The sequence below is a fragment of the Acomys russatus genome, chromosome 10 (assembly GCF_903995435.1).
Source record: "Acomys russatus chromosome 10, mAcoRus1.1, whole genome shotgun sequence".
Taxonomy (NCBI): domain Eukaryota; kingdom Metazoa; phylum Chordata; class Mammalia; order Rodentia; family Muridae; genus Acomys; species Acomys russatus.
The window spans coordinates 55985142-56129320 of NC_067146.1; the positions used below are offsets into that span (position 1 = coordinate 55985142).

Genomic DNA, 144179 nt, shown 5'->3' on the forward strand with positions numbered 1-144179 from the left:
TTTGTTTGTTTTTAAATGTACCCCTCTTTTCAAGACAGGGTTTCTCTGTGTAGCCTTGACTGACCTGGACTCAATCTATAGACCAGGCTGGCCTCGAACTCATGGAGATCCACCTGCCTCTATCTCCCCAAATGCTGGTATTAAAGGCATGAGACACTGCCTGGCTTTTAAATATACTTTTCTCGTTGGACGTGGTGACACATGTCTTTAATCCCAGCACCTGAGAAGCAGAGGCTAGTGAATCACCATGACTTTGATGCCAGCCAGCCTGGTCTATATGGTTCCACTACAGCCAGGGCTATAGAGGGAGAGCCTATTTCCAAAAAGCAAAATAAACAAACAAAATAAAATTGTTCCCTTTCTTCTTTTCTTTCTTCCCATCTACTTTCCTTCATTCCTTCCTTTCTTGAAATAGGATCTCACTTTATCATTGATTGCATGGAATTCGCTATGTAGATCAAAATGGTCCCAGACTTGCAGCAATCTTTTTGTCTAAGCCTTCTAAGTGTTGAGATTACATGCATGTGCCATTGCACTGTTATCTTTTTCACACTTTGGTTTTTATTTAATATATACTTTATGTTTGTTATTTTTTTTGTGTGACGGGGTCGCAGGCATGGACAACTTGAAAGTGTGATTATCTTCTTCCACATTGTGGGTCCAGGAGCTAAAACGTAGCTCATCAGTTTTAGTGGCAAGTGCCTTCACAAGCCGAGCCATTTCTTCAGTCTCCTGTCTTGATTTAAAATAACCCATTCTTAGCCACTGAATCAATATAATTCTGTTGTAGTATAAGAGTTGCCATATAAACCACTCAGACACCAATCTCAGTCAGATATGGATCGTTTATTGAACATAACACCCCAAGACTGACCATGGTCAGGGACACAGTGGACTGAAGAGACAAACTGTGACACTGCCTGTTTCTAAGGCAAGTCTTTTTATAAGAAAAACAATAACTAGGTAACAACCAGACAACCAAGTGGGAAGCAAGGGGAGGGCAACATTATATGAGCTAAGCAGCCAAACACAAGAAGAATCAATTTTGTTCCAAGTGCATTGTATCTGGGTAGCTAGACAAAGCATTTTAAGCTGATTGACTGGGATATAGGCTTGGGGACTTTCCAGTTCCCCACTATTCCAAGAGAAAGGAACATAGCAGGGTGTTATAATTTTGTTTAAGCAGAATATAAATCATTAATTCAAGCAGAACGTTCAGCAAGTACTGAGTTGTAAATAAAAGGCTTTTCAAGCTCCACACAGGCACAGCCTGAGAACACGAACTTAATTTCACTTTATGATCGAAATGGAGACTTAAAACCAAGATGGCTTCTGTTATGCTAAAGACGAATGGAAGCATTAACAGAGAAGCTGCAGTTTTACACAGGTTACAACAGTTCTATTAATAGGCAGCTGTTTATCAAAACACTGATAATTCCTCCCAAATGCTAAAGGTTAGCAGCAGGCTAACTTTGATGATCCCAGCAATATTCACTAATTTTCTAAAATGCCACTGCTGGCTCTTTTGAGCAGCGAGACAATCTCATAATTGTTTTTCAGCCCTCACCTTTGAAGTTCCTATTTGTTAACCATGTCAACTTTAGCCTGAAAATATTCAATGAAAAATTCTAGAAGTCAGAAATTCCTGTTTTAAATTGCACAGCATTATTAAGCAGCAGAATCTTTTGGGACAAGAATCTCTTGTCTAGTACATCCCTGCACTGTACCTACTGCCTGTTGGTCACTCAGCCACGTCAGTTAAAGGTTGGCTGTCACAGTGACGCCTTGGTTCAGCTCACCCTTATCTTAATAATAGCCCAAGGGAAAGCTCCTCTTGAGCTTATCCTTATAATTGTTTCATTTTGTCACTAGTTGTCACTACGTGCTCATCTCTTACTGTGCCTGGTTTATAAACTAAACTGTGTCATAGGTACTTACACAGAAGAAGAGTCTAAGGCATAGAAGGGTCACTACTCTTCCATTTCACTCATCCACTGGGTGTCAGAAAATGAGGGGACTATTGGATGTATTCTCATCAATGATGATGGCTAGATCTTCAACTGATAAGAATTAAATATTGACAAAGCAAAACAGACAAACAAAGAAACAAACAAACAAAAACCAGCCAGAGGTGATGGTGTAGGCATGTAATCTCACAACTTGGGTGGTGCAGGCAGGAGATTTAGAAGTTCAAGGTCATCCTCAATTACAGCCAGCACGAGCTGGCATGGGGCTAACATGAACTACATAAGACCATGTTCAACACACACACACACACACACACACACACACACACACACACACATCAAATCTAGTGCTGGTGTAGGCTGTTATGCCCTTTGGTCTGACTTATTCTGTGCACACAGCCCCACTTCTTCAGTCCTTTCACTGTCCACACTGCTTGCTGCTGTATTTGTGCCGCCCATTTCCTCTGCCATGTTCAAACTCCTTCTAGGCAGAGAAAACTCAAGCTACTGTTAACACACTGAGCATGCTGGAGAATGCTATAAATGGCAGCTGGCAAGTGGAATGCAAACAGCAGTTGGCAAATGCTCTTTGCACAGGGCTGTTAAGACATCATGCCATGGGCAAATATTTATCCATAGCTCAGAAGCCAGAAGTCCACCTACTTTCTGGCCATTTCTGCTGGTGGAAATATCATTGTTTGCCTGAAACTTTAGGAAACTGACTTTGAGGTTGCAAGATGTGTCTGATGCCCGATCACTTTCCTGGCTGTTCCTTCTTTTCCTCTTAGCTGGGGATGCTCTGAGGGAAGGGCACAGCCATGGTATTGCACAGGTGTTGACTTCCCAGCTCTCCTCTGTGAGGAGATGGACGCCCAGCACAGCTGTGGAGTGGAGTGTTCTGTACAGGGCCCTCGTTGGCTCGTGGCACCTCTGCAGACAGGCTCTGAAGACAAGGGTAGCAAAGACAAGATTCTACCCATGGTGTAGCTGCTCAAATCCTGCCCATTCTTCAGCTGGGGCTTTTGGCACAAAAACCAGCATCCCAGCTATTCCTGCCAGTCACAAATTGGGCAGGAAGTTAAGGAGAGAGTAATTACCTCACAGAAGGGTGTGATTTCCCTTTACAGAGAGAATATTAACACAGTTGCCACATAGAATGATACATAGTCACTACACAGGATTTGGATCCTGGTTCAGATTATGGGGTTGTGGTCTATCTATCCTCCCTGAAATGTGTGAGCAGCTTGTGTCTTTTCACCATGGGCTCTGTTCTCTGACTGCCTACTGACAACTGGCTTCTGCCTCATTAGGACCACAAAATGCACCCAGGGAACGCTCAGGGATGTTATGGGAGGTGACCTCATTAACAACATTTTAAATTGCAGTTTACGGTTTTCTCTTTAGACAGGGTCTTACTATGCAGTGGCTGGCTCAATCCAACATTTTAGTTGGCGTAACCCATGGCCAGGCTTCTGTTTCCAGTCAGTATCTGAGATGTTCGAGTTATGCCTGTTAGGAAGGATGGTGCCAGTTTTTGAATGGAGCATATTGATTTTTTAAAAAAATCATTAGCTTCTTTCAGTAAGGTTTCAGAACATGACCTTGCAGTTCACCAAGGACCCAGCTGTTCTGGTATCAGCCCACATCTTCAGACAGCTGCAAGCCCTCCCCCCACCCCATGGGTCCACTGCAGGGCTGCAGGCCTGGGCTGTCTCAGGGTCAGAAGAGACATTTCACAACCCTTTACACAACCCCTAATATTACTATTCATACCATTCAGTAATTTTATACTGCTGTATACGATGTTTTAAAAAAGCAGATCTAACAGCATTAGGGTGAACTAGTGTCATTGTCCCCAGCACCTCTGTGGAACCTCTCCTGGATCTGTCATGTAACTAGAAAGGAGGATTAGTAAAGGCTTTGGAGGCTCAGCCAGGATGTCCATACAGCCCACAATACCTTCTCCAGATTAATGCTCTGCTTTTTTTTTTTTTAATGATAGAAAACAAAATCTTACCAGAGTAGCATCAAAATGGTCTGTCGTCACACAGTACGTCATTACTGACAGAAGAAACTCATTCCTGTTTTACAAACAATACCATTTGGTTATGTTCTGGCCTTGTTTGTGCTTCACCTCCCGCCCTCCGGATGGGACTCTGGTGCAGTGTGCTGTTTGTGTGCTGGAAGAACTGGGGTTGGGGGCTGGAAAAGCGATTCGGTGGTTAGGATTATTTGCTGCCTTTGCAGAGGGCCCAGATTCAGTTCCCAGCATCAACACAGTGGCTTGGAAGTCTCTGACTCCAGCTCCAGAGGATCCAGTGCTATCTTCTGGCCACTTTGGGGACTGTATACATGTGGTGCAAGCGAAGAGCTTTTACCTATACAATAGAAAGAACTCTTAAAAAAAACTATGCCATTTCTCTGTAATTAATGTGCCCATTATCACACTCCACTCCACTTACATGCACCTGCTGTTCCAGGAGCTAGGAGGCTCATGACTGTGGGCTTATATTGGCTTCCATGTGGACTGAACTTAGGAGGTGGTTCAGAAGGGAGTCTGCCATTTCTGTGTGGATTTCAGTTTCCATTTCTAAATGCATTATTTAACTGACATGTTTGAGAAATCATCCAATTCATATGGAGTCTTTCAGTCTTATCAGTACACATTAGGGTGACGGGGTTTTACTGGCTTTATAGTGACATGTTCTTAATAATGAGGACAAAACCAAGCTCAGAAAAAAGCAGCATAATAAGAGAATTCATTATGATTGAAAGTAATCACTGTGAAGTAAAAAGGAAGATAGATGGTGTATTAGTCAGGGTTCCTACAGAACCAATGAGTATGAGTGTGTGTGTGTGTGTGTGTGTGTGTGTGTGTGTGTGTGTGTGTGTGTGTGTGTGTGTGTGTGTGTGATCCTTACAGACATGTGCCACCATGGTCAGGAAAAGGGATTTTATCAGATTAACTTACACACCTGCCTGGGTAGTCCAACAGTGACTGTCTGCATTCTGAGGCAGCCGAGAGCCTAGTTGCTTCTTACTGGATTCCTCAGCAGTCCCAACCCAGAGGAACATCTAACCCTGAGCCCCCATTAGAAGGGACGTCCTGCCAGCAGCAGCGACGCATGCTTTTCAAGGAAGAAGCCAGGCTCCTGAGACACTGCTTTTCCTCATGCCTTCTTGTAGCTGGAAGACTTTACTCATCTTGAGGACAGGTCTCTTTCTCTCAGTTAATATTCTCTGACCAGACAGACCCAAGGGATGCCTCCTAGGTGATTCCAAATCCTGTCCAGTTGTGACAGAAAGAGGGCTCAAGATTCTCCATCCTTGATGCACACAGCTGCTCAGGGGAGCACCCCGTCTCAGAGTCAGCACTATGATGCACACAGCTGCTCAGAGGAGCACCCTGTCTCAGAGTCAGCACTGTGATGCACACAGCTGCTCAGAGGAGCACCCCGGAGTCAGCACTGTGATGCACACAGTTGCTCAGGGGAGCACCCCATCTCAGAATCAGCACTGTTATCCACACAGCTGCTCACAGGAGCACCCCGTCTCAGAGTCAGCACTGTGATCCACACAGCTGCTCAGGGGAGCACCCCGTCTCAGAGTCAGCACTGTGATCCACACAGCTGCTCAGGGGAGCACCCCGTCTCAGAGTCAGCACTGTGATGCACACAGCTGCTCAGGGGAGCACCCCGTCTCAGAGTCAGCACTGTGATCCACACAGCTGCTCAGGGGAGCACCCCATCTCAGAGTCAGCACTGTGATGCACACAGCTGCTCAGGGGAGCATCCTGTCTCAGAGTCAGCACTGCAACTACTTTGTTAAGTATTCTTCTTTATTCATTCCAGCTGTGGTCTTTGCAATTGCCTTCCTCTGCTTTTTCATGTTCATTCAGCTGGGCTGGGACTGTAGGTATACATCCTACCCTCCATTTATATGGTATTGGGGCTTTGTGCATATTCAGGCAAACATTGTACCAACTGAGCTACATCTCCAGCCCCTAATTACTGTTATTGTTTGTTGTTTTTGTTTGTGACAGAGTCTTGCTGTGTAGCCCTAGCTGGCCTTACTCCAGCCTCACACTTTTAAATGCTGGGATTATAGGCTTGTGCCACAACTGGCTTTGAAGGTGGATTCCTAATAAACAAACTGGTTATCAATCTTTTTCTTGGAAGGCCATTTACATTATGACTTAAAAAAAAAAAAAAACTGTTCATAGCCAGTTTCTAACAGCTGTAATGTTAGTCCAGTCTCTGATCTCTCCATAGTGTTTTCCTCTGTACTGATTTCTTCTTTTAGTGATGGCATTCACTTTTTCTTGTTCAATTTTACTTCCTTGCCCACTTTGGTAAGAAAAATTTCAAGCCAGGTGTGATGGCACATGCCCTTAATCCCAGCACTTGAGAGGCAGAGGCAGGGGGATCACTGTGAGTTCGAGGCCAGCCTGGTCTACAAAGCGAGTTCAGGACAGCCAAGGCTACACAGAGAAACCCTGTCTTGACGGGAAAAAGAAAAAGAAAAGAAAAAATAAAAAAAGAAAAAAATTTCACATGTGTTTAGCATAACTCTTATTTTCTCTTGCTCATTACATATAATTGTGCATATGAAAGAAAAGGTGGAAGTTATTACGGAGAATTCCTCTTCTGAGCAGCAGAAGGCCTTTAGAAGGACCACTCTGGTCACAGCCTTCTCCTAACTTCTGTTTCTTGTGTCCTTGGTGCTTCATACTTAGCCATTCCATGAACTGGGCAAAACCAACACCCCACATTAGCTGTGACCCAAGTACGTGCAGGAACACCATGTCACACTGACTTCCTCTGGCCCTCACAGTCTCAGATCTTGTGTTAGGCCATTTCTCCTCTCTGCAGGTACTTCCTTCAGAGTCTTTAATTCCATGCTTGTGGTTGCAAACACTGTTTTGGTTCCTTGGAGTGTGTTCTCATGATTGAAGACAGCACTGGGGGTTTGCAGTTTTCACCAAGAGCTCTAGAGAGTCTCTTTCTGTTCTGGTTTCTATTTTTGTTACTGAAAAGATCTTTTCTTAGCTTGTCTTCACTGGGTAGATGAGCAAATTGTTCTAAGTATTGAAATTTTGTTATACTTAAATCTGTTGAGCAATTCATATAGAATGAAATGTGCATTTATGTGTGTGTGTTTGTGATCAATGTTTCACTATGTAGCTCAGGCTATCCTTGAACTTGAAATGCTCCTGCCTTAGGCCCCTAAGTGCTGATATTACTGTCATACACCATCATGTCTGTCTGAACATTCACAGTGTAATCATGATTGGATGAGCTTGACAGTTTATATGTACCTGTGGCTGATGACACAATAATATAGTTCACGATGATTCCTCCACCTTTATTCCTTTGCATCAGCCTTCCTCACTTGCAACTCTAGCAACCAGAGATCTGTTTCCTGTCACTACAGATGACGTTTTCCCTTTGAATGACAACTGAGTGGACATGTGTGGAACGCACTTTTTTTGATATTTGGCTGCCTCACTTGTAGCCATGAGCTCTGACTATATACTGTGTGCATTAGTGGCTTGATCCTATGATTGCCGTGATGCTCCGGTTTGTATGCATATCACTGTTTGTGGGTGCACTACTATTGGCTAGAAGCCATTGCACATGGCAATGTTGTTAACTGTCAAAAAGATTTTCATGTGCATGTTTTCATTTCTTGGATAAAGAAAAGAATTGCTATATCACAAGATAAGTCCTCTCACCACCTTATTGGAGATGAAACCTAGTGTCACACACATGCTAAGGAACTGTTCTACAACTGAGCTATGTATCTCTAGCAGTTCTATTTATACTTTACAAAAAATTTTTAAACTCTTTTCTAAAGTGGCTTTACTACTTTAAATCCCTGCTAACAATGCATGTATTACTGTTAGCTGCATCCTCAAAAAGCTTACTTTGTCTTCCTAGTTTTCTACAGCATTATGAATGCATACTGGAATCTAAATGTGATATTAATTGGCTACAGTGACAAATGCTGTGTTTTCATGTGCTAATTTGCCATAGATATCTTCTTCTGTGAGGTGCCTGCTTATCTTGTTTCGTTTTTTAGGTAAGGTCTGCTACATAGCCTTGGATCTCCTGGATTTCTCTATGTAGACCAGCCTAGCCTTGAACTCACAGAGTTCAACCTGCCTCTATTTCCTGAGTGCTGGGATGAAAGGCATCCACTATCATGCCTCGCTCTGTTTATCTTTTGTCTATTTGAAAAGAGTGCAATGTTTGTACTTGCCATTTACTTTCATTTGCTCTTCATCTTTTGTAAAAAGATGGAGAGAGAGAGAGAGAGAGAGAGAGAGAGAGAGAGAGAGAGAAAGAGAGAGAGAGAGAGATTTCATATTTCTCCCTTTGTCTTGCTTTCTTTTTTAGTTAATGATGGCCTTTTCAGAGCAGGTGCTTACAATTTTTAAGAAATATACTTTTTTTCCTTTCCTTTCCCTTTATTCCTTTCTTCCTTTTATTTTTTTATTTTTTTCCAGAAAGAGTCTCTTTGTGTAACCTTGGCTGTCCTGGACTCATTCTGTAGACCAGGCTGGTCTCGAACTCACAGCGATCCATCTATCTCTGCCTCCCCGAGTGCTGGGATAAGACATGCACCAGCAGGCTGGGCTGGAAACCTAACTTAATTTTTTTCTATAGTTTACTTTCTATTCCATTAAAAAACAAATCTACCATGAAGATTTGTTTTCTCTAGAGCAGTGCTTCTCAACCTTCCTAACGTTGCAACTTTCCAAACAGTTCCTCATGTTGTGGTGACCCCCAACCAGAAAATTATCTTGTTGCTACTTCATAACTGTAATTTTGCTATTGTTATGAATCTTAATACAAATAGCTTTGCTTTCTGACAGTCTTGGCAACCCCTATGAAAGGGTTGTTTGACCCCCCCAAAGGAGGGTGTCAAAATGATATATATAGGTTGAAAACCTCTGTCCTAGAATATTACATGTACAGGTATATAATACACAGGTTGTTGATTCTTGTGTGGGGGTGTGGTCAGGGTGGGGTTTTCCAGGATGGATTTGAGTCATTTCAGACCACTGATAGAAGAGACTAAATTACACTTCTGTGTTGATTGAACCCAGGGTTTTACATATGCTAATTAAGCGATCTGCTTCTGAGTTATGCCCCCAGTCCTTGCACAGATATACACGCTTTGAAAAATGCAGTCATGTCTGGGATGCCACAGAGATGTACAGAATAGGCAATCACCCTCACTGCCCTTGTGCCAGCCCCTTATAATCTGTGTCTCATCACCTCACCACCTGGCCCCACTGACTGGTTTCTATTTCTATGGTTTTATCTTTTCTGGAACATATATGAACTTTGAAATGCTCAGCCTTCTTAATGTGTAGCTGAATGAATTTAAAATCCATCCATTCTGGGCAGTGGTGGTTCATGGCTTTAATCCCAGTACTCAGGGAGGCAGAGGCAGGTAGATCTCTTAGTTTGAGGCCAGCCTGGTCTACATAGTTCCAGGACATGCAAGGCTACACAGAGAAACCCCACCTATAAATCAATCAATCAATCCATATTTCTGTGTGAATCAACAGCTCATTCATTATTCATGAGTTGTATTTTTCCATTACATGAACATACCAATTCATCCAGCACCTACTTATTATTTCTGACACAGATAAGCCTGCAACAAGCACTCACACGCAAGTTATAAGTGCTCACACAGGTTTTCTGTGGCCACATCTTTATTTAGCTCACTTAGGTAAATACCTAGGAGTGGCATTGCTGGGTTATATATTAAGAGTAATTTAAAATATTATTTGTTGCATGTGTATGTCCCGGCTGTGCATGGAGGTCAAGCTGTTGCAATCAATTCTCCTTCCTTCCCTCCCTCCTTCCTTCCTTCTTTTCTACTGTGTGGGCTCTGGGAATTAAAACTCAGGTTGTCAGGTTCAGTGTATTTACCTGCTGGGCTATCTCACTGGGCAGAAAAATTTACTTTTAATTTTTAAAGAACTTTCCAGGCTTTCCCAAAGTGCCTGCAAACATTTTGCACACAAGGAGGGTTTATTTTGGATTCAGGTTTCAGGGGGTACAGTCCAACCTGGTGGTGGAGGGCAATTGTGACAGGTGTGGTTTAGTGAAAGCTTTGCACAACTTCTTCATACCTTGGCTGATCAGAAAGTAAAGATGGGTCTGAATGAGGGTGTGGTACAGCCTTCAAAGGCCTTCCCTAGTGTCCTACTTCTGCCAGCTGTAAAGGTTCCACAGCCTTGAAATAGCACCTTCAGACGGGATCAAGCGTTTAAACACATGGACCTATGAGGCATACTTCACATGCAAATCACAGTGCCAGTTCCTCTGTGCATAGATGAGTCCCAGTTCCTCTAATGGTACATCCATCGTATGTGAAATGTTTGTTGGTAACTATTTCCTTTGTCCATCCTTCCTGCTGCATTGTCAACAGAATCAGCCTCTCAAACTGAATTCATCAGTTCTTGCTTTTTGAGGCAGGGTTTAGCTGTGAATTCCTGGCTCACTTGGAACTTGCTATATACACTAGACTGTCCAGGCACTTGAAACAATCCTTCTGCCTCTGCCTCTCAAGTGCCAGGTATTACAAGTGTGTGTCACCCTGTTCACATGCCCACTTGTTTTAAAAAACAAAACAAAACATGTCTCCTTTTTGGTGGTGGGGATAAAGCCGTAGATCAGTACTTTATCACCAAGCCACACCCAGGAGCCCTTCACCACTTGTGTTTGTTACTTCCACTAAATACTTTATTTCAAGCATAGCTCTAGAAATTTTAATTAATTTTGTCCATTTGTTTCATTATTTGGACCTTACTTCTCCCTTAGTCCTTGAAGATATAATTGTTTGAAAATCCTTTTCTGTTAATTCCATTGGTTCTATCCTGTTTCTTGTTGTGTTTTGTTTTTTCTTTTTTTTTTTCTTCTGGTATCAAATGTATGTTCTGCTTCTTTTATTTTAATAAAAAGGGTTTTAATGTTTTCTTATGTGTATATGTCTGTGGGTATGTACAAATGTGCAGGCGCAGAGTCTAGAAAAGGGGGTCAGATCCCATGGAGCTGGAGCTATAGGTGGCTGGGGGTTGTCCTTCTTGGATATTAGAAACTGCCTCTATGCAAATGCAGTACGTGCTTTTAACTACTGAATCTCTAGCTGCATGTTTGGGTGGAGTGTATGACTGTAAATTTTGAGTAGGTACCCATTCCCACCTTTGTGTGCATTATGCAAAAGCATTCTTACATACCAACCACACCAAAGTCAGGAAACTAGTGGTCACGTCCCACTTCTCTGGTCCTGAGACATTCCTACTGTCACACGTTGTCTCACTAATACACTTCCTCTGGGAAAGCCATTTCAGATTCCTGTGCTGCCCTCAGTTGTATGACTCTTCTATAGCCTGGAACTCCACCTATTTGATTTTCCCAGCATAAATCTGATGCTTTTGAAGACTACAAACCTGCATAGAACATCTTTCAGTAGGAGTTTCTCCTGGTTTCCCAACAATTGACTCAAGTATACATATTATTTTATTTTTTGACTTATGAAAGAATTTTATTTGGGCCTATGGTTCCGGAGAGAGAGTTCACAATGGAGAGCAAGGCATGACAGCAGGCACCTGAGGAGGAAGTGGAGAGAGCATATCTTCAACATTAAATGTAAACGTGGAGAGCCTCTGTCTGCTTGGAGAACTGACTCATCACTGGATTTCACTTCTTTTCCTGTTGGAAAACTTTACTTTCTTAAGCTATAGCTGTTAGAACATGAGATTTGAGTCAGGACAGACATACAGTTGAAAGCCTGATTCATTCATTAGAAGTAGATTCAGTGGCTTTTGATTGAATAATTTAATTTTCATTTGCCCCAGTTTTTTAATAAAGATTTATTATTTGTACAGTATTCTGCCCATATGTGTGCCTGCACTCCAGAAGAGGTCACCAGAACTCATAGATGGTTGTGAGCCACCATGTGGTTGCTGGGATTTGAATTCAGTACAGCTGGAAGAACAGACAGTGCTCTTAACTGCTGAGCTATCTCTCCAGCCCCCATTGCCCCAGTTTTTAATTACTAAACTATATGGCACTTACGGAGGTATATAGTATGCAGCAAATGCTCATTCCAAGACTTCATAGAGAGTCTACGAACTTGTTTCACTTTGTGTTTCATTCACAAATCCATCTTATTTATTTCTTTTATTGGGTTTCAGCCAATAGAAAGTCTTTAGTAGCTGGCCAGTGACTACTCTGGGTGTCAGGAAGACATCTTTGATGAGATTACCAAAAAGGCAAACTGTTCTCTGGCTTCACTCTGTAGGTGCACATTATTTTTATTCATCCATGATAGAAATGTTTAATTAGTGCAGGTGGAGTTTTTAAAATAGAAATTATTATTTTTTGGCGTAAAGGATCCAAAGGCCAAGATTTGAGTGTTAGGTGTGCCTCTTCCATCTTCCAGGAAGCCATGGTGTCTCAGGGCCACTTAGGTACTCACTGAGAGTAGGAAGCCTTCTTGGCTTAAAAGCTCCTGACTTATAGGAGCCAGCATATCTCACAACAGCTCTGAGAGTCCAGTTTTAAACCCTCACACTTAGTCAGTAACCTCAACTAAGAGAGTATAAACGGATGGGTTCCTGCTAGGTGCTCTGAAGGCAGAAGCATTGTAACAGAGACCATTTTCACCATAAGCAATGTAGTTTGCTATCCCAATTGATACTGAACCTTCAACAGGTTTCTGTAGCAAGTTACCGAGGTGACTGGAAATGGCATGTCGTGATGAGGAAATAGAAGTGATTACAGAAAGTGATCAACTGTCTAAATATTAGGCATTCATACTTAAATGTTTTTCTAGTGAATGTTTGAGCACAAAAAGGTTTAGAGCTTTCTGTCCTGGAGCTTTTCAGATTTAGTGGTTTTAATTGAGATACATGTCTTTTTTCATATGTAATATGGTTATAAAGTATTAGGAAGTAAGCCGGGTGTGGTGGTGCACACCTACAATCCCAGTACTCAGGGAGGCAGATCTCTCTGTAAGTTCGAGGCCAGCTTGGTCTACAGAGCGAGTCCAGGATAGCCAAGGTTACACAGAGAAAACCTGTCTTGCAACCCCACCCCCCAAAAAAGTATTATGAAGTGATTTTTATCATTTTGCATCTTTTTGAGATGTTTTTCTCAAGATCACTCCTGAAATCATCTTGAAAAAACTGAGTTGGGCATTTCATCTTGCACGGGGCAAAAATTTGTAGACGCTGACAAGGTGTTCAAGCAACTTAGATATGACTTTATTAATGTGCTGTCCTATAGAAACTTATTCAATGAGGCTCAGTGGTTGAAATAGTTTTCTTCTGTTTTTTAAAGGAACATTACTTATAAAGACAGATAAAAATATTTATCGTCTCCAACAAATTTATGAGGAAAATTTCCAATCACACAATGGTTGAATTTCACAGGGGCATTCTTTCGGGCCCCCATGATTTCCGGTGAACGTCGATCAATGCTTGCCCTCCATGTCTGGGTTGCTCACTGAGCGGTGACCAGCCTCCACGCCCGGCCTCCCCAGGAGCCCACCCTGCGCTGCCCCTCAGCCTTTCCAGCTCACTCCTGCCTCCAAACCTCCCCATCTAGGGTCTGGGCGCTTGCCAGGGGATGCTCTGGAGTCGGCCTTTGAGGCTGTGGTACTTAGTTCCGCCCCATCCCCTGCCCCACCGCGACACACCCTAGACTCCAGGTACCAGGGTCTCTGCCAACCGGCGCGAGCGCGCGTGCGTGGACGCGGCGTTCCCGCGCCTCAAGCCTGGTCGCGCGGAAGCCAGACTCGGCCGTTACTACCGCGGGCCGCGCTTCGGCTCCACTTGGCGACGGCAAAGCCGCCGTCGTAAAGCGCAGCCGTGCCGACTGCTGCGAGGCGACTTATGACAGTCTCCGTTTCGACTTACGGCGTGCGGCTGTCCACCGTCCTCCCGCTTGTGGCCTCCGCATTTTCGTCTGGCGGAAGGCGTCTCTGTACGCCGGTCCTCCTAGCTGGCGCGCGTCGCCGGGCACTCCGGGGCGGTCCGGCTCCGAGGACCTCGGGCCCCCTCCCGCTGCCCGCCGCCCCGCCGGCTCTTCCGCCCGCCTTCCTCCCGGCGTGCACCGCGGCGCGGCCATGTTGCCGTAGTGTTGTTTTCTTCCTGCGGAGGCGAGGGGCCGCTGCGGACCGCGACGCGCGGGCCTCGCCTCTGCTCGCTCGCGGGTCCGGCCTTCGCCGCTCCCCCGCCTCCCCGGCCCGCACCAGCGCCGTCCGCCCGCTAGCGGATCGGGGGACGGCTGAAGGCCGGGCCCGGGGACCACCATGGCGGCCGCCTTGGGCGCCGGCGGAGGAGCAGGCGCTGGAGGTACGTGGGCCCCGCACGGGGCAGCCTTTATGTACAGCCTTCGAGCCGCCCTGCCACCGCCGGGGCCGCCCCGGGCCTGCCGAGGCCGGTCAGGCCCCGGAGCGCGGAGCGTTAGGCCCGAGGCGGCGCCGCGAAGTCGGCGGGCCCGCGACGGGGTCGGGGGTCGGGAGGCCCTGGCGACTTCTAATCCTCCTGGAAGATTCTCCCTGGGTAGCAGCACGCAGCCCATTCAGAATGCAAGAAAAAAAAAATATTCGCGGCTTATTAAAGTGCTTCATACCCATTATCTAAAGAAAACCTGTAATTGTTTGGCTGTATGCTTGAAAGGGATGAAGACAGGGTACAAAGGGTCAGTTTCTGAGCCAATTTCTTGCAATCGTAAACGATGTGGAAAGCCTAACCAGTTTTAAGTAAAGCCGTATTTTTGTTGAATGAGGGTTTTTAAGATGTGAAACAATACTTGAAAGTGACGTTTCAGCACTTGGATAAAAGGAGACCCTTACATGGTAAAGTGTGGACAACAAAAGCATTTGTCACCAGCTGGTTCTGGCTGTAGACAACTTGAACTATTCTGCATATTCTAGAGGCGTTTTGTGATGCTTACAGATGGGCGGACATGTTAAAACAACCCTGCTTAGGAATTCTGGGCCCAATACCAGAACGTTTGTATGATAAAACACAAAAATGATAGAGGCTCCATGCCAAATGCTGTTCCTGGTAGGACGTGGTATGGTGTATGTCAGTGCCAGCTTACATAGATGATTTTTTTTTTTTAAACACACAAAGTCGAGGCTTTCTAGTTAAATACTTAAAACATTTAAATGTAAAAACATTTTATCTGCCTTACTTGACTAGAGAAGGTAAAAACTATCGGTTTTTTTTTTTTTTTTTTTTTAATGTGAGGCACAGCCTTATGGGAACCCTTGGGTCAAAGCTGTTTTTAGCAAAAAGATGAAGATCTTATTTGTATTTCCCATTTGTTTTATTACTAGTGTGCATTGAGGTCTTCCAGAGGCTGTGTGGCATGTGAAGACTTGACACTGATGGCTAGGGACTGTGTGCCTTTATGTCCTTTTAATTTCTCACTTAAAAATCTTAATAATAGTAAATACTGGTTAAGATCCACATGAATAAGATATATGAATAATATACTTAACATATATTATTAGGCCAGAAAGATTGAGGGTTGTAGTAAGAAGGCTAGGTCTGTTTTCTGGAAGTTTGGATTTTTTTTCTTCCATCTTACTGTGGTGCCAGCGTTCACATTATTTAGGTTCAACTGACCTTACTAAGGTTGGCAAGTTCAATATGAGTTGGTCCCTGGTACTGAACAGCTCTGCAGTCCTGGGACTGCTTGAGTTTCTCACCCCATGTGCACTGCACTATTCCTGCCCTATAGGTCTGTCTCCTGATTCAGCAGGTTCCGGCTCCTGAGGGTGGAGGCCTTAATGGAAAAAAATCATTGCCTTATATTTGTCTGTTTCCATCCCAGTGCCTTCTTCCCAATCTAGTAGCATTCTTGTTTTCCCTTGAACATTTGTCTTAATCTGTAATTTTCTATGTTGTTGTTGTTTTTAAATTTGGCCTCTTGAGTAACCTGTAAGACCTGTGAGGACAATCCTGTCTGCCTGCTTGGCCAATCACCCCAAGTTCCTGGCCACATGGATGTGTTCAGCAAATACTTGTCAAATGAGTTAGAGATTGAAACGTTTCCTTTAAAAGAAAATATTTTGTCCCTCCTTTTGTCCATTAGATCTATAATGTTTGCTGTATAACAGCAAAACCATTACACTGGAAAGTAGGTAATACCTTCTTTATAGCTATAGCTTGTTTACTTGACACCTGAGATTAGCATAATCACCTAGCACAGTGACTTTCAGACTCTTTATATTGCCTCTCACATTGATATTGTGATTTGTACTTGGACAAATTTCATGGCTACTTCTAGTGGGTACTATGCCAAACCCTGATTTCTGTTTCATTACATTAAAAGACTGTTGTGTACCTGGCATGGGTTTATAATCCCAGCACTTGGGAAATTGAGGTAGAAGGGTTGTAAGTTTAAGGGCACCCTGGGCCACATAGTGAGAGCCTGTCTTTATCTCCCTATCCCCAATAAAGCCTGCTTGTAGCCTGATCGCAATACATTATTAAACTAAACCCATTAAATGTTCCAGAATTGTCTGCTTAAAATCATCTCATATATTGTAAGTGGTTGATTTAGCAGGATGGTGGTGGTAATATTTTCAGTGTCTAATATTTAGCCAGAAACAAATTGAATCTGCAGGTGGCTGAAGTACAGTTATGGTGGTGTGAGACAGGTGATTATAGGAATGAAGCATGCCCATAACTTTCAAGAGTAGTTCTGTTAAGGTGTTTGCTGTTGTCAAGGGAGAGTGGGAGAAGCATGAGGCCCTTGTTGCTAAAGAGAAATTGCACCTGGACATTTGAGATCAGTTACATGCAAAAGTAGGTCTTTAAGGGCAAATAATAGTAAATAATAAATGTCAAGATACAGTTATTGCTTTGCAGTGTAAAATGAAAAGTCAGAACATAAATTTTAGCAAGACCCCTCCAAGCTGAGATGTATGTTAAGGCCTAACAGTTCATAAAACAGCTCACGAACTGGGTTAGGATGAGTGTCTTGTCTCACACTGATTTTTATAGGTGAGGAAAATAAAATGTACTTGTAAAATGTTGTTTCTTGGGTCAAGAAAAAGATTGAATTAAATTCCAAACACCTAAGAAAGAATAATAGGTCCAATGTCAACATTTATCCAATGTCAATATTTATTTATGGCATTCATGTTGTCAGGCTTGGCATCAATTGCCTTTGTCCAATAAACCATCTTGATAACCCATAAAATTCATTCTTTGGTACAGGAATGTACTTAAGTCATAAATTGGGCTGTGTGGTGGTGGTGTACCCCTTTAATCCCAGCACTTAGAAGAGGCGGGCAGATCTCCGTGAGTTCCAGGACAGGCAAGGCTACACAGAGAAACACTGCCTCAAAAAACAAAATCGGGGAGTGGAGAGGACTCCAGTGTTCTTGCTTTGTAGGCCTGCTAGTGACAAAGACTTCAGGTTTGTTTTTCTGGGTACATAAACTTTGGAAATTTTTAGTTGTTTGTTTGCTTGTTTTGAGACAAATGTCTTGTGCAGCTCTGTCTGGCCTCTTGAATTCTGAGGTCTGCCTGACTCTGTTCTCCAAGTAAATGCATCACCAGCTTTTTAAGATTTTAAGAACTATAGGTGCCCATAGAAGACTGAGGTGTTGAATCCCCTGGAGCTACAGGGGTGCCTTGTCTTTTCTTCACCCCCACCCATCTTCTAGCATGGCAGTTATAAATTCAAAAGCCTCTGGTCCACTTTTCAGTGTGGGTGCTGGGGATCTGAGCAAGGCCTTTATGCTTGTGTGGCAAATACTTCATCAACTGAGACATCTTCCCAGTCCTTGAGTGTTGGGTTTTTGTTTTCTGTTTTTTGGTTTTTTTTTTTTTTGAGACAGGGTTTCTCTGTGTAGCCTTTGCTGTCCTGTACTCACTTTGTAGACTAGGGTAGCCTCGAACTCACAGAGATCTACCTGCCTCTGCCTCCTGAGTGCTGGGATTAAAGGCATGCACCACCATAGGTATGGAAATATCTGTTGTTTACATGACCACCTTGGAAGTAACCTTTTATACACATGTCTTAGGGTTTTATTGCTGCAAGGAAACATCATGACCAGAAGTCAACTTGAGGAGGAAAGGTTTTATTCAGTTTACTTTCAGATCACAGTCCTTCATTGGAGGAAGTCAGGACAGAAACTCTAGCAGGGCAAGAACTTGGAGGCAGGAGCTGATGCAGAGGCCATGGAGGGTGCTGCTTACTGGCTTGTTCCCCATGGCTTGCTCAGCCTGCTTTCTTATAGAACCCAGGATCATCAGCCCAGGGATGCCACTACCCATGATAGGCTGGGCCCTCCTCCATCAATCACTAATTAAGAAAAATGTTTTACAGCTGGATCTCCTGGCAGCATTTCCTCAATTGGGCATCCTTTCTCTCTGACAATTTGAATCTTATGTCAAGTTGACACACAAAACCGGCCAGTACAACATGTTAGTTGTATACATACTGATAATAGTATGCTTTAAAAAAAATAGTGCGAATAGAATTGTGCATCATTCTGGTTTTGCATGTTCCCTTGAGAAACATTTCTTTCTGTGCCCAAAGGTGAAAGATACATCTACTCAGCATTAGTATTTGTTATTTTATCATGAGCATCTCTATTATTTCTACCTTTTCACTGTCAAGGGCTTGCCCGCCCTAATGTCTGAGGATGGAGACCTGTAAGATTAGGGCTACTGAGGCATATATATGGAGAGTTTGGGCAGCTGTTCTCTAGTCATATTTAAAACACTCAGTACCATTTTGTCATTGCATCATTCAAGTACTCTTTGAATAGTGTCAATGCTGTATTTTAGATCATTGTAGTGTTCAAATGAATCTTTGAGTGCCTTGTGAGTGCTTGTTCATGCATTCATTTTTTTTTTTTTTTTAAATTGGGCCGCAAATGTATTTCTTGTTTCTAAGTTCATATTTTGATGATTGGCCCTTTGGTCTTCCCTGTGACTTTGCTTTAAACTCTGAACTGTATGGCAGTTTTAGCTTTACCTTGTGACTTGTATCTGTTCTTATATTTCCTTCTTTTAGACGTCTCCAGGTCAGTTCCTTTCAACATGCCTTTGTGTATCTGTTAATCCAAAAGGAGCCTTGTTTGGGGTTTGGTGCAAACTTGGATCTTCTGTGGTTTCATGTACTTAGCTTTTTACCTTTCTATTATGTAGGATTTCCAGTCAGTAGCTTTTAAGCATTATGGCTCGCTAGCATGTTTGTGTGCACATATTCTTGTAACACAGCGTGCTCTCTCCGGAATGTTTTTTTGGTTAACTTGGTGCACTCAAAACAATGAGCTTTATAATCACCATCCAGGAGTCTGTACAGAATTCCATAGTCATTGTAACTTGAACTTTGATAGGTCTTGAACTCCTCTGCCTGCCTTACTCTTCATGATGCTGGGGTTATGTGAATGCACTGCCATGCTTTGCTCAAGAGTGGTCTTCTTATAGTATGGATTCTTGGATCCAGTGTCAAGACTGTTTCACTGTCAAGTTCTTTTTGTCATTTGTCATCTATCAGGTGTTTATTAAGTATGTAACCTGTGCAAGACACAGCTCACTAGACATAGGATGCCTGAGTGAATAGGCCAGGTGGCGGTGGCTACTGCTGCTGCTCCTTCCTTTCTTCTTCCTTTCCATTCTTTTCCTCTTCCTTTTCTTTTGTTTCTTTTTCTCAAGAGACAGGGTTTCTCTGCGTAGCTCTGGCTGTTCTGGAACTCAGACTGTAGACCAGGCTGAGATTAAAGGCATGTACCATCCTGCCTGGCTTGTTTCTAATAGTTAACATATTGTCATTGTAGGTGGAATAGTTCTTTTTTTTTTTTTAATGTTTTGTTTTGTTTTGGAGATAGGGTTTCTCTGTGTCACCCTGGTTGTCCTGTACTCGCTCTGTAGATCAGGCTGGCCTTGACCTCACAGAGATCTGCCTGCCTGTGCCTTCCAGGTGCTTCCAAAAGCCACCATGCCTGACTTTTTTAAACCTTTACACTCTCAAATTTCTTAGTGCTTTACTATACAAAAGCTCCTTTGTTTCTTTTGTGAATTATAGGGGTTTCTGTTGCTGTGCTAAAACGTTAATCAAAAGCAATTTGGGGAGGAAGGGGTTTACTTCAGCTTACATTTTCACACCATAGTTCATCATATCAGTTAAGGAAGTCAGAACTCAAAGTAGGAACTGATGGAGCTCATGGAGGAGCACTGCTTATCCGCTTGCTCCCGTGATTTACTCAGTCTCCTTTCTAGGACCACTTGGGGGTAGACTGCCCTGCCCCCCAAGTATCAGTAAGAAAATTTCCCGTAGGCTTGCCTACAGGTCAGTCTGATAGAGGCCATTTTCTCAAATGTGTTCCCTCTTCCCAGATGACCCCATCTTGTGTCAAGTTGACACAAAACTAACCAGGACACTTTGGTAATTGCATTAGTTATTGCTATTTGGACTCTGGTTTTAATGATTGGGTGTTTTAGATTTTTTAGGTTTCTGTGATTAAACTGGCTAGAAATCAAGCTCTAGGGATCTATAACAGGGGTTATAGGTAGATGCTGCTGGGCCTAGCTTTTATGTTGGATTCTGGGGATCCAAAATCAAGTCTTCATGCTTGCATGCTTGCATGACAAGTACTGTGTCCACTACGCCATCTCCCCAGTTGCAGAATTTTCTTCTTTTTAAATAACTAAATGATCCTCTATCATGTGTATAAAACACATTAAAAAGGCCAATCATTTCCCTAACTGTACTGGAGTTTCTACCTTTTGCTTACTGTAGTGACACTTTCATGAGCACTGACACACAGATAACTTTAGGCTTGTATTTTTTTCTTTTAGGTGTATGGGAGTGGATTGTCACACAAGTTACTGGTTTTGGGACCCACTCGAATGGAATGACTATCTGAACTAATTATACATGCAACTTCTTCTTTGCTGCTTTTAACTAAGGGCACATTCTGAGGTCCAAGTGATCAAGAATTTTGATGGGCACTAATTATAGTATGCTGAAAGGAAATATTGGGTCTTGTTTCTGGTTCCTATGCAGTTTTTAAAACTCTTGGAATTTGTTCTTTTTTATGGAGAGGAGTTTCCCCTCCCTGTTGGAATGGGGGCTGGTTGTTTGAAAAACCAAAGATTTGTATTTAAGGAGTCAGTGTTCTGGGTTGTGTGTTACAATTGATTCGAGAAAGAGAGACACTGCAAGATGAATTTAGGCTTCTCAGCAGCAGTAGGATTAGCCTTTCAAGACTGATCCTCCAGCCCATTGTGCTGAGCCTTTTCTTTTTTAAACATTTATTGTATATGAGTGTATGCACACCTGCATGCCAGAAGAGGGCATCAGATCCCATTACAGATGGTTGTGAATCACCATGTGGTTACTGGGAATTGAACTCAGGACCTCTGGAAGAGGGGACAGTGGTCACTGAGCCATCTCTCCAGCCTGCAGATCCTCTGTATTGTTACACAGAAGGCACTGTTAGCAAGTCAGTTTCCACATACCAAACCTCTTAGCTGACCTAGGGGTTGTCTAGCATTAGGTAAGTGTCGTTACCTGAGCAATTCTCAGCCTTGCTACTAGGTTGCGCAAAGACTCTGAGAATGCTTCGGACGAGCAACCCCTCCCCCAAAACAGAACAAAACAAAACAACAACAACAACAAAAAACCCCCAGAGATAACAATCACTAACTATTTACAAAAGACTATTTCAAAGCCTCGGTGCTGTCACTCCAGAATTCATGCCAGAGACAATGGCGCTGCTAAAATTCTGCTATAGTTAGAACTTTCATTTTCAAGTCTTAGCCTCCCAGGAATGTAGTCTCACAGTCATGCCCTTATGGTGGACACATCAGTGAGCTGAAAGTTGTATGTCCTGATTCCTCACTAACTCCTCAAACAATTGTCTGTAAAATTTAAAGACAGATTGATGTAGATTGTAATGATTTCAACAGCTACTGTGCAGCATCAGCACTTCCTGACAACCCTACAGTTAGGACTTCCTTTTACAGCACAGCTCCCACTCCCTGAAGATGGCAGTTGAGGTCTTGGCTACCCATTGTGATGCTTGGGCAGGAATAGTTCACTGGGAAAGTAAGAGCTGTCTGGCTTCTTTTCATTTACCTGACTGTGCCTTTGGGAGAGTAGATGTTGTAGCTTCTCATGGTGCTCAGTTTGTCAGATCTTCCATTAGTTTTGATTTTCCTGTTACATAAAAGAATAATTGCATAGCCCCCAGAGATTTTCTTCTGTGTTTTTACAGAGTGTTGCTGCAGATTCAGTTTGTTTATTGTTATCATGGCTATGCATTGTTGAATTTTTCCTTACCTTGTTGTATTGAGGTATTTAAAGAGAACCCTTTTAGGTCACTGGCTAGCTAGGAGTTTCAGTAACCTCGTTCAAGAAGGGAGGCTAGGATAGTCTTTGAAGAAATGATTTGGAAGTCATTTAATGGATAATAGCCTGCCAGAGTAAAAGCAGCAACTGTGGACATGGGAGAGATGAATTGTTACTCTATTGAGGTATCCAAGATACATAGTTTTAAATGAAAAAAAATCCTCATAGGAGGAAAAGAAATAGGAACCACCCACCAGGGACCCAGAAACAGAAGTAACTGTTTTAAATACCCGAATTGCTTTAAGAAACCCCAGGCCACAAAAACAAGAAACCAAAACAAGTGAACAAGCTTACACTGAAAGAAGTCTGGAGAACAGCATGCTCAGAAATGAGACAGCAGTAAAGAGAAATTACAAAGAAGCAGCAAGGGGCAAGTCTAGATCTGAAAAGTACACTTTTGGAACTAATCTCTCAGTTCAGTAGGAGATTGAGCAAATATGGAGGTCTGTGAGAGTATCCATTTAACGGAGAAGGGGAAAAAAGCTCATAGGATCTGCAAGATACCATGAAGATATGTGCACATCCAGGAGAGCACAGGGAATGGCTGACAAAGGATAAGAACTACACCCTCACCCCCACCCCGATTCCAGTAGAAGATATAAGTATGTGTATCTAAACACCATTAAGTGGGTAGCTTGATGGAAAGTGATTAACAGTCCGGAGACCAGAAGGTCTCTGGGGGGTCTGGATAGCATACCCTTCCAGTTCCTGGTGGACTTGTCTAGAAGCCTCACTGTCTGCCCTGACATGGCCTTTCTCCTGCTTTATGTCTTGTCTCCAAATCTTTTTCTCACAAGGACACCAGCCATTATTTAGTGTCCTATTAATGTCTAGTATTATCTCAACTTAAAAGCATTTTCATCTTATTTCAAAAAATAGTAATGGAGTAATTTTCACATACCACATAATTTAGTTATTGTGGATCTGCTAGCCACAGAGATCTTGCTTGTAGTTTCCTGTGCATGTTATTTTCATCTCTATGAAGGATAGTTTTGCAGGCTATAAGGCACTTTGAGCTCTGTTACCCTTTGTAACCTACTGGTCCTGATGATGAGTGGCATTTACTATGGTTACCTTGTAGTGATGAGGCCTTTTCTCTTTTTCAGATTTTTTTTCCTTATACTCTGCTTTACTTTGTTTTTTTTTTTAAGACTTATTTATTTATTTATTAAGTATACAGTGTTCTGTCTGCAAGTACACATGCACACGGAAGAGGGCACCAGATCTCATTATAGATGGTTGTGAGCCATCATGTGGTTGCTGGGAATTGAACTCAGGACCTTTGGAAGAGCAGCCGGTGCTCTTAACCTCTGAGCCATCTCTCCAGCCCAACTTTGCTTTTTTAAAAAAATTATTTATTTTATTTGCATTGGTGTTTTACTGGCATGTATGTCTGTGAGAGCATGTTGGATCCTCTGGAACTGGAGTTACAGACAGTTGTGAACTGCCATGTAGGTGCTGAGAATTGAACTTGGGACCTCTGGAAGAGTAGACAGTGCTCTTAACTGCTGAGCCATCTCTCTAGCCCCCTTCTTTTCAGAATTTTCTTAGCCTTTGGATTTGGTACATTTTAACTGGTATTTATACCTTTTTTATTGTGTTGTAAATTAAATTTGTTGAACTTTTCTAGATATGAAAGCTGATTTTTTTTTTCCAATAAATTTGGGAAGTTTTCAGCTATGTCTTCAGGTGTCTTTCCTGATCCTTTGTACCTCCTTTCTGGTATTCCTTTTGTGTCTATATTCATGGGATAGTGATTATCCGTGTTGTCTGCAATAGTGGTCATTTGTTGTTTTTTCTACTTTGCATGCTTGAATCTGCTTTTATGACCCCTGTAGTTGAATTTAGTTTGTTTAACTGTTTGAGGCAGGGTCTCATACTCTAACCCTGGCTAGCCTAGATCTCACTTCATAGCTTTGGCTGGCCTTACACTTAAGCCATTCTCCTGCCTCTACCCTCAAAGTTAGTGCTAGAATTACACATGGGAGCTACCATGCCTGGTTCCTATGATGTATTTGATTTTTAAAGTGTGTGTGTGTGTGTGTGTGTGTGTGTGTGTGTGTGTGTGTGTGTATCTGTACCTGCACGCTCATTCACATACACAAGTCAGAGAACAACTTGCAGGAGTTGGTTCTTTACCTCTACCTTTATGGGGCTTATGGGGCTTGAACTCTGATCTTTAGTCTGGTGCCCAGTGACAGGTGCCTTTGCCCCAACTGAGCCATCTTGCCAGCCTTTCTGTTATTTTTAATTTCAAAGTTTATTTGGTTTTGAACTGATTTGCTTCTTTATTTGTCCTTTGCTGTGGCATTACCACCTAAGTTTTTGGTTCTTCCTAATTTCATTTAGTTCCTTCTGTGATGGCTACTTAAATGTTTTTATGAACCTCTCACAAGCAGTTTCTGCTACCTCTTTCCTCCCATCCCCATGTATGAAGGGTACACCTTTCTGTTTCTTTGATGTATGTTGTGTCATAAGACTTCCTGGGGAGAGGGAAAATACAAAATGCACGCACGCCTACTCACCTCAGATAATAAGTTTACTACAGACCAAAGTACAGAAACCACCAAAGTCCAGCTTGGTGAACCAGTGAGTTTTAGGGGGGCTACTTACAGGAATGTGGGTGAGGTTACTTACAGGAGTAGAAATGACTCAAACACAGTTGTCTCACTAAAGCCCACCCCAGCCTGGGTGACAGCTCAGGAAAACTGAGAACTTGAAGCACACTGCGAACAGCTTGCAGGGGACTCAAAAGTGTCCTTTTCAAGTGACTTAGTTGATCTAAACCTTTACTCTGCAGCTAGTCTGGTCTGATTATTCAAGATTCTTTTTTTTTTTTTTTTTTCAGCTTGGCTGGTCTGAGTATCTTCTTCACAATTTGGCTTGTCTGAGGGTGACTCTCAACAGTCTCAGTTTACTCTTGGGAGGGAGGTGCCTAGTGAATCTGTTGAGTTTTAGGGACTTTCTGAAGCTAATTTGAGTTCCTGTAGGATGGACTAGAGGAAATTGTTACTCAGCAACAGTTTATGGTCTTTTTTTTTTTTTTTTTCCTTCTTGGAAATGGATGTTGAGGTGATACCTTGGAGTGGCTGTGGGTACTGTTTCCCTACTCCTTCCTGGGGTTCTTAGTCTTGTTTGCTTATTGATTCCTTTGCTGATTTGGCATGTGAAGCTTCTTTTCCCCCTTCAGCAGGGTTCTCTGGGTTGAGTGTCCGTCACAGGTGGGTCTTGGTGTGGAGAAGGTTCCTTCTCTAATAATGTCCCCTACAGCTGAGCCACAGCGGCGGGGGGGGGGGGGGGGTCAGGCGGGAGTGGTAAAGGTACCAGAGAACTAGGCCCAGCCTTGTGATTGTGGAGGAACACTGGGTCTGCTGCCACAACTCAGAACATGTAGTTAATGTCTGTAATGCGTCTTTTACTTGATACTGTCATTAGAGTCATCTCAGAGACTTTACATAGTCATTAGACAAAAAAGTTGTTTGTTTGTTTTTAAGGACAGGGTCTCACTATGTAGCTCTGGCTTTCCTGGAACTCACTATGTAGACCAGGCTGGCCTCAAGTTCACAGAGATCCATCTGTCTCTGCTTCCCAAGTGCTGGGATTAAAGGTGTGCACCAGTATGCCCAGCTAAAAACAGTTTTTTACTAGGTTTTTTTTAGGAGTCTGATCTAGGTAAGGGTTGATATGTTGATGACTTTGTTAGAACTTCAGTGGTTAGTTTTTCAATCTGAGCTAGAGAAATTACTTTAGGCTGCAGATACTTGTGTCACCCAAGTGTTCTGGGCCTCGATGGACTCTGCTCCCTCCCTGTCCCCCTTTTGTTTTTGGTTTTTTTTTTTGTTTGTTTGTTTGTTTTGAAGCAGGGTCTCTCTGTGTGGCCCTGGCTGTCCTGGAACTCCCTCTGTAGATCAGACTGGCCTCGAACTCAGAGATCTGCCTGCTTCTTCCTTCCAAGTACTGGGAATAAAGACGTGCACTACCACCACCCAACGTCACATGAAAACTTTAATTTGTTTCTAGCATTCCCTAACAATAAAAATAACTCTCAGGTGACTCTCCTATTCTAAAAATATATTGTCACATTTAAACTTACAGAAAATTTGTGAGATGAATTTTATTTTACAAAAGAGAGAAAGAACGTGTCTGTCTTTCTGAACTGTCTCAGTGGCCTCTAGCTGTGTTGGGATATGAACTGTGCTGTGTGTGTAAACTATGCACTTAGGACTTCACACGAAAGCAAAATGTCCACTGCTGCTGTCTGTTCTGAATCCATCCCTTAATGGTCAAACTTTGGATATATTAAGTTAAATATAATACAGTTGAAATTTTGGCCTTTAAGGTTTGACAGTTTTTACCTTTTATAAAAATGTGGCCAAATAGAAAACTTTTATATGGCTTGCGTTATATTATTATTTATATTGTATACATATTGTATTATATTATTAGTTACTTATTTAGGAATCCATGAATGCCAAAATAATTATTATGAGTAACTTTTAACAAATCATTTGTGCAATAAAAAGCTATAATTTTTAAAATGCTGTTCTCACTGTATTTTCATGTCTAGCATTTAATAAATTTTAGATTGCTTTTATTTTATTTAAAAAAACCTAATGCTTCAGCATGGTGAGGGATTTATGATGCTATGAACAGATATCTGAAGGGTTAAGCGGGACTCTAAGGAAGCTGGTAACCTAGCATTTGCCTTGTGTCTGTCTTAATTTAACAAAACTGACTTGCGTGGGCTCTTAATTCACAGATGATGACTTTGATCAGTTTGACAAGCCTGGTGCAGAAAGGTCCTGGAGAAGAAGGGCTGCTGATGAGGACTGGGACAGGTATGTCCACACTTGGCTTCCCCAGAGTGCTCTGTGTGATGTCTGTGATCCTGCACTGAATACAGAGATCTTGACCAAAGGTAGTGTGTTGGCCCCTTGGTGCCTTATCCTACATGAACCTCCCTGCTGGACTGATGGGAGGTCTCTTCAGGCTGCACCACGGACAGGTCCGAGCTTATGCTGTAAGAGGCTGTGCAGAGCATGAGCCTGCTTTCTCTCTGTTTATAGAACAACACTATGACCATTTGGATAGCACAGTACCTTTTGCTGTATATCCTACCCAGTAGTTAGCAAGACTTTTAAATTTGTTGCCATTTTAATATGTATTGATTTTAATTTCGTCTCCCTAACTATTAGTTCAGGAGAACATGCCTGCATAGTATCCACATTTGCACACTCAGTGGAAAACAGTTGATGGCTGATGTCATCTCACTGTGGCGGGTGCCTCTGGCGGAAGCTCTCCTTTTAGAGAAGGAGTGCTGGAGGTGCACAGGCTGGCTGTGTTAGGTGGTGCTGAGGTGAGTGAACAGAAACACTCTATGGTCACGGACTGATTCCGCTTAAGAACAAATGCCCAGAAGTTTATAGGATTATTTACAGTGTAATCTTGGGTGATCAACATAAGATTAATTAGCTTTTCCTGACTCAGTCAGTGCATCTGTCAGGAGTCTAGAGAGGACAATTAGGGTGTGAAAGAGATGTATCTTATTTGTGTCGGTGGAGGTGGGGGAGGTATGTTTGTATTGTATGGTTCTGATAAAGTTAATTTATTTTAAATCAGGGTACAGTCTGTCTGAAATTGATTACACTGATTGATATTTAACTTGGACTTTCAGAGACATGTGGAAGTGTAATAGAGCACTGTGAATCCAATGTGTTGTCAGCCACCTTGAATGGTTATCAGTTTTTATCTGTACAGTCTAAAAACCCCTCAAGTCAGATACAGTTTTTCACCTGGAAACACTTGAGACTATTTCTTAAAATGCAGAGTATTTGCAGGACAGCCACATTACATCCAAGCAAAATCCCTGACTACACATACTTGGCCATTTATACATGTCTGACGAATATTCATATTTCCCCTATTGCCTGTTATGTTTGCATGTGTGCCTGTGTCAGCATATTCTAACAGTGCAGGTTTATGTCTACTTTCCTATGGTTGGAATTAGATCCAAATAAAGGTCCACATTTTAAAGTGTTGGTTCTTCCCATTTGTATTTTCTGTTAGTACAGTGCTTGGACAGTTAACATAGGAAGTTGTGTGATTTTTTTTGTTTTTTTGTTTTGTTTTCTTCTGTTCTGTTTTTTCAAGACAGGACTTCTGTGTAGCCTTGGCTGTCCTGGACTCACTTTGAACTCCCAGCAGTCCACCTGCCTATGCCTCCCAAGTGCTGGGATTAAAGGCGTGGTCACCACTGCCTAGCTGGAAGTTAAGTGTTTTGACTCATAGTTTTGGAGGCTCCAGTTGATGATTGAGTGGCTCATTATCTTTGGGCCTCTGATGAGGAAGCATATCATGGTAGAGGCACCTGGCTAAGTAAAGCCACTCATGTTATGAGCCAGGAACATAATCCATGTCCCACTATTTCCTGGGAGCTTTCCTGGGACTTGTCATTAGGCCCTGTTTCCTCAAAGTCTCATTACCTTCATCAGCACCACCCTGGAGACCATGTCGTTAATGGAATCATGGCCTTTGGAGGTCATTTTTCAGAACCGAAGACTTTAGTTCTTTGTGAAAGAAACAAAATGTTATGTACTGTAGGATTTCTGCTTGGTTTCTTATCTTTAGATAGTCAAACCTCTTTTATTATATGTGAATAGGTGTGAAGGTTGTTCACATTGAAGTCAGGGTATGTGGAAGCCTCTCATGTCTGTCAAGTACCTGTACTAGGAGTCACACACTTCTGGAGAACTTCAAGTAGTCACGGTGGTTTGTTTCCTGTAATGTGTTTGTTAACTAGGAAGTTCTTTCAAGGCACAGATTAGACAGATTTTCATTTGCTCATTTCCAAAGTAATTATCTACAACATCTTCCGCTACTGCACATTGCTTTAGAATAATTTTAAAGCATAGACTCCTATGTCAGTTGTATTTAATCTGTAGTAGTTACCTTCTGGTTGTCAGTCTGCTCTAATAGTCCATCAGTTGTAATTTATCCTGGTTGGCTCCTGAATCTGTCTGATGTTGGGACTTGTAGTTTTTTTGGCAGCTTCTTTTCCTGTAGTGCTGGTTGGCCATGGCGTCAGGAAGCCTGGTTTTGTTACTCTCCTCAGTATGGGTAGCAGTTGTCTCTGCCTGTAAACCAGTTTCTCTTCCCACATGGTCTGCAGTATGATGTTTGCACATTCAAGATTCTCTGTTTTGCATGTTTTTGATACTGCTTAAGCATAAAACACCTTCTGCCTGCTACATAGTGGAGAAGTTGGGAAGAGTGGTTGTTATAAAAACCCATTTTCGTGCTGTGTCAGTGGAGATTTGCAGGAGAATATGGAGATGCTGACCCAGCACATGCTTCTTTTCTTTTTAAAATAAGGTCTAAGTAAGATAGGAGCACATTGAGAAGATAGTAACTGAAAATCACTTAATGAAGGTTTTAGGGAGTAGGTTTAAAGAATGAGGATAGGTGCCCAAAACATACTAGTTCCTGCTTGGGTCCCAGGGGAGGGCAGGTTTGGGCAGCCAGGAAAACTGTGGAGGTGGAGGTGGAGGTGGAGGTGGAGGTGGAGGTGGTGGTATTATATGTGTGTGTGGGTTAGGGCTGTCCCTGTCCTGCCTTGGACTGATGAGAGGGGAAGGGCTGATTTCTTCCAATTTGGTGACATTTCCCTTGTTTGACTGAATCCAGAAGCTGGAGGTGAGGACAGCTATGTGAGCCATTCATAGAGGACATAGTCCAAGTCCAGAATGGCTTGAAAGGGACTAGAGTGAACAGATACCAGAGGGCAGGAGACTGGGTTCTCAAGCAGTGCCCATGCTGTCATACATAGCCAGGTGACTGACAATAAGTGACATAGTCATTGAAAATTGGTGTCTTATTTTCCAATGCTTTTGCTTTTTAGGAAAAGTTGTGTATTCTTTTCAGGTTTTTTTGGTGTAATTATGACTATTTCTCTTATTACCATCCCAGTTAGTGTGTCCTGGGAAAGCTGTATTGCCTTCCATTTTCCATTCTGTAAAGCTGTGACATGGAGAGATACTTGTTTTTAAAGAGGTACTTGGTCATACAGAGGTTTTGGTCATACAGAATCCGGTTCTCAAATAGGGCATTGGCTGGCAGCTTAGTTTCCTGCCCCCACAAGAGGAATGTAACATAGAAGATAATCAAATTCCAAGTATTACTGGTTTTAAAATGTTGGAAGGAACTGCACAGAGGTCAGGAAGGTGGTTTTTAACGGCCTTGTCTTGCATCTCTTTCTGTTGTATGACATTTGGCAGGCTGTTTAAGGTCTTGTCCGTATTTCTAGTTATGAAGTGAGGCTATGAGACTAGTTAACAGGGTAACTAGTAGCTTTTAGCATATGAACCAAACAATTTGCCAGGTTGTTTCTAGTTCTGAAAGGTCTTTTATGGGAGCATACTTTTCAGCTCTGTCTTTGCATTCTTAGAGCTCCTAGTATTGTGTTCAGTAATAGTAAATTAGTGTTGGTATTAATCTCAAAACTTAGAGAATTTGTTAACCAGAGCCTAAATAGTTTAAATAAGAATATTGGTACAGTTAGATTTAAAGCAAAAAGAGATTTCTTTATTTATTTATTGTATGTGTATGAATGCTCTATCTGTATGTATACCTGCATGCCAGAAGAGGACATTAGATCCTAGTGTAGATGATTGTGAGCCATCATGTGCTTGCTGGGAATTGAACTCAACCTCTGGAAGAGCAGACAGTACTCTTAACCACTGAGTCATCTCTCCAGTCTGGTACAGTTAGATTTTTGTGGGCCTCTTTGTACCTAGATCATCATGAGTCTTAATTGTGTTTTTCTTGTTTCTGTTGGTTTATAAAATCATTTGCTTTTAAGAAGTTGTTTCCCTGGAATTAAAAACATAATCTAGTGGTAGCCATTTTTATTTAACAAAAATATTGTTTTGACATTTTTTTTCTTTTGCCTTGGGACCTAGATGTTGTAAATACATACATAGTATCACATATGTGCTGGTGATAAGAATGTAGAAAGGAACAGAATTGCCTTGGAAACAAAGGGAGCAAATGGGAGTGGGGAAAAGAGGTGCTGTGTGTTATACCTGAGTGGAATGGTCTCACATAACTCTGAGTAATAAAAACATTTAAAAAATGCCGTGGAGTCAAACTTCTTGATGTGTTAAAGGTTCCTTCTGGAGCCTGGAGAAAACCTGTTCCTAATCACTTCAGCACAAAAGCATGCTGGGAAATGGGGCAGGTGATCACTGTGATTTCCACACCTAACTCCTTAGTAACTGCATATAATTTTATAACCTCATCATAATTTTAAATTTCTTTCTTTAAAAGATGTTTTTAAGTTGGGTGTGTGCGCCTGTGTGCATGCATGCATGCCATATGAGTACAGTGCCCTTGGAGTTCAGAAGGGAATGTTGAATCCGCTGTAGCTGGACTTGAAGGTTGTTGTGAGTTGCCTGACATGGGTGCAGGGAACCGAACTCATCCTCTTCAAAAGCAGGAGGTGCTCTTAACTACGGAGTCACCCATCAGTCTGGCTCAATTACTTTAGATCTTTGTTGGTTTCCACTAGTTTGATGAGTATCAGATGATTTCTTGTGGTTTTTTTTTTTTTCTCTTCCTGATTAATGGCATTTTATACCTTTTCCTTTATTTCATAAGTTTTTAAAGATAGGAGAAAGCTTAGGTTTTCCTTTGCGTGTATTTCTTATTTTGCTGATAATTCAGCGGGTACAAAGGGATAAAGTACTCTACTGTGGTGTTGAGCTTCAGCTAAAATCTAGTAAGCCACCTTCTGTATTGATCCTGACCTTAGCTGACAAATGGACAGACTTGTCCCTGTGTCCTTGAAAATACCTATTCTTTTTGTAGAGGGAGGAAAAGTGTAGCTACCAGAAAGTACCCACACCCTGGAGCCTTTACTGGATTTTTGAGTGACTACTGCTCATTTTCTAGTCTAATAGGAGTGACATTTTCTATTTCTCTTTCCCTAGTGAACTGGAAGATGACTTGCTTGGAGAAGATTTACTGTCTGGCAAAAAGGTAAAAAATAAGATCGCTTAGAAGAATTACTTAATTACAGGGACACACTACCATCACTTGTGTATGAGGTGGGCTTCTTGAGAGCTGAGCATGGACCAGAAGTTTATAAATGGAGTGATTGTTTTGTTGTTCTGAGCCTCATAGATGCTCAGCATGTGTTCTGTCCTGGAGTTACTCCTCAGCTCAGCCGAATGGCTGCTTAGTAGTAGGTGCTCTGGATAGTACCATGGAGAGCAAATATTTTAGTTTCTACTGTGTCCAGCTCACTCTGGCAGGTAACAGAATTGGGATAACAATAGCATAAAACATGCTTTTGCCTTAAAAGAATGTAACACTTAATGGGTTTGATACTTTCTTTACATGGTGGTTCTGGAACGCACTATTCGCTGATAGCTTAAAGATAAAATTTCCAAACTATAATAATACTATATGATATATCGAATACATAGCGCATAATATATACTATATAACAGTTCTGCATTAAATACAGCTAGTTCTCGTGGATTATTTTCTAGACCTTTTTGATTAAACAGTTTGAAGTATTATTTTTAATATATGTGTTTATCTATAATATACCTTCGGTTTGTTTCATAAATCATTTGAAAAGTAGAAATGTGAAGCAAGAGATGAAAGCAAGAATTTTGTTTTCCTCTTTTTTGTGGGCAAGTGGTATGTATGTCTGCATGTGTTTACATGTTTGGGTGTACTTGTATGTACATGTATATGTGGAGGTTAGGTTGACATTCTCATCTCCCTTAGCCACTCTTCACCTTATTGAAGCAGGGTCTCTTGCTGAACCTGAAGCCAGCTGATTCAGCTAGTCTAGCTCCTCAGCTTGCTCCAGGCTTTCTGTTTCCCTCTGCCAAGCTTTTGGGTTCCAGGTGCACCACTGTGCCCACCAAGGTTTTGCATAAGTGCTGGGAATCTGAACTCCAGTCCTTGATTGGTGAGTGCTTTATTCCCTGAGCCACCGTCTTAGGCCTCTTAAAGTGAATTAATATATTTTGGTTAACTATATATGTTAATATTAAGTGTTAATGGCATTTGTGAGTGTGTGTATGTACAAGCATTTGTGTCTGAGAAAGGAGCTGTGCACATACATATATGTGCTTATGTGTGTTCTTTTGTGTATATGGAGGCCAAAGATGCTGCTACGTGTCTTGTTCAGTTGCTTGCCACATTATTTTTTTGAGACAGGGTTCCTCAGTGAGCCTGGAGCTCACTGTTTTTGCTAGACTGGCTAATCAGTGAGCCCAAGGGATCTTGTGTCTCATCCTCTATTGGTGGAATCTAGGTTTATACTGCTGCTACACCTGACTTCACATGGTGCTGGGATTACACTCAGGTTTTTATGCTTGTGTGGCAAACACTCACCGAGCCTTCTCCCCAGGTCCTCAACATAAGTCTTTGTGCTTCATTTTCAAGTCTTAAGATTGTTAGGGCTCACATGGTTAAGAACTGTACTCTTCCAGACAGTAGAGTAGATTTGGGCTGTGGATTCATTTCTGTCCTGCTGATGCTGTCTGTGACTCGTAGGCCTCATCAGTATTTTTTTTTATTAGCTTTTGTTCCAGATAGCAGTGTGTGTCTTAGTATTTCTCATTTTTGCATTCCACAGGTCTGTTGCTGCTTTTAAAAAAGAATCTTTGTCAGTGTGACTGGTGTTATTGATTGCTGGTTGTTTAATTCATAATTATTTGATTTCTGTTAAGATTGGACCTTTCTCAAGGTATTTATTAGCAAGTTTATTGTTCTTGTCTGTAACTTTACTGGATGCCTGCACTCTGCTTTCCCTCAGAACAAGTGAAATGTATAGAGGTGTGCCTTTGTAGTGACACTTAGGCCCTGTGAAGGAACAGAACATCTAGGGCCAGATTTAAAGTGTTGAAAAGGCAAGGCTCTAAACTGAGGAAGAGGATGGCTGAGGTGGAGTTAGGCTGCTAGTTTGTAAGACCGTCTATCTGTTTTACATTAGCATCACCTCATGTATGGGACAGGTTGGTACACCAAGGGGTCTCTCATGAGTGCTAATGTTTGGATCTTTTTGTCCCCATCTTTAAACTCCTCCTGCTTTGTGGACAGTCCTCATTCTTAGGAGTTTTGGGGAGGGGACTTGTTCTCCTTGGGAAGATGGGGCCAAGGGTTTCATAAGCACTCCCTGCCACTGCGGTCTTCACTTGGGACCTTTGTGCTCTGAGTCTTGCTTTCTTCTTGACTTTTGATCAGAACCCTCCCAAGCTCCCTCCTTGCCTGAGAAACAGTTCACTCCAGTTCAATGGGATGTGCTGAAAACCATCTCTGGCTTCTTTGCTTTCCTGTTTTCTTTTGAGGATTAAAGGTTTTCCAGGGACATAGGCATTTGTTGATTGCCTCCAGTTTCTGTTTTTCAGTAGACTGAGAAATGAATGGCTCAGTTCTCAGAACTGAGAGTTGGTAACTACCTGAACCTACCACAACATGTATTTCATTGTTTGTTGGATAAATTACTTCTTGAATGACTTTGGAACCAGTAGTTTGGAGTTTAAATACACAAGTGCATGCCTGAAGTTTAAACATGTGCATACACACACACACACACACACACACACACACACACACACACACACACACACACACACGAGTGAAACAGCCCTCCTTGAGTTTCACTGAATTACTAATTTTTAAGTATTTCCTGAGTTTTTGTTTGCTGAATTGGAGAGTAAACTTAGGCTTGTCCATAGCAGGCCTGACTACTGGGTAACATTTGTTTCATTGTCAGAACTGGCCCCTTTGGATGGCTGGTTGTAATCATTAAAGTGAATTTGTCTTAGGTCTGTGAATCACAGATCCATCCTTCTGTATTGGAAGAGTAGTTTTGGGTAGCTTATTTGACTGTACAGGTAGATGAAGTTTCTTGAGCTAATACATTTTCCTAGAATTATTTTTGACTAATGGAAGTACTATAATAAAAATACAGTCAAGTTTAACATGTTTTATTTATAAGCTGTAGATATCAGACTGATTGCTTCGTTTATAGGAGTAGAAAATCATGTGGGGGGGCGGGGGGAGAGAGAGAGAGAGAGTGTGTGTGTGTGTGTGTGTGTGTGTGTGTGTGTGTGTGTGTGTTTGGTTACCCTTTGGAAGGGTATGTCCCTTTTAGACTTAGGAATACTTGTAGTAGAGGAAGAAAGTTGAACCACCTCTCAGTCTTGAATATTAGGACATCTTTAGCCCAGCTTAGAATTTAAAACTCTAGCAAATCACTCTGCTGCTTCTGCATACTAATAAGATAGGTGACAACACTGAATGATTTGAGCTGTTATTTGTATTTTCATGCCATCTATATGGAAAAGCCGGTTATGTTGCTAATCCATTGACCATACAAACCGCTTATATCAAACTTGTATGTCTTACTGTTTACAAACTTCAGGTTTCTGTTTCTGTCACTGTTAGTCATTTTAAGGCTACTATTCCTTTTGGAAGGCTGACCTTGCATTTACAGAGATCTACCTGAGTCTGCCTCAGAGTTCTGGGATTAAAGACATGTGCCACCAAACCAGGCAATGCAGCCATTCTTTTTTTAACTTGTAATTTTTTTGTTTTGTTTTTCAAGACAGGGTTTCTCTTTTGTAGCCTTGGTTGTCCTGGCCTTGCTTTGTAGACCAGGCTGGCCTGAACTCACAGAGATCTGTCTGCCTCTGTCTCCCTGAGTATTGGGATTATAGGCATGAGCACCTGTACCCAGCTTAAACTTGTAAATTAAAAAAAATTAAAAAAAAATTTTTTTTTTATATATATTCACTTTACACCCCAATCATCAGCTCCCCCTCCCCATGTGCTCTCAAGCACATCAAGTTGCATTGACTGAGAGCATCCTCATGCACTGAGGCCAGGCAAGGCAGCCCCATTAGGGGTGGTAAGTGATGGAAAAGCAGGCAACAGAGTCCATGACCTAGACAGCACCCGTTCAGCTTAACCAGGGGACCCACATGAAGATCAAGCTGCCCACTGTTCCATACGTGTAGGGGACCTAGGTCCAGGCCACGCGTGCTCTTTGGTTGGTGCTTCCATCTTTATAAGTCCCCACGGGTCTAGGTTAGTTGGTCTTCTTGTGGTGTTCTTGTCCCCTTTGGATCCTTCTTATCAGCCCCTTTCCACAGGACTCCCTGAGTTCTGCCCAATGCTTGGCTGTGAGTCTCAGCATCTGATTCCATCAGCTGGTGGGTGGGAAGGCAGCCATTCTTGTTTGAGTATTTTGGTTAAGAAAAAATTGTTTAGTAGATTCCCTTCCAGGGATGTCTTACTTAACCTTTTGTGCTAGAATTAGAATAAATGTGACCATTATTCTTGCTTGATATTTACTTGCCTTTGGCATTTAAAAATTTCTCAGGGGTTAGCCAGTAGGCTGTATGTGGACTCTCTGGCTTTTCTGTGGCAATGCCAGGCTGAACAAACGTTCTGGATGGCAAGAAGTTGAGCAGCAGGAAGTTAGAAACAATCCTTTCAGGGTAAGCTTGTGCTCGGTAACAAGTCTTTTTATGGAAATGACAACCCACTAATTAGATTTTTTTGTTTTAATTAGAATCAGTCGGATTTGTCAGATGAAGAGCTGAACGATGATCTTTTACAGAGTGATAATGAAGATGAAGAAAATTTCAGGTACTCAATATCAACTCATTAAAACTGGACCACATTTAACTAAATTCATGGGAACTGTTTATATACTTTGTAATAATAATGAGTAATTGAATAATGTGGTATTGGACTGCTAACATATAACTACATTCTGAATGGGATATTGTTGTATTCTGATGTGGAAGCCGTATAGATTGTTCCCATAAGTAGTTCAGTGGCTAAAGTCATATATGTTATTCAGAGAAGGTTGAGATGGCGCAGTGCTGTGTCTGCTTATAATGTAGTAGTTTCGGACTTGATATAGGTGACTGCAGTTTGATATTGTTGCCTTTATTTTCTTTTCATGACAGATCTACCACTCTGGAGAGGTACTTGGAAATACTCAGAAAAATTTCCCATTTTAGGAGGAAACATGGGGAAAACATACACATGCTTTTGGGTTATAAATGTGATTGTAAATCATCATACAAAGGCCATACATTTGTAACCTCTTTTCTCACATGGTTTATAGCTAAAAGCATTCTACCAGCAAGATGTATTTGTCAATTCTCTTCTTTGATATCAGGAATTTTATTTTGATCTTTTAAGTGAAGTTGGCCTTGAAATGTATCTTTGGAGTTTATCCAGAAGCTTGAAGTTTATGATGTGCTCAGTTTTACTGTATAGGTTACTTGCTATGAGCACAGATTTACTTTGTAGTATTGAATTTGAACCCTTTAAAAAATATTTTTATTTAGTTAAAAAATTATATATATAGTATTTTGTTTGAATGCATGTTTCTGTACTACTGTATGTTCTCTGAAAGCAGAAGAGGGCATCAGATCCTCTGAAACTGGAGGTATAGATGGTTGTGAACCGCCATGTGGGTGCTTAGACTAGAGCCTGGGTCCTCCAGAAGAATAGGCCAGTGTTATTTATTTATTTATTTTTAAAAGATTTTACTTATTCATTTTATGTATGAGTGTTCTATCTGCATATACACATGTATGCCAGAAGAGGGGGTCAGGTTCCAGTATAGATGGTTGTGAGCCACCATGTGGTTGCTGGGAATTGAACCCAGGACCTCTGGAAGAGTAGACAGTGCTCTTATCTGCTGATCCATTTCTCCAGGTCCTAGGTCAGTGTTCTTAACAGCTGAGCTATATCTCCAGCCCTTACATTTGAACTTTTTCTTTGAAATGTTTGCACTTTAGGAGTTAGTGATATAATTAGGTATAATATGGTTTGTGGCTTTAAAACTCTTTGTCCTATGAAGAAATTGCTAGTTTTTTTGGTTTAGACAAGGATCATATTGTAGTATTGTACATGCTGTTCTGAAACTCATGTCAATGCTCCTGAGTGCTGGGATTATAGACATGAACCACCATAACTAGTTGGTGTACCCACTATATTTTAAAAATATGTGTGTGAGTAGCATACATTTATTTGAACATTGAGATATACTTTCATACAGATTTCTAATGTTTTGATTTTCTAGAGAAGGCCTAATAATTTATTTACATTATATATTTTTAAAAAGAAACCAAATTGTTCTTAATATCTAACGGTGGAGGCTGGCGAAATGGCTTAGCAGTTAAGAGCACTTAGTGCTCTTGCAGAGGGCTCTCAGTTTGTCTCCCAGCGCCTTTCTTAGGGTGCTCACAGTCACCTGTAATGTCTAGTTCTAGGGGATCCTATGCTCTCTTCTGGCCCATGGGTACCAGTCATACGTGCAGTGCCTGTATGTGCAGGCAATCACACATACCATAAAATAAATTTAAATAAGTCTTAAAATCAATCCTATGCTTTTCTGATTATAAAGCAGCATTCTTGTTTTCGGTTAACAGTTCTACCGTACAGGTTCCATCTGTTTCTTTCTATAAATGTAGATGGAGATGCAAAGTGTTTAGGTTCAGTCTTGGTTGTTTGTCAGCCAGACCAGCTTCTTCATCTGCCTGACTTCAATCTTTTGGTCAGATAACAGAGCTGACAATGCTGGAAATGGTGTTCACATTGTCATCAGTGGCCTTAGACCACTTGGAATATAGCACAGCTGTATTTTCTTGGATTGCTGAGTGCACTCACCCAGTGGGATGTCTATGTTACCAGTGATTGCTTAAGTCTTACAATTCACTTATGTAATGATGCAGCTCTGAGCTTCCTCTCAGTGTGTCTTTCATTCTGTTTTGTCATCTAGTTCTCAGGGTGTCGCCATCAGTCTGAATACCACCTCTGGCATAGTTGCATCATTTGAGCTGTCTGATAATACCAACGACCAATCCGGAGAACAAGAATCTGTGTATGAACAAGGAGAGGATGAGCTAGCTTACCACAAACCCCAGGAACAAGAACTGTATACTCAAGAGTACCCAGAAGAAGGACAGTATGAAGGCCATGATACAGAGTTGGCAGAAGACCAAATAGAGTATGGGGATGAACCAGAGGAGGAGCAGCTGTACAATGATGAAGTGCTGGACATTGAAATCAATGAACCTTTAGATGAATTTACAGTGAGTCTTTTCTCTTTTGAATGGCCAAAGATAACATGGCTTCCTGCGCATAGGTTTCTAGACTGATTTGAAATCTATTTACCTCCCATGGGAAGGAGAGAAATTAGACCTTATTATCACTGTCTGCCAGTTTCTTTATCAGAGCTATGACAAAGTTTGTGTTGACAGCTTGTTTGGCCAGTGGTAATGCTCCTTTGTCATTCTGGGAGGCTACAAAGAATTGTGACCTTGAGGATTGCACTCTAAGGAAGAAAACAGCTTTGTGTGGTGGAGGCACACTGTCAATGTTAGAAGTACTTAATGCAGAGCTTTTATCCAGGCTTTAGACAAGATCTGATAAAGTCCTTCTAAGGTGAAAAGATTATTGACCTGCTAAAGACATCTTTAAGGTGCTAATATTCCACAGTGATTGATGTCCTGTTTTCATTTATCCCTATCTTACTGTGAACTGTCTAAACCTGAATAAAGAGGTTGAGGTTAGTTTAGAAAATGTCACACATAATTTGTTATCTGTAATCAGCAACCTAAGATGGTGCTAGTCTTTATTTCAGAAAGATGTCCACGGTAGGTAGTGTTTATTTTTATCAATTCCAGGAGAGAAATGGGTACTGGTGTAAGATTGGTCATTGTCATAATAGTACGTTATCAGAAGAGGTTTGTTTTTTTAAAAAGCTCCTAATGACATTCATGATGAAAAGCTGTTATTACCTCATCGTGTAGTGCCTAAGGGTCTCATCTCATTGGGGTTCCGTGAAGGCAGAGTGGATGTGGAACTGCTGAGATGGACAGGAGGTGTCCAGTAGAGTCCTTGTTGGTGAGAGTAGCACTCTCATTTGTGGTGCTTACATTTGAGGACTGGGCCTCATGTTATGTAGCAGCCTTCTTTACAAGGGGTTGAGGATACAGAGCCTGAAAATATTTAGTTCAGTCCTGACTGGGTGTTGTGTTTGTTCTTCAGAAAGTGTGTGTAGTTTGTGGTCAGTAGAGTCGTGAAACAGCATAATGGAGCCTGTTGTCTGATCCTATAGCGATATATATTAGCAGTCAGACCTTCAGTAGATAGTGTCTTCTAATGCTGGATGCTTGCATATGTGAGACACCACAATTTAAAATGCTTGTTGAATTAACCCAGGCTCTTTTCGAAAATGGGCTTCTTTTCTTCTTGTGGTAGTTGACTGTTACTGTTCATTTGTAACATTAGCTGTTCAGTTTTTGGGTTCTCTATTCCTTAAATAGCACATCTTTACTAATTATAATTCATATAAATATTGTTGGACCATAAAAAGCATGGAATAGAGGAAGTGTTCACACAGAGTGGAAAGTGTGTATAGGGTGAGCTTGCTCAGCCACTTACTTGGTTATTATGGACTTGTAAAGAGAGAACTTGTAGTTAGTGAGAAATTTTCCTCTAATGCATTTCATTGTCCAACTTGGGACCACCTAATGTCCCAGGAATAATACAAAATCCACATAAATAAATCAGCATCCTGTGGTCCAAGATTCAGGTATGGAAAAGGATAAAATACTTAAATCGAACATTATAGAACTCTTTTACATTAAAATGAATTTTTTTTTTTCAGAATAAAAAAAAACTCTCAAAAAAACTTTAAAATTTCACTTGCAAATTCTGAGTGTGCTAGTATTTTACAGCTGAATGTTCTGTAAGCAGTGGCACCTTACTATATTTGGTTTGGAGCCAAAACTATCATCTCTCTTCATGGATACTACAGTGATAGTGTCTGAAGTGCCTGGCTGCCCTGGATGGGAAGAAACTAGAATTAAGCTGTGGAGTGCATTGCTCTCATCCAGCAGCTGAGATCTCAGACTGTCCCTGGTGTGCATATTGTCATTAGACAAGAAACACATGGCTAGGTTGTGCTCCCATGTTCCCAAGGGTATATAGTTTCTTGAAGGGCTTACACTGGGTCCTTGTCCTAGTCAGAATTTGTTAACCTGCTCTCCAAAGCCAGAATTAACTCTGAATTGTGACCTTACAAGCATGGGCTTTCTGTGAGAGCCCACCCAAAGAAACCTGCATTTGGTGTAGAACTGGCCATAGAATCCTTAAGACCACAGACTTTTTAACTGAAAGGGATACTGTCACCATGAAGAGTGAGAGATCTCAGAGATGTTGAGAGACTGATCGGCACAGATCCGGAGCTCTGCTGTATTTTGTTTAAGTGAATTTTGCAAGCATCATTGTTGATGAACGTGATTGCATTTTACCTTCTGTACTCTGATAGCAGCAAACTCAGCTGCAGACAGAGGTGTATTTGTTGGTGACATTAAAGTGTATTTGCTGTGAAGTTAGTATCAGATGAGAGAGATCTCATGAAATGTTGTTCAGATTTACTGTTTGTGTAGAGAGTAGCAGACTGTTCCATTGTGTATTTGGCTGAAATGTTGATCAGGATCTCCACTGTTTGTGTAAAGTGGAATGCATTGTTAGGATCATCTTGAGAAGCAGGGGAGTCCGCTCTTCCTGCCCTCTACTTGTTAGTAATACCAGTAGCAGTGTGCTTTCTTTGGCACTGTGGTGATCTCTAGTCACCTTGTCTACTACCTTGCCTGAGCCCAGAAAGGACAAGCTTGCCTACTGATAAGCCCTTTCCATTTCATGGAAGACTTGGAGTCATCCTCTTACCCAGCAGAAGGAAAGGCCTGATAAAGAATCCACTGTAGTGTAGTGTGTGAAAAGCACTTTGCTGTGTCACATTGCCTACCCCTGCTCTTGCTGTTGGTGTCGTGTTGGCCTCATGTTGGCCATGAGCATGGAGACCAACTCCTGCCGCCAAGCTCCTCAGTGAGCACACAAGCTTGGTTCTTGTAAGGCTTTTTCCCTAAAGGCTGATTGTGAGAGCTGTTCAACTGGGGCTTGGCTCTGAAGCTGAGCCATTGTTGGTCACTCTCATCGCTGGACCAGCATGTGTGCTTGGCTTGCATGACTGTGCAGAGGAAGCGCCTGTGCTATGTGCTTGGTCAGGGCATCACCACAATAGAATGTATTAAAATAACTCTGCATGAATCATACATGAAAAGTGGTTGAAAACACCCAAAAGCTTTGTGAGAAAAATGTTTCTTCTCTTTAATGGCCGTTAGGATGAAGAATACTTACAGGCTTATGGTGGGCAACAAGGGCTGCAAGTGCGGGAAGACTGTGAGGCTGAAGATGACTTAGATGAGATTACTGATTCCCAGGTTGCTTCTGAGACCCACGAGGTATTTGTTCAACTTCTACAGTTTCCTGAGTTTCTTTCCTTCCAGATTTAAAATGAGCACCTACTTAAGGGAAAAAAAAAACCTATCAGTGAAAAGTTGATGCATCTCTGAACTGTCGTTATAGTAGAAACCCAAGCCCCGACCTAGAGAAGTGAGTTCTGGTGCCTGGCGTCTGTGAGAAATGTGTACCCTGGAGTGGTAATACTTCTTCCTTTTTAAAATTTTTATTTCTCTTTAATATTGTGTGTGTGTGTGTGTGTGTGTGTGTGTGTGTGCGTGCGCGCGCGCGCGCGCGGATGCACGCGTGCTTGTGTGCTTGTAAGTATCTGTGCATGGCATACACATGGTCAGTTAGAGGGGACTTGTGAAGTTTCTTCTCTCCTAACTTTATGTGGATTCTGAGGGTCAAACTCAATTTTGCACAGCAAACTCAAGTTTGTACAGTATGTACTCTGCCTGCTGAGCATCGTAGCTGGCATAAGTGGTAGTGCTGAAAGGGAATTTTAGGGCTGACTTTTAAAAGTGGTATGCCACTGCTTTGAAATCAGTGCTATAATTATTTTAATTAGCTAGTTTGGACCATTATTCAACAAACAATGTAAGATTCCTTGTTTTAGATTCTATCTTAGGTGTTAAAGAAACAGAGATGACCTGGGTTTCTGCCCACAAGGAATTTGCAGTCTAACGTAGGAAGAAGGTGCTCAGAATTACTGTTATGGACAGTAGAAAGTGACAGATAGCTCCCAGGAGAGAGGCTTAAACACAAGAGTTCTGAAGGGCCCTGTGAGGAGGGCCCATGTCTGAGGCTGTGTTGAAGAAATGACCTGAAGTACTATTGAATGAAGAGTGGGCCTCTGGTAATTCTGAGCTGTTCTCTTGGTGAGGTAGGTAGGGACTAGCTAGGTCTGTAATAGTCTCTAAAACATTTGTATCCCTTACAACTTTTTTTCCCCCCTCCAATAATTTCCATAATGTTCTTTTCTACTTGCTAGAAAAGAGATCCACACAAGCCAGTGTTTCCTGGCTTATGCCATTTATTTGCAGTGGGTGTTAATATCAAGGCCTTAAAAGACTACTTCTTTTCTCTTGAGTGCTGGGTGTAAAACAGGAACATTTCCCTTAAGCTCAATTTTACTTTTCTTTTTGTACTTTGTATCTCACTCTTTGAAATAAATTTTAAAAATAGAGGAAAAAAATGAGACTAGTGTAAGAGACCCTTCACCTCATTGTGCAGTTGTAGAAGGTGTCTAATCCAGAGGACCCTGGCAAAGGGGAAGAAGACCCAGAACAGGCAGGCTGCCTGAAACAGTATCATTCTGCCTAGCATACGTTCACCCAACTTGGTCTTATCTGCGAGGACACTTGCAGATGTGAGAAGAAATCAAGTAGACCTGAAAGCAGGGAGCAGAGCAGTTGGAAGGCTGCCAAGGAGGTCTTTGGGTGGTCAAAGGTTGGAAGGAAAACAGAATTCTGTGCATATATCACGTGTCCTCACAGGATAAGCAAATGAATTATTATAAGCACATGAAAAGATTCAATAAGGTAAGATTTAAAATCTATTTTAAGATTGACAAAACCTGAGAATACTGGAAGATGTCTTATTTTGTTGGGGGACCTATACTAAGCAATGTCACAACAGGATTTCTTTGGGTTCTGCTATCTTGTGGGCGTGTCAAGCTTGTTTTTTGTTGTAGAATCTGTCCAGGTGTGCTTCTGTACCTGGTGACTCTCAAAGAAAGGGTCTTCTTTCAGGGCAGGTCTGTTTAGGTCAGAATAGAGTCCCACATGCAAGGATTTCTCCTTAAGCACTGCTCCCTCTGGACATGATCACAGCTGAACAGGGCTTCAGGGAAGTGCTCCTGCTGTGGAGATGACTCATGACTCAACCCTAGTCCTGGTCTTTGTGAGATGTGAGAAGTGTGGCAGCCCACTTTGCCCACTTTCAGTATAATCTACACCTTTACTGTTCTTAAGAGGCCCATCAGCCCTAAAGCATGTTGTCCTTCAACTCAACACTTCTACTTTAATGAGAATTTAAAACGATAATCTAAGATGGGGTTCAAAATCCTAGAATGTGTGTATTGGCAGTGTCAGATTTCTATTGTCGCCATACTGACCCTATAGGAGAGGAACCCAAGCCTTTCTTTTGCTGTAAAGCATGGGAAGATATGTCTGATAATTGAGAGGAGCCAGGTGCTATAGTCTTCTCTCAGCTCCCTTATTGCTTGTTTGTAAATCTAAAAACAAACAGCCAAAGTTTGGATGAAGATAAAATAGTCATAGTGATTGCTTTTAGACTGTGGGGTTATTTAGTCCTGGCCACAGAGTTTTCTGTTAACCCTAGCATTAGGGTGTTATAGACAAGTGGATTCTGATGTTCACTGGCCAGACAGTTTAGCAGAACTAATGAAAAGTTTCTGCCTAAGGGAGTGAGAGAGAGACCAAGTGACCTCTGATGTGTACACACACACCCCTCCCCAATAATAGTTTGCATTCAGCAAACCAATCATTTAGATCAAATGATTAAGTTTTTATGCATGCTTATATCCAGCTTACCATCTGTGAACAGCTCTGGGGTGCAAGCCAGAGACACAGCTCTGCACAGCTACCAATAGTAGCCTTATTTCTTTTTAGAGACCTCAAGACAGGTGAAGCTGAGGTTCTTGACTTTACAAGAAAGAAGATGAGGATGAGCCCATACTAAGCAGAGTTCAGTGAAGTTCATGGAGAGAGAGGACAGAGAGAGACAGATTGCACAGGGTTAAGAAGAAAGACTCCCAGCATGAGTCAGGCTGTTTGATATGTCTTTGTAGGAGCCCCTACCTTTACTTTGGTGGATTCTTCAGGGTGCTGAGGAATTTAAATGAGATTCTAGGGTACTTCCTGAAATAATTTGATAGGATTTCAACTGATGAGCTCATAGGAATTGCTGATAGAGTTAGAATGTTTTCAGGTAAGCCAAAGTTAATAGTGGTATTTATGAGATTCTCCTAAAATATCTGAGAAAGGAGTAAGGACAAACTCAGGGCCTTAAAAGTGGCTCATTCATTGTGATCTGGGTGTGGTGGTGCACACCTGTAGTCCCAGCACTCAGGGAGGCAGAGGCAGGCGGATCTCTGTGAGTATAAGGCTTCCAAGTGGTTTACAAAATGAGTCCAGGACAGCCAAGGTTAACAGAGAAACCCTGTCTGAAAAAACAAAACGAAACCAAAGTGGTTCACTGTTATTTTAACATTTATGTTTGAAAATTTCTCTATATAAAAGGAATACTGTGATTCTGTTTGTCAGCCCTCACAATAAATCTCGGTAATTGTGCTAGAATCCTTAGTTTTCCACTGGCAAAAAAGATTTCACCCAGACACCAGAGGGGAGTTCCTTTCTTGTCTCATTTCCTGTCCCATAATTTCCCATCTTTCTATTATACCTTATTGTCATTGATGAAGGATAATCCCATTACTCTTCAGGAAAGTCAAATTCAGTTTAAGGGACGGCTCCTTCCGACACTCAGCACACAGAGAAAAGATCAGCATAGTCTTTTTAAGCCCTGATATTAGCACCCAATTAGACACCTTCTTCTACAACTGCACAGTGAGGTGAAGAGTCTCTTACACTAATCTTTTATTTTTTTCTCTATATTTAAATTTATTTCAAGAGTGAGGCACAAGTTCATAAAGAAAAGTCAAATGCAGCCTAAGAGAGAGGCTCCTTTTTTTTTTTTAATTGATTATGTATACAATGTTCAGCCTGCATGTACACCTGCACACCAGAAGAGGGCACCAGATCTCATTATAGATGGTTGTTAGCCACCAAATGGTTGCTGGGAATTGAACTCAGAACCTTTGGAAGAGCAGCCAGTGTTCTAAACCTCTGAGCCACCTCCCCAGCCCATAGAGGCTCCTGTTAACACCCAGCACTAATAGAGAAAAGAAAGGAGTAGTCTTTTAAAGCCCTGATGATATTAACACCTACTGCAGATAAACGGCTTAAGCCAAAAACACTGGCTTTTTTTTGTTTGTTTTTAAGTCCTGGCTTTGCAGAGGCTAACACTACTGCTTCTCCTACCCTACTTGATCTAAGTGTACTAGAAATTCATCTATCTCTTTCTTTCTTTCTTTCTTTCTTTCTTTCTTTCTTTCTTTCTTTCTTTCTTTCTTTCTTTCTTTCTTTTTAAGAAATTCATCTTAATGTCTACCTGCTCCTGCCTTGGTTTGTTTTTGTGGTGTTGGGATTGAATCTAGAATCTCAGGCATGTTAAACAAGGGCTATGTCACTGAGCTATACTCACAACCTCATATTTTTACCCGACATAGTTTTGGATTAATCCAAGTACTTACATGTAGACTAATTAATTTTTTTTTTGATATACCTTATTGTTTCTTCTTGTTAGATATTTGGGTTGTTGTTATGGATAAATGTTCGCCTTTTTTGTTTTGTAGATAGGTATTGGTAGAATTACTGAGCTAGATTAGCATGTTGCTGATTTTTAAGGTAATTAACAGTTTTCCAAAGTGATTATATCATTTTATACTTTTGGTTTGGTAGAATCCTCATCCTTCCTCCTCACTTGGTATCATGTTCTTTCTTCAGCCCTTCAATGGCTGCATCATTACTCTGATGGCAAATGACACTGAGCACTGTTTATATATTCTTTTGGACTTACATAGTCTTAAGGATTTGAATGTAGTCACTTTTTCTTTAAAGTGGTTGTCTTTTCTTTATATAAGCTGCAGAATGTATAAGGTCTTCATTGAGATTATTGATTATATATTTGTATTTTACATAGATAGTATATTTTGTTTGTGTATAGTTTATGTGCATATTTTTAGTGTCTGTAATCTACAGAAAGGTTGCTAGGAGGGTGTCTATTTATTCTAGATATAAAGTCCATTGGCAGATATGTGGTTTGTGAATTTTTTTTCTTAACATCTGAATTACATCTTCATTTTCTTATTTTAATTATTTTTTTATTTTTATTTTTTTGGGTTTTTTGTTTGTTTTGTTTTGTTTGAGACAGGGTTTCTCTGTGTAGCCTGAGCTGTCCTGGACTCACTTTGTAGACCAGGCTGTCCCCGAACTCACATTGATCTGCCTGCCTCGGCTTCCCAAGTGCTGGAATTAAAGGCTTGCACCACCACACCCAGCCTCCATCTTTATTTTCTTAAATTTAAATTTTCTACCTGAGATCAGGCATACTCAAGGTAATATGGCTGTAAACAAATTAAAGTTTTTAAATTTTTTCTCTTTAATGTATATGGGAGTTTTGTTTGCATACATGTTAGTGTGCCACGTGTATGCTGTGCCTTTGATGGCCGGAAGAGAGGGCATCAGACCTCCTGAGTCCTCCGTTGAGTTGTCTCTCTAGTCCTCAAATGTAATTTTTATAAGTAGAAAATAATTTGGATGATGACCAAGTGATTTTGTAACCTAAGAAAATTTTGATTACCCCATGATTATAAAATTAACTCCCTCTTTTCTTCTGGAAGCTTTGAATCATTAGTGTTAGTCTAGGTTAGATTTGAGATATGAGAACAATCCCTTGTTTTTAAATAAAAATGCTTTTCCAGCTGTTCTGTTGGTTTGCTGTGTAGGCTTTCCTTCATATCAAGTCACTGTAGTTTTTGTGTTGTTGGCTGACTTTGTTTACTTTGGGCTCTTCTGCATTAATTTGTTCTATAGAGTGTGTATGTCAGCACACCACAGCAGTTGCAGTAACGGAGCATGGAACCAGATAAAGCAAGCCACCACTGTGATTCTTCCTAAGGTTCTTTTCTGTAATGGACTTATCAGTATCTACTTGAAATCTGGCTCGGTTTTTGATGGAGATGCCCATGTATCTCTAGGTTAAAGTGTGTGTGCGTGCGCGTGTGCTTGCCTGCCTGCCTGCCTGCCTGCCTGTCTGTCTGTATATTTGCCTCTGTACATGAGAACAGGTATCTATGTATACCAGAAAAGGATGTTGGATTTGTCAGTGCTGGAGTTAGTGGTGGCTGTAAATCACCTTATATGAGTGCTGAAAACTCAGTTCGGATCCTTTGCTAGAGCAGTATGTAGTCTTAACCACTAAGCCATCTCTCTGGATCCCCCCACCCCCCCCACCCCCCCATTACCATTTTAATAAATTGTTAATGAAACATCTTCCTTCTTTCTTTGTAATGAGAATCCTTTTTGTTTCCTTTGCCTTATTGACTTCCAGTGCAGGTGCTATGTACAGCAGAAAACTAACGACAAAGCCCACTTTCTTGCATTATTTTTAGTGCTAAGAGGATGGCATTTTATTGCTCGTCAGTAAGTTTGTTCTCAGATTGAAGAAGTTCTTTTGGTTCTAGTTTGTTAGTAGCGATTTTCTGATAGGCACTAAATTTTTGTAATCCCCTTTTTTGTATCTGTTGAAGTAATTATGTGGTTATTATAACTGCTGCATTAAGGTTTTTGTTTGGTGGACATGATTTCTTCTTTGTGGCCATATTACTGTAGATCCATGAGTTGGCCTCCTTGGGAACGTGGACGCTCAGGCCCCACTCTAGTCTTCCCTGGTCAGAATCTGCTTCTGAACAGGATTTCCAGCCATTAGTGTATTTGTTAACACAGAGCAGTCCTGCCTGAGCATGTGGAGGTACAGCAGGGACATTTTGGCAATGATGTGTTGAAGATTCAGCATAGGTGCCACTAATTCTGATTTCAGATATGTACACATGATATAGAAATGGTTAGTGTTACACTAACAAGAATCTGACATTCTGGGCCTGCAGAATTCTCCAGCATGCTAAACTTTACAGCACTGAAAAGCCATACATTGGAGTGAAATTGACATGCCAGGCTCCATGTTCATTCAGCATTTGGATTCCTGGAGCTTCCTGTTTGTACTACTTGTTACAGAGTCTGCCTTGTAGTTAGCTCTTTGCCTTGAAAATGTTTAGGAAAGGAAACTAACAGTGATTATGCGTGGGTTTAGCTTTTTACGCATTTTCTAAAAGCATGCATTTGTTTCTTTTAAGATAAAGAACTGTTCATGATAATGAAGAGGCAAGCTGCACTTTTTATTACACTGGTAGACAGTGTTTAAGTGAGCCTTATATTTAGTAGTGCCTGTCTTCACCTGCCAGTGGGCTGCTGAGATTAACGTAAGAGGGAGATGAGAGGGCCATAGGAGCTCCGAGAGAAGAATTGTGTGAAAAAACTGCTTTAGTTTGTTTGGGTTAGCACTAGAGGAGTTTTTGTAAGGGACTCTTACAAAAGGGACTCTTTTGTAAGGGACTAAGATAAAACATGGTTTAAGTAGCAGAAGAAATGGTTTTTGTCATTTACTGGTCTCAGCACTAAGTACACAGTGAGTTAACACTAGACAGCAGGAGTGAAGTAAGGAGGAAAGGGAGAAGGGGAGTAACAAAGAAGGGTTGTGAAGACTTCAGTAGGAGCAAGCAGCCACCCAACCCAAGACTGAGGGATAGCTTCCTGACTGAAGTTAGGGACTGTGAACTGTTGAGCTTACATGGCGGAAGTAGCCATTGCAGATACCACGTGAGTTGTCATTGTTAACCTAGTGTTATCGTAGTGGTATGGATTTACTATAAGATAAAAGGTGATAGCTTATATCATAGTCATAGACAACCTAAGTTGTGTGGAGCTTTGCTGTGGTCTGGATTTGCTGTAAGGCAGCAGGGATGTTTAATTGATGCCTGTGCTCTAGCAAGTGTGAGAGGCAGCAGTGTGGAGGTCCTCAGGTGTTAACCACATGCAGGAATTTGAAGGTATTCCAAAAGAAAGTTTCTTTTTAAAATTTGAAGTTTTTCCCCACTGGAGTTGGCTTCATGTTTCACATAGCCTTTTACCAAGATCTTTAAAGTATACTTAGACTTTTAATGACTATGGGCTTACTTCTCCCTGTTTGCTTCTGTCTGCCTGTAGGGAGGAATGGAAACCTTAGAACTCCAGAAAGACATAAAAGAAGAATCAGATGAAGAAGAAGATGATGATGAAGAATCTGGACGATTGCGTTTTAAAACAGAAAGGAAAGAAGGAACAATTATTAGGCTCTCAGATGTGACTAGAGAAAGAAGGAACATCCCAGAAACTTTGGGTAATTTTTGGTTTTGGCCTGTGGGTAATTTTGTTTGGGGGGGGGTCCTGCTTCCCCAATCTTTATTTCCATTTCAGATTTCTCCAGGTCTTATCACGATTGACTGTTGGTGAGGGCATCTGGTATACGGGAGGCTGGTGCTCAGCTGTGCTCATCGTTATGTCAAGCAAACACTTCTGGGTTATAAGTGTTTCAGTGGAGTATTTAGAAGTTGTCTGTCTGTTTATCTGTCTATCTAGTTTTTTTTTTTAGTTTTCTTTGGGAATATATGGTCTAAAGCTACTCCTTCATGTCCTGTCTTTCTTGGCTGTACTGAGGTGGTGGCATGGGGATGCTTGGCCTAGATACTGGCTTTCTCTACTAGACTGTGCCCCCTCAGGTAGCCAGTGCTAAATCTGGGCCAAATTGGTTTTATTTTGCACGTGTAACATCTTCGTAGCCATCCTTTGGGGTTTCAGTGACTAGCTAAGAGATTGTTAACTGAATGTCAAGAATTTGCCACTGAAGACCTTCTTCAGACTGTTGCTGCCTGACACCATCACCTCCAACCCTTTGTACAGTTTGTATCCTTTCCCACTGATCATTGGGTTCACATAGGATTGACACAATCACCCCATGGGCTGGGAGTATTGCTGAGTGGTAGAAGCATCTGAGGCTTTTGAAACAGTGTTGGGGCCACTCCCAGCCATTTTGAGTCTTTAGTTCCAGGCAGTACCCAGGAAGGTTGTATTTTCAGTGTGTTCCCAGCTGTGGCTTTCTAATGAGGAAGACAAGCCTTACAGGACATCCAGGTCTATTTGCCTTTCTATTTTGGTCTAGATAAAAGTCAAGGTCCAATATGCTCAACCATGTTCATAGCTGCCTTATTCATAATAGCCAGAACATGGAAACAGCCTATATGTCCCTCAGTAGAAGAATGGATTAAGAAACTGTGGTACATTTACACTATGGAATACTACTCAGCTATTAAAAACAAGGAATTTTCGAAATTTGTGGACAAATGAATTGAACTAGAAATTATCATAATGAGTGAGTTCACCCAGAAGCAAAAAGAGTTAAATGGTATATACTCACTTATATTGAGACACTAGTCCAAGGGGTACGTCCCCATGAAAAACTTTACCTACTAGGAAAGTGGGTCAGAGGGGAGGACATCCTATTGAGACTTTAGGTGTGAGAAGCCTGAGAGAATGAGGAAATAGAAGGATCCAGAGGGTCCTGGAAAACTACAGGTGGGTCTGGGCCCTGGGGTCCTCCTCAAACTATGGCACCAGCCAAGGAAAATATAGGCAGTAAACTTCGAACCCCTACCCAGACTAGCTGATGGACAGGACATTCTCCACTGTTAAGTGGAGAAGGAGATCTGACTTTCACACAAACTCTGGTGCCCCATATTTGACCATGTCCCTTGGATGGGGACACCTGGTGGCACTCAGAGGAAGGACAATAGGTCACCAAGAAGAGACTCAATACCCTATGAGCATATACAGGGGGAGGAGGTCCCCTCAGTCACAGACATAGGGGAAGGGAATGGGGGGGGGAGTGGGAGGGAGGGAGGAATGGGAGGATACAAGGGATGGGCTAACAACTGAGATGTAATTTGAATAAATTAATAATAAAAAAAGGAAAAAAAAAGTCAAGGTCCAAGCCTTATATTACTTCAATGGTCTGGTCAGTCAATCTTCTCTCCCTCCCCCTCTCCCCCCCATGTGTGTATACAGAAGTTGGCAGATATACTTTCCTACTCTCCTTTTATTATTTTTAAACACTATTGTTTGTGGTTGTATTAGTTATTTTCCTGTTGCTGTGACAAAATCCCATGGCCAAAACAACTTACAAAAAAGTGTTGTTGGGCTTATAGTTTCAGAGGGTTTGAGTTTATGATGGCAAAGCAAAGCTACAGTGGTAGGAACAGCTGAGAGTTCAAGTCTTGATCCACAAGTAGGAGGCAGAGAGAGCAACACAGACATATTGGTAATGGTGTAAGTCATCAGAAACCTCAAATCTTGCTCCTTTCCCCAACAAGGCCACACCTTCTAATCCTTCACAAATAGTTCCATCAATTGGGACCAAGCATTTCTAATATATGAGCCCATGTATCTTGTCATTCAAGGCTTGGGGCCTGGAACCCTAGCTAGGAACAGTGAGGGAATGAAGAAAAGATAGACAGACACACAGTGAAGCCTGGGGTCAAGTGAGGTTCTCTAACATTACCTTAAGCTACCTCCAGCTACTTGGAACCTCAGCTTTTTCATTATGTACAGCACAAGGGAATGGGCTAGCTAGCCTTGGTAGAAAGTCTGTATAAGAGAGCAGTCTCAGGCTATAAACATCTCAGAGGAGGAAGCGCCTAGTCTTTGCCCACACTGATCAGTTGTTCAAAGTTGGACTCCAACTCCAAGGAAAGATTTCCCATTCCTCTTGAGCCTGGCCTGTTTGGATGTAATAATTTTTGCCAATTTCCCATGGCCTTGGATTCCTCAAAATGGTTGCTTACATTTCAAAATACACATTCTCTCAGGACTTCACTCCCTTGGGGCTACCCCCCTCCCCCCAACCAAGAGTCATTCTCATTCAAACCACAACATGGTTGTTTTTACTACTAAACAAGAGCATGGAGCATGTATCTTTCAGGGGCATATACAGAGTCTCCAGGTGAACTCTAAGCTGTCCTCATCCACTAACACAAATTCAGCTCATTATCAGGGTTGTAAGCATTCATTTCCTCTCCCTCTGAGGATGTGAGCATAGCTATTCTGGAATGTTCCACTTGTCTGTACGAATACTTTAGTTTGGTCCATTCTTTTTAGGGCCTTTGCTTCCTTTCCTTGTTTTCAGAGTTATTTAAACTTTGCTTTATCCAGAAAGCTGTCAAATGTGCTTTCTTTTCAAGATACCTGACAACAATAACCAGTCTACTCCAGAGATAAAAGGCTAGAAGGGTGAGGAGAGGACTTGGAACCCTTAGAAACAGTGCTGTAATGGTAAACATTCTGATTATGTATTTTCCTCTAAAAAGGATTAAAGTGCAGTTTTGTAGAATATGGTAATTTGGCTAGTTCTCCGCCCCCCCCCACCCCACCCCATTTAGAGTTCCAATTTAAGTGAGCTTAATGTTTGGAAAGTTTACTAGTAACTTCAAAGTTGGGGTTATTGTCAATATGCAAAGAATGTCACCACTCTTCAGAAGACTGTTTCCTGAGAGAAGGGGCTTCCTGATAGGGCTTGCACCTTCCCAGGCAGAGTGGACAGGTACAAGGTTTGCTGAGGAAGAGGGTGCCACAGCCTTTGAGAGCTGAAAATTTACATGAGTGTCACCTGTCAGCTTGTTTTTGTGTCCTCAGTCCCAAGATGGAGTTTATTGAATTGTAACGCCGTTTGCCTGCTTTTATACTGAGGTGAAAGTGTGTTTCTACAACAGTCCCTGTGTTCTCTAGTGATGCGTACTATCTGGACAGTTTTTTTTTTCCTATTTGTCATTTTGTTTACTAATAAAAACTTAAGTTAAAAAATAGATTTATTTTATTTTGTGTGTTTTGAGAGTTTGCCTAAGTGTATGCTTATCATATGTGTGTCTTAGTGCCCGTGGAGCTCAGAAAAGAGGTCTAGATCCCCTGGAACTGGAATTATGGGTGGTTGTGAGCTGCCATGTGGGTGCTGGGAATTGAATGGGTCCTCTGGAAGAGCAGACGGTGCTCTTAACTCGAGCCATCTCTCCAGCCCACAAACAACTTTACTCCCTTAGTGATAGATAGATTTGATTAATCTTGAGAATCCTTTGTTCTTTCAAGAAGAATCAAATGCTGCTGTGGTACCTCCCATTTCTGACTCTGAAAGCTTGTATGTGAAGTCATCTTTTTGACATCTAGAAGGGAGTGTCACTGCTTTCAGATACACATATTGCTTCAAGTGTGAAAACACTAGTTCACACACATGATTCTCCACTATTAAAGAGCTAAATCTCAGTTGTTGACTGGGATATTTATTTACTTTAGGCTGGGGTTTTCATTTAAGCTATTTTTACTTAGTTGGTTAGACTTTTTTTCAGTCAGGATTTTACAAGTTAAACCTTATAGGAAAACATTGAAGTGATGGTTTTCTCCCTTCTCTAACGGATGACACACTACTGTGAATTCAGAACAGTTGACTAAGGTTGCTAGACCGTGTGTGTGTGTGTGTGTGTGTGTGTGTGTGGTTGTGTGTGTGTGTGTGTGTTTGGTGTCTACGAACATGCCAGGGCTTGCTCTACACAGACACTGGGCTGAGCCTGAGAGTGAGGAGCAGCAGCAGCCTCTCTTGCTCTAGGAAGCTGGCCTGGACTAGGGATGGTCTTTGAAAGCAGCAGGATCTTGGGGAAGATGTGCTCTTTTTCTTTCTAAGCTAAGTTTTACATTCACTCTGAATTTTGTGTTCATTCTCACTGGCACATGCATCATGTTAAATTACCTTTTATTGCTTTGACTCAGCTGCTTGGCAATCCTTATATCTTGTTTTGTTGACCTAATACCCTAGCTACTTCCATGGAAGACAAAAACCTGTAGGAAGAACCCTTTCATCTAGTGACAGTGGGTGGTTGTTAATGACAGTAGCCACATACTCACCTTTTTATACTATGCTGCTTTGTTTTGATTTAAAATTTGGGGGGTTTGGTTTTCTTTTGAGATTTGCCATTTTTATTTTGCCAAACAATATTCCGTAAGTATGTGTTCATTTCTAACTGCTCTAATTTAGATGCAAATATGTTGTTTCTAGGAATAGTATAGTAGTGTAATTGTAGTTGCTTTATGATGTATCGCTTTAGGATTTGGATATAGTTCAGAAAATACTTATGGGGAAATTAACATTTCAGTTGAAGTTACAAATGTAATTTCTATCCTGTCATATTTTGGTGACCTTTTGTGACAGCTTGTCTCAATTGGAGGAGAACATTTTTTCTTGCTGATTAAAGATGTCATTTGAAACCATTTTATTACTGAGGCTAGCCAAATTAATCTTGACACTCAGAACCACCAGAAAAATAATTGCTGATTCACTGCATAAAATCTGTGTGTGAAGCAATCATGTAGTCAAGATTAAAATAAAAATTTGTGCTGGTTAAAAGGAGATTATTATGTTTTCTTTCCAAAGGTCCTCATTTGAATGAGAGGGGATACCACATCAGTATTTCCAAGAAAAGGAATCAGACTAGAAGGAGTTTTAGTCCGATACAGCAAAGTGATATGTAACATCCCCCAGTAGAGTAGTAGAAAGGCTGACAGCAGTGTGTAGTGATGTCTTAAGAAAATACACGTTGACTAATATAAGATGTATTACCACATTTAGACACTACTGTAAAACAAAGAAACCCTATTTGGATGAAAGGCCTCCCTTAGTGCTTAGGATAATATGCTGTTGGAAGAGTTTTAGGGTCTATGCTCCTGTTCACTGCACTCTGAAGCATGGGAGAGACACAGTGGCTCTGTGATCCTCCGGCAGTGCTTTAAATAGCCAGCTTTTCCTTGAATGGCTTTTCTCTGATTTGACAAGGTGTCTGTGTCTGGCTGTGTGGACACACAATGTTGTTTTGACAGTATGACATATATACTAGTGAATGTACAAGTTTAAAGTGAAATGAAGCTATTGAGTGTTTATTCTTTAGGAATTATCCTTAATAATTTGACTTCAGAAGGAGGTCAGTAGTGGCTTTGATGTATAGGAGAACACTTGGGGTTTTTTTTTTTCCATCCTGACTCAGCCATTGCACATTAGTAGCATTTTCTTTTCTTTCTTTCTATTTTCTTTTTCTTTTTCTGTTTTTTTTTTTGAGACATGGTTTCTCTGTGTAGCCCTGGCTGTCCTGGAACTCAACCTCGTAGACCTGGCTGGCCTTGAACTCAATGTAGATCCACCTGCCTCTGCCTCCCAAGTGCTGGGACTAATGGCATGCACCACCACATCCAGCTAGTGGCATTCGCTTACTGGCCTCATTGGAGCCCAGCAGTAGAGGAAGAGTTTCCAACTGTAGGAGTCTGTGAACATTAGCTACTTCTTAGACCCACTGGGCACACCGTGTGAAAGTGGAGCATTTGAGGATTGATAGATGATCTAAGTATCAAGAGACTGCTATTTGGTTCTTACTGCTCTCCCTCCAGAGATGTGTGCAATGTGGGCTGTATTTAACATCTGTACATCTTTTTACATAGAGCTTTCGGCAGAAGCCAAAGCCGCGTTGCTTGAATTTGAAGAAAGAGAGCGACAGCATAAGCAGGGCCGCTACGGTTCCCGCCGGGGAGGAAGGCGAGGAGGAGGTTCTCTGATGTGCCGTGGAATGGGAGACCAGAGACGAGAGAACAGTGAGAGGGGAAGGATGAAGGAGCACAGGCCTGCCCTGCTTCCTACACAGCCTCCTGTCGTGGTAATTACTCGGTTTTATTGCAGTACTTGGCAGTTTTAGAGCAATGAAAGTTTGTTTTTGTGGGTCACACAGTTCATACTCACTTTTCGGAAACGATACTGAAGCAGTAGAAGAAATGGCTGAAGCTTCTGGGTTTGGGTCTGTGGTAAGATTTCGTGTGTAGCGTGAAATCTATTGGGCAGTCAGAAATCCATCTCAACACTTCATTGGACAGCTGGTGGCCTGTGTGGCTACAACCAAGCCCTGCGTTTCTCTCTTACCTCTCAAGTGTGCTGTTTTTGATATGCTGTTGTTAATACAGATAGGATTTAGGCCATAGTTGGTTATTTTATAAAGTGTTTTTCTGTAGCAGTTTTTCTTAATTTTTGTATCTTATAAAAATGTTCATGACTTAAGACTGAATTATACAGTTAAACTTGAGTGGATTTCTTCTGGGATGTCTCAGAAGCAAAGATAGGAGTCATGGTGTTTATTGTCCGTTTGCAAACTAGAGGTAAACTTCATGACTTTCTCCTTTGGAAGTCAGTGTTTGGAAGAAACATAATGCAAGATGTGTCCCTAGTGTATAGCACATAGGCTTGCAGCCTACACTTGGCTTCTGTTAACAGTTTCAGATAGCATCCATTGGTGATATGATGAAGTAGAAAGGGTGGTTGTTGGTCTTGTGTGAGACTCCAGTTTTAAAGAGAAGAAGAAAAGGTGGCTGATAGCACTTGAAAGTTTGTGACAACAGTACATAGCTCTTTTGTACACAATTGGTTGGTTCTCCATCAAGGTCAACAAGGTATGCCTCAGACTAGTTTTGTGTCATCATGAGTGTCACAGAACTCCTGTTCTTATTCACAGGTAAGGAAGGGGAATGGAGAGAGGGTCGGGGATACCATCAACAGCTAGTCAGAAAGCAAAGGTAACCTGCACCCTGACAGGGTAGCTGTGTCTTTGAATCCTGGTGTGACTGACCACCTGGTGTGTTGCGTAGCTACCAAACTGCTGGTAGACTGAATCTGATCAGCCATGCACTTTGGCTGCAGCCTTGTCCTTCCCACTAGGGCTGTCTTCAGTGAGCTTGCCCCAAGCCACAGAGATGCTTGATCTTGTTTACTCCTCACCCAGAATGGATCTGTCCCCTTGCCTGCTCACTTCCATGTTCTAGAAGGAATGTTCTTGGCTCTTGTTTATTGATTTGGGTTCGGTTCTTCTGTCAGTCAGTCCTAGCCTATTCGCAATGACATGATTTTACTCTTAGGCCGTTTACTATTCTTTTTTCTCCTTGTCAGAAAGTTAGGAGACCATTTCATCCCCAGGCAAACATGTTAGGGTCTGAAATGGAGAGGGGACACCCCTCCCCCCAATTTCAGTGCCAGCCTCTTTTCAGTGAGATCAAACAACACATGACAATTTTCCAGTTCTGTACATTGCCCACTTGGGTGTGTAAAGGTAATGAGGAGAAGCATGTATCCTGGATTCTAGGAAGAGGAGAGTTTAAGTTTGTTGGTTTCCAGATTGTTGGAAAAGTCCTTTCTTAGGAGAGATGGACAGCCAGTGTCATATACAATTTAACCTTAACCTTCTTGTTCTTCTGAAATAATTTCCTTCTTCTTGTCAGACTGTGGCTGGTCTTCTACTTGCCTTTGCCATGGCTTGTCACAAGCCTGTGTTCATCTCTTCTGTCTCACCCGATGAGCAGTCGGCCACTTTCCTAGAGAGGGACTCATTGAGGGTTTCCCACCATGCATGTTGTATCTTTTACTTGGAATGCAGTGATCTCTATAATTAAGCATCATCCCAGGAAAAATGACTAATTAGACAGTTGAATTACCAGTGTTTTGGCTGCTAATAGGCAGTATAGTTGATTTGATTAATGGTTAAAAGCAAAACTCAATCCAACTCACTTTCTGGCACTGTCAGGAGTAGACCTGCTGCTTCTTGTACAAGTCCCCAATGGGGACTTGGATGTGGGGCTGTGGGGAATTGCAGGGTCACTTTGGATTATGCATTTATTTATTTTTTGATCCTCTTACCTTTTTATATGCTATGCCCCTCTTCTTGACCAAACAGGAAGTCCTTTCTCCTGGTTTTCTCCATTCCTGATCTGTTATTTTCTGTGTGCGATGCACCTCTTTTCTCCAGTGTAGGTTTGGTCCAGATAACACTTTCTCAAAGCAACTTCTTGGAGAGCTCTCTGTGTCCCTGACCCTTTCTTAGTGGCAGGTTTCTAGTGATTGCTCCAGTCTGCCTCCTGTCTCCATAAGGAGAGGCAGGGCCAGCTGTGTTTAGAGGCTATGGGTAGCTTCATTTGCTATGGGCAGTTTGTTTCCTGGGCTGAATTTTATTTTTCAGAATTCATGCTGTGTACTTTGGGCTGTCATTTCTCACTTTGTCATGGACTGGTTGAGCCGCATGCCTGCTTATGAGTCGATGGCACAGTTTATTTATCCTGTCTTCAAAGTTTGTGTACAAGTTTATACTGTATGTTTATTCCTAAGAGTTACTGGTATAAGCTTGCAGCACATCAGCATTACTTTTGTTTCCTTCTAAGTGTTGATTTCTGTGAATTTCTCTCCTTTGGTGGTTTTCAGGCTCACTCTCCAAGATTAATCCCTCCTCCACAGCCACAGCCTCCTCCACCGCCACCACCACCTCAGCAGCAGCCAATCAGAAGTCTGTTCCAGCAGCAGCAGCTACAACCTCTACTCCCTTTACAGCACCCGCATCACCCCTCCCCACCTCAGGGAGTGCACATGCCCCCCCAGATGGAGACTCCAAGGATGATGCTGACTCCTCCTCCAGTGACTCCTCAGCAGCCCAAGAACATCCACATCAACCCACACTTCAAGGGGACAGTGGTGACCCCCGTTCAAGGTGCGTGTTCTTTCCTAGTATGTGTTCATTCACAAAGCCACCACAGAGGCAGCTAGATTCACAGACATGATGTAGCTTGGCATGTAAGTTCCTGTCTTCAAAATGTCTGCCTTTTACTTTGTGACTGAATGGAAAATACAGTGCCAGTCTCAGTGTGAGGAACACCTGGAGGTAGTTGTTGAAGTCTTTGAATGATTATTTCATATGTCTCAGGGGAAGAATGTTTCAAGTGTGTCCTACATGGTGTTCCCCTTGATTTGTGCGGGGGAACTTGGCGGGGAAAGACCAGCCTATCTTTACCTTGTTATTAACTTTGTGGCTATGACAGAAGAGGTGCTGGATCTGTGAGCTGCTTTGAGTCGCTTCCCTGAAACAGTTGGTCCTGTGTCTCCAGGCACCTTGGCTTTGTTAGAGAGCAGAACAGACAAGAGTTCTGTTTGTGTTCTTGTTTCTTCATGGGCAGAGGCAGTCCATCAACATCCAAGGTGGGTAGATAGGGCTTGTGAGGTGTACAAGGTACAGATGAAGAGGGGGCGTAGAACAGAGATGGGGAAGGCAGTGCATGCAGAGTTATCTGGGGTTCACTGAGTAGGTTAGTTCTAGGGCCTTGGGTTTAAAGTAATTAACAGAGACAAGGGCTTTGTGGGGTGACAAAAGGAAGGAAGTGATGCAGGGTCCCTCTTGTCTGGACCACTGTAAGGACTTAAATTTTACTGGAAAGAGTGACTGATTTAGGTTATATTAAGACAGGGCAAAAAGGAACTTTTGATTCTCACATAGCTGAGCCTGTCATTTGATAGTAGAGTGCATTGTGTGCTTCTGTTTATGCATCATTTTAATGCCCCCTTTTTTTTTCTCTATATTTTTTGCTAATAATTTCTTACTATTTGGTCCTCATACTATGGAAATGATGTTCGACCATTGTAGTGATTCTCTTACCTGAGTTCAAAATGGGCTACTGTGGGCACAACTGGAAACCTCAAAATTTGGCCCAGGAGTCACTAGTGGATGCCCACTGTAGTGGTGGATCAAGAAAGAGCATCAGCCATCACAAGTTATAGTGACGAGAGAGCAGTTGTTGAAGTGGATATTCTTAGAGTTCAGTGCAGCTGCTCAACTGTCATTTAGCATTTGGGGCAAATTAGAAAGGAGGAAAGGCTTGATAGGTGGGTGCCTCATGAGCGGACTGAAAATCAAAAAAAGTATCATTTGTCTCAATTCTAGTCAACCACAACATACTATTTCTTCATTAGAGTCTGATGTGGTGAAAGGTGCATAGTACATGATAGTTCCTGAAGGCCAGCTCAGCGGATGGACCAGGAAGTGCACCTGGGGAGAAGTGTGTGTCCAGCTAGCAGATGACTGAAGAGTCAGGGTCAGGGAATTGTGCAGCAGAGGCAGTGGGAGTCTACATGTAATGCAGGTGGATTAGATGCACAGGTGAGGGAGGCTAAGTATCTCCGAGGGTGGAGGTAGCTGGTCAGCAATTGAGCAAGTTCAAATGTTTGGGGCTAACAGTTCAAGTTAGGCATTGCTGGTGTACAGAAGGGCTAGAGCAGTGGTTCTCAACCTGTGGGTTGTGATCCCTTTGGGGATGGGAGGTTGTCAAATGGATTTTTCATGGGTGTCAGCTAAGACTACCAGAAAACACAGATATTTACATTACAATTCATAGCAGTAGCAAAATTACAGTCACAAAGTAACAACGAAAATAATTTTCTGGTTAAGGGTCACCAAAACATAAGGTGCTATATTAAATGGTCACAGCATCAGGATGGTTGAGAACCAGTGGTCTAGAGCTCTAGCAGAGGTGTGGGTGTTTCTAGACCAGTGGTGCTGGCGTTGTGAGTGGGAGGAAGAGAATCTGGCAGAGCTGGGGGCTGGTTGGGCTATTGATTTCCCTGGGCTTTAGGGAGGCCTCTGTTCTACTGGTGGCTTGTGTAAGTGCCTGAGTAAATTAAGAGAGTGGGACAGTCCTTTTTTGCACAGTGTTTTCTACAACAGAGTGTTGTTGTTGATAGGTGGTTAGGGGGAAACAGGCTTGAGAAAGATTAAAAGCAGGGAGAGTCACACCCTGCACTTAGAGGGAAGAGTTAGCTGTACAGGGGTGATCTAGGTAAGAAGGAAAACGTATCCTGGCAGGGCCCAGTGAGCCAGGACAGGAGTGGGGAACTCAGCAACAGGACTGGAGGCAGCAGTGAAAGTGCAGAGGGTTCCCTGCGTGTTTGGTGGTAGGAGGCAGAATCTTAGTTAAGTTCTTGTGGTGCTCTCAGTTTTCCTAGTAATCAAATAGGGGATAAAAAATGTGGAAAATTCTGAGGCGAGAAGTCTTGAAGCCATGTTCTGGGAGCAGACCAGGAGCGAACCCCAGATTTGGAGGAAATGACTGGGGATGAGAGCTAGCATGATGTTGTGTATCACTGGCTATGTTTGCCTCCTCTTATGGGTTTAGCATAGACAGCTGTGTTTACAGAGTAGTAGATAAGCAGGACCTTAAATTGATGGCTCCTGTGAAGAGAGGACACCGGAGGAGGGGTGAGTATTGAAATTGGTTCTGGAGGGAGAGAGATGATAGAGTGCCGAGAGCTGCATGGAAAGGAAGGCAGGCATTGCCAGCAGGACTGGCACAGAGGGTTCTGAAGACGGTGGCAGTGACTCAGAAACAATTTGTAAGGTAGAGAAGAGGCTTTAGATGGCATGAGGTTTGGGTTTGGGACAACAGTGGGATTGGGAAGGAACCTACCTATCAGGAAGAATGGGAGCAATCCTTGTCACTTTGGAGCTCTTGAGAAAGCGAGGGAGTTCGGGATTGTTGATAATGAGCTCAAGCGGTAGAGACGTGTCACTAGTTGGGAGAGAGAGCACAGAGTCCCTTGCCTGTGCTAGTCAAGTTGCCGGCTTATTCTGGGCATTCTCCATTTTTACCTTCCCAGTACTGGAACTGCAACTGGGTTACACACCCATGCTACATTTCTGCAGGTGCCAAGGACCTAAACTCTTGTCCCCAAACTTTCACCTCAAAGACAACGTTCTACTCCCAGCATAAGTCTTCTCTTCGTTTCCCTAAATTGAACTTCTCAGTGGTTGCCCTACACTAGCATCAAGGAGTTAGTCCTGCATCCAGGAGTTTGAATGACTTAGTACATGCTGTGTCTATCTGAAGCTCTTTAATGACACTATGAGCCCAGGAGCTTTGCTCCTTGCTCCTTGCCTTTTATGTATCTGATGCCAGAGAAAGGAAACCTTATTCTTACTGGTTACATGTGAATTCCTAGTAGTGTTTGTTCATTTAGTATTTGGTAAATAAACTTAATTGAATCCCCAATCCCTGGGGGAGGCCAGGATGCAGTATACAGATCAAACTAGCACTTCTCAGGATCTTAACAGCTAAGTACACTTAAAAGTCTTTTAAAGGTGTGCATCTATAATCCTAGCACTTGGAGGCAGGATCTCTATGGGTTTGAGGCCAGCCTGTTCTACACATAGTAAGATCTGTCTCAAAACAAACAAAAAGATTCACTCCATCCCTCCCTTCCTCCAGGGACTCCAGGGTTGACCTGGAATTAACTATGTAGACTAGGGTAACTTCGGATTCACAGAGATCTGTCTGCCTGTGCTTCTTGGATGCTAGAATTAAAGGCAGGTATCCTTATCCCTATCCCTATTCCTAGATAGACTTACATTTTTTACTTATGTGAATGTTTGTCTGTGTGAGTTAGATGCATGTGCATGCAAGTGCTCACCGTGGCCAAAAGGTGTTGAATCTCTTGAGCTGGAATTAGAGGTGGTTGTGAGCTGTCCAACATGGAGCTTGAGTCTCTGCAAGAGACAGTATGCACACCTAACCACTGAATTATCTAAACATCCCCTAAAAGTCTTTATAATTAGCATATAAACAATTTACTTAGTAACAGTATGAATATGTTAACGTGTGTGTGTGTGTGTGTGTGTGTGTGTGTGTGTGTGTGTGTGTGTGTGTATGTATGTATGTGGTGCTGGCACTGACACTCAGCCTCCCCCATGCTAGGTGTTAGGTAAGTGCTTTTCCACTGAAGTAGAGTCCTCAACTTTTGTACATCTGTTTTTTAACTACACCTGTTAGACTTTGAGAGTGAAGCCTGCTCCACTGTAATATAATTAAACCAGTTTGATGGAAGCTTTAGTTGATATCCATCTTTACAATTGTATTAAGTTGAAAACATCTTCTGGTAGATACAAAGGACCATAACAGTTTATATAAATAGTAAACACCAACTTTTCAGGTTTGAGGCTAAACTGGACTGATGCAAACATGAAAAGTTTTAAGTTCCTTTTTGTTCCATAAGGTCAAGGTGAAGGGTTGGGTCTTGATCCTGCTGCTCTCTGCACTGGGCTGGAACACACCTGCTCCTGGGCGCTGTTCTGTCTCTGTGAACTCTACATGGTTTGTTTTCTTGAAGAAAGAGGGTGGAGATTCTGACAGTGTTGACAGTTCCTCAGAGGTTCTTTTAACAAACCAGTTCATTAGAATCAGCTCTCACCTCCCAGTTCTTACTGTGCTGGGATTGTTAAACGGTTGGTTTGGTAGAGGAGCTAGGTGTTTTGTATTTGGTACTTGATTTAAGAATGGGGCTGTAGTGGCGCACGCCTTTAATCCCAGCACTTGGGAGGCAGAGGCAGGCGGATCACTGTGAGTTCGAGGCCAGCCTGGTCTACAAAGTGAGTCCAGGATGGTCAAGGCTACACAGTGAAACCCTGTCTCGAAAAACAAAAACAACAACAACAAAAAAAAAATACTGGGGCTGGAGAGATGGCTCAGCGGTTAAGAGCACCGACTGCTCTTCCAGAGGTCCTGAGTTCAATTCCCAGCAACCACATGGTTGCTCACAACCATCTAAAATGTGATCTGATGCATACTGTATACATAATAAATAAATCTTTAAAAAAAAAAAAAAGAATACTGTCCCTCTGTTGTTAAATGTGTACTATTCTTTTCTTCACTTTCATTATAATCTTCTGATTTGAGAATACTGTTTCTTTTCTCTTTCTTGGCTTCACAGACTGCTCTTTTCCTTTAGACTCCCGGTTGCTTTGTGTCGTCTTACAGGCAGTCTTACTTTGGAATAGGCTCTCAATGGAGGGGTGGACTTCTCTCTCCTTTGACATTCTGTAAAAGAAAGCTTCCGTTGCATTTGCTTTTGATCAAATAGATGGCCCACATGCTCATTTAACACTGAGCCTGTAAAACGGGTGCTTATTATACTAACCATTGAATCAGTTCAGTGTATGGGATTCATTTTGTAACTGTAGAAAATAAAAGTTTGACTTGTCATTCCATATAAAAGTGATTTGGATAGATTCTTCAAGTGCATTTTTGTGTCTATATTTCTCATTTCCAAGAGTCTCTTAAAGTTGTGCTGTATTAAAACTTTGATTATTGATTTGCTAAGGCTGCTGTAATGAGCACTACAGAGAGATGTAGACATGGGCAGGCTGATTCCCCGGATGCAATTCTTGGATTGCAGATGGCTTTCCCATGTCTCCACATGGTCTCTGTGAGCATGTGTTTACATTTCTCCTTTTCTCTAGGATGCTGGTTAGGTAGGCTTACCATTTGGACCTCTTAAAAGATCTCTCCAAATGTATCTCATTTAAGGTGCTCTATATGGGAGTTTCCTGGGTGCATCTAGAGCCATGTTTGACTGCATATTTGACAGGAGTGATGAGTGTTTTCAAACCCAGGTCAGTAAGGTCAGTATAATGTATGTCACATTTCAAAGAGGGCAGCATATACTTTAGCCCCAAGGGCTTAGCCCTCTTACTTATTTTCTACCAAGAGATTTCCTCTGCTGGGCAGTGGTGGCAGATACCTTTAATTCCAACACTGGGGAAACAGAGCCAGGTAGATCTCTGAGTTCAAGGCCAGCTTGGTCTACAGAGTAAGTTCTAGGATAGTCAGGGCTGCACAGAGAAACCCTGTCTCAAAAAAACCAACCCCCCCCCCAAAAAAAAGAAATGGGGTGGGTGGTTGGTTGGTATTTTCTTAAAACAATAGACTTCTTGATCTAGTAGACTGGTAGACACATACTCAAAATCACTTTCTTTTTTCCATAAAAATGGCATTGGTATTTCATTGCCTAGACTAATTTCCCTGCGGTTCTTAAAATGAACAAATATTTAATAAACCATGAAAACAAAACAAAACGTGTCAGCACAGTAGTTTGCTTCCTTGGTGTTCTTTGTAAGGCGACATGAGCATTGTTTCGTTCTTTGTCTACCTGCCTCTTTTTCTAACCTTCTCCTTCTTCCTCTCTTGTGATTCTATAGGATTCACATTTCAGTTTGTGTGTAGCTGGGCAGGGCCTCGCTATGTAACCCAGGCTCTTCTTTAGCTCACGATATAGCTCAGACTGGCCTCAAACTTGAAGCAGTCTTCATTCTTTAGACTCCTGAATAGTAGGGTTACAAGTATACACTACAATGTGTCATCCCACTGAAACTAGGTCTTTTTATTTCATAAGAAGATTATCTTCTTTTGTTGTAAAAATATTTGAATTCTAAATAGTAATTCTGTTAGAACGTAAGCTTCATATTGTACTGTTTTATTCTGGGGCTAAAAGTGCTCTCCCCTCTCCTTTTATTAGATTATTACAAATAACAAGTATTCAGGTAAAGTCTAAATTTAGTGTTACTGTGCACAGTGTATGTAGTGTATATACTTGGTGTGAAAGCTCATGTATTGTCTTCCTCCCAGCTGGTATGATGTCAAGTGATTGTAATACAAGGTGTTTTCTTACAGTGCCCTTGCTGCCAGTTCCGAGCCAGCCAAGGCCTGCCGTGGGACCCCAAAGATTCCCAGTGAGTAGCTGCTGTTCTTCTCTCTGGCTGGGGGTAGCACATAGTAACTAAGAGGTACTGCTATTGTACTTGCGTGACCAGAAACAGTGTGTGCATTGGTAAATGTTGACTGCAGTGGAAAATGTTTATTAAAACCTTAAGGTCAATGGATGTTTGAGAGCCGAATTAATTTTAAAATTGCTGAATCAGGACTATCAGGATGCCTTTCATTTTAAAGAATGTGAATTCTGACTTTGTCATGGTCCTCTGCTGAGGGCATGCCTCACAGGTATGTGTGAGTCTATGTATCAAATTCCAGGAAATAAGAATGAAGTGCTTGGTTATTAAAGAGCTGAGGTTATTCCTGAGCCACTGCTTTCCTGTTCTTAAGTGAGAAATTTAGTTCTGAAACAAAACACACACTCATGTGCTTCTTGTCATTTATCTGGAGCTAGAAGAAAAAAAAGTTTAGTATTTGTTTAAATATATGCATTTTATTAAATACTTGTTCTTTTTAAGAACTGTGGGGAAATTAGTCTAGGCAATGGAAAAAAAGAAGCAGTTTTGAGTATTTGGATGGAGAGCCTGTCTACCAACCAGGTGCACTGAGAAGTCCAGTGTTGGATTCAGGGTTTGGAGTACATTTTAGACACTCCTTGGTGTGTGGCTGTTATTTGTGGTACCTTCTGAAATGGCCTTGTTCCCATAGTTAGCTAAGGTTTTTCCTTAGATTGCTGTTCAAATTGTATAAATTTAGTTTTTAATTAGGTTGGTTACCAACCCCTATTCAGAACCTTTTTTTAAATGACATTCCCGGGTCCCATGGTGTCATTCCATGCATATGTGAGGAAGCACTTGTCTCCTTGGTTTAATTTGAAGTGCTGCTTTCCTTTCCTCAGGCCTGTGTGAAATTTGCTATTGGTCTTGTTTTCATGTTTAGTTTGTATCATGGTGCTACAATTTGATATAAAAAAGAAATTCTGGTTTTCAGAAATTTACGTAATTTAATATTTTTGTGAAACAAAATGCTTGTCAACATGAAATTAATGTGCAATTTTTTAACTTAATTTTTACTTTTCTGTTGTACAAATAGGATTTTTCCTTTTAACTTTTATTTTGCAGTTTTGCAAATAGAAGTTTTCTTGGTAATAGAGGGAAAAACCTTCACGATGCTTTAAGAATATTACTAGAGGAAAATGAAAGCTCAGCACTTGGAGGTCAGAGGACAACTTAAATAAATTGCTTCTCTCCTGCTACCAGTGGGTTCCAGGGATGGAACTCAGGTGGTAATGCTTTGTGGCCGGCATCTTTGCTCTCTATTACTTACTATTCTAATGCTGTGAAGAGATACCATGTGCAAGGCAATTCTTACAAAAGGAAACATTTAATTGGGGGTGCGCTCTCGGTTTTAGAGGATAAGTCCCAGATCATCATGGTGGGAAGCACACAGGCATGGCACTGGGGCAGTAGCTGAGAGTTTTACATCCTGATGAGAGGGCAGGGAGGGGAGGTGTATATGAAGCCCAAGTAGTGTCTTTACTAAATTCCTGAGTAAAGTTATAAAGACAGCAAGACAATATTATGGTCTAATTAAGCTTTGGGCTACTGCTGCTCATGTGCACTTGAGACCCTATCCCAGCCCTTGTCAACAATTGAGAGGTAGTATTTATTACATAGACTTGCTTTATAAGGGGACCCACAATTCCCAACATATGCCTGTAATCCTAGCACTTAGGAGGCTGAGGCAGGATGATCTTGAGGTAGATGCCAGCCTGAGCTAGATAGGGAGACATTGCCTCAAGAAAAACAAAGGGACAGAGATTATAGCTCAGCTGCAGAATTCTTGACAAGCTGTTCAAACTAACACATTCAGTTAAGAAACCCAACTTTAGATTCCTCCGTTTACTGGATTTGTTGTATTTCTTTGGAGCATTAAATTAGATTTGAATTTGGAAGGCTTTGTACCAGTTTAACTAGAATTGGAAGTTAAAGAAAGTAAAGTTTGTCTTGTTCATCCTTGCCAAGTGGAGCACTCTCATGGCTCTGAGGATAGATAGTACCCTGGGCAGTGTGCACATACTAGTGCACAGCTGGTTCTCCTGTCAGTAGGAGTTGTGCGACAAAACATTTCCTGGGGAGTTGCAGTACACACATGTACTCATCCCAAATAGGAATCCCATAACACACCAAGGTATGGAAACCACTGAAGTCCAACTTGAGTGAACCAGTGAGTTTGGGGGCTTACTTACAGAAATATGGGGGAGAGGTTACTTACAGGAGCAGAAATGACTCAAAGGCAGCTGCATGGCCAGAGCCCACCCCACCATAGGTGACAGGCAGCTAACAAATCTGAGAACCTGGAACACACTGCATAGCCTGAAGGCTGCTCAGCCAGTTGAGAATGCCTTTTCCAGGTCCTGCAGTTGGTCTAAACCTCTTCTAGGCAGCTCTGCTGATTTTTACTTCTTCTAGGCAGCTGTTCTGGTCTGAGAGTGTCATCCCCCCCCCCCCCCCCCCCCCCAGCTCAGCTTCCTTGTGAGGGAGACCCTTACTCTGCCTTATTCTGGCAGGGAAGGGCCTTCTAAATCTGGTCAGTTTCAGGAACTTCTGAAGCTATTTAAAGCTGTTTAAAGAGTTTCCTGCAGGGTAGACTGTTTCAATCTGTAAGTAAACTATTACAAAATAGTAGAGTTGAGAATTTATTGGCACTTATGAGAGTGAGTAGTGTAGAGAAGAGAGAATGTTTAAATTTTTGTGTTTCTTTATCTTCAAGGATATGTTGAACTTGTAAAGGAGGATTAGGCAGTACATAGTTGAATTAGGTAAGATTCCTCTCTTTGTCTTACTGACTGGGAAGCAGAGAGGTCAGACATGGATAGGGGTGGCCCTGGCTCTAGGTCTGGAAAGGACCCTAGTGTGTTTTCTTTCCCACTAGAGGTAACTGCAGTAGCTTAAAGGCCCATTTTGTTTGCCAATTTTATGAAAACTTTAGAAACAATTAAGTACTAGTATATGTAGAAATTTTTCTTAGTGACTTTCCTTTAGATTTGTTAGTTTAATATGGTTTTTGTTGTTGTGTTTTGAGCGGTGGTACAGATTGAGCCCAGATTACTCCTGCCTTGCCTCTGTCTTGCCTCCATTACGTTAATACAGAGACAGCCTAACAGCAGATGCTTTTGCATGTGATGATTTAGCATTATTTCAGATATTCACTCTCAAGACTAAAATGTATTGTAAACTGTGTTGGTGTAAGACTGACAGTGACTATTAGATAATTGAACATTATCTTTTAGAACAAAGAGTTAAGTATCAAGGTGAGAAGTGCTGTAAGAAGATCCTGTTTTAAGTACTCAGTTTTAGAAGAAACTGCTATGGAGTTTCCTGGGTCACTGTTCACTGGGTCATGCTAGTCTTCACACATGGATGTGGTGTATTACCCTTTCTATCCATGTACAGTATTCCTTAGTACTTGTGATTTAAGCTTCAGGTTAAAAATTAGGTCTGGGCAGTGGATTTCCTTTTTTAATGTAATGAAATGGCCTTTTTATGTTTTCAGTCCAGACTTACAAATACAAATGATATTTTAGTTGATACTGATTAGAGACTGGCTTTTTTTTTCACCTCTATCTTGAGTCACTGTTAAAGTCTTCTGAATGTAAAGCACACTTAAGTGATAGATGCCCACAGGAGCTAACTAGTACCATCCAAGGCAGGGGTCATAGGGTCTCCTTTCTGGCCCCTTCCCTATTTGCATTCCCTACTGCACTCACCGCAGGGACAGAGCTTGCCATTGTCAATTCACTGCACATTTATGTCTTGTTTTCGTAAGAGGAAGCACGAGTTTATCTTATACCCAGGTCCTGTCTTTGTTTCTGTTTTAGTTCTACTTTCAGCTCAAGTGTTCTTGTTTTCATTTTAAAAATCTTGTTGGTGTCACAGCACTGAGACAGTCCTACTTTATATGTCCTCAGCATGGAAGGTTGTGAGTTCTTTCCCTAAAGTATATGTTTTTAGTTGTTTGTCCTAGAAAAGACATTGTTTGCTCATAGCAATGCTAAAGTGTCCATTGCTAGAACAGATGTTACTTTGAAGTTTTGATAGTTCCCGTTTTCATTCTCATTGCTGTTTTATATATAAGTCTCCATTTGAAGCAGTTGTTCTCAATCTGTGGGTCTCGACTCCTTTGGTGTGTCCCAAAATTACAGTTTGAACTAGCATTAAAAATAAATTTCTGGTTGGCGAGGTCACCAAAACATGAACTGTGTTAAAGGGCTGCAGTATTAGGAAGGTTGAGAACTACTGATTTAAAGCTTCTTTAGGTTATCAAAGCTGTTACAGTTTATTTTATTTCACACTGTTGTATTTAGGCTACTGATGTTCTGGTGACCAGCAACATATGGATAGGCTGTGGAAACTTTTCTTTTTTTTTTTTTAAGCTAAATTATTTTGCATGCAAAATATTTTGATCATATTTTCCCCTCCCCCACACCCTCCTTACCTCCCTAGCCACCCAACTTCATGTTCTGTCTCCCCCAAAATACCCCCCATGCACCCAAAACAACAGAACCAAACATCGAACAAAAGCTCAGTAAGACCAAAGCAAACAAACAAACAAACATACATTTAACACTGCACCTACCACCCACACACCGACAAACACACAACAGACCATAGTGTCTCCTAGTCATGGGGCCTGCTCTGGAGTATGGTTGATACACTCACGTGACACTCCATTGGAGAAAATTGGTTTTCCCTTTCCCAGCGGGTGTCAATTTTAAGTAGTGTCTTGGTTAGGGGTGGGACTTTGTGTCCACTTTGTTTTCTCCATACTGGTGTGGAATGATGTCTTGTTGTTCTTTGTTTAAATTAAGGATGAAAATATGTAGCTTTAAGTTAGAATTAGTCTGTAGCAGTGTCTGTATTGTTGACTTGACCTGACAAATGAGGCTGGTGCAGCAGAGCTCTGGGCCACACTGTGGTGCATGGTATCAGGTGTTGGTGATTGGGGCTTGCTGGATAGGGCCTGAGTGCTATTTCATGCAAATCATGTCTGAGAGACTGCTGCAGCAAATCCCATTTCCTTTCTGATTATAGCATCACTGATGAGAATCAAGACTATGCTCTCCAGGAGGGAAAGTCGTGCTTTTGAGTGCTTACAGTTTTTACAACATGGCTGCAATGCCTTATAATTATTAGCACTTAAGATAGGGAAGGGATGATGGACATTTCCTCTTATCAGATCTTTGAGAGGTAGCAGGAGAATGAGGTAGGAGATCCTACCAGCTGTCAGATATTGTCAGGCTTGCAAGCAGAGAATGCAGTTTAAAATGCAGGTGACATAATACCCAGCATCCTCCACTTGCTTCTGGGTTTCTGATTAATCATGATTACCATACATTATCATACCATCAAATTTAATCATATCAATGAATGCCCATCTGCGGCAGTAACAGGAGTAGCTAAACACAGTGGGAACAGCCATTAAAGGAAGAGATGGTTTATCATGGTGTGCATGCCTTATGCACAGGGCTGGAAGGTACAGCTGGGTTAAAGGCCACACTAACAACCCAAAGGCTAGGAAGTAGCTATTGAAATAGTTTCATATTGATTTCTTATACAGTAGCTAGAATCATTGCATTGCTCTGTAAAAACTACATTATAAAATAGTTGCTTGTCTGTTTTTTAGGTAAAAGTATTAAATTAAAAACAGCACACCATAAACTCTTCTGAGATGTGCAATGCCCTGTAAATAGACTTGTATCTCTTTTGCACTTGGTGTGTGTGTGTGTGTGTGTGTGTGTGTGTGTGTGTGTGTGTGTGTGTGTGTGTGTGTGTGTACGTACATCCACACATGCCTTGGTATTCCTATGGAGTTCAAAGGAGAGCTTTGTTTCTCTTCTACCATGTAGGTCTTCAGGTTATCTGGGCTTGGTAGCAAGAGCCTTTACCCAGTGAGCCCCCTTTTCTGTCCCTAGACCTAACTGAGTTCAATTTTACCATCTTCAATATAGTAATATAGCCCACCACCAAACTTGCAAACATGCAGCCACCAGTGTTAACAGTTTAGTAATGTAGCCACTCATGTTGGGCAGTGATAGAAAGTTAAAATCATGGAATTGCTCTCTACCCTAAGAAAATCTCTTTGTGTGTGTGTGTGTGTGATAGTGTTATGCTCTACAGAGAACCACCAGTTATTATGTTTTACTGCATTTGAAAGAGAGAGGGCATGCACACATCCCTAGGTCTTAGGGATTACTCCTGGGGATCTGTGCACTTTATGTATTTTGAGGCAGATCACTGACTTTATCCTAGAATGGCTATCCAGTGAGCTCTGGTATCCATTTTTGTCCTTCCTTTCCCAAGCACTAGGATTACATGTGTGCTTTCACACCTGAGTGCCCAAGATCAAACTGTGGTCTTCACACTTGCCCAGCAAACACGTTCCAACTGACCCATCTTCTAGCCTATAATATTTGGGTTCCTGGTAGTACAAATAAACCTGTTTAGATGTATTGTTTAAAAAGAAATCTTATTAGTGTGAGGGTAGGGCACCTGTGCATAGAGGCCAGAAGAAAGGCAGTATGACTTGATTTTCTATTATATGGGGCCTGGGGTGGGGGTGACAGGCCTGTGCAGCAAGCACCCCATTCCCAGCCATTCTACATTTTAAAGATAAACTTTGAAAGATAACGTAGACACATCAAAATGCATTTCTTCCCAGTGATTAGACTGTTTTGTTTCCTCACTTAAATAATATTCTTGTTAAACTAGTCTCTGAGTGCTTTATATGGTGATAATAAAGGACTGTGCCATCACACAGGATCAGTGTTGGCCTTGCCAGTCACTGGGCATTTTGTGCAGAGGTGTTATTATTTTCTCCACTTTACAAGCTGCTGGTAAGCTGAGTCTTAGAAGAATTAATTGCTTAAGCTTATATAGCTGTGCAGGATGTAATATTTGAACCAATGTTCAGTGCCCCTTCCCTTCATTTATGCTGTACCTGTCCTTAAATATCAACATGCACTTTAAAAAATTATTACCTGTATTTATTGTATTATATGTGTGTATGCATGCACATGTGTGAGGTCAGGGGACAACATGTGAGACTCAGTTCTTTTTACCCTGTGGGTCCAGGGGATCAAATTCAGGTCATCAAGCTTGGCAACAAATGCCTTTACCCACTGAGCCATTACACCAGCTCTCGACATGCGCTGTAATAAACTTTGCTTTAAGAAAGAGAGCTTGAAACCCAGGGAGCCAAACCAATTCTACAAGGCTGTAACAGTCCTTGGGTGTTCCTGGAGAGAATTTGCTAGTGGGACCTGTCAGGGGCCTGGCTGTACTAGGATATGTCACAGGTGGTGCACTGCTTCATCTTGTGGCAGAATGCAAGGTGTTTTGGAAGGTTGCAAAAGCAGTATTTTATATGACAGGGTTTTAGCTTGCAGTCACCATGCTAGTTACTGCTTGAATCAACAACAGTGCCTTGCATAAATGTTCCTTCATTCAGTTTTCCCCGAACATGAAACTAATACTTTGTTCTTTGGAATATTCAATTTGTATCTATAAATATAAAAATGCCTTCCAGGAAAATCAATGTATTTAAACAAGGCAAAACTTGAAAGAAAAAAAAAAATCTATGGAGAATGCTCAGATAAGAGGATTAACACATTGTGATAGAAGGGTGTAATTTTAATTATGTCAGGGGTCACTGGTGGTCTTTATTCTTTGCTTTTAACCCATTTAATCAGAATTAACTGCGAGGTGTTCTTAAGTGTCAATTGGTTTCTTAGAAAGTTCTTTGCATTTTAAGTGAGATTAATAAATGAAAACATGTTATACAGGAAGGTTGTAATTTTTTTTTAAAAGATTCAGGAGATTTCAATGGCATTGGTAAAGTATTTAATTAGTCTTATTAAAATATACCAACTGACCCTTTTATAGAAGCTGATAAGTGGCATAATAGCAATTGAGGCTTTTTTATTCTTGTCTTTATATGATTAAGTTTTTGCTAAGCAATTTATGCAGTTTCCATTTTTTATAACTGAAGTTATCAGTTCTTTCTGAATAGGATTAATATCGATAATGTCATATAATTAACAAGAGATGCAAAAAAGTGAAAGCACAGTCTGTACAAGAATTATGAGGGGATGATAATCTCTTACTTGAATTTTTAAAGGGATATAAAGAAAGCAAAACAGCAGTATAAATGGATTATAGGATAGTCTTTTATTTCCAATGGCAGAAGCACTTTAGTACTGAAACTTCCATGACAACACAGTTGTAAAAAAAAAAAATTATGCATTTGGTGGAGGGAATTAGTCATTCATTAGCCTTTTACCCATGTGGTGGTAGGAATCACTGCAGGAATGACATGGTAAAGCCAAAACTCAGAGCCTTGTCTTCTGTGGCTGGTAGATGGGAGGAATCTCAAGTGTGAGCCTCTTTCTGAGCTGCCATTCATCTATGGTTGAATTCTTAAGCCCCAGTTTCTTCATCCTATGAAGGAGTAGTGGCTTGTTGTGTCTGTGTTTGTGTGGAAGGGAGGGGTTGTATGTATTCTGGGTGCAATATTGTACCTCACTTGTGTGGGCAAGGATATAGTGATTGTAAGTGGGGAGGAATGAGAAAGGGAGAGAAAGTTTGGGTTGATGGGGACGTATGTCTGTTGCTTTTCTGCTCAGCTGCAACTCATTCCAGAGTAAGGCTGGGAAGTTGGCGCATGCCAACTGAAGCACCCTAGGCTTAAAGGAATTAGATGACATTGTGGCTGTGGCCTTCTGGGATCCTGGGCTGGAGTAATGGTAATGGAGGCTGAACCTGAGGATAGCAGAAGCACAGCCTGGCTGGGCAGAGGGAAACAGGAAAGAAAGGAAAGGAGGGCTGAGATGTGGTTCCAGCTAACAGTCCTGAGCCCTAGCCCCTTAACCCTACTTACAGCAGACTCCTTAGCATAAGCCCTAGCAGGAGTCAGAGTCAGCATGTGCGGGTAAGGGTTCCCCCTCCTGCTGTTTGGCAGTCCTCAGAAAAACAGTGAGTGTAAGTCTGGGTGGCGGTTGATTACCTAGATGGCTTCAGAGTGCCCATCTCAGGAGTACACAGTAGAGTGGGTTGACCTTCCAGGTGGAACTGCGAAATGTTCCTACCACATGATTTGTCAGATTCCATGTATATTGATTGACTCCCTGCTTCTGACCCCGATGTGGCCTCTATATTTGCAGGCCTGTGGGAAAAGAATAAGAGTAATTTATGGGAGGCTTTAGCTTTCTTGGTTAGAGATGCCACTCATTGTGTATGTTCTCCTGGCCACGTGGCCCTCAGGGAAGGCTGCATGCCAGAGCCTTGCTGGTTCTCAGAAGATGGTGGATACACTTGGGGAACTCTAGCAGCTGTTTTTGGAGGAGCGGGGCTCAGGTTGGTTTAAACAAATGGTACCGGTATGTATTGGTATTTTAGTGGAACCCAGGTTCTTTCAGTTACAACAGGATACCTTTTCCCCCCTACTTAACTGCCATCCACAGACAGGAGCCTTTGGCTAGCACTTGGACAAATTCAGGGAATTACTTACATAGATAATATAAAATGGATGGGTAATTCTGCCATGGGGCAGACTCCCTCCTGCTAACCTTATTCTTTGAGAAATTTCTCTTGAAAGGGGGTTATTTCCAGTGTATTGATCTGCATTTCTATTTGGATTTAACCCTGAAAAGTACTTGTTACTATGTATGGGGTGAGTAATTAGAGCTGGACTTTATGTATCTTACAGGTGTTTAAGTCTTAGTTCAATGTACAGCAAAGTGACAGGCTAACAGGAGTCTTGGAAGTAGACAGCTGACTGTCCAAGTAGCTGACCCTTCAAAGAATAGCTGTTGCTTCTAAGAACTGGGGAGGCAGATTCCATGTTTATCTTTCCTTTATTCTCCAGTAACGTTACACATATGAGAATCTAAAGGTGTGCTATTCTCACTTGTTTTCTGTCTTGAAACCCGTGGTCATCTCGGATCTTGGTTTCAGATAGTAGTCAGCTCAGCAATCTTTAGGCCAAGACCCTAGTCCATCCTCCCTAAACTCCCCCCTCCCTTCTCCTGCCTTGTGTCATGCTATAAATACCTTTGTACTTTGTGGAGGCCAATGTTTTCGTGTGCTGCAATACTTCCAAGTTTAGAATGTGAGGCTTGGTATTAGCTTCTTGTTAGAAGTGGGACGTTATTGATCTACTAACTCTAGCACTTCATGGTAGCCTGTGTGCCAGGCCTTGTGCCAAGTGAGGAAGACATATTAGTGTCTACAGTAGACATGGCATTCTGCCTCACAGGCCTGGTGATTAAAGGTAGAGAGAAATGAGAATGGACTGGAGAGGCCAAGGGATTCGGTTTCAACTCATTTGTTTCTTACAGGACAAGGAAACATGGAAATTATCAGCAGTCCTGTTTTATTTCACAGTCTAGATGACCATTTGCAACAATGTCATGCAAGAGTAATAATGACATGTTTGATAAGGTTAGGTACTGCCCAGAGTAGAGTACTTTTCTGTTCTGTGACTTTTAGGTTCTATTGTTAGTCCTATTTTACAAATGAGTAAACGAGGGTCCAGACATCAAGTCACCTGCCCCTGGGCTGCAGCTGGGACGTAGCTGGGCAGAAGGACAGTGCTGCAGTCAGTGTTAGAGTGAACATTCAGTCTCAGCTGAGCTCTTAAAGGTTCATCTTGAAGCCAGAATAATGTTCTGCTTAAGCATTTACCATGAGCCTTAAAAAGCTCTTCTTATGTTCCAATGAGCCAGAGAATTACCGTGGGAGAAGCTGGAGACTTTGCTACACACCTCACTTATTGTAATGCTTGTGAATATGCACTTAAGCAGTATAGGGTACCTAGAAAAGAAAACTTAACAGTATTAACATTCCAGGGAGGCAAGATTTGAGATCCCATTAGATTTTCAGTTTAATATAAAAGGGTGTCTTTAGAAGTTATGAAGATGTAAAATATTCTTCTGTGGACTCTGATCATGCATAGAGACTCAAGAAGTAATGGGCCTGGAGCAGGGAGGATAGCTCACTTGGCAAAGTAATTGCCAAGTAAGAATGAAGACGTGAGTTCAGCACCAAGCACATATAACAAAGCTGGATGTGGTAATCCCAACTGTGGTGAGATAGAGACAGGACGATCCTTGGAACTGCTGAGCAGCCAGTCTGGCTTGCTTGGTGAGAGACCTGTCTGAGAGAACAGTGTACACCTTAAGAAGAATGACAGCTGGGACTGGACTCCAGCCACCACACACAGCTGCACGCACATGACGCAGTGTACCTAGTCTGCCATAGCTTGAAGTTCTTTTTCGTTTTCAAGACAGGCTTTCTCTGTGTAGCCCGCTTTGTCCTGGAACTTGCTTTGTAAATCAGAGGCTGGTCTCTAACTCATAGAAATTTGTCTGCTTCAGCCTCCCAAGTGCAGGATTAAAGGTGCTTGAAGTTCTTATTGGAAACTATGCATTGCTCTCCCTGGATGATGGGTTAAGGAGAGAGTGATGCCCTGGTCTCTCCATGACAGCAGAACTCAGCAGAGCTTCACTTCTGGTAGTGTGGAAGCCAGTCTGCTCTCCCATTTACATTGGCCTAATCTATGAGAAAACCTCTCTTTGGAGGACTGTCCAATGGAGAGTGGGGAAGGGAAAGGGTTATGAAAAGCCCTGTGCTGCCATATGGACGCATCCTGTTGATCCCAGGTCAGCTCACATGTGATTGCAGATTTCACATGGAACCAAAACACTTTCTAGTTCTGTGAGCCCAGTAACAAAACCAGACAGGAATGCTGGACTTAGTTACACTCAGTTATGAAGTCTTTGAGGAAGTCAGAGTGAAAGGAAACTGGAGCATGGTGGTCATCCTGAGATCTGAACAGAAAGGCCAGCTGCAGAGGGTGTGACTATGTCTTGCATTTCATGATAATATAGGAGGTGTGTCTAGAAAGCCAGGTGTACCCTGCAGGAAGCCACTCTGGTTCTGGAAGGAGATAGATACACCCTGCAATAAGTTACTCTGGTTTTGGAAAAGAAGTAGGTGGGGCTCAGTGGGGTGGGGGGGCAGCATGTGATGATGAATTGTAAATAGATTGGGCTTGTTGCACTCTTTGTTGAAACTGGTGAAAATTGCAAGCTGATAAAAGTTTTCTCGCAGAGTATTGCTGATTTCCAGCTATCAGTACAAATGCTGTGTAACTGTTATTGTTAAGTGCTAAGTTCTCCCTTCTTCAGTTCTTCCTACATCTACTTCTTGCCAGCTCGTTAACATAGCTGAAAATTTAGGAGCCTGAAGCATGCTCACTGATAAATGCCACATCAGTAGCATGCCTTTAGTGCTTGCTGTACTTTGGTGTACTGTTGTTCTTATGAAAAATCTGACTAAATGCAGAGTTAGAATGAAAATCTAGATTATCTTAAATAGGCTGCTGCTAAAAATTAGCACACACATTACTAATGACTGTAGACAAATCTTGGATACAGTGAGGCTGCTTAGGCATAGGAGGCATTAGGAGCCACTGTGTTGCAGATCAGAACCAGAAGATGATCAGGTGGAAACTGGCCAGGGCAGTAGGAGAAGAAGCTGACTAGGGTTGGGAAAAAAGACTGTCCAGTGATGATGAATTAAATACATACTTGGTGATTCTAATCTGCTGTTATGTGCTGTTTTCATTGCATGGTCCCTCAGCAGGCTGGGAAGTGGGAATGTGGGTCATCTGTGGTCTGCACCAGGGTGGGTCTGTGAAGCAGATCTCAAGGAGCAGTCAGTCAGGGCCTGTCTGCAATGAGGAGGGTGGCAGAAGGTGCTGTTCCTGGGGTAGGGGTTGTATTTTTGTCTAAAACAAAAACACGAATTAAAAAAAAAAAAAAAAAAGGTGTATTGTAGAAGTTTATATTCAGCGTGGTATGGTTTCCAGAGTTGATAGTGCCACACAGGGTACAGGTACTGATGTTCTATATCTAAAGGAAAGTTGATTGCTGTTTGAAATCTTCAATTCTGCAATCTTTGTAGGGTCTGCTGCCTGGGCTTAAACTCATTCCTGCCTTTGTTCTGACAAAGATGACCTGTGGGAGCTCCCACTGAGTTTTTTAAGTGAAAGCTTTTGATGTGGTTGAGTGACTATCGTATAGTTTAAAATTACCAAAATAGAAGTATCAGATTTTGTTCCCTGGCTGTGTTTTATGAGGTAATGGGCCTTGTATGGGCAGTTAGGATGGTGCAGTCTTTGAACCAGAACACCTTTGGTCCTCTGTAAATGACTGTGAAGCCTGGATTCTGACTGGTTCTTGTTGGATTCACATAGTACTTATTAAAATTCTGTAAGAATCATTTCATTCAGGCCCATCCTCCCAGCTCCCTTGACAAAGATAGTCAACACTTTTTGGATTCAAGTAACCACTTGTAAGTATGCCAAGTGCCTGACTCTTAGAGTGGGGCTACACCTTATCTACATAAACAATTATACAAGATGAGCTCATGTTTCTGATGGTCTCAGTCTGTTCCATTTCAGACTTCTCCTGAAGTGGCAATTCTGCACAGCTTTTGAGGACTCCTGTCTAATTGGAAAGAGTCAGGATTGTTGATTTGCTTGGAGTGCTGGTTAGTTTTTTGTCAATTTGGCACAAACTAGAGTCATTTTGGAAGAGTGAGCGCTAACTAAGATAAGAACATGATGCCGTGGTTAAGCCTCCAGGGCATTTTCTTGATTGATGATTGGTATGGGAGGATCCAGCCCACTGTGGGGTGGTGCTACTCTGGGCTGATGGTCCTGGGTGGTATAAGAAAGCAAGCAGGCTGAGGTGAAATAAACTCATTTCTGCCCCCAAGTTTTTTTTGGTCATGATTTTTTTTTTTTTTTTTTTTTTTTTTTAATAACAGCAATAGAAACCCTAACTAAGACACTTGGATTAAAAGCCATCAGTTCCCATTCATTCATTCATTTATTCATTCACTCATTTGCTCACTCAATCAATCATATCTTCTCCCTCCCTTCCGTTCCTCCTTTTTTTCTACCCTACTGCATCAGATGTTACATAAACATAATTGCTAGTTTATCATCCAGGAAGTTTTGAAGATCACCTAAAAACATCTTTGAATGTTGAATCATCTTTATCTGAAATGGTTAGGACCAGAGTATTTCAGGTTTCAGAGTTTTCTAGTTTTTTAATCTAATGAGTGCTCTTAGAAAGTTACTGATTTTTCAGACTAAGGACACTCAGTTGTCATATTGCCAGAGTATGCTGCTGTGTGAAACTGAAGCTGTGTGTGTTACATATTCTCAGGTTCCTCACTGTTAGCTGTGTTTTGAGTGGAAGGGGATATTGCTTGACACCTTTTTTGATAGCAAGAAGTAATACTCTTTAAACTTTGGTTGTGGTGAGGGTTGCCTCAATCTGACTCGAAGGATATAAAAGTAACAGCTAAAAGAATATAATCTTGGGGATTTCTGTTCTGTATCTTTCAATAAATCCTAGTGCTTTGTTTTTAGAAAGATGTAATGGTTGCATTTTGAACTTCATTTTGTTGCCATTTTTAGCAACAATTAGGCTTAAAGGTTTGTGGTAAATGGGAGTGTTTCTTTTGCGGTATTATTGTGTGCTCCCAGGTGTGTGCTCTCACAGGCGGGCTCTCTCTGTGCATTTGTATGGGTGTGTGTCTTGTGTGGGGGTCCACCTGTAGAGAGGGCAGAGACTGGTGCTAGATGTCTTCCTTGGTCACATTTCCATCTTATTTTGTGAGTTTGTCACTAAATCCGAAGCTATTTTAGCTAGTCTGGTTGACCAGTGAGCCCTAGGAATCCTGCCGCTTCTCCCCGGTGCTGTGTTTATATGGGTGCAGAGGATTAGATAGAATTCAGGTCTTGATGCTTATGCAACGAGTACCATTGAGAAATCTCCCCAGCTCTAAAATAGACTTTTCCATGTGTTTGTTGTTTTGGGGTGTGTGAGTGTAGGCCAGAAGACAGTCTGCAGGAGTCAGTTGTCTTTTTTTGTTTTGATTTTCTTCCACCATGTAGGTTCTGGGAATCAAACTCAGGTTGCCAGGTTTGACGTGAAGAACTTTTCACCCACTGACATCTTGCTGTCCCTAGAACAGACTTTTAAAGGCAACAGAAAAAAATATTTCTGATGTCTTAAAATGTGGTCACATTTAAGAGAATAGCTAAAATTAGTAATAAAACAATAAACAAGACATTAGAGTTGAGTTTCTAAGGAAGAAGAACCTATTTTTCTAAACTTTATTTTTAATTATATATCCCCGTGTTGGAATGTACATGGGAGTATGGTGCTGGCAGAAGTCAGAAGAGGATATTGGATCTCCTGTAGCTGGAGTTACAAGTGGGTATGAGCTGCCTGCTGTAGTGGTGCTGGAAACCAAACTCAGGTCCTCTGCAAAACCAGCAAGCATTCTTAACCACTCCGTTTATTTTTTTTTAAAGATTTTATTTATTGTATGTATGCGTGCTCTATCTGAATATACATCTGCATACCAGAAAAGGGCATTAGATCACATTATAGATGGTTGTGAGCCACCATGTGGTTGCTGGGAATTAAACTCAGGACCCCTGGAAGAGCAGACAGTGCTCTTAACCACTGAGCCATCTCTCCAGCTCCCAACTGCTCCATTTTTAAGAGTTGAGAAATACTGGGTCATTTCCCATGGATGAGGTGATACTAAGTGAAAAGACTTTGATATTTATTATTTTCTTTTGGAGCAGTTGGTGGCCTCTGCTTCTTTGATTAGCAGTTCCTTAGATACTAGCATAGTAGGTTACCTGTCTCAGTGAGTACTCTAAAGGACAAGGGAATGAAGCTGTTTGCCTTTGCCTTTAACCTCTCTCAGTTCTACTAGTAAAGTACTTTACTGGGAAGTGCTCTAGTTTGTTGGTTAGTTTGGTTTTCTTTGCTGCTGGATATTGAACCTAGTGCCTCACTTTGGCAGAGGAACACTTCACCACCGAGCTATAACTCATCCCAAATATAAGTTGTTTTCACCCAGGAGAATCAACTGTATTTTATTTCACTTTTAGTAATTTGATTCTTAAACATTCATGTTTTTCTGATTCTTAAACATTCATGTTTTTCTGTTATCTCAGAGGTTGCTAATCTTTGTCAAGGTACAAATTGATTTTTTTTCTCCTTTTGAAGTAAATTTGCTTCATAGCTGCAGCTTAAAGGTTGTATTAAGTAGATAACAAAGAATAGCATCTTTGGCAAAACAAATGCCATGATTGTCCAAAAGAGACATTTCTAGTCTTTTGGACATAGGGGAATGAAGACCAACAGTTGTGTAGATTGGAGTAAGTCTTGGAACAGTGCTATGGCTCTCTACTAATGTTAAAATCCTGAATTAATTTTTGATGCCTTGACTTTTGACTGTTTTATTATGGCACAGTCACTTTTTATATAATGTCATTTACATTTTTACATAGGTGTTTATCTTCATACATGTGCATATGTTGGGAGGCAACAGAAAGAAGTAGGTTGGCCATAGTTTGGGATTATGTGTATATTCTGAAAGCGACATGCTGTTTTCCATTGTTCTTTAGGGCCCTCCAGAATTTCCACAGCACACACCTGGACCTGTTCCCAGCAGTTTTAACCAGCCACCTCGACTTCCTCTCCAGGACCAATGGAGAGCCCCACCCCCACCTCAGGAACGGGACCCTTTCTTTTTGGGAGGTACGTGAAAGGATATCATGAGCATAAGATGAGGTGACAGAAACTGCATTGAATAGTGGACCTGTGCAGTTACTGCTAAAACACACTTTACTTCCCACTAGAAGATGTGTTTTAATGATTATACCAGTCATTTCAGTGGCTAAAATTAAGCAGTAATTTGATCTGAAATATGACATTCCTGTACAAAGAAAGAGAGGTTTATAGCAAACAACCCACTGCTAACATCTGGGAATAGGGAGGTGGTTCCTGAGAATGCTTATCTAAGAAGTGTGGTCTTCCTAACTTGAAGGCAATGCTGTGTTACTGTTCAGTTTCAGGTGAACCAAGGTTCCCCAGTCATCTTTTTCTGGAACAGCGAAGTCCTCCTCCACCGCCACCTCCTCCCACGCTCCTGAACAGCAGCCATCCTGTCCCCACTCAGAATCCTTTACCATTTACACAGCCTGGACCAGCATTTAATCAGCAAGGACAGCAGCCAGTGTTCCCTAGAGAGAGGCCTGTAAGACCAGCCCTGCAGCCCCCAGGCCCAGTGGGGATCCTACACTTCAGCCAGCCAGGCTCAGCAACTGCCAGGCCTTTCATTCCTCCTAGACAGCCTTTCCTCCCCAGCCCAGGACAGCCGTTCCTGCCTACACACGCACAGCCTAACCTTCAGGTATGCTCATGAACCAGCCTTGAAGGAGACCATGTCTGTATGGTGCTGAGCCTTTGTGTTTTATGAAAGGGAAGTTTTAGGTTTTAATTGTTTCTGCTAACTTATGATTATATAGAGGACATGAGTAGTAGTCCTAAGTATACTGCTTGTTACAGCCAGCTTTCTTGACCATATTGTTTACTTCCTTAATACTAGGGAATGTGGAAAAAGTGCTTCTCATTTTCTGGGAGCCAAACTTTGTCACTCTTGGGGATGTAAGACTACTAACATTAAAGTGTTACCTATGGAGTGTTTGCTTATCTTATATAGTACTTCCCCAGTATCATGTTCCTGCTAGGGAGGGGAAAAGGCCATGTTCAGTTTCTCTCTGGATATGACAGGTTTGTGCGCCCTCTGCTGGTAGGTGTTTACTGGCCAGTACAAGTATTTACCTTACTATGAAGGTATTGTGGTATTCCTTAATTACAGCACTTGTGTGAGGTGTGTACCCAAGTCGGGGGTGGTGGTGGGGGTAGAGAGAGAGCTGGCAATAGTACACTTCTCTCATCTATATGGATACATAGGAGATATAAGAATGTGTATTAGGGGCTAGAGAGATGGCTCAGTCATTAAGAGCATTTGCTGCCTTTCCAGAGGATGGGGTTCAATCCCCAGCACCTATGTGATGGCTCACAGCTATCTGTAACTCCAGTCCTAGGGAACCCAAAGTCTTCCTCTGGCCATGTGTCCTTGTGCCCATACTTTTTTCCTTGGGTCTTTCTCGTCTAGTGGACTGTCGTTGCACTACCTGAGCATGCTGTGGGGGGCTGGCTTTTATGATTTTGCATATGTTTTAGGGATGGAAAGGTTTGCTGCATTTATGATGCTGTTAGTTCTCTACCTGGGTTTCTTCTCTTGCTGAGGGTTTTAAGGAAACCATTGGGTTGGAATCTCTCTTACACGTCTGTTTGTAAGCTCTTTTTCTCTTTCTTTGGGATGGAAGGGACCCTTGCATCCTCCACTGCCGCCACCTCATCAACCACAGCCCCAGCCGCAGCAGCCCCAGCAGCAGCCGCAGCATCACCAGCACCAGCCACCCCTTCAGCCTCCCCTCCAGCCTCCCCACCAGCCTCCCCCACAGCATCAGCCTCCCCCTCAGCATCAGCCACAGCAGCACCAGCATCACCACCACCTTTCTGCTCCTCCTCCTCCTCTGATGCCCATGTCTCAGCCGCAGTTCAGGCCGCATGTTCAGACTGCCCAACCTCAGCCCAACAGCAGTCGGATGCAGTGCACCCCACGCCAGGGGCTACGGCATGTGAGTACTAGATGTGGCTTGACTTGCAGGACTTATGGAACATAATTTCTGCTTAGATGATTTTAAAGCTTTTTAAATTAATAAATATACAGTATACTTTCCAAAGTAAAACTATAATCATTTTTTAGAGCACTTTGCAGAAAAAAAATTGAGCTATAGATATTAATTTACCCTTTTTGAGCCTTAAAGGCTATGTTAGTATTTACTTTGATGTATTTGAGTTTTCTGTAGTGGTTAGACAGTACTGTTGAGTCATTTCTCCAGAACAAGGGGCCTAGCTCTTGATAGAGATTATCTGCCTATGTGGGCACTGAATAAGAGCTTACATTCAGTTGTAGGAAGTTAACTTGCATTTGTTTGTGGTGCTACATTTTACCTATGGTTAGCAAGTGTGGGTCTTGGGATGCATTGAAAGGAACTGGGAAGTAGTAAGTTGCTATGATAGTGAAATGTAGCTGCTATTGCCTTATCCTCCATGAGTAACTGATGTTACTTTCTTTCAGGACAAAACATAATGTTGCTAGCAGAATTCCTGTTTATAAGTCTTCCTCTTAGTCTTGTACCTTTATCCTCATAGTTGGAGCAGGTCACTGAGCTGTTTTGAACCTGTTTTCCTAACCTTGCCTCTTTATGTCTTTTTTTTTTTCACCCCCTCAAGACAAGGTTTTTCTGTGTAGCCTTGGCCGTCCTGGACTCGCTTTGTAGACCAGGCTGGCCTCGAACTCACAGCAATCAGACTGCCTCTACCTCCCTGAGTGCTGGGATTACAGGCATGCACCACAACACCCAGCTGCCTCTTAATATCTTAATATGAGTCCGATGAAAGCATTAAGGGTATTTCTAGATAGAGGCATTTGTGACTGAGTTTCCTTGTTAAGGTAAAAGCAGAAACTCAGTCACCGCTGACTCTTGATGTGTGGGTTCTTTTCCAAGTATGCCTGGGGAAAGTAACCAAGACTCTTTTGTGATAGAACTTTGTTACACCTTTCTCCTCCAGAAAGCTGTTTACAGGAAACACAGTTTTAGGGTCTCCTTTTCCATTTTAAACTTTGGAGAAGTAGAAACAATGTACCATTGATACAGTTGGGTCCTTGAGACAGCCAGAAGGAGGTTTTGTTTGTTTCTTTGTTGGTTTGTTTTGTTGTTGCCCAGAATTCTGTTAAAAATGTTAGTCCATATACTGGGAAAAAAAAAAAAAAACCATTGGGTTTGACTTTTATAAATGGAAGCTGTGTCTTTATGGAACTGAATCCTAAGTATCAGGGTACACAGCAACACTTACACATAAAAAGTATTTGCCAAAGAGTAAGGAATCTACCTCTCAGAAAAGAAGAAAGTTACTGATGACAGAGGTCCCTTGTGGTTTACTTACTAATAAACTTGTCTTTCTTTTTGTGACAGAACGCAGCATCTCAGAATATAAGCAAACGGCCCATGCAGCAGATGCAACCCACTGCTCCCAGAAACAGTAATCTTCGTGAACTCCCCATAGCACCTTCACATGTATTAGAAATGAGTGGTAATCGCTGCTCCTCTACACCTGCAGCTCAGGTGAAGCCCATTGTCAACACATCTCCACCCTGTAGGGCTGTGGTGGCTTCCAGGAACTCACAGGGAAAGACTGATGCTAAAACCAAGCCACTTAGTCCTGGGGCTCAGCCTAAGGAAGAAGCAAAAGCAGAACCAGAGGTAGGACCTCCTTCTGGGGACATGTCTATTCTGGAATAGAGAGCCTCAATATGTTCTGCTTAGTTTACTCATCCCGAAACTTTGCTCATTTAGTCCCCCAGGTGCATTCTTCTTTTAGCTCAATAGACATGTTCATGAAAGATCTATCTTAATGTTGGGAACATAGGTCAGTGGCTGAGCACTTGAGCAGCTTGTATTTTCGTTCCTTAGAGTGTGCATGTACTCTGACATTGTCACTGGTTTATGATACTAAATCTTCAGAATATTTGTATAGCTACTGTTATATTGAATCAATATATACCCAGGCTTAATAGATGTTTTCTTTAAAGGTCCCAAATTCTATAAATGTTCTAGCCCATTATAATTACTCACCTCTGCCATTGTGGCACAAGGTGGTTTATGACAGATGTGTGCAGTACCAGTAAAATTATACTCAAAAAACCAGGTGGGTCTGTGGCCTTACTTATAGTTGGTAATTTAACATAGGTATAGGGTAATAGGTGGGTCAGTGTTTTACATGATCTTTAATTTTAAGGTCCTTGCCTCTCACTAACCTCAACTTTCTTACCTGTTAGATGAGGATGAAATAAGATAGGGTACACCTGGGAGCTGGGCACAGCCAAGTGCATGGAATTATTTAAACACGTACAATCCATGTTGAGTGTAATGAAGCAGTGTGACTTTAGCTGGCTGTTATATTATTCAGTGTAATAATAGCATGAAGCATTTCCTTAAGTAAAAATTTAGGAAATTCATCCTTTCTAAAATCCAGTTAACACTTTTAATCTCTTAATTAGGTTTTTGTCATTCAGGTTTTCTTCTGATAAGTGATTATGATAGTTTTAATCGTATCACGTCAAAATTATGAAGTCAGAATGTTTTTGGATGTCATTTAATAAACTGTTATTTAAAAAGTGATTGTGAGTTTCATAATCAGTGTGTAAAAGAAAATGTGGATTTATGGACTAGAATGGAATGGTTTATAAAGAGGTCTTTGTGAGCTCGGTCTTGGATTGCACCTTTGTAATCTTAGCTACTCTAAAGGCTAAATGAAGTAAGAAAATGAATAGTTCAAGGCCCGTCTGGATAACGTAGAGCTTTCTCAAAAATTTAAAAAAAAAAATGAGATTAAGATTGTATATAGTTCAGTGGTAGAACATTTGTCCAAATTCACAAGGCCCTATGTTCAGTCTCAACACACACACACGAAAATGATTCTTTGGTAAACATTTGATAAAGCCTTTGGTTTATATAGCTAGCCTAGAGCTTGTATGTTCAGTCTGGTTCACATACACATTTCTTACATAATAATGTAAGGACAGGAACAACCAGCCAATTTTACTCATTGTGTTTTAGACTTGCCAGGAATTCTTCTGTAAATTTACTACAGGCAGATAACTTATGTGTTGGGATAATCTGAGGTATTTTGATGCTAATTACTGCTTGCTGTCTGACCCACCTTTTGCTTAATAAAAAGCCATCCCACTTGGACAGGGAAGGAGATAGGTGGGGCTAGGAGAGAGGGGAAAAAGAAAGACTGCCAGGAGGAGGAAGGAGAAAGACTTAAAGTGAAGAGAGGAAGGCCGTCATGAGTTAGCTGGAAGAAAAGCACATGGCCGGCGGCGTGGATGGAGAATCCAGCCCAGATAAAGAACATTAACAAGTATATGGGATTATAGATGGGAGGTAGCTTGATAGAAGTTATTAGAAGCAGATGGCATGGGATTGAGGCAGGGATCCCATGCCTGCCCCACTATGGGAGGTAATTTAGAGGATTGAGATCTGCTCTGCCCCAGGTTACCTAAGGCTATCTTAAAATAAAGCAAGTGTCTGTGTCTTAATTGATTGCTAGCCGGGCCCACAGATAATACATGTAATTTTAAAAACAATACTTATGAAAGTAAAATACAAAGTTGGTAAGTTGCAGTAGTATAGGTTGAATGCCTTATTTGTTTTAGTTTAGTTGGTTTTTTGTTTTGTTTTGTTTTGTTTTTTGTCTCGGGTTTTTTGTTTGTTTTTGGTATATATAAATGGAACCAGACTATATTTTCTTCTTCTTTAAAAAAAAAAAGAAAGAAAGAAAGAAAAAAAGAAAAAAAGTATTTATTTTGCTTTGCCAAAGGTGACTTAGTAACTTAGATTTATTTAGTTGGTATTGGTAAAGGATAAATCTAAGTTTGTTTGTTTGTTTGTTTGTTTGTTTCTAATCTATATCTCTGAACCCACTTTAACCCTTTCTTGACTGCCTAGGCATCAAATTCCTATGTTAGGAAACTGTGCATAAGGGTCCTGCTGTTGACAGCTGCATTGTTTCCTATTGGACTGTGGCTTTCTTACTCATTGTGCCTGCTGGAGTAACCACCTTTAGTTTTGTTTGAAATGTACCCAAGACTTTGACATTCAACAAGAAGTCCACAGGGTGCCCACTCAACTCTTCAGCTCTGTGCTTGTCTTAATGTTTCTACTAATTGTTTTTAAACATTTTATTTTATTGTGCATTGGTGTTTTTGCCTGCATGTATATCTGTATGAGGGTGTCAGAAGCCCTTGAACTGGAGTTACAGGCAGATATGAGCTGCCATGAGGGTGCTGAGAATTGAAGCTGGGTCTTCTGAAAGAACAGCCAGTGCTCTAATTGCTGGGCCATATCTCCAGCCGTTTATTTCTAATTCTTGAGATTTATGCAAGATAGGTGAGATTTGTAATTAGGTGATCCTATATTGATTGAATCTTATACTCCTGTAAAGACTATAGATAGGTGATTTTCTAGAACATTATTTTTAAATTATAAGCTTTCTTCATTGGATTCTTTAGTGAAAAAATTTACTAGGCTTTTGAAAGGAACTCTCTGTAAAGACTTTGAGTGTATTTTGAGTCTTACTATTAATATTCCAATACTGCGATTGGCAGCATTTTGATTCTGAGGAGGGAGTGTGAGTTCAAGGTCAGAAAGATTGACTTGTGCTGTTCATTATAACCAATTATTCTGTGACAAATGAGTTTGAGATCAGGCTGAAAATTCTGTACGAAAAATCAATAGTTCTAATCAGGGCCTTTCAGGTCATTTACACCCCACCTTTTGTTGGTTTGTCAGAGAAGAACCAGATAAAGCCCATGTGACAGCAGGGACTCATGACTGTTGCCATTCCTATTCCAAACATATTTTGATATCTTAAATGAATAGTTTAATTGGTTTCAAACTTGTAAATGAGTAGAAATTTACATTATTTCACTTTTAATATTCTGATAAGATTCTCCAAATTAGGTTTAGCTATGTAATTTCCCCCTCCCCCGAGGAAAGAGTTACACTTCTTATTAAGCAGAGTTTTGAATGCTTTCTTTGAAGTAGTGAATTGAAAGGTTTGGGAGAAACTCATTTGTTTGGAATGGCCACCCTGACAATGTAAAAGCAAAGTGAACCATGTTTTCCGATTTTAGTTCCCTGATGAAGATGAAGAGACAAGGTTATATCGCTTAAAGATAGAGGAGCAGAAGCGCCTGAGAGAAGAAATCCTGAAGCAGAAGGAGTTACGAAGGCAGCAGCAGGCTGGTGCCAGAAAGAAGGAGTTACTGGAAAGACTTGCACAACAGCAGCAGCAGCAACAGCAGCAGCAGCAGCAGCAACAGCAACAGCAGCAGCAGATCTATGGTTCACAGACCCCCATGGAGCAAGAGGAGCTGGCAGCTACACCATCGCCCACCAATGGTAACCCATTGTTGCCCTTTCCAGGAGCACAGTGCAGGCAGAATGTGAAAACGAGACTTCTTGTTAAAAACCAGGATGTCACCATTTCTAATGTTCAGCCCAAAACAGTGAACTTTGTCCCACCTGGGGCTAACATGCAGCATCAAGCACAGCCCGTGAGACCACTGAAGCATCTGCGACAACTGCCACACAAAGTCCTCCAGGTCAAACCTATAGAAGTGGAGGAGACCCCCCACTCCCCACAGGCAGCCAGAGTGACATCTCTCCAGGGCCGGCCTCAGGACACCAAACCAGGGGTGAAGAGGACTGTCATGCATAGGGTCAACAGTGGAGGTGGTGGAGATGGGCCACATGTCAGCTCCAAGGTCAGGGTGATTAAGTTGTCTGGAGGGGTAAGTTGACAAATTTTATGCATTTCTCTGTAAATTTGTTTGCCTTAGAGGGTTTTAGTCTGCACAAAAAGAGTTGAACCTGGCCTCTGGTAGAATCATGGAGATTAGCCAAACCTCAAGATTGGTATGAAGACTGTCATTCAACTTCTGCTTCTGTCTGAACCCAGATTTGTATCAGCTGTTAGGAGTCTAGTGAAAGACCACTGTGACATCCTGCAGCTACACTTTTCTCAGTTTTAGCTTTTTTTTTTTTAAAGCAATTCAACAGTGTAATAAACAGATTTCTCATAATCCAGCAAACAAACAAAAATATAAACACATGATAGTTGTTTGTAGCTGTAGGGTCAGTGAGCATATGTGTTGAGAGGGGAATGGACCCACTTTTAAGCAGAATGGACTATTATACTTGTTCTCAAGACCCTTTCCCCGGTTGTGTTTTAAAGAGAAATTCTGTTTTGAAAACATGTCATCTCACGTGGTTTCAGACCCACTCCTTCAGGGTGGTTTTCAGTGAAACACAGGAAGTGCCATTTGTACTATGGTCGGATAAGCTCAACACTCTAGAATACAGTCTCCATGAAGAAGGTGCTAGATACTTGACTTCTTCCAGTTGTATGATCTTTGCTACAGTGCATAATTAATATCTGTTGCCTTAATTATAGTGAATTCTAAAGCAGTTGCTATTGTCCATGTATTTGCTATGCTCTGTAACACAACGGTGATTTCTATTGTATGCATTTGACATTGTAAATTGGGGAAGTGGGAACCAATTGTAGTGATTGACTAAAGGTACAAAATTTTTATGTCAAAAAGGAAAGGACCTATAAGACGATTGCTTCCGTGGAGGAAAGCAATGCCCCTAGGGATGTGAAGTGCCATGTGGTTTGCTTGTCACTTAGCTGAGTGCATGGAGACAGAAAAGAGAATCTCTCCCACTTCTATAGAATAATGGCGAGTAAAATTACTTATGTAGACTACTCAGTGGTCATCTGAATGTTTTCCTCATGTCACATATAACACATGAAGCTGCTGTGTTCAGTGGCATAGTAAATGCTCATGTATTTGTACAGTGGCTTCTTAGCTTTGGGCCTTATTTTAAACGAGATATTAGTCTGTGTTAAAAGCTCAAGAGAAGATGTCCACTGATGGGAATAGAACTTCCCCACTGATGGGAAGAGCTGTGTAGGCTCTCTGCTCCTGAAAGTTGCCATAGAAGTTAGGTATCTACCCACAGAGGCATTTAGACTAGAAAACATCCTTTCAAAGAAAAGCTGTATTTACTTAAAGTTATCTGTCTGTTCCGATGTAAAAACAAAGCTAAATCATATTTAATATGACATTTATATGTGATCTTACTCCACTCATGCAGCTAACTTCACAACAAATAGGAAAAACAGTCTTTGGAATTTTACACTTCTGTAACCACCAGTCAGGTGCTTTGGAACAGGTTCTAACCTGTTTTTTGTTTTTTGTTTTTTGTTTTTTTTTTTGACTCTGTGCTGATACTGCTAAGCATTTCCCGCAGCTCTCTAATGCTGTGTTGGCCACTTTGACTAACCTGATGAGTCTCTGATGGAGTTTGCTTTTTTTCCTCGGGTAAATAGTATTTCCCCAGTGAGACAGACACACACACACACACACACACACACACACCCACCCCCACCCCCTACCCCCCACCCCCACCCCCACCCCCTACCCCCTACCCCCCACCCCCACCCCCACCCCCACCCCCCACCCCCCACCCCCCACCCCCTACCCCCTACCCCCTACCCCCTACCCCCTACCCCCTACCCCCTACCCCCTAGTGGATAGGAGTTATTTTTAAGAGAACACATAATTGTGGGTCAGTTGCAAAATGTGCCTAAATAGGACAGTGCAAAATGTAAGAAGCTGTGTGTCCCAGCATCAAGTGCTGTCACATTTATTTGACTTTTATCATGGTCCCTAATTGCTACTAGGTATCAGCCACAGTTGTCTTCTTCTGGACACTGGCATCATGCTGGGCTGAGGTCGTGCTCTACCCCTGAGAATCTTAACTGTGAGTCTACCCTGAGCCAGGCACCACAGTTCGGCTACCTGGGGATGAGAGGAGGAAAGCTTGTAACATGGCATCTCTTCATTGTTTAGAATTTTCCAATTCATTGTTTGAACTATGACGTTTCATTACTGGTTGAATTTCATTTTGGTAGGAGCTCTTGACTTCTCATGGAGTGAAAGTATAATGTGAGTTTCTTAAGGAAAACCTAGTCTGGTGTGGTTTTTTTTTTTTTTTTTTAATTTTTTATTCCTTTGTGAGGGGATAGTTTCTTACCGTTTCCCAGGGTGGCCTCAAACCCCAGCCTCTTGCATGCTTGGATTGCAGGCATGCACTATATATCATCTCTTATGTGTGTGTGTGTGTGTGTGTTTCATTGTTTGAGATTATATGTCATTTACATTTTCCCTTCGCCTCTCCAAACCCTTCCATCTAGTACCCCCAACTTTCTGTCTTTCAAATTTATAGCCTCTTTTTCTTTAGTTCAGTTGGCTCTCAACCTTCCTAATGCTGTGAACCTTTACTACAGTTCATGTTGTGGTGACCTTTAACCATAAGATTATTTTCGTTGCTACTTCATAACTGTAATTTTGCTACTGTTATGAATTGTATTATAAATATGTTTTCCAGTGGTCTTAGGCGACCCCTGTGTAAAGGTCATTTAACTATACCCAGAAGTCATGGCTTACAGGTTGAGAACGACTGCTTTAATTAGTATGTGTGCGTGTATTCCTAAATAAATAACTGCAATATGTTCATTCTGTATAATGTTACTTGTATTTTTCAGGGCTGACCATTGGAAAAAGTTTTTTTTTTTTTTTTTTTTAATTATAGGGCAGAAGTGAGCACAGGCTTCCTAATAGTTGCCTCCTTTACTTTGTCTAACCCAAAATTTATATGACTAAATCTAAAGTGCTCAGGAGCCTCTTCCTTCTGGTAGTCACTCTCTGACCAGCACTACTCAAGAACTTGCCTCTGTGCTTGCCTGTAGCCAGCTCTTCTTTTCTTCATACCAGATGGGAATGCCTCAACTTCTTTGGGCTTCTGTGAGTGACTTACAACCTGTGAGGCTTCTGTGGATCACAGTGGGTATCTCTTGTCTTCCATAGCTCATTTAAAAATTAAATCATTCATCTTTGCATGATTTGTTTTGTCTTTTGAGACAGAGTCCCATGTAGCCCTGAGCTTGCTATGTAGTTTGAATTCCTGATGTTCCTGCCTGTTCGACCAGATGCAAGAATTAAAGGTATGCCACCATACCTGGCTTTCTTAGCATTTACAAAAATGAAACAAAACTGGATTTTGTGAAAGATTGGAAAGCCTGAGTCCAAGACACTAGATTTTAGGTTTGTCATGTCTTTGATTATGTTACCTTTATGGCCATTCTCATTCATTTGTCTTAAAGTAATTTCTAGTTATTGTATGTTGATTCTCTTTATTGAAACTCTTTGGATCCTCTTTATCAAAACTATTTAATTGTGCTAGCAAGAAACATTTCTAAAGACTTTCATAAAAATGATTTCTTGATAATTACTCCTTGTGTAGTTGTGATGGCTGGAGGAAGATGCTGCAGTTTTGTACAGGGCTTATTGTTGGCATCATATGTGGCATTGGCTGCTCTGAAACTCATTTTCATAGCACACAGAGCTGACACTCTTTCTAGGGGCTACAAGCTTACCCTCTTATATGGTCATCTGATAACATAGAAGCTTTCCAGCTTTGGCTGCAGAAAAACCCATGTTTGGGTACTTGTTTATTCCTGCTGATTCTGGGACACTAAACAATCCTTTCTTTCTTTTTCCTTTCTTCCTTTCTTCCTTCTTTCCTTCCTTCCTTGCCCTCCCCTGCTCCCTCCTCTTCTTAGTTTCCTACCTATAAATGGGCTTAACCTGGTTACTAGGAAGAGTTCTAGAAGAGAGCTGCTGGCAGATTAACGTGTTCCTGAGCCCCTAAAGAGGTCTGTGCTTCCTGCTGGCATTTGTGGTAGCTGCTGTTTGTCCAGTGCTAAACATGCACCACGTAGCCCATGAGGCTGACAGAGTCATGTTCTCATTTCACAGGGGAGCATACTGAGTCTCCACACAGCAAAGCAGTAGGCCCTATTTAATAATAAAAACCAGAGGTAAGCGATATAAATATTTATTTACTGTGAACTACTGAGGTTATCAGTCATTCTCTAATTAACCACAGAAGCAAACAATTAAAACAAGTGGGAGCCTAGGAAAGCCTTGCATCTTCTCCTGATTCATGAAAGATTGTACCTAGTTCATCTGTAAGTGACCTTGATGGCTTGGATTGATTGAACTTCTTTGCTTACCAGTAAAATGAGGGCCTGGTCCCCTTTTGTGATCCTAGAAGAGAGTGAAGAGCACAGCATAGTGCCGTAGGACATGGTTGTTGCTCAGCAAGCATCTTAACACTGTCCTGTGGTTAAAGGAAGAAAGTACAGGAAAGCAGGCAGGTACTTTATCCTGACCCAGGTCATGAAAAATTTAGAAATTTGGCAGCAAACAATGCAAACAGTTGTTGGTTTTATGGGCACCTGGAGAAGTGCAGGAAACTCAGGACACCCTGCCCCTCCAGGAAAGCCAGCTGTTTGGCCGTGGCTCTTTTTATTTATGTTTAAAGCTTGTCAGGATATTGCCTGACAGTTGGGATGTTGGGTGATTTGTCCATGTCTTCCCCCATCTTAGAGGGACAGTACATGCATCTTTGTCATTCTCACCAGGCGTCCCTCTGTCTGTGGGCCAGACTGAACTTTGTTTTGTTACATCTTCAATGAAAAAGAAAGTTTGAGGCCTTGATCCTTTACCACATTGACCAGGTGCTTCTATCTTGCTGCATTTAGTCCTCCATCCCTACGTGCTGCCTCTTTGTCTTTTAGTGTTCACTCATGGTCGATCCCTCTGTCTTCCTCACATGGTTTATGAAAATGTTGGAGGCACAGTGTGTTGCCTAAGGCCGGAGCTGCTTGCAGCAGTACATCAGCCTGGCCTGGGCCCTTACCCAGAGTCACTTCTTTGGTTTCTCTTCTTTTAGTCTGGAGCTGGCCCTTGGTCTTTGTTCCTTGCCTTGACATTTTTAAAGAGTAAAGCCGGTCACTTTTGTGGCCTGTGCTGCTTTTCACATCTATCTTGTGCTTTCTCCTGAGGAGTTTGAGGTGGTTTGTGTTTGGCAGACTAGCCACAGAGGGAACCTGTCCTTGGTTGACTGTGCAGATTTGCCCTATATTGCTGAGGTTACTTTGATGACTTTGGTGAGGTTGTGTTTGCCAAGTCTTTCCCTACAGCTGGCCTTACCTACTGTGTCTGTAAGTTGTAGTTGGGAAAGAACTCTGTGTACAGACCATACTTACAGCACTAGCGTGTCCCATTCCAGCATGCCTTGTGTATCTGTCAGCTGTCCTTTACTAGTTCATTTACTTAACGGTCAGGTTTGGTGTGTGAGGTTTTATTTTTTCCATGAACCATCAGTGCTGTTACTTTGATGCTAGCTTTGGTCCTGATTGACCAAAGACAGCCTCTTTCTGCTGGCTAATGTGTCCATTGAGAACTCTCTATTGTTCTTTGAGTGTATGCTTATTTCCTGCACTCCAGCTTGTTTGAAGCTTGTTTTTCTGTATGGCTCTGGGGTGGGTCCTCTCTTTAGAAAGCTTCAGTCCCTTAGAGCACAGGTGCAGGGCCTGCTGTGTCATCAGCTTTCCCGTTTCTCTGATAAGGTGAGGTACTTGGTTTGAAGAGAAAAAGGGTTGCCTTTTCTCACACCAGGTTGGAGATTTTTGTCCACGCTTTCTAAGCCTCACCTCTTCAGTGTTGTGATATACAGTACTGCATTGCCGCTCCCCAAGGCCATCTGCAACTGTACATCATGGCAGAGAGTGCCTGCTTGTCTCCTAGCAGCTGGGCAGAGAGGCAGAGAAAGGAGCCGAGGTCCTAAAAATCTCCCCGGCTATTTCATTAGCTTTTCCTGGGGAAACACGAAAAAAAAAATTTGTTCATGGATCCCAATGGCAAACCAAAGTAGTATTCCACCCAAATCCAACTTGGTGAGCCAATGAGTTTACAGAGCATAGAGAAAGGATAACTTACAAGGACGTGAATGACCTCCAATTGTATCACTACCAAGTCCCACTCCATTGTAGACAGTGACCCCATGAAAGATGCATTATGGAGTTTCTCTTATATACTCTAGCATCTCTCAGGATCACTTGTAGCTGCAGGAGGGCAGGAAAGAGTCCTGACAGGAATCCCAGAAGAGACTCTTTCATTACCATTGCATTGGCCTGGCTACCACTGTACTGCTTCGTTTTTAGTTTATCCTGGCTACTGAGCCACAGTATTCTCTACTTTCAAGATGGCCTTATGTAATTCTTGGAAGAAAAAGTAACCATATAATTGGGGCACTTTCCAATGACCTGTCCAGTCTTCCAGGTATACCATAGATTGGGAACCAATCAGACTTTTAACCTTGGCCTTTGGGGGATGTAAGATCATGGCTGTCAGAGGTTAGGAGACCATTGTCCTCAATGTACATCTGTGCCTTCCTCTGGGAGTTCCAAAGAGAACAACCATCAAGGCACAGCTGAGAATGCTGGATTTTACTGAGGGTTCATATTTCTTGAAAGATTATTGGCAAGCAATATATACATGTGAATGTATTTTTTAACTATATTTTATTATAGTTATAGAAAAAATGAGTCTTTTTTGTACCTTAGGGGCTGGCCAAGACATGCCCCTGTGGTACTGGCCAGGGCACAGGACAGTTGTTGGGAGAGGAAGCTATCTGGGGGGTTGCCCTTCATAGTAAGGTCTCTGGATTCTAGTGTTCATGCATTTTGGTGAGGCTTCCTGGTTGCCTGAGTTACTCCAGGAAGAAGGACATGGTATTGGTGTGAGCAGTGAGGTCTAGTCAGAGCCTGCAAGGCAGCCATAGTCTCAGTTGTCATAGCAGATATGGCATGAACTGAGGCACTAGGCATTGGTGGTGGTTGAGCTGCATACAAAAGAAGGCCTGCCTTTGTGGAGCTCTCCAATGAACTGAACACTCTGTAAACTCTAGTGTAATAGCAGGTATAAGCAGAAGTAAAGTGTCATAGGCAACATAGCAGGGAGACTTGAAGAAAGGGCTTCTGAGTGGAGAGGAAAGCAGGGTAAGGAGTGGCTCTTCTAAGTATGGGTGTGGGGAGAGTGGGGTATGTGCAACTGTGACAGTGCCTAACTGAAGGAAGGGCGTTGGGTTGAATACACAGTAGGTGAGTCTGGAGATGGGGCCTTTGAAAGTTCTGATGAGTTGATGTTCTCACTTTGTTTTGCTGGCTCAAGGATGGGTGGGAGATGACCTAGGAATAAAAAATTGGCAGTTGTTTTGTTACGGATTTGGGGTTGAGTTGTACCTTAGGCATAATATACACAGAGGACATAAGATATAACTAGTCACCTCACTGTAGTGAGTGTTGACATTGTGATGGACAGAAACATGTATTTTATCCCTCAAATTTTCTCTCACTTTGGGAAGTACCATTCTGATGGAGAGTCACACACCTGTCCTTGGTCACAGGCTGCTGTAGAATGTTTTCCTCTTCTGTTCTCTGGAGAAGCCTCTAGTTTCTATTGTTCAGGACTGCTGCTGTTCTGGGACCCTGCCCGTTCCTCTTCACATTCCCTGTCTTGCCTGGTGCTCAGAGCTTCCAATGCTTTAGAGCTCCAGCTGCTGGTCCCTGGTCCTCTTGGACGGGCTTTCTACCTTCTCCCTGTGTTTGTCACTAGCACCCAGGGCAGTTCTGAGGGCATTAGAAATACTTAAGAAACTTAAGTATGAAGCTGAAGACATCTACATAGTTTGGCTTCTTGTATCGAAGCAGAGGAGGAGAGGACATAGTGTCTCTGCATGTCTGAGTGTGCAGGGTAATTGTTCCTAGCCTTGTTGGCCATGCCAGAAAGTATAAGGCCTGGATTAACAGGATCTTTGCTGTTGTTAATCTTTTCAGCTGCCTTTTCCTGCTCCCCGCCCCCAACTTCTTTTTTATTTGGTTTGCTGAACCGGATTGTTTTGTAGTGTCTGTTTGGTGCCTTTGAACTTCAAAAATGCTCACATTTATTTATTCTGGTGAGAGGGTGTGCCATGGTTTTCCTGTGGAGATCAGATGACTTATGGAAGTTGGCTCTCCATTGTGTGGGTTCCAGGGTCATCAGGCTCGGCATCAAATACCCCTACCCACTGAACTGTCTTGTCGGCCTGCTGGTTTGAACTTTGAAGTGGTAGATCTGTCACACTTCCTAGTTGGGAATTGTTCTTCAGAGAACACAGCCCCTTATTTCTGGCAGAGTAGTCTGGCAACACCTGGGCATAGCATGGGTGCCTCAGGTGGAAAGAAGTGAAAGGTCGAGGTAGAACTGACTGGAACTGTGGTCTTTGCAAGTATAAAGGACAGGACAATGCATAGAATTCTGGGGAGGCTGTTGTTGACATGGGTGGGTCAGTGGGTAGCAGGTTTGTACTAGACAGGCCTGCAGGGACAGAGCTGCCTGTTGGGAGGCCCCTGAAGCCTCACCTGAGTTGGAAGAGCCAGTTCCTAGCCCTACTGCTTAGGATGCCTCCATATTGCAGAGGGCCCAGAACCTTGCTTCTAGAACATTTCCATTTTCACCTGGTAGATTTGTTCTGTCTGCCCTGGACATTGTCGCTTCTCCTCAGAGGCTCAGGGCTTTGGTGCATATTTTGATTTTTCCTTTAAAAACTAGATAATTCTTTTCCTTAAAGATCTCCTCATACCTAACCAGTATAAGCACTTGAATAACCGTCACATTCTCATATGGTAAGTGGAGCTTATGTACTAAGTGAATCCCCTTGAAATGAAGCGCAGCTGGTAGGCTTCTCAAGTGGCTTTAGCCTTTTGGATTTGGTTTGTAGTTGCCCTCTAGACCCATTGTCTGAAGCAATATTCCTGATTTCTGTCCCTGGTGTGTAAGCATGGCGAATGCGGAGAGAAAATGTAAGGTGTTCTCTCATCTCATAATGGCAAGGAGGTTAGGGCTGCCCCATTTCTGTCCTGTCTCTTGCCTAGTCCAGCAGTCTACAGAGAGAAAATAGACTTCTACACATATGTGTGCTTAGAAATTTCATATAGCCTGCATATCATTTATTGTGCTGATCCCAAACGAGCCTCCTAGAGATTGCTAGGATAGGCCTGCATTGTTGTCCTTAATAGAAACCTGTGCGGCAAGGGCTGTGGCTGCACCATCATCTATCTACACTGCTGGTGACAGTGAAGTGTGGCCTTATCAGAAGGAGAATTCATAAGAGGCTGCCCTGGGACACCACGCCACTGTCCTTCTGTGTGTCCTGACAATGTTATCTGTCCTTTCAGTGCCGAGTATCAAATGTCTGTCATGAGTACAGAAATTAATTTAATGTCACCTGAAGACATGCAATTAATCTTTTAGAGGTTTTCATAATACCTTTACAGAAAGAGTTGCCAGTTTGGCGGATTTGGATTTTGGGGTTTAGAAGAAGATAAGGAAAATTAATTTTTCATCAGGGTTAATACAAGCTAGCAGGGCCACAAAGGCGGAGGAAAATGATTGGGGAATTTGTCAAGTGTTGTCACTCCAGAATAATGCTGCTTAACGCCTGATAGGTATAATCAAGGGCTGAGGTTCTATGGAGAGGGATTAATCAATTTGCCTGCCACTGAATGCAACTAAGCGATACCACTTCTTCATGGGCTTTAAAGAATGAAAATAAGATTTGATCTGTCAAATTGCAAGAAGCCCTGACAGTATCAATGGGCATTTTTATCTGTACATTTAAACCATTTGTTATAAATAAATTTGTCCTACTAATGTTGATGCCACAAACCTCATTTTTTTTTTTTTGTAAGATTAAGGTGATAAAAAGTCTTCCCTGCGCTTTCTTAATTCAGATAGGCATTTTAAAACCAAATACTAGAGAGACATTTTTATTGTATTCGTTAAAAGACAGTCATTTTAGAGCAGTTCAACATACAGAGGTTGAGATGGGCACAACTTCTTCCCCTTCATCTGCTTTGGATAAACTGCTGTGCCAGAAGTTATAGCACGCCCCATGCTGCCTGGGGAGACTGCCTTTCCTGCAGACTTGCTTCTATATTGGAACATAATCCACCATCCACTCAGGAACACTGGTTTGCTTATATCTCAGCAACAGATATCTAAGATGCCTGGTTTGAAGCAAGAAGCAACAGTATTTTAAAACTTGGGTGACTTGGAGACTAATAATTGCAGGTCTGCTTTCACTGCTAGAACTGGATGTATAGGTCACAGCAAGCCTTCTGCCTCAGGTTTTTATGTGCATGACTATGATGTAAAAGTATTTTCTTGGCAATGGCCTGTTAGCCTGTCTATTGACCATTTTTCTAGTGTTAGTCCAGAGAGCCAGAGCTTTCCCTAGAATGCTTTACATTGTGCAAAAGTGAAATGCAGTATTTGCTCTCTCAATTGGGGAAAAACGTTTCCGTTTCTTTACAAAGGGAAATAACTTGTTTGTTTATATTTAATCCATGAATACTTAGAGTGAGCTTCATAAAAAGTCAAAGCATGTCATTGTGATAGCTTAATTAAAATCAGTCTAAGTGAGAACAAATCAGGTAATTTCAGCAGTGGGAAGGCTGACACAGGATCACCACCACAGGTTCCAGGCCAGCCTGAGCTGCAAAAGGAGACACTATCATGAGCAATGAGATGGTCTCTTTGGGGTAGTGTCTTTGGCGTGGTGCAAATGTGTCCAAAGGCTTCTGTTTCATGTGTAAAACAAAGATTCTACTATTCAGCTTGTGAGGAGGACTGAAGGAAAATATTTGCCACAGACAGGCAAGTTCCCGGTCACTATTGCAGAGCAAAGAACAGGTAGAAAGTGTGGAATGGTGTACCAAACTTGATACTTAAGGCGCTGGCATGCTTCACACTTAAGAAATCTTAGGTGGTACTCACAGTTGTAGAGAGCATACAAGTTTGTCCAGGATTGACCTCCCACCTGGTGGAAGTTTGTGGAAAAGCAGAGTCCTCATACAAACATGGTTCTCAGCAAGTCAGGCTGTTGCCCCGCCTGTGGGGATCTCTCTCTTATGTCCTTGGGGAGGAGCAAGAGACGCATCCAGTCAGTCAAGGCCTGTTCTGGGTACCTACATTTTTCAACATATGAGCGATCCAAAAATGAAAAGTGATTTGCTTATCTCCTGTTGTATGTACTGGAAAATTTCCATGATGAATGTTTTAAAACATAAGAACACAGCCACATATGGTTAAGAGCCAGTGACCTGCATACCCTCACTTGGGCCAGTGCCTCTCAGGCTGTGGTCTAGCCGTTCATTAAGACTTGAACCACCATAGTGTGAGATGCTTTTTCTGCCTTGCTAAAGTGAACTGGCTAACATAAAAGATATTTGTGTGAGTGTTTTTTGAGGGATGGTCTTTAGTAGGTACCTTTTCTTCTTGATGTTGGTGGCTTTGTGGTCAACATAACATGGGTCTCCTGTCTCCCCTCCCCCCCTTTTTTTCCTGAAAGAGACTGAACTAGGTACCCTTTGTTTGTTTGTTTGTTTGTTTGTTTCACCTTAACACTGTTGTAGAATCCCCTGGGATGAGAATGGAGTCCTGTGTGCTTGTTTATGAGAATCATCTCTTCCTTAATTCTGTGTCCTTGTTCCTTAGAGCTCTAGTCATTGCTCCTTGCTGGTTGAGTCCATTTGGGTATGTGTGTATTTTATAGGATCAGCCCATTTCATGTAAGTTAGCTGGTACAGTGACATAATGTTCCTAACATATGGTCCTTTTTTGGTTTCCAATTTGGAACATGTGTCCTCTGCTATTTTTCTTAGTCAGGATGGTTAAAGGAGTGTGATGTTCATTGTTCTCAGGACAGCCTGTGGGACTGATGGGGAAGTGGCTTCTCTGTATCTGTTCTTCAGTGTGATCTACTGTTTCCTTCCTCCTCTGTTTAGATGTGAGGCTGGCTGTTCTTAGGTCTTTCCCCCTCCTTCTTGGAATAGCTGTAGTATTTGAATCCTATATTTTGGTATATTATACACTTGTTCTAGTTCACTTTAAATGTTTTCCTTCCTTTAAAATAAATTATTTCTTATCATGTCTTCCTTAGTGCTGGACTGGTACTGCACAGCCCTTCCAGTCATTTCCCCTCAGCCTCCAGGTCCCTGAGGAAAGTGCCTGGGCTGTCTGTGGCTCTTTGAGTCTTCAAATAGGACCACAGCCCCAGAAGCCTGTGGCTTCCATGGGTTGATCCAGTTATGCACTGGAACAACTGGGGAAAGGCATCCGTATACACACAGTCAGTCCTGGCAAGCAGTGCTCTGTCCCCTCTCCTTCCACTGTGTTGATTCCACTTCCCCAAAGTGGTTTTTTGTGTGTATGTTTAGCAAGTCTGGAGTTTTGGAGAGACCAGACTTGCCAGTTTCTGCATGCTGCAGAGGGTCAAAGCTCTGACTCCTTGTTTTAAGCTTTTCTTTTCTTGGGTCATAGTTATATTGGTCTCTTTTCCTTGAAGATCCCTTTCTTCTATTAAGTGGTCTCTAACAGATAACTTTGGAGGTTTTCTTACTCACTTTTCTATGGTCATAACAAAACAGCTGGATATAGAAGAGAAATTAATTTTGGTTCTTGATTCTCCGGGCTGGGAAGTTTGAGACATGGTACCAGGATCCTATTTGTGGTGAGGGCTTCATTGGACAAAGGCAGGTGCTTGCAGAAGGGGGGGAGGGAGAGGAAGGTGTAAGAGGCCAGCTGCTTTTGACAGCTTCTGCCATAACTAATCCATTCTCATAGAACCATATTAGTCACTTGACAAGTATAGAGCCCCTGTGACCAGAACACCTCCTGCCTCATGGCACTGCTTCACTGACAGACTGCAGCATGGCTTTGGGGATGAACTATAAGCACCTACAGCAGGGTGGGCATGAGAAGTGGGTATAGACATGGACCTTTTTTTGAAATTGTTAAGTCACCACCCATTCCCCTTGTTATGTAGCCCGTGTGTGTTCTGACCACCTGTATATGGCACTTATCAAGGCTCAGCATCCATAGCGACTAAGTTTGCATAATGTAGCAGGGCAGAATTCTTGCCATGTTTTTTTCTATTCCATCCATTAGTCATTCTTTGAAACACCATGCTGAAAACTGCAGATCGCCCATAGGCCCCCACCTACAGGCCATCTTTATGCTGTCGCTTGTTAGTACAGTAGACTCAGGTGCCAGCTTGACATGGACATGCCTCAAGGTCATACCTCACCTCATCGTCCTTGTGGTCAGGAGCCATTGAGGTTGAGAGCAGGAGGACCAGAAAACAAGTGTGGCTGTTTTCCCAAAGCCCTTAACTGAGCACATGTACTGCTTCTCTGGCATGCACTCACTGTGACACCTGCTGGTGATACAGATCCTCTGGTGGGGGAGTCTCTCCTGCAGCAGCCCCTGGAGCCAGGCAGCTTTCCCATTTGTGATGGGCTTGAGCAGCAACTACAAAGTTAAGACTGTACACAGTCAACTTTCAAGAAAAGTGTTCTTGGCAATAAAAAGTGAAGTAGTTTTACAGTGTAGCAAGTACAAATTAAACAGTACTCATGTTCATCTCAGCCTCTTTAAATGGATATGTTTTAGACTTAAACACTATTGTATCTAAAACCTTAACCATTGCCCAGTGAGACGTTTCCCCACTGGCTTCAGAGAAAGGGCAGCTTTGGTATTATTTATGTCTGAAAGATTCTGCCTCGTGGTCATCACTGGCCATGGCTGCCAGTGCCTGGCCAGAATGATGGGCAGACACTGATCCACCTGCTTCCTTGTTGATCTCAGCAGGGAGGAGAGAGCGATAGCTTTTCTCACACAGAGAACCAGCCCCAGCGGCTTCCCCAGCCTCCGGACATGAGACAGCAGCCTACGCGCAAGGTGACGCTGACCAAGGGGATTCCTCAGCAACCCCAGCACCTTCCTGTGGGGCCCCACATGTACCCGGCTATTCCTCCAGGCATCAAAAACATCCAAGGGATTCACCCAGCCAAGAAGGTAAACTGAAGTGGAAAGGCCCTGCCCCTATAGGTTGAGAGAAATTGGCGTTAGGTGGTCTTTCTGGCACTTGCTAATACTCAGATTAGTAAATGAGTCATTGTTTTCTTAGCCCTGGTTTAGAAAGCCTTTCCTTGCAGGTATTTCCTCGGAGAGTGGCTGTCCTGCACCTCTGAACAGCCACTGCACAGTACAGACAGTATTGGGCACCTGTGTTCCTCCCACCCACTTACCCCAGGAACGTTCCTAGTAGAGAACCAGAGCTGTGTTCTTCCTTTGTGTAGTTCAGCTCAAGGACTAGAGACAAAGGCCTGTGGAGGTGAAGGGCATCTCTGAGCTCATCCTGCATATGGGAGGCCTGGAGCCCACAGGCTCCCTGTCCCTTCTCAAGGAGGCTAGTCTATTCATGTTGAAGGCAGAGAAGCCTTTCCCTCAGCTTCTGGGAAAGCTGATTTTCAGAAGTGGTGAACACAAAGTCCTCCCTGCTGCAGCAGCAGCACATGTCTGAGGTGCAGGTGAGGCCAGGCAGACGGAGACTGGTGCAGGTGTCCTCTTGAGATGTGAGGGCTGCTGGTGCAGCAGGCAGATGTCCATACATTAGTGATAAGTGCAGCTATAAAATGGTGGATCTTGCAGACTCTTCCAGGCTGCGTTTCCTTTCAGACATGTGGGTGTGTTAGAGAGGCTTCACCCTAAACCCCCTTAGCTCTCCTTTAAGAGGCCAGTGATGTTTCTGACTCACTGATGCTGTTGTGAGGCTTTCTATAAGAATTTGTGTCTGACTGAAATCTATACCAGAGTATGCATAGTGCGCCTTTCTGTAATGAAAACAGAAGACAGGAACTCACCTTTGGTGATGTGTCTCCTGTGACTCCTAGAACTGTCCCATTACTGCTCCAGGACTTGCCTTACAGGAGTGGTGGTGACTTTATGTAGATGGGACCTCTGATTGTGTTCCTCTAGGTTTTCCTTCCTGTGGAGCCTACACATATCCTGGGTATGGACTCTGGCTTTCTGCCTCTTTCTGTGAGGGGGGCAGGGGGCGGATTGCTCCTTTAAACCAAATGCTGAACAGAATTAGAGGTTCCACTGTCTCTGGACTCCTAGCTAGATAACTGAAGGTATTCTCTTTTTTAATTGCCTCATCCATTGAAAATGCTGGAAATGCCAGCCCTCTCTTTTTAAAGGCCCCTTCACTGAGGTTCTGAAATGTGGGTAGACGGTGCCCTTTTACTGGCAGATTGTGTGAAAGCTCTGGAGGTGATTGTCACACGTGGCTAGATGAGGTCTTGTTTCAGAGGCTTGAAGATAGTAAATATAAGCTTGGCCCATTTGAGTTGGTTCTGAGAAGCAGTGCAGGAGTCATTGTCACAGTTGGAGATTTAACACTGTAGATACCATGTGTCTATTGGCCTGTGCTGTGGTGGGAGAAGTGTGTGTTTGGGGCAGTTAGGGTGGGATCTGACCCCCCCACTCCCCACCCCCCGTGTTAATTGGCCCCAGTATGGTCTCCTTGCAGTGAGTGAAAGTAACACGGGAATTCCTCCTCAATATAGCTGTAGACCTCGAGGACTTCCACTCAGCCTCGTTCCACTTGCTGGTGTTGTCACAGTTAGCTATTAGGCCACCCTCCAAGACAATGCTATGGCTCACAGCGTGTCCTGAGGGACCCTGGACACGCGCTTACTTTTGCACCTTATTAGCCACTATGGGAAGAATCCACTCAGATGTCAGAACACATCTTCTTTGTCATTGCCAGGCCATCATGCATGGACGAGGCCGAGGAGTGGCAGGTCCCATGGGCCGGGGACGCCTAATGCCAAATAAGCAGAACCTTCGAGTGGTGGAGTGCAAGCCACAGCCCTGCGTGGTATCTGTGGAAGGGCTATCCTCATCCACTACTGATGTCCAGCTGAAGAGCCTGCTGATGTCCGTGGGTCCCATCCAGGTGGGTTGCCTCCATGAGGTGTTGATGCCAGTGGGTCATCTTTCCAGACAGAACTACCTTGCACGGAACAGTGGACTTTGTAGGTTACATTGTATTAAGATGGCACTGAATTCAGACTCTTATTTACAAAGTTTAAGATGTAAATACTCTAGTAGAACAAATTATCCTTTGAAGTCTGTCCTGACGTTCACGTGTACACATACTGTTTTGTATTGGATCATGTTTTCTTTGTGATAATTTCTCAATTTTTCAAGTAGTTAGCCTTCTTATCTTATTATCTATAGCTGTTTTACACACAGTTCTGTTGCTCCTTTTAGCATCTGCAGTACAGATGGAGCAATACTTTGCACTTTGTTGCCATGGCTTTTAAAATGGCAGTGTCTGATGCTTAAGGTCTGAGCTGGTTACCAGTGATGTGAAGATGGAGACGACACCATTTCATGTCTGCTATGAGCAAGTTTGTCCTTGTATTCTGACCCTGAAGGTGGTCTTCAGAGTTGTACAGGGCCAGTGGAACATGCAGGTTATACAGAGAATGTTAGGCTTCCCAGCAGAACAAAGGGCACTCTTTTATTTTAATGTTTGGCTAAGATGTCTCAGATCTCCATGTACAGCCCAGGGGTGTGCTTCCCACGTGTAATTTCAGCATTTGGGAGGCAGAGGCAGGAGGACCTCTGTGAATAAGGCCAGCCTAGTCTACAAAGGAAGTTCTGGGCCAGCCAGCAATATATAACAAGAAGGACTCTTCCACGAACAGATGTATGTCTATTTACTATTAAAGTCTGAAAGTGTGTAGAAGAAAAAGCCTTCCAAAACTGAGCCTGGGGTTTTAAGTATTTAGTTTAATTACAGCCACCTTTATAGAGGGGTTGTGTTCCCGACCCGCGGGTTCAGTTATTCGTGGAGTGGCGAGGAGGGTCGCGACCTGTGAATAAAGAATGGACGAAAGAAAGGCACGAGCCCAGGAAAACTTTGCTTATCAAGGGCCGCTTATTGTAAGGGGGTATCCAAATTTATAATAAGCATCTGAAAGGGCGGGGGTAGGAAGGAAAGCAGTGGAAAGTTACAAAATCTTCTGGGCCAGGCCCAAGGACAGCAGGTGTGGAGTGGGACGACTATACAGAAGTCTCGATACACCGAATGTTCTCTTTCTCAAGGTCAGGCTGGATCTTTGTGGTAGCCAGGCAGAATAATTATCTCAAGTATGCAGACAGCTGTGGCTTTCAGCCAGCAGGGCCTCTCAGCCACTGGGGCAGGTCAGGCAAGGTCCTATGGCTCCTGACATTGGGTTGTTAGACTTAAGTTAGTATTTATTATTGAGGGATTAATCTCCAGACTTTGCTAGCTGTTGGTATCTAGCTGTCTTTAAAGAGTAGATGGTTTTAGCCACTATGATGATGCACACCTGTAATCTCAGCATTGAGAGGTTCACACAGGTTGGAGCATGGGTTGAGGCCAGCTGGGGTGTACATAATGAGATTGTCTGAAAAGGGGATAGATGCTTTCTGAGTAGTCAGTTGTGGTGTGGGCTGTTGGCAGGAACAGGATTCATAGAGGATTACAGGTGTGTCAGCATGTGGTTATTGTAAATAGAAAATCACAATAAGTAGTCATTGAAGGTTCTGTCTGCATTCTGGCCCAGATGGCCCAGATTTCAGCACCGCTATGCCCCATAGCCTCAGGTACTTGCTGGAGGCTGAAATTTATTATCCCATCTTGTAGGGACTCTCACTTTCTGGGCTTTCTGCACTGAGTGTGAGGGCAGCTGTAATACTGCTGCTATGTCCCCTGGCTTCAGCATAAGCAATTTGGGGTTTTCTCTCAACTTTGCTGATCCCCAGCAGGCATACTGAGTGGGACTCATAGACTGCCTGGAGATAATTAGTTGAAACAATGTGACCTCCTTCTTACCTGCTTCATACCCTGACTTATGTACTTGGGGATTAATGTAAATTTCTTAAATGCCCCACCCCCTCTTCATTTGCCACTTTTTTTGTGTTCTGTAATCAAAGAATAATTGTTTTAAATAAAGATTATTGTGGTCACCTAAAATCTCCAGCAAAAGGAAAGCTGCTATTGATAAATCACATGTTCTGGAGATGAGGGTCTGAAATCAGTGGAGAATTTTTTTAGGTTATACCAGAAATAGAGGCTTCAGTGCTGTGAGCCACTCTTGGAGTCCCTGAGGGACTGCTGGGCCAAAGCTTGTTCTTCCTGGAAACAGAGCACTTGGTTCCTGATGGTCTTAGGTCAATGGGATGGTTTTGAGTGGGATTATGTGGGTATTTATTTGGTTGGTTGTTTTTTTGACCACCCCCCCTCCCCCCAAGGTAAGGTTTTTCCGTGTAGCTCTGCTCTTCTGGAACTTGCTCTGTAGACCTGCTGGCCTCAAACTCAGAGATCCAACTGTCTCTGTTTCCTACGTGCTGAGATTAAAGGAGTGCACCAACAAAACAAGATCTGGTAGTATTGATGGTAAAGAAAGTGACTCGAGCCTGGAGAGATGGCTCAGCATTCAAGAGCACTAGAGGACTAAAGTTTAATTCCCAGCACCCGTAAAAGGTTACTCGCAGCTGCCTGTAAACAATTGACACATGACACATCTGGTCTTCTGAGGCATGTTTACACACACACACACACACACACACACACACACACACACACACACACACACACAATTTAAGTAATTTTTTTTTTAAGAGATAGAAATTTGGTTCAATAGTCTGATTACTTTGACTGGTTTAAATACAGTAGTCAAAAAAAAAAAAAAAAGGTGTTAAGTAGCTGAACTGGGACTCCAGCAGTATAACTCTGCTTTGAGGAGAAACTGTTTTTCTGTTGGAATTGTACCTTGGAGTTTCAGAGTGAAATGTAAGGTTGATGTAATTTGGGTATGGCACCACCTAGTGCTCACTAGCTTAGTACCGGTGTTGGCCAAGGTTTATGTGGTCTTTTCAAGCCTTTTGCTCGAGAGAGTGATGGTAAACCATACTTTCGTACCCGTCACACCTGAGAATTGTGTTTGGCTGGGCATTGACCCTGCAGGCACCACTGATGTCAGTTAGCATGCTACTTGTTACTCCACAAGCCTCTCTAGACCAAAGGAGATGGTGAAAGGGAACGAGAGGTGCGTGTGGCATAAGTCTCCTGGGGTTTCAGTTTCAGATGGAGAGGGTGCCAGCTACCTAAGACCTGTAAGTCAGAAAGTAACTGGGGAAGGCCTCTGTTCTAAGAGCAGAGCCAGGTTAAAGCTTAGAGCCAAGGAAAGAAGTTCATTGTAATTTCGAGGCCTCTCTGCTAGAACAAATCTCCATTTCCTAGGCTTTGCCTGAAGTTATGTTGAGAAGAAAATTTTTACCCCATAAACCTTCAGTATCTGAGAACAAGATATGATTCCTCCCCAGGTGGCTCAGTGAGTGTGACTGTGTGTGACCCATGATGTAGTAATAACTGTCATCTAAATGCTGCCTCTGGCCTGACACTGCCTTTTCATTTTCTATGTTAACTTTATTTGCTGATTCTAGTACTTCTGAGGACTAGATTGAAATGCCTAAGCGAATATGAGTTTGTTTCTCACAACCACATTACCTCTTGGAAAGACACCTGGCCAGAGCTGTGAGATAATAGGCTTTGGGGCCTGCCTTGAGTTAAGATTCCTGTTTTGCCATTTTTCAGTGTGCAGCTTTGGTCAGAGTTCTCACTTGGGAGCCAGGTCTGCTATGTCTGTAGAACTGAGAGAAACCCAAGCCTCTAGAGCTCAATGTGCCATCCTTGCACAGGGCCCCCTTACCCAGAGTGGGCACTCAGTCAACGCATTATGTGTCCCATGCTCCTTCTCTCATCCCGCGACAGGCCCATAACCTATTTACCCTGTGGTAAACCAGGGGTTAGTGCTGTTCTTTATATGGGTGAGGATACCATCAAATGTCACCTTCCAGAGAGGCACAGGGGAAAGAAATTGTCTTGACCCGGGTACCTGTCTCAGAGTGTAGGAGGCAGGTGTTACCAGGTGAAGGAGATCTGAGTATCATCGTAGGGTGTGGACATGTTGCTTCCCAGCAGAACAGAGCAGCTCTGCTTTGCATAGGCACCCAGGAAGGCCAAGAAGGACAGGTGGCTTGTTTTCATAACATGTAACTGCTCGTATTTTATGTCACAGTGGTCACTAATTGATTTTGTGACAACTAATCTTTGTTTTCTTCCCCTAGAGTTTACAGATGCTTCCCCAGCAACGGAAAGCCATAGCAAAGTTCAAGGAGCCAGCCCATGCACTAGCCTTTCAGCAGAAATTCCACAGGTACCCCCCCCCCCCCCGGGGTTCTAGAGTTGGTGAGTGGGGAGGAGGAGGGCACTGTGCCGTGCTATACAAAGGTGCAGAACGAGATGGGGGCTCAGTGTGTCATCCTTTCTATAAGCTGCTTTTGTTGTTCGGAGAGGGCCCTTGTGCTTCCTTAGGTTTTGCTCATCAGGACCTCCACCATTCTGCTTCACTTCCATGCACCTTGGTGAGTTGTTGTCCTAAGAGTTTTAACTGTTTCTTCACATTTCCACAGGCACATGATTGATCTGTCCCACATAAATGTGGCCCTGATTGTGGAGTGATCTGGAATGAAAAAAATCTGACCTCATGCTGCACACACTGTGGAATTTCTTCAAGGAAGCTGTAGGTCGGCGTAGGATCCCCAGCAGTATAGGTCTCTCCGGTCTGCAGTTTGCCAACATGTCTGCACGCCAGCCTGCCACAGGGTGATTCCAGAAGGGAGTTAAACTGGTGGACATGGGATTGGAGTCTGGTGTTAGATTGTTTTGAATTCTGTTGTCCACAAGAACTCTGTTCCCGTGTTCTTTTGTTTCCAAGTGCTCACAGTGCATGTGGACCTTGTTCTTCGTGACCCTGCTATCTGATTGGTCAGAGTCTTAGACTCAGGAAAGAGCATTACCAGCTCAAATTCCAAGGATTTTCCACAGCAAAGAATATTTGATAATGGTTGCACTTATCTTCAGTACAGGATAGAAAAGAGTTCTCAACCAGGCTTAACTGGAGTGGTCTCAGAAAGCCCTCACAGGCTCTGGTAAAACATAGGTAAAAATTTGGGTGATTAAGATTGACACTCAGCTGCCCTGGAAAGCCAGGATATGAAATGGGTGTCTGGGAACAGTGCCGCGGAAGTGGCAATTCTGCTTCTTGTGAATACCTCCAAAGTGCCACTTGTTTCAGCAGAAACTCAGATGGGCACAGTGCTAGCTAAGCACAGGGCGCTCCAGAGCCAGCGGCTCTGCCACCCTGCAGGCAGCCCTCTCGGCCTAGTTTCCTGGCACTGGTTGAGGCACAGCTTGAAGAGTGGTCAGACCTGCTTGGGCTTCTATGCTTTTTAAATGCCCTGGCTCTGTGGCCTGTGATGTCATTGCTTTGATTACCTCGTTGTCCTTCAGGGCTCAGAGTTTCCTTTGGGTTGCCCTCTATCCCATGTGTGAGGGGTGGATTTCTCAGCAGGGCTGATGCTGCCCAAGATAAATGTATCTGTCCACATTAGTCATTTTTGGTCAATTCCAGAAGGTGAGACTTGCTTCTGCAAAGCATCCCTTGGAAGTCCGTGCTGGGCAGACACTGAACACAGTGCCTTATTATGTTTCCCCCCGAATGCTTCAGTGTTTGGGACATACTCGAAAATGGACAGTGACACTAGTACACACTCAGGACTTTTCAGTTGTATTTTATATCTGTAATTCTATCTCACATATCTTAGTAGGACGGAGGAAGATAGAAATCTGTTGTCATTTACTGTCACTGGGTAATGAGGTGTAGGCGCAGGACTTGAAGCAGCTGGCTTCCACAGCTAAACTTTCACGTTGTGTTTTCAATTAAGTTGCCAGTGTTAACAACTAGAGACTGGTATTACAACCCCATGACACTTTGCATAGGATTGAATCTGAGATGCCCTTACATGCTGGCAAGGAGTACTAGGAGAGTACAGCGGTTGTGTGGGTTCCAGGCCATTGAGACGGGGCATTTATAGGATGTCTTAGGAGACCTTATGGTATGGTGCCACCTCTAACCACAAATCCTCTTCCTTGCCCCTGGCAGGTGCACTAAGTGCCAGCCCTATGAGGCCTGTACCATGCTTGGCCCTAACCATCCAAGTGCTATCAACTGGCTGCCTAGTTCACTTAGACACCGGGGTTGTTGATACATATTTTGCTAAGTTGGTGAGTTTGGTAATATGTTAGCTCTAGTTGGACAAGATGGAGGCCACATAGGAGGTTGAGGATTAGGATACAGTAAAATAAGTTTAATAAGTTTGCTTCTTTTTCAGATAGTTTTGAGTGCTGGACCTTTAAAACCCAACTCTGCATTTTTGTCTGAAAAATAGGCACTGAAGCATTGAAGTCAGTTAAGGAAGCATCCTCATCAACACCACTGTTGACCACAGGCCTCAAGGCTGCTTTGAGTGTGATGAGGTACACAGGAGCATGTGTCCCTTAACTCTCTGCACACATGAGCTAGCTTTCTCTTACTGCAGTGTCCTGTGACATCAGCTCCACGCACTGCTTAGAAGAGCCACCCACTCTGACTTGACACACACCCACCTGGAGTGGACGCCAGTCTTAAAGGCTTAGCTTCTGTGAGAGGAGACCACAGAAAGTGAAAGAAGCAGAGTTAGAAAGAACATTCCCCACTTGCAGTGCACTTCTCACAGTGAAGTCAAACACCACCCGAACTCAAACCTCGGAAGATCTGCTGCAACCATTATCTCTGTTCTTTCTTTATCATGCATTTAAAATGAGATGGAAAGGCATTAGCATACTGTGTAAATATGGACCTTTTAAGATTAAAACGTTATTGGAAATGCTTTCAACTCAAATAGTAACATCTTAGCTATTTGTTAGTTCTTTTTTGTTGTCTTATCAAAGTTTAATGGAGACACTTTCATAATTGTTGTTGTGTGTACATTTGATTTTCATAAAGATGGTAGTAAGTCAATACATTAACCTTCATCTGTGTATTATTTGCTCACAAGTTCCAGAAGGTTGAAGGAATGACTCTCACATCTGTCCTGAGGTAGAGAGTAGGGGAGGGGACAAGTTCCCTTCCCTCTCTTTGCCTTGTTTATTTTGTGCTGTAATGAATGTGAGTAGTTCACTTAGCTGCTTACCTGAACATGACCTTGTGTTGCCCTTGGCTTGGCCACATTTGTTAAATCCTTATATTGATACTCTTCTTGAGGGGGAAATCTCACCTTTTCTTTTCCAAATGAGATTCTGAGGCAAACCCCCACCCCAGCCCCCACCAGTCCAAATAGGCAGCTTCTTGTGCAGGTCCTGTGCCCATGCCTTGCCGTGGAGGAGCGTGGCTGGATGGGGTAGGGGTGGGTTTTCCTTAACTATTTTTATTTGGGTAGTTCTCATGTGATGTCCAGGGTGGTTGTCTGAGTCAGGGTGGAGCTTAGGTCCTGCCCCTGGGTTCATTTTTCTCCCCCAGGCAGCATCCTGCCTAAAGCAGTAGAAAAGGCTTTGCTGCTCATGGAAGCTGGTGGGGAACTTAAAGGGCATGGGAGGGAGGACTGGACTAGAGAGTGGTCTAGTCTTATAGGATGGAATGTCAGTGATGTTCACCTCTGATGGGACCCCAGAGGTGGTCCTTCACTCAGGTATAGAGACCCATGATGGGCACGTAAGGGAATTCTTGGGAAGACATAGGCTAGGTGAAGGGTGTTTCTTGGAGGACTAGGCTTAAAGACTATCCCTGTGTTCTGTCTTTTGGTTTTATTTTGTTGTTTGTCTTTTATTTCCTTGTGGCATTATTGGGAAGGTAAGACCATTGACAGACACTAGTCAGAGGTAGGTCCTAGTGACAAGAGCACTAGCCCAAGAGGTCCCTGCAATAGCTAAGTACTGTTCTTGGTCATCATTGGGTCCTCTGAGGCTCTTCTCTGTGTCCTCTGACCCAAGATAAAACGCATGAGTCAGGAAGCACATCCCTGTGCCAGAGCTGTGGGCCACACTGGGTGGCTCTGTTGCTTGCTGTTTCCCTTCCTGAGAGTCAGCTTCAAGTCCTGCCTCCTGCTTGTTGGACCCAGCTCTGGCTTTGCATCCTCACTCTTATGCTTAATTGCTATTGTTTACTCAGAGAGGCAGAAGAGGCTTGGGAGACTTGACTCCTATGCTCTGCAAAGCAGCTAACTAATAGGGCACAGGGTGGACAAGAACAAGACCCCTCCCCCAGAGGAAGCCACTAGAAGCTTAGCTCAGTTACAGGAGAGCCTTAGAGCCTAGACACATCACCATGTTTAATGATCCTGCAATGATGGCTTTGGTATTTTAAGATTTATGATGTGTTTTATATATATATATATATATATTCTTAAATATAAGCTTGGAAAGGCATTTAGCCTTGATTTATTTATTAAATCCTAAGGATTTTCTGTAAGGTTTTTTTTGCAACCTATTTAATTTTTGTCATTTAAAATGCCTAACTTCTTAGATACACAAACCCATGGCTTTGTGTACTAGAACCAGAGCAATCCCCTGATTCATATTGGATCCCAGGTATACCTCCTGCTGGTATCAGGTGTCAGGAAGGGGCGCCTGTTAGGTACCTCACCTGTCCTTCCTAGGAAGTGCTGATCAGCTAACTCTTGTGTGGTGTGTTGGTAGGACCAGCTGAAAGGACAAATGCTTGCACAGAGAAGAGTTCTCCTTTCCCCTTAGGCATACAGTAGAAGAGGCTGTAAGTGTTCTCCTTGCTTCAGTTTACTGATTTTTCAAAGGTTTGTGGGAAAATGCAGGTGACTTAGAGAGAACCATGTGTAGTTTCTGTCTCACAAGTCACACAGGTGGGATGGGCAGACAGGTGCATGTTACTGTGTTCTGTGTCTGAAAGTTTAATGTGCTCTAGGCGATAGGCCTCTTGACCTTCTTACATGACTTTCTGCTAAACTACTTTTCATTTTAAGGACACGTGTGGCGGAGGCTGGTTTGGGGACTAACACGTTTTGCATTCTGCACTGTTGTCTTGAAGCACACATATTGTAGATGGCATGTTGCACCCAGCCCTCACTGACTGGCTTCGAGGAGCAGATAACCACTTGTTCTTTACTTTTCACAGGTGTGGGATCCAGAGCTGTGTCCTGTTTGAGGACTTCCCTCCTAGGCTTTAATCCACTGTTTAATTTTCAGGTCAGCGGTGATGGAATGCAGTTTCCTTTAAGAGCATCTGATGCTCTCTTCTCTTCTCCCACTTTTCAGTCAACTCCCCTCCCCTGGCTGGGGCTCTGGCTCCCTCCTTACCTTCTGCTTCTCTTTCCTCTTGTTCACACCTGAGGTGTTGTCACTGTTCTTCCACTCAGTGATTCTCTTGCTTACATGCTTGCTCCCGCCACTTGGTGGTTTCCACACCTGCAGTGGCCACTGGTCCTCACTTGAGTGAGGCTCCCTCTGGCAGGAGGGGGCATTGTGGATGTCTGCACCAGGGCCACATCTCCAGTTTCTCTAATACTTTTGCCTTGACAGATTTTTCTTTGGGATTTACTCCTCCGGAGCCTGAATTGGAGAGCCTGACCTTTTGCTTGTTATTTTGCAGTTTGACTCTGGGCCTAAAGATGCCAGTGACTTTCAGCTGTGGTCTGCATGTCATTAACCACCCCTCTGTTTTTACCCCTCTACCTTTGCAGGACCCAGGGCGTGGGTCAGTGTTAGTGGTAGCGTGCTCTCATGCGCTTGGAAGTGGTGGCCGTGTGGCCATTATACTGCCTTGCTGATACGGCCCTCATCGTCGTGTAATGTGTGTGCGCCTCGCTGCTGTGCAGGCAGCTGGGAGTGCAGGCTATGTTGCTGGGAGTGCGCTGGCTGCTTAGAAACCATGAGACGCCGCCTTGCTTTCCTCTGGCCTCACTGTTTCTTCTGGTCTTCGTGTTTCTGCCAGTCGCGTGCTCTTACCATATGAGTGACACTGCCATGCTTTACTCCAGTTTTCCTTTGCATTAACCACATGGGAACTCTTGCAGGCTGTATATGTGAAGAGTAGTAGTGACGTAGGTGAAAAGAAAATGTATTGTTGTGTGTATCATTTGTGTGGTTTCATAGCAAAAAATGTGTTTCGGCTGTACTGTAACCAAAAGTTCTGTCAATAAAATATTAGAGGTTCTCCTGTCTGATGAGTTCACTTTCTCTTGCGTCTGTCCACCCCACACAGTGCTCTGGGTAGTGACTGGGTGGATGGGGTTGGGGAGAGCTGCCCCCAGCGCAGCCCAAAGCTGCGACACAGGTGTTTCCTTAATGGAACCATGAAAATCAGTTAACTACCCAACACTATCTTTGGGTTGCAGGACTTGGAACAGACCAAGTCCTGATGGGCGGTTGCTGGGGTCAGGGACTTTGTCTCGCCTTAGAGCTACTAGTCCACTGTTATAACCTGCAAGAAAGGCCTGTTCTGCCACTGTTCTTTAGATAGAGCCTAAGCATGGAGGCATCAGCCACAGTGCCCTCTTGTCCCACTCCTCCTTGCAGCTGCTGCCTTTGTTTGGTGCAGATCTGTTGAGAATGAGGCATCCTAAAGCTGCTCTGCTTCTGGGTACTGTTCAGAAAGAAAAGCCAGACAGTGTTGTGCCCCATCATAGGCCAGGTTTCACCTTGCACTACGTCGTCACCCCCCCCCCCCCCCCCCGTGTCCCTCTCCCGGTGTCTGGGCCAAGTACTGTTCTGCACAGTAGTGCTCTTGCCTGCTCCTTGACTTTCTTGAGAAGGGAGCGCATGTCACACCTGACCTGACCCGGATCTTCAGCGGCCTGTGGCTGTGAGTGAAGCCTTGTGCCTTGCCCATCAGGCCAAGGCTGTGTCTGTGTTTACAGTCAACAGGGGCATCGGGAAGCTCTGGTGGCTTGATCAAGAATACTTTGTTTCGGGAATTCCTTGTTTTTAATAGCTGAGTAGTATTCCATAGTGTAAATGTACCACAGTTTCTTTATCCATTCTTCTACTGAGGGACACTTAGGCTGTTTCCATGTTCTGGCTATTATGAATAAGGCTGTCTCATGAAGGTCTTCACTTACCAGGAAAGTGGGACATAGGGAGGACATCCTATTGGGACTCTAGGTGAGAGGAGCATGGGAGAATGGGGAAATAAAAGGATCCAGAGGGTCCTAGAAACCTACAAGAAGAACATGACAGGCGGATATGGGCCCAGGGGTCCTGCTCAAACTGTGGCACCAGCCAAGGACAATACATGCAGTAAACTTCGAACCCCTACCCAGATCTAGCCAATGGACAAGACAGTCTTCATAGTTGAGTGGAGAGTGGGGACTGACTTTCACAGGAACTCTGGTGCCCCATACTTCAAGTGCTGGTGGACCAATGGGATTGGAAGCTTTCTTCGAGGGTGAAAGCTTTCTCCCAGGATGGGAGCTGTCTTGTTCTGATGAGAAACAGCAAGTGAAGCACTTGGTGCAAGAGCATGAAAGATGCAGGATGTCAGTGTCCAGCATGCTGAGAGGAATGATTCCTGTCAGGTCTGATCCAACGTCAGTGACCGGTTCTTTTGTTCTGAAAACATAATTTCTCACAAGCATTATACAATCCTAAAATTGAATTATAAGGTATGTGTATTGCACAGAACAGTTAAGACTGGTTTTCTGCTCTTGGTGTCAGCAGAAAAAAAGATATCTGTAAATCTTCAGTCATGCCATATGAAGGATGGCATCTAATAATAATTCATGGGGGTTCTGTAGCCGCCAACAAGCATTGTCTACGCCTAGACATTCATGTCTCAGCCAGTCTCAGAGCTAGTCCCATGTACTGGGGTCAGCAATGTAAGTTACCTGCTTGTTCCGCAGTTTAACTCGTTCACATCTGGATTGTAGCCCCCTCCTTCATCCCCTCCCAATCCCCTCTCCCTCCCTTACCCCCTCTCCCTTCCTCCCCTAGTCCTCAGAAAGGGGAACCTTCCTCCCTTAACATTGACCTCAGCCTATCAAGTCTTCATCTGTACTACCTGTAGCCTCTTCCTCTGTAGCCTGGCAAGGCTGCCCTGCCAGGGGGAAGTGATCAAAGTTCGGTGGCCCCTACTCTTCACATTGTGGGACCCACAAGGAGACTGTGCTACTACGTCTGACCAGAGGGTCTAAGTCCACATCATACATGGTCCTTGGTTGATGTTTCAGTCTCTGTATTGTAGTGTAGTTATCCTGTATCATAGGGGTTGAAAAGAAAGAAGAGGGAATATAGAAATATATAGGGAAGATAGAACAAAAAGTAGATTAGTGAATCTACTAAACTTAATGCCCTAAATTGTTACTCCTGAGGTTATTTATAATTCACTGGTATAGAATTTTGTATATAGATGCAAAATAAGTTTAATTTTAGGTACAGTGGCATAGAATTCAAATGTAAGAATATTCTTCATTTTGTGTGTGTGTGTGTGTGTGTGTGTGTAGTATTGTACCCATACAACTCAATTATAATACAAGATTTACTTCCAGTACTTGAAAGTGCTATTGCAGGCTGTTTAGGATAAATAAATTATACAAGTTAATTTTTAGTTGGTCAAATCGTGGTCATTTCAATTACTAGTCTATTTTTAACATAACAATATACATCTTCTGTGCAACAGATGGATATGATTCTATAGAAAGATAAGATAGGTCTTCAAAAAACCTCAGAGACATACAGAATACAGTATTTTAAAATGTTTTTTATTATTTTAAAGATTCACTGACAATAAGTCAGGTTAACTTCTGGCAACACCCAGCCTACCTAAAAGAAGATGATGAGCATCAAAGAACCTCTTTATGGAGATGGCTTCAAATGTGACAAACAGGCCACTGTTTGTCCTGTTTCTATCACAGATGGAATTCTGCCTAAAAAAGGGCAAGCTTGGATGCAGGCAGAGTTGACAGCCAAACTGCCAAGACAGGGTAAAAGCAAGTTGCCTCGCAAATATGTCTGTCAGATATATTGGTCCAGAAGGCTGACGATGATGCTCCCATGTTATAGAGAGTTTTGGGTGACTATTCAGGTAACAAATTGTCTTTGTCATCTCATTTGGAAGGCTACTAACCTGTACTCCCTGTATACTCAGGTAATCAATTTTATTCCTTCTCAAGTCTCTGATGGGGTTGAAGATCAGATAGGTTAACAATTAAGCTTAGTTATTTAGGGGTTAAGATGATTTTAGGTCTAGATGTTTTAAGTTGATAATGATGAGATATGATAGATACTGATTTACATTTAGAATTTTAGAGGCACCAAGATAGGAAGGATGCTTTCTTCAAGGCTGCCAAATACAAATAGCCAAAACACTAAGAGTGTAACATTGATATAATCCCTGATTCATGGTTCTTCTTGTTGTAGGTAGTTTATTGTATATATGTGTAATAATATAAGCATATGTAAAAATATTTAATAAAAAATGTTAAAAAGAAAATACTTTAATAAAGTAAAATTAAAACTCTGGTTCTCACAGACCATGAGCTGACTAAAGAAAAAAGAGGATGCACATATACACAGCCAGAAGTTACTGATGACCCAGTAAAGAGTATCGTTAGGTCTGTGTGTGCTTGTGGTCACCATTTCTGTCCTGAGGTGCTGCGCCACGCCTCTGTGCAGCCCCTATGTGGTACAGAACCCTTTTCATCCTGTGCAGCTTGGGCTGCCGTTGTACTCCGAATGGGTCTCATGGCTCAGAAGTCAAGCAGGATATGTCCTTTTGTGACTATTATGTCCTTACAGACTCTCCATGCAGCTTCCATCCTAAGTTCCTTCCTCGTCTGCTAGTGGGCCGCACTTTGTTTCTGTTCATGTGGTGAGCATCTGGGTAGCTTATACCCTGTTACTGTGAACACGAAGATTTAAATGTCTTTAAGTCCCACATTGAGCAATTTTGGCTGTGTATCCAGAAATAAATGCTGGTTCTCGTGATAACTGTTTGGTTTGTGTGGTCTCTGCAGCGGCTGTGCCATTTTACAGTCTCATCTGTGGGGTCCAGGTGTCCCACGGTCGGCTACCCATCGTCAGATATGCAGTGATGTCAGGAGTTTGGATTTTCTTTCTCAAAAAGCTGAATGCCCTTTTGTGCTCATGGCCATTTGTGCTATCTTAGGAATAAACTCACCAAGGCCAGCTTTGCAGATCTGTGCAAATAAACTGAAAAATATGGATGAATCCAGACAATTCCCAGCTTATTAAGAGACCACCTGGACAGCTAGTTTAAACCTGTTCTTGGTGGGAGCAGTAACACGATCGTCTTGTTGCAGATGAGGTGCAGCCATGCTACCTTCTAAGTCCATGGGAAGCAACTTCATTGTTGCTATTCTGATTATGAGTGCATCAGGAACCCTAAAGAAAATAACCTGAGACCAAATACTACATTGAGCAATACAGTATCAGGCCGGAGAGATGGCTGACTGGGCCACGTGCATTTTGTGCAAGCAGGAGGGCCTGAGTTTGGGCCCCAGCACAGACAGAAAAAGCTGAGTGTGAAGGCGCGTATGTAAATCTAGTTCTGGGAAGTTGGATCCCTGGGGGTCTCTGGCTGACCGGGCTAAATGAGACACTGTCTCAAAACAAAGTGATTGAGAAATGCATCTGACATTGACCTCTCAGAGGCCACCATAAACACCTGTACATACCAGCACTACAGGAAAGAAACATGACATTAAAAAAAAACAAAAACATAACATTCAAGGTTTATACAATAAATGCCAGGCTGTTCTATATCAGGAAACCTATTAATTAAATACTCATGAAACATTGAGGGAGGGGGGAAATAGCTCTGCCGGCGTTCACTCCCCATTCCCTCACTGCATGCACTCAGAGGAATGGAGAAGTCCTTTCTTAACACAGGGAAACGTGTTTCCAATCCTAAAGATGAGGCTGCCTTGTCCTTGAGTGGATGGATGTCTTTGTCAAGACAGTGGTTAGTTGTCTCTGCTACTCAATAGCCTGGAGACAGTGAGGTCTCCAGAGGAAATCTTTAGAAGCTGAGGGTAGTATAAGCTCCTGTGTGCAATGATCCCCTGGAAACCAATAATGAATTTGTTTCGGGGAAAAAAATCCAAAGTAGCTACAGATCAAATTAATATGGAAAAAAAAATCTGGCCCTCACTTGTGTCAATTGCAAGTTGATAATGGTAGCATGAAAAAGAAGGTTACCACTTAAGCAACAAAAAAATAAAATTAATATAAAGTTATCAAAACAGCCAGAAGCCTGAAACTGCTCAGGGCGGATGTCTCGGTGGTTGTTTCATGGTCCCAGTTAGTGCTTCTAATAAGTAGCAATAATAAATATTCTTCAAGTTTGTATATGGATTAAATGTGTCATAATTACCCAGACAAATGTGTTCTCTCCTGTATTTCTGTGATCCCAACACACGACAGAAGCAACTTAAAGCAGGAATTGTTTCTCTTGCCTTGTGGTTTCATGGGTTCCTTCATCATGGCAGGAGGGAGTCAAAGCATTTAAGCTAACTCCTGGCCGTCAGGAGCGGAGGGGGAAAGGCAGCTTCATGGGCATGCTGCTTGCTAGGTTCTTTTTCCTGCTTGTTGCCCCATCACAGTTGTGCCATCACATGAATCTGGCAGAAATCTGAAGATCAGGTCAGAGTCCAAACAAAGCAATGGTCTGAAACATGGTAGACACACTTCCAGGTGTGCCTTACTAAAAGCTAGGTATCAGATCCACACCCTGCCACACAGATACCCTCAAACATATATTAAACTAGAACCTTACACCTCTGGCATCTTGAGAGGCCCATGACCACCTTCTAAGGCAAAATGTGTTCAGTCCATTGCCTTGAGTCGTCATGTTTAACAGCCTCCAACGTTGATAACCCAACTTGAGAGTCTCTTCTGAAACCCAAGGCAAATCAGCTATGAAGCCCTGTAAAGTAAGAGGGGGAAGTTACGCACTCCCAACATAAGAGAACAGGAGACATAGCAAGAGCAACTTGGACCAGAGCAAAACTGAGTGAATCCAACATTCAAGTACTGCTGCTCTGCACTGAACATCCAGGGCAGGTGGTGTCATCATACGGGCTCTAAAGCTGGGGCAACCCCTGCCCTCATGGCTTCAATACTCACAGCGTCTCAATGTCATGCAGCGGTCCCTAAAGGAGCCTTTGACAGGGACACTGACTGACCTTCCACATATTCCCCGGGCCCCAAAGCCTTCTCTGGAAACTAGCTGAAGCCTCCAGCAGGTAAGCTGGCATGCCCGCACCAGTGGCAGCATGTGGGCACCACCAAGCTCTGCCAGCTGGAGCAGGAGCCACTTCCCTCGCACCCTGGCCACAGACACTCTGAGTGCCGAGGTGGCTGAGCTCAGGGCAGCCCTCACATTTTTTTCACATCCTTGAACCACGGGTGGTGAAGCTGTTGGTGGGTCTGCCAATTCCCAAGCTATTGTCAGGATTAGACATTAGAATAGAGACTATTGTTGGTGTTGAGAACAAGACTCAAGAGTACGGAGAACATTGTGATAAGTGGGTGCTAAGAGAGCACCCTAGACTCTGGTTATCAAAATTAACAGAAATGCCAGCAGGTAGGAGGACACTGTGTTGTGTGTTGAGTGTGAGGAGAGACGTTTCTGCAAGACAGAGTCAGGAGCAGACCCAGCTGCTTTGGAGGCCTGCGTGCATAAAGATGGCAACTTTCAGTTCCCTGGGCCCAGTTGCTAGCCAGCATAGCATGTTAGAGTAGCTGTAACCATGCAGGAAACAAATGAGAGGAAATTCATTGCTCTCACGGGAAGCTGAACACACTTGCAAACCAAAGATCAGAGACCCCTTGGTCCTCCTCATGGGCCTGTGAGTGCTGGTGACAAAATATGCAGTGTCCTCTGTGGCTCCCAAAGCCATTTAAGGACTGAGCTAGTTGAGCAGCGGGAGCATGGGGCCACTCGCTGGTCGCCTCCCACCTGCAGTCAGGAGGCAAAGAGAAGCTTCTGCCTTTACCGACTAGGGGCGATGCCCATCTTTAGAGTGGGTATTCTCGGTTCTGCTTGCTTGCCTGGAGTCGAGATTCTCACCGACATGACCCAGATGTGTCTCCGTCCAGTCAAATTAACCACACACACGGATGCCACAGCCTCCAAGAGCTGTTTAATAATGGAGCTCTGGATCCCGGGCCTTGGACACCTGAGATTGAGATGTCAGCGGGGTTAGCTCTTAGGATTGTGAGGGAGGCTGTTGTACGACATTGTTCCAGGAGACAAGAACAAGCATCTACTCACCCCAGACAGGTAACCGAAAACAGACCAAAGTACAGATTCCTTCTGTCTGGCCTAGTCATCGTCGCCATCGTCATCATCGTCGCCATCGTCATCATCGTCATGGCTGTTTCCTCAAGCTACAGCTATCTGGCAAGAGGAACGCAATTGAGAAAATGCCTTCATCAGGTTACCTGTAGACAAGTCTGTGGGGGGCTGTTTTCTTGGTTAATGATTGACGAGGCAGAGTCCAGCCAGTGGGTGTGGTGCTATTCCTGGGCAAGCGGCCCTGGCTTGTTTCAGAAGGCAAACTAAGCAAGTTGGTAAGCCACACTCTTCCATGGTCTCTGCTTTAGTTCCTGCCTCCAGGTTCCTGCCCTGGCTTGTCCTGATGAAAGACTGTAACTTGTAAGTCCAACACATCCCTTCCTTCTCATGTTGCTTTCGGTCATGGTGCTTTATCGGAGCCACTGAGAGAGCAAGCTGAGATGCTACCCGAGTCCAGTGGATAAGCCAGTGCCTTCCAGTGGGCTTACAACCAGGAATATGAATGAGTGATGGGTTACATAAGGGGGCGGGGAGAAATGACCAAAAGCCCCACCCCAGCCTGGGTGACAGCTCACAAAAGCGAGGAACCTGGGCTTCACCGCACAGTCTGCAGGCAGGTTAGAGAGTGTCTGTCGCAGGTAGCTCAGTTGGTCTGAGTCTCTCCCAGGCAGCTCAACTGGCCTCTGATTCTTCCAGGGGGTCCTTACTGCTTATGTATACTTGGCGGGGAGGGAAAGAGAAGAGACAGAGACAGCAGAGACAGGAAATACCCTTCACAGACACTTCCCTAGGGACATCCTTCCTGAAACCAGGTCCCTTCCTTCTCCTGCTCAGTATTAATTCACTGGTGGAGTAACTCACTAAGAAAGTCAGTGTCCTTAACTGGATCTGTCCCTTCTGCTGTGATAGATTTCCAAAAGAAGCTATTTAAAGGAGGTAAAGTTGATTTTGGCTCATGGTTTTAGGGTTTCAGTCCATGGTTGGCAGCCAGGAAGCAGAGAGGCAGAGAGGAGCTCTGGGGAATTCGTGGCTCCAAGGACAGCACCTAGTAACCTGCTCCCTTCATCTGGGCCCCTATATCCTCACTTTTACCACTCCTCAATGGTGCTATTAGGGTATGAATCTAGCTGTGGACAATCCACTGTGGAAGGCAGCTCCCTCCACAGGGCAAGGACTTAGCAAAGGTGTCAGGTGGCAGCCGCACACTTGACATATGAGCCTCAGATGGTAGCTTTCAAAGGCAAAGCATAGTGGCCTCAGATCCAACCCACCTCCAACCCCAGCTCACCACCATGGCTTCCACACACTGGGGAGTCACTTTATATTCAAGAAATGACACTCTAGACCAGCGGTTCTTAATCTTCCCAATGCTGTGACCCTTTAATACAGTGTAGTGACTCATGTAGTGACTGCCAACCATAAAATTATTTTAGTTACTACTTCATAACTGTTATTTTGCTACTGTTATGAATAATAATGTAAATACCTGTGTTTTCCAGTGGTCTTGGGTGACTCCTGTGAAAGGGTTGTTTGACACCTCCCCCCTACCCCAAAGGGTTGCATCCCACAGGTTGAGAACATTCCAGAACATTCATATCCAGGTTCCTTTCTGCCTGTGCTGGGCTACACTGGGCTCATTGTAGCCAAAGGCTCTGGTGATTGCTTGTGGAGCCAATAGTCTCTTTCCTGCTCACTGGGTGACCACCTGTAAAATATCAAGAAGGTGGAGGGGAGAAAGTGAACTACCAAAGGGCCCTTCTCGGCGTGGGCAGAGGGAATGCTCCCCACAGTTGGTCTTAGGTGTTATTGATCTATCAACTGACTGGGGAGGCCCCACACCATCTGGTGCTCACAGGGATGCCTGGGACAGGTACCCTCTATGGCCAACACCACTCAGAGCCACTCCCCAAGGAGGATTTGGTAGTCAGCAGTGGCCTCGTCTTGGCACCCTCACCCTTTGCTATCCCTCTGCCTATGGACACATAATATGCCCACAGTGGCCCATAACCCATACACAGAGCCATATACAAATAGCACATAATCAAAGACACACACAAACACAGCCATACTTACATACACACATCCACGTGCAAATGCTTTCATACACCAGGTATGTACATGCTTACACACAGCCCTCCCCACTCACACCACCGGAAGTTCATGTGGTCACCACGTCCCTGTGGTAGGAGGAAGCAGCTCTATCTGAGGCCACTGCTGGGGAACCTCCAAGGGCCTGCTGCCCTCAGGAGTGTCAAGGTCATAGGTCATAAGACCAAAAGGCGTCTGGAGACTCCACCAGAGGCTATAGGAGCTGTGGTGTTTGTGACAACAGTGGATGCACTGTGGTAGTTGCTTTTAGGTTGCCTGCAGGGGCCAGCCTCCAGGGCTGCTCCTGACAGAAGGCCTCCACCTCCCCCCAACCCTCTGTTTAACACATTTGTAGACAGGGCCAAAGTATTTTAAAACTCATTTCCTTGTCCTAGAAAGGGTCCTTTTTGATTGAATGCTTTGTCATGGTGGACTGACTTGGGAGAGTTTTCTATAAATATCTCAGTATAAGGATGGTGAGGTGCCAAGGCTGGTGCACCCTGTAGGGACTAGAGCCACCACATGCCCTGCATAGGGCCTGGGCAGAGTGAGACGGGCCTGGGTCATCAGGAACTGATATTCTGTGGAGCAAGCCCAGAGGTGGATCCAAGACACATTTCATAGCGCAGGGGCTTTCAGGGAGTCTGGAAGCTTCAAACTGGGTTGTAGGCAGGACCCAGAGCTACCATGATGTGGGATGGCTTGGGTAGCTGTTCAACTCTGTGCACTTTAAAATTAGGTTCATTTTTTTGTGTGTTTGTGTGTGCATGTGCATGTAGAGGCAAAGGGTCAGGTGTCTGCCTAAATTGGCCTCCGTCTTATTTTTGTGATACAAGTTCTTTCAGTGGTCTGAAGCTCACTGATGCAGCTGAGCTGGCAGGCCAGTGAGCCGCATGCATCCTTCAGTCTCTGCTACCAGGACTGGGATTAAAAGCACATGCCACTTTCCTGTGAGTGTCAGTGACTGAACTCAGGTCCTCGTACTGATGGAGACCCCCCCACCCCTCTCTTCCCTTCCCCCCACCAAGGTAAGATCCTTTCTTTCTTTCTTCTTTCTTTCCTCCTCCTCCTCCTCCTCCTTCTTCTTTTGTCAAGACAGGGTTTCTCTGTGTAGCCTTGGCTGTCCTGGGCTTGCTCTGCAGACCAGGTTGGCCTCAAACTCGCAGAGATCCACCTGCCTCTGCCTCCCTGAGTGCTGGGATTACAGGCGTGCACTGCTGTGTGTGACTGCAAATTCGTTCTTTTTGTCCTAAGGAACTCCTGTCACAGCCAGGACGATGGGGTAGAAAGAGCAGAGTCCCCTCTGTACCAGCCACCTCAGCTTGCTTTACAGGTGTGGGCCTTCCTTTATTGGTGTGCAGCATCCTGCATGCAGAAGTCTAGTACCACAGCTGTGCCATTGTTCGGGTCACCGTGATGGTCTGTGATCAGCAGTCTTTGTTATACCTGTAACTTAATTCTTTTAAAATTGAGTTTGTGTCTGGGTGGGGTGGCGCACGCCTTTAATCTCAGCATTTAGCAGGCAGAGGTAGGTGGATCTCTGTGAGTTTGAGGCCAGCCTGGTCTACAAAGTGAGTCCAGGACAGCCAAGGCCACACAGAGAAACCCTGTGTGGAAAAACAAAAAGGAAAATAAATAAAAAAAATTGAGAGAGAAAGAGAGGGGGGTGGAGAATATAATTTCAGGCTTGGTAGTAATGCACCTTTACTCTCTGAGCCCTCTCTCTGGCCTTCATCTTGCTATTTTCTAAGACAACAATATTGAAATTTGGCCAACTAGTAACTGTGGTTATTAGCTTCTAAGTGTCCAAGTAAAAGGATGTGCCTTTCAGGTTAAATACAAAGTTAAACCTATTGGGCCTACCCAAGAAGGCTAAGACCAGCCTAACGGGAGGCCTCTTGTCCAGAGTGGCTAGCCAAGTTTTGAGTGCCGCGGAAACCTGCTGAAGGAAATTGAAAGTGCTGCTCCACTGAGCACACTAGCGATAAGAAAGTGAAACAGCCATGTTGCTGATGGAGAGTCACATTGCAGCGATCAAACCCACCTCAGCCTTCCCTCTGGCCACCTCCTGACTCAGAGACGGCTGCTGTGCTACCCTCTCTTTGTCAGAGAGGTGAAGACGCTGCAGAAGCTATACAGGGTAGTGACACTCAATGGCATGTGTCCAGGGCCGAGGTAACCATTTTTCACTGGATGAGGACTCTCCTGAGGGCATTCATAGCTGAAGAGAAGCCACCAACTGACTTCAAAGAAGGAGAGGCAGACACTTGTCAGGGACCACCATGGTCTATAGGAATCGTGGTAGATGAACTGTCTGTGCTAGGCTAGTGGGGCACCGAAGCTTGGAGGACCACACCCATCTCTGCTTACCACGTGACTAACGCTGCTGCTTAGACGAAAGGATCCCTTGGAAAGGCTAGTCCTTCAAAACGTTGCTGCGGCACATTGGTATTTATTGCTACAGCACTCACAGTGCTAAGCTGCCGAACAAAGCTGAGTGTCCAACAGCAGAGGAATGCAAACATGTCCTAGGGACCAGCTAACGGCACGGCATGTGAGGGTGCCTGCCCACAAACCCGATGATCTGTATCTAATCCCTGGAACCCACAGGGCAGAAGGAGAGAATCAACTCCTCCAAAGTGACCGCTGATTTTCACACACGCACACTGGCAAGCACGTGCCCCTCCAAACACACTAAATTAGCAAACAAGTAAAATTTAAAATGCCCCTCAGTCGAAGAATAAAGAAACTGTGGTACATTTACATTTACACTAGGGAATACTACTCAGCTATTAAAAACAAGGAAACCCTGAAATCTGCGGGCAAATGGACGGAACTAGAAATGATCATACTGAGTGAAGTTAACCCAGACTCAGAAAGACTCACATGGTATATACTCACTTATAATTGGACACTAGCCCAACAGGGATGTATCTATGGCAGAAAATGAGTTGTGAAAATGTCTGGGGGGACAAATGGGAGGGTCAAATAAGTGTCTTCAGGTAAAACCAAATTTAAAAATCAACAAATAGCAAAATACTGACAATACTGTTAGGTGGAGGCACACAAGGCCCATGTTTTGATATCTGTGGCCACATGGAGCAAGGAGGATTCTGAGTCTTTGGTTTACGAAAAAGTTGATTTGTAGGGCTGTGGCTGCGGTGGACAGAGGCTCCTCTGGTGGACCTGAGCAAAGTGAATTGAAAACGTCATGGAAAGGACCTGCCACTCTAGAAGGCGTTCAGAACATTCACAATTCATGGGAAGGGCAGAGTCTCTGCACTGGCAGAAGTTTGCAAGTCAGTTCCAGCCCACGGGGGAGGAGGTAGGTGCATCGATCGAAACAGCACGCAAGCTAACTTGACGTGGGGCCCAACATCCTCTGAATCCCTGCTGCCTTCAGACCTCACATGAACAGCTAAGGAACTGAGCTTAGGGATGACCACAGGAAGGCATTGTTTTTTTCTTCTAAAAATTCCTACCCTTTTAAAAGACTTTTTAAAAAATGTGTACATATCTTGTGTGTGTGTGCACAGAGGTGTGGGTGCCCAATGGGTTTCATTATGGTTTCATGAGAGGCATCAGACCCCCTGGAGCTATAGTTACAGGTAATCTGCCTCATATGGATGCTGAGAACTGAACTTGGGTCCCCTGGAGGAGCACTAAGTACTCTTAACCACTGAGTTATCTCCTCAGCTTCTATTCTGTACTTCTGTTATTAATTTTTCTGTCAGTATACAAAATAATGGGTTTTATTGTAACATTTTCATACATTCAAATAATTTTAAAGGAAAAGGCCTTTCCCACCACCTTCTTTACCTCCTCTTGTTGACCCTGATCAACAGGGAGGTTTGTGTGTGTGGGTGTGTATGTGTGTGTGTGTGTGTGTGTGTGCACATGTGTGTGTGCACATGCATGTGTGTGCATGTGTGCGTGTGTACATGTGCGTACATGTGCATGTGCTTGTGTGTGCATGTGTGTGTGCATGTGGTTTTCTTTTGTTTGTTAATATGACTCTTCACCTGGGAAGTGGGAGCTGCAATTGAGGAGTTGCCTTCAGCAGGCTGGCCTGTAGGCACATCTGTCAGGACATTTTCTTAATCAATGATTGGTGTGTGATGATGGTTCAGTCCATATGGATGGTACCACCCTGGGCGGGTAGTCTCAGGAGATATAGAAGAACAGGCTGAGCAAACCAGTAAGCAGTGCTCCTCTATGGCCGCTGCATTAGTTCCTGCCTCCAGGCTCCTGCCTCCGGGTTCCTGCCTGAGGTCCTGTGCCAGCTTTCTCCAGTGATGGACTGTGATGAGGAAGTACAAGCAAACAAGCCTCTTCCTTCACACGTTGCTTTTGGTCCTTGTGTTTTATTATACAATAGAAGGCAAATTAGGACGGAGCAGTTTCACATGTGTGTGCACATGTGCATACCTGTGTACGTGATGACAACCTCAGGCATCATTCCTGCGTATGTGTGTTTATTGTTGTTCACGTGGGTGTGGTGTGTGTGTGTGTGTGGTGTGTGTGGTGTGGCGTGTGCATATGGAGGCTAAAAGTTGACATCGATGCCTCCCCCGAACATTATTTATTGAGGCAGAGTCTCTTGCTGAACTGGAACTTGCCAATGTGGGCCAGTGTAGTTAGCTTGCCCTGGGGACCTCCTGTCTCTGCCTCCTGACTGCTGGGATTATAGGTAATTGTGCCCATCTGTTTTTTATGTGAGTGCTGGGGATTTGAACTCTCATCGCTAGGGTTTCAGTGCAAATGTTTTATCCATTGAACACCGCCCCCACCCCCAGTCCAGGTTTGACGTTTTACATGGGCCTTGGGAATCCAAAACTTGGGTCTTCATACTGTCGTGGCATGTGCCTTACTGATGAACCCTAGGAAGGCAATTTCCTGAGATGGAATCCACGTCTGTGACCAAGTGACAACAGAGGAATCAGGATATCAAGACAACTTAGTTGAGAAGTGGAAAAAGAGAGGAGAGGATCACTCTAGTTTCGAGAGAAATGTCTTCAAACATGGGCTTCAGGGAATGCCCACGAAGGGAGGTGTGGACAGCTGTGGTGGACAGGTGGGGTGGACACTCCACCCCAGCATTTCACAGCCACCACCCTGACCAGTCAGCAGTCACCAATAGCCATCAGCATTGGGCCATGATGCCCAGAAGAGCTGGCACAACTCTACAGAGGATCAGATGGTTCTTGGAATAATTTTTTTTTTTTTTTAGCAATAAGAGATTGTATGTCTGTATGTCTATATAGACATACATACATATATAGTTAGACATAATATATATATATATATATATAAATATAAAATAAAGATGAGTAAAATAAAATAAGTATGCTACTACACATTTAACAGATACTCATGAATGGTGCCTGCCTGTACAGGCCTGTAAACTCACCTGAGGAGGTTGAGGCAGGAAGACTACTAAGTCAAGGCCTACCTGGGCTACAGATGAATTCAAGGCCAATGGAGGCCATTGAACAGAATCCTATTTCAAAATAAAAGGTATAAAAAGGGCTGTTCTGACAATCCACTTGCAGGTCCTGTGGGTTACCCAAGGGAAAAGCAGAATGTCAGAGCCAGGGCAGCTCTGCGTATACACAGAGCCAGGGCAGCCGTGCGTATATGCAGTGCACACTTGGTCCCTCGTGATGTGTACAGGTGCCTGTTTGGAAGGATGGATCTGTGAGAAGCTTGATGGTAACAGTTGTGACAGATTCCAGCATAAAGCAGGTGTTCAGTATATCTTCCCCTTCAATTAAAGTTTATTAAAAACAATGGGAGGATACCTACAAGGGAGCTCACAACTGTCTGTAACTCAAGTTCTATAGGGAGAGGGATATGACACCCTTTGCTGGTGTCAGTGGACACTGCGTGAACGTGGTGCACAGACATGCATGCAGATGCAACACTCATGCACACAAAATGAACAAACACAAATAAGAAACAAAAGGAGGTGGATCCTTGCTTACGGAACATGAGAGCTGTGTTGGCATGATGGGGACCACAGAGTGCCTGCTTGCCACTGTAGACTGTGTTAGAAGGTCTCGACTACCACAGGACAGAGATTCTGGCTGTGTGGGTGCCTTGTCCTACACTGCATATTCCCTGGGTCCCAGGTTGCTCTCCAGCCAGGTCTGGGTCTCCTCATGGGACCTTCTCTTGTTATAGGATAGCATCTGGATTCAGTGGTTGAGACTCCTGGCTGCCTTTCCTTCATTTCTTCACCTGGCCTCTCCTAAGTTTCCAAATACTTCTTGTAGGAGCTTGAGAGACTGTTAGCTGTCTCTCCCTTACTCTCTTTCTCCTACCCCTGTTGCTACCCACACAAGTGGCTGCCCTCACTGGTGTGTCCTGCTCTTAGTTCCACTCCTGCAGCCTGCTGCTGAGGGTGGTGCTGCTGAGGGTGATGCTGCTGAGGGTGGGGCTGCTGAGGGTGGTGCTGCTGAGGGTGGTGCTGCTGAGGGTGGTGCTGCTGAGGGTGGTGTTGCTGAGGGTGGTGCTGCTGAGGGTGGTGCTGCTGAGGGTGGTGCTGCTGAGGGTGATGCTGCTGAGGGTGGTGCTGCTGAGGGTGATGCTGCTGAGGGTGATGCTGCTGAGGGTGGTGCTGCTGAGAGTAGTGCTGCTGAGGGTGGTGCTGCTGAGGGTGGTGCTGCTGAGGGTGATGCTGCTGAGGATGGTGTTGCTGAGGGTGGTGTTGCTGAGGATGGTGCTGCTGAGGGTGGTGTTGCTGAGGGTGGTGCTGCTGAGGGTGGTGTTGCTGAGGGTGGTGCTGCTGAGGGTGATGCTGCTGAGGATGGTGCTGCTGAGGGTGGTGTTGCTGAGGGTGGTGCTGCTGAGGGTGATGCTGCTGAGAGTCTCATGTGGCTAGGACTGTTACTAGTAGGCATGAAGGGAGAGGTGTGGGCCTCACACGGTACAGAGGTATGTCTTCCCTGTCCCCTCTGTGCACACTTGTGCCCATATTTTTGTTGTTGTTGATAACCAGGGGCTCAGGGTCTTGGGGGAAGAGGCTACACTGGAGGATGAGGGTTGACAAATGCGTAGATATGGTAGCTTTGGGCTCTCCAGTTGTGTGGGTGTCATTGCCCTCCATCCTTGGCCAGAGGCCACTTCCAGTTTTAGATTACATCACCTTTCCTCCTTGCTTGTCCTCTCCATGGTCCTTCCTCAGCGGCCCTGCCCACTGTGGGCTGTGCTGTTCCCTGGGAAGGTGGTCCTGGCATGCATGTGAAAGCTAGATAAACATGGGCCTGTGAGCAAACCAGTAAGCAGTGAGCGATCTTCAGTGGGCTTTGCTTCGAGGTACTGTCCCTACCCCACTAAGTGATGGAAGCGGAAATAAACACTTCTCCCCATAAGTTGCTTTTGGTCAGAACTTTTAAAAATCCCAGTAACAGAATGAAACTACAATAGTGAAAGCCCCTTCCAGACGTTCAAGTCCCGTGAGGAAGAGCTGTCTTTCCTTCTCCTACCTGTCCTAAGACTGTCTGCAACCCAACTTACCTCAGTGAGTCCTGGACCCACCAAGCCCTCAGATGGATGGGCAGGCAAGGATTCGTATGTCCTCTGCTACAGAGTAGGGTCTACTAATTTGGCTTTTCTTTTTACATTTTTATTGATGTATACAAGTGTATGTCTGCGCAGTGCCTGCTCCTTGGCCATCCGGTTGGGCCCACAAGACTGTCTCCCAACTTGACCACCAGAGGGCGCACGTTCTCCACGCAGGAGGCGCGCTGTGCTTTGGTCTCTTCCTACCTAGCTGGCCGGCAGGCAGTGCTAGACAGGGGATTCACAGCTGCTAGAAAATGAAGGGCGGAGGGGGTGGCGGTTAACCAATACAGGACACCCCCTCACCGATGTCTCCTGCTTCTGGGATAGATAGTAGAAGGCCCAGGGCCATTTCCTCTGCCACCAATACCTTTGACACGTCTGGCCGGAGGGATGCTGGGTGTCTTTGGACAGCCTATCTCTGTAGGTGTTGATGGTGCTAGTAGGCTAATGGCAGTTGACCATGGAATTTGACCTCGTAGACTTGGAGGTTCCCAGAAGGCACAGACGAAGAGCAAATAGAGGAAGACACCTGATACTGACCTTAGCTTCCACATGTGTGTGCACATACAAGCACACACACCTGTACACAGTGAGCACAAAAAGCAAACATATATGTACCCATATGCCACACACACAATAAGTAGATTAATTAATTAGTTAACAACCAAAATTGGCTTTGGGGGCTGGAGACAGAGACTAGGCTTCAGGGGCCTGCTGCCATCCGAAGTGGGAGTGTCTTTCGTTGGAATTCACGGGGCTGCGTGCAAGGCATTCTTCCTAGAAAGCCAGAGTGGGCCTCAGAGGGTTTTTGGTCCATAGCAGTGGAGTGTGTGTGCGCGCGCCCATGTGCATGTGGAGGCCAGAGGTCTTCCTGTTTATTCTCCATCTCTGCGTCCTAGGAACTTCTGTGTCTATTTGTTCCTGTGATATGACCTGCTCAGGTGATTGCTATCATTCTCCTGGGTCCTACTCCCCTCTCCAGCTGCCATCTTAGCCAAAGATGGGTGGCATTGGGACAGCTGTGAGCTGGAGCCCTGTGGACTTAGCAGACAGGAATTAGCACGGGCCTGGGCCTTGAGGCTCCTCTCAGGGGTTGGGTTAGCCTTTAGGCTGAGGGGACCTAAAAGCCAACCCCCCCCCCCAACTTATGCTAAGTCCCACTGAAGAGAATTTCCCAGCTGGAATGAGGCTGAGTCAGGGGAGTGAGAGGCATTTCTCTGGAGAAGCTAGACACAGGGCCTCGCCTTGCACAAGACTCCATTGAGAAATCAATTTTGAGTTGGGGGGGGGGGGGAATTTTTCTTTGATTTTTGTTGTATTATCATCTCATCTGCTATGGACTCCTCAGCCTGCTAAGGTTAAACCTAGCTTCCTGTCTAGGGATGTGGCTATGCTTCTGAACACCAGAGTGGACCATGGTAGTGAACTCCATGCCGGATACAGGCTCTCCTTCCAATGGCTTCAACTTCTAATGTGCTAAGACGTGTATTGGTAATGCATTTTCTTCTTGAGACGCAGGCCCTAGGGGAAAGAACTATTTACCTCCCAATCCCAGGCTCCTTTTGGGGGGTGATTTGGGAAGCTTCTTTTGGGAGGTATGGGCTATTCTCTCTGACCAAGTCCACTTTTGATTGACATTTGGCTGTGCTGTTTTCACCACCAGGTGGGGGTGGCTGCCCACTGCCTTGGATACAAACCCTCTGGGGAGGAAGGTATCGCGTACAGCCCCATGAATTCTAGCAAAAGATACCCCTACTTCTGATGGTAGGTGGACTCCTGCAGCCCAGTTCCTGTCCCTAGCCCCCAAGTCAATTTTGCTTTTTAAGTAATTGATTAATCTATTTGTTTTGTGTGTCATATATGCATATGTATGTTTGTTCTTGTGCTCACTGTGCATGGGTGTGTGTGTGTGCATTCATGCAAGCATGTGTACGTGTGTGAGTGCATATGTGTGTATGTGCTCGTTCATGCGAGCATGTGTGTGTGCATGCGTGAGTGCATGTGTGAGTATGTGTGTACACTCACGTGTGTGCACACGAGCGTGCGTGCATGTGAAGGGCAAGGTCAGCGTCAGAGGCCTTCCTCTATTTTTTCTCCTTATTCTTTAAGGCAAGCTCTCCTGCTGAGCCCTGAGCTCACTGACCTGGTCATGCAAGGTGGCTAGCAAGCCCCCGGGTTTTCCTATCTTCATTTCCCAGGTGGTGGGGTCATAGAAAGGCCTTTTATATGGGTGCTGGGAAGCTTGGTCCCTCACGCTTGTGCTGGGAAGCACTTTGCTGACAAAAGCACATCCTCAGGCCCTGGTTGGGATCCTACCAAGAGGACAGGAAACAGTTTTGTCCAAAGCAGTATATTTCTACGGCTCCACAGGCCTCTGCTGAGCTCTGCTGTAACTATCAGCTCTGTCACACAGGCAGGAGGGCAGCCACGGGCAGCATGTCCTGATGAAATGGTGGCTTGGCTCTGGGTTTCATGTAGTTTTCAGGTGCAATGAAATATTATCCCTTAGATTCTTTCTTTCAAACATTTAAAGGTGCTAAAACAAACAAACAATCTCAGCTTATGAGTTACACGGAAGTAGGCCTTGAACTAGATTTGTCTCAGGGCTATAGCTTGCTGCCTCTGTCTTTGAAGGTATTCCCAGCAGACTGCTTAGAAAAAGCCAAGATCTGACCAGTGGCTTGTGATTTGTTGCTATGAAGTCATGTGCAGGTCACACCCCTGGCACCCAGAGACGTGGTTGGCCCCACTTTCCTGGGTCTTAGGGAGCCCTGAAGGCTGACTACAAGCCAGCTTCCTTGTGCCAGCTTGAATCCCTGGCAGAAATGTTGATGCTTTCTAGCCAAACCTTGCAACCACTCAGCATTCTTTGCATGTGTGCCCAGGGTTTTCCATGGAGTGTGACACTGACAACAGAGGGATTCCACCAGGGCAGGGTTACTCTGCCACCCTGCCGGCAGCTGAGTCATGTGTCTTCCTGCACAGGACAGATTCCCAGACCTGAACTCAGTCCAACCACTGAGAGAGTGACGTCAGTCCACCCTCTCAGTGGGGTTTTTCTTTCACATTTGCACCTTGCTCTTGTGGAGGGGCATGAAGAGTGTGTGAGACCACGCAGGATAGGAGTTCTACCACGTAACCGACATTGCAGGAGGCCTGTGATTTCTTAAATCATTCAAACCATATAGCACAAAGTTACAGTTTTGAGAACATTCTGATGCATTTAAAAAACAAACAAGAACAACAGATAAGTACTATTGAGTATGAGGGGCTGGCAATAAATGCATAACACATTTTGCATAGATTCTTGATACTACCAATTCTGAAGAGAGACATGGGTGCGCCTGTAATTTCTTCGTGGCCTCGGTTTGTCACCTCTGTGTAATGCCTTTCTTTCACGCCTATAGAAAGATCCTGGGGCAGGGGAAGGACCAGAAGATTCTGGGAGGTGGGCAGCAGGTCCATGCCACCTGGCCCCTCCAGGAGCAGGTACAGGTTGGAATACTGTATTCTGTGGTGTCCTTGTTTCCAGAATGCCTCTCAGGCCATGGCAAACTGTTGGGCTCGGTGGGTATCCGGCTTCTGCCTTTGACCGACCATCCTGCGCATGTGTAATTGATCAGGTTGCTCGACACGGTTGGGGTTGTTGGTGTACACAGTCGTTAAGGTCTGCCCTTGATGGACTAATCAAACTGGACAGAAGAAGAGCAACGGCCAGATTCCATGAGGCATCAGAAATACCAGCTTTGAATCTGCTTATGAGACTTATGAGACCAAAGAAAAAAAATTTTTGTGGAGCGAAACCAAGGCCTCCCACCGCCTAATGGGTTGGTCTTGTGGAAGCAGGTGGAAGACAAAGGCCTGGCCCCGAAGGTGCAGCCTTCTGGGAAAACCTCTAATGCTAGGCTCTCAGCAAGAAGCTCCCCAGGGCTGCAGACACCTGCAAAGGCCTCTCCTTGGGAGTCAGACCTGCCACTTAGTATTGCTTAAACAGGGCCAGCCTCTGCACTGGCCCCATCTGCCAGAGACCCTTCCACCTCACCAAAGCTTTCTCAGTAGAACACGTTTCATTTTTGATACCCTAAAGAACTAGGGGTGAGCTGAGGCCTGGGCCCTGACCAGCTTCCAGGGCCAAGTCCTCTTGAACACATTGCCAGGCAGCAGTAAACTGGAAGAGATCCTCCCCCAACACATGGCTAACACTGGCAACTGACTGAGCCTTGGGGATAAACCACAGGCTTTGCCATTGCCCCCACTAGATGGGGGACCAAGAGATACTAAAGTGGCCAGAGGAGCCTGGCAACCCCCACCTTCTAGGGGGCAGCTTCCCAGGCCCAGATGGAGAAGTTAGTCCAAGGACCATGGTAGGAGGGGTCAAGAGGGCTAAGCTCTGCTGGGACCTTCTAGAAAGGAGACAGCATTTTCCCTGTACCCTACAGGCCAGAGACCACAAGGTCAGGGAAAGGCACCAGGTTTTTTTTTTTTTTTATCATGTCCCATACTGTTGTTGGCTTCTCCCCTGTGTCTACAAAGAAGGCTTTGCTGGCAAAGAGTTGGGGCCAGGGAAACACTGTCTTCCCCCAATGCCATCAACTGTAGAGTGTGGGCTGAGCTTTGCATAGCAAGGACAGCAGGTAGTGGATTTGGTTTGCTGACTTCAGGTTCCCTAAGTCAGTGGGTCTGAATCATAGTAGAAGCATTACAACTCAACAGAACACTAGGGCTCCAGATTACCCAGAAAAATGAAGCCATAAAAGAAAATTAAAAGGGCCGCACAGGAATTCTCAGGAAATATCTACTAACCACTGGGTGTGTGGCACGCTTTATTTCTATAAAACTATTACAAAATATTCAAAAATACATTTTAGTAAATTTACAGCAGTTATTTCTCAGTTTATTAATGCAAAAAAAATCCTTGTTTTTCTCTGTACAAACTACAGGCTCCATCCTCGTGGGCTCACCGCTATGTGCGCTTTTAAAAAATATTATTTTCTAATAAATTCTTTGAAGTTAAAAATAACAGAGTTCTTCCAGTTTGTCAAAAAAAAAAAAAAAATGTGTATGTGTGCGTTAACAGTCTTGGTTTCCAAGAACATGACCAAAGTGGCGGTTACAAAGCAAATACAAACCATGAAGGCAGTACACAAGACGGATGTTACATTGGAAAATAGTTAAATTAAAATAATATATTTTCATATTTTACACTATTTCAAAAAAAATGAAATGTCATTCAGTTAAGTATTGATCTCTCAAAAATCTAATTTACAATTCTGTGTATAAAAATATAATTTGTGGACCCCCATGGAGCAGGTTTTAGTTTACACTTGCGGAAAAGCAGGCGCATAGCAGACGAGGAATGCGGAGTTTTGCCTTCTGACACGCAAGATGAGGGATGTGTAGAAAAATAGACTCTCAGCAGGTTGCTTGGCCTCACAAAATAATCTTTCCCCCCCGTGAGTACAGTTCACACGATAATAAATTATCCAAGACACAAACTAGTTAAGGCTCTTGAAGGTCCGTTCATATTATTTAAAACATCTATTCATACCAAACAAATAAATAGCCAGGAGAGGAGAAAAATAGCCCAAATAAGACAATAACGAAAAAAATTCAAAAAAATATATAAACTAAACACAACAACAGAACTCCCCGGGGTCTTTGCTTCCTTATAGTCTACTTTGGACTGTCCTACTTTTTATTATTATTAATATTATTATTATTATTAATTATTTTTATAATTAAAAGTCTCCTTCCGTGCGCTTTTCCCCCCCAGTCGGTTGCTTATCTCGCAGTCGCTCCCCGCCCCGCCCGCCCCTCTGCCCAGTCTCCTCCGACTTCAGCTCGACTTGACCGCCATTCCCAAAGGATGCAGGGTCTCGCTGTCCAACAGCCAGGTGCCAATGTGGTAGAGCAGCTGCGAGTACCAGTGGATGCCTGCAGCCGGCCCTGTGCCCCTCGCTTCTTCTGAGGGTTGGGGTGCAGGGACGCTGCCCCCTCCCCCGCCGTCCGTGCGGGAGGGTGCCAGCGCCGCCAGCAGCGCGTGCGCCAGGCGGAAGGGCGCGAAGGCCCGGTGTGCCCAGCTGTGCTCCTCGATGACTGCGTAGCAGGAGGCCAGCACCCGGTTGATGAGGATGGTGCCGTGTGCCGTGAGCGGCGCGTAGGCGCCCGCGGCCTCCTCACGCAGCGTCACGCTATGCACCGCGGCTGGCAACAGCCGGCGGTCTCCGCCGCGTTCGGCCACCACGTACACACGCTGGCCCGGGCGCACACTGCTGGCGAAGAGAGCGCTCGGCCCGGGTGCGGGCCCAGAGGCTTCCGAGTTGTTGTGCGGTGCCACGAAGAGCAGGTGAGCTGCGGTGAGCAGCAGGCGCTCGCGCGGCTCCCGGGTCTCGATCACATAGAAGACCTTCTTGGCGCCTTCGTCGCGGTCCAGGAAGGTGAGGAAGTCGCTGTACAGCAGCCGGCCCTGGTCGTCAGCCGCCAGCACGCGGTCTCCTGGACGTAGATCCTTCACTAGCTTGGTACCACCCTGCTCCAGGTGCACTGTGGCCGATCCTGGGAAGCAGCCACCGGATTTGGCCGCCACGGAGTTCTCTGCCGGGAAGAGAGAAGAAAGACGGGGTGTTGAGTGCCAAAGAAGACAGGTAGGTACACCTGTATGTACTTGTGTGTGTGTGCGCGTGTGCGCGCGCGCGCGCGCGGCGGCTGACGTTCGTGCCCCACTTGGCTGGGCCAGGAGAGCGCGCCTGGTAGTGGAAAGGCGGAGGTGGGATGGTCCGGGGGAGGTGGGGGCCCGATCCAGACTGGTCCAGCGCAGACCGCCCTACACCAGCAATACCAGCGCTCCAGTGGCTAAACTCAGACGCAGGCGCATTCCTGAGCGACCCTCCAAGATTGCTCCCACAAGGGTAAAAGTTAGCTGAAGTCTACTGCAGGAGGCGGGGGTCACTCCCAGCCTTCCTCCTGCCTCCGGTCCCATCCCCCTCTTATGCACCCAGCCTCTCCGCAAACCTAGAAGGGTATTTACTCTCCACTTGGATTCCTCAGGAAGCCTCCTTGAGCTCGCGCGGGCGCCAGGCGCACCCTCCTCTCTCGCGCCCGGACAGCAGGGCGCGGCGCCTCCCATTGCGCGGTGCTTGGAGGCCGCCCCGCAGGAACCCGGGTCGCCCCCGCCTCCTGCTTCCCCAGTGAGTGCCTTAGTGTTGGTCAGTGGATGGCTAGGGGGCGGGGAGCGAAAAATAGCAGTAGTCGTTGTAGCAACTGGACAAACATTCCAGAGGCTTGCCTGAGGTGTGAAAGCCCAAGACTTGTGTGAATTTTCTAATTAAAATCCAATAAAGAGCCTGGTATTGTCATTGTGATTTGTGGGATAAATAGGAGACAGCCTTGGAAGAGGGGGGCACTTCCATTCCCCCCTCCCCATTCTCAGCTCACTCTACAGCTCGCTGGCCGCCCCTATTTACTCAGGTGCAAACCCCTCCCTCTCGTGCAGTTCACACACAGGGACTCTCCAGAAGCCGGGGGCCTCACAAGGCACTATTTGCACAGCCCGGCCTCTTTTTCCAAGTACTCGAAATGTGTATTTGAATTTTAAATGGCCAGGCCTGCTCGGAGCGCTGGAGGCACAGTTTCTCAAGGCCCCTTGACTACCCGCTTTACCAAGCCCTCTGTAGCTCTCGAAGGCTCACTGTCCCGGAGGATAATAATTGAGGATGGGGCGGAGCGCAGGGGGCCAAGGGAGGAGGGGTGGGAAGGTCCTAGTCTTCTTTGCATTCCAATCTCCAGGATCATGCTTTTGGCAAATAGAGATTGCCAGAAAGAATCTTCCTGCTGGAATTACAGAAAGCTTTTTAATCTTCTCATCGGTTTCTCCGGCATGAAATGCGGGGCTGGCCGTTGGAAGCACTCCGTAGGCCACCGGAATGCGACCCAGGGCTCTGGCTAGCCCGAGTCGTGGAGTCGCACGACCCCGCTTGACACACACGGCGCGGCGCCCCAGCCCGCGTGTGCAGAATGCCAATGAGCTGCCCTCCGCGGCCTGGGGTCTGCACTGCAAGCGAGACCCCTCAGGGCCGGATTACTGCTGCTCATTTGGGAGGAGATCCCCTAGGGACTCCCACCAAAGGGACTTCCGAGAGAACTGGGGTGACTAGGAGGCCTTGTGTGCCCAGAGCAGACTTACTTAGGGGCCTGGGCCACCTGCCTCCTGTATTTTCCACTCCAATTTTCGAGAAGCCTGGTGGGGTGGGTCTCCAGGACCTGACACCTTCATCAGGCCTTCCCATCACTACCCCTGTGCATCCTTGACAGCTGCTGTTGCCAGAGCCACAATTTTCTTTACCAACTCAGTGTTTCTTGACGATTAAATTCTTTCCAACTAACATGTGTAGTTAAAATACAGTTTAGGAAACTTGGGAGTCAGGAGTGGAGGCAGGGGTGGGGGTGGGGTGAAGGACAGAGCTCTACAGAAAGTCACCAGTGCACACAACTCCAGAGGCTACTGCCTGAGTGCTGGTGGCCTCCTTAGCGGTTCCTCCCTGCAACAGCGAGCGGCGTTGCAGGCCCAGGGAACTCCTCCTCAGACCCGGCTGGGGGCAGCCGCTCTGGCGGGAGCGCCTTCCGCAATCCCGCCAGGGACTTTCTGAATCCCGGCTGGGCTCCTTATAAGAACGGATGCTTCCAAGCTTGTGGTCTCTCTCCACGTTGGAAGTACAATTTATTACCTCCCACCAGGCCTTTCCCCAACAGGCTTAGCAGGTGAGTTAAGTTAGTTTAGAATACACAGGCGCCCAGCAGGGAGGAGCCAGTACCAGGGTTTATGTCCTGGACAGACCCTTCTGCCCATTGGTGTGTGTGTGTGTGTGTGTGTGTGTGTGTGTGTGTGTGTGTGTGTGTATGTGTGTGTGTGTTGGCAGTAGGTCCTTAAGCCCTAAATGAAAGGAAAGATCAAGGTGGGGGTGAGCTCTGACTAAATCTGGAATCGCCAGGAAATCTTAAGAGTCTCCTTCCAGAATGGTCTTTGACACCTTCTGTCTCTACTATACAAAGCTCTGGAAACCACCCAGCCTAGGAATTCGGGCATGTAGAGATGCTGGCCTGTGGCTTAAAAGGCTGCAGAGGTACCTGGCTGGGATGGGGACTGAGGGGTCAGAGGATAATACCCCCACCACAGAAATCTACTCATTTTCAAGAGCATCTCCCCTCTTTCCTTTGCGGGCGGGGGGAGGCTTACTCACCTGCTTTCACAGAGCAGTGGATGTGTGCTTTGGATTCATAGTAGACCCAGTCGAAGCCTGCCTCCACAGCCAGGCGCGCCAGCATGCCGTACTTGCTGCGGTCCCGGTCAGATGTGGTGATGTCCACTGCTCGGCCCTCGTAATGCAGAGACTCCTCGGAATGGTGGCCATCTTCGTCCCAGCCCTCGGTCACCCTCAGCTTCACCCCAGGCCACTGGTTCATCACAGAGATGGCTAAAGCATTTAGCTTGTCTTTACACCTCTGTGGGGAGAAAAGAGGAACCCTAAGTGACAGACAGTGGTTTTTCCACCAACCACAGGCCCAGGACCCAGAGGATGAGTAAAGGAGGAGATGGGGGTGGAGGCGTAGCAGCTGCTGGAGGGGCGGGCTCTCCAGGGTTCCTGTCTCCAACCCAGAAACTTAGACGCAGCCTGAGAAACAAGAGTCGGTTCTCCTTCGGTGAGATACTAGGTGCATCTCTTCACTGAGACAGAACTGCTGCACTTTAAGGCTTGGAGGCCCTGCATTTATCTGTGGAGGTCAGGCCTTCCCTATACCTGCCTGGCCTGAGAAAACCCATAGCAACCCTGAGGGGTGGGAAGCAGCCCAAGCAAGGACCAGCAAGCAGGTGAATGCTTATGTCCGGCACAGGCAGGGCCAGAGGACAAACATTCTTGGTCCGGGCAGC

At 43.7% G+C, this 144179-nt stretch overlaps 2 protein-coding genes across 8 annotated transcripts in view; one reads left to right on the top strand and one right to left on the bottom strand.

The window, feature by feature from the left end:
• Positions 1–14192: 14192 nt before the first annotated feature.
• On the top strand, positions 14193–113949 carry Rbm33 (RNA binding motif protein 33). Of its 7 annotated transcripts, none has more exons than XM_051152216.1 (19): positions 14193–14349; positions 27144–27222; positions 32371–32419; positions 36981–37057; positions 39210–39522; positions 42622–42741; positions 50647–50818; positions 57001–57212; positions 59792–60074; positions 66853–66911; positions 83455–83587; positions 83899–84242; positions 85225–85539; positions 86941–87228; positions 90666–91325; positions 105198–105407; positions 107167–107355; positions 111564–111652; positions 111909–113949. In XM_051152216.1, exons 1-19 carry the CDS (start codon positions 14307–14309, stop codon positions 111955–111957), a joined length of 3684 nt encoding a protein of 1227 aa, XP_051008173.1. In that variant the 5' UTR covers positions 14193–14306; the 3' UTR covers positions 111958–113949. The 7 variants fall into 7 exon arrangements, with proteins under 7 accessions (XP_051008173.1, XP_051008174.1, XP_051008175.1 ...); XM_051152217.1 differs by having other exon boundaries at positions 105201–105407; XM_051152218.1 differs by having other exon boundaries at positions 59825–60074.
• Positions 113950–140064: 26115 nt separating this feature from the next.
• The window catches only part of Shh (sonic hedgehog signaling molecule), a 9367-nt gene continuing 5252 nt past the window's right edge, over positions 140065–144179 (bottom strand). Inside the window, exons 2-3 of the mRNA XM_051152223.1 lie at positions 143491–143752; positions 140065–140848 (exon numbers count right to left, since the gene is read on the bottom strand). Coding sequence (XP_051008180.1) covers positions 140091–140848; positions 143491–143752 — 1020 coding nt within the window. The 3' untranslated portion in view covers positions 140065–140090. The remainder of the gene's footprint in view (positions 140849–143490; positions 143753–144179) is intronic.

Bases quoted from the DNA above. Each gene is read 5' to 3' on its own strand.
- Rbm33 (XM_051152216.1), top strand. From the start codon at position 14,307: ATGGCGGCCGCCTTGGGCGCCGGCGGAGGAGCAGGCGCTGGAG. The intron at 66,912-83,454 runs GTGAGTAGCTGC...ATTGTTCTTTAG, and splicing joins TGGGACCCCAAAGATTCCCA to GGCCCTCCAGAATTTCCACA. The intron at 91,326-105,197 runs GTAAGTTGACAA...TGTTGATCTCAG, and splicing joins TGATTAAGTTGTCTGGAGGG to CAGGGAGGAGAGAGCGATAG.